We start from the raw sequence: 144,179 nt of genomic DNA, 5'->3' as shown, positions 1-144,179 counted from the left end.
AGTAGTAGTAGGAACGGGTTAGAAGCCTCGCAGGGGTTGGATAGGTTCTGTTCTCGATATAAATAGTAGTAGTAGTAGTAGTAGTAGTTAGTAGCAATAGTAGTAGTAGTACTACTACTAGTAGTAAAAACGGGTTAGAAGCCCCGCAGGGGTTGGTTGGGTTCTGTTCTCGATATAAGTAGTAGTAGTAGTAGTTAGTAGCAATAGTAGTAGTAGTACTACTACTACTAGTAAAAACGGGTTAGAAGCCCCGCAGGGGTTGGTTGGGTTCTGTTCTCGATATAAGTAGTAGTAGTAGTAGTGACTTCCAGTTCCGGTGACAAAGAACTGGGGGGAGCGGGCTATACACAAGCCGTACTGTATCTGAAAGTAATGTAGCCCAAGCTTTCCTTTGGTAAAATGCCATTCTACCTCAATTATCTGAGTTTATGCATATTCCCAAAGTATCTATCACTGAGCCGTCACGGGCCGGGATACGCATAACATTGTGGAAGGAATGAGCGAGCTGTCTGCTATTTCCGAATATTATAACTGATTTAATGTTTGAATATGAGGATACATTTAACGAATAAAATCTAAGGGCATGTAGAGGATCCGCATAGTGTAGCTATCCCATTCTTCACTTGGCGGTGTTTGGTGTTGAACGGCTCGCAAAATCCTATCAATGTTTTTCCATTTGGGCCACGCACATTTATCATCTGTAATCCATATCGTGGGTACAACTTCCACTTCATTGCTTTCAATAAACAATACTACACTCAAGGCGGATGTCATTTTATAATTACAATTTTGTGCCACAATTTGTAATATGACACAAAGCTACACAGGGATATTAATGCACTACACTGAATGCTGCAGTCAGTTTATAATAAAAATTTTGTGCCACAATATTAACTATTTTAATATGGCACAAAACACAAAACTTCACAACGCACTTGCAGTTTAAGATGAAAAGTACAAAAAAATTCACAACGCACTGTAGAAGCACCATGCAATGAAACGTACAAAAAACTCGCATTAAATATCTACCACACTCTTATTCGGCATAAGTATTTCACCTAAATAGGTTATGTAATTTCTTCATTAAAACTTTCTACTTACATTTCATTAGAGTTGTTTCCTTATATATATATATATATATATATATATATATATATATATATATATATATATATATATATATATATATATATATATATATATATATATATATATATATATATATATATATATACTAAAATAGGAGATATCATCATAACACTTGCACAAACAAATTGCAATTGTTATCGCATCACTGCTGCCAGCTCAAAATCAACACTGTCAATACTCTAACGTAAATAAATTACTAAATGATTATTAAAATTAGTTCGAATATTAAACCAAAAAAAACGAAAAGATGAGGAAAAAGATACCGTCAAGATCAAGGATCTTATAAATAGAGAATCTCCCCTTACAATAAAATCTTGAAGCCATACGTCACCGTTTCGCCACCCCTACTCTGCCCATTCCGCCCAATAGGATCGCAATGTTTTGAGCCAACAAACATGGCGGAAACGAAAGTAGCCAATCAGACGATGTCGGAAACGAGAGCAGGTAATCAGACGTGCCGATGCTCGGTTGTTTTTTGGCTTCATTATTTAATAGGATGAAGATATATAGGGGGCAGATCCTCTATTTTACCTTGGTCAAGATATTCTAATTGACGTTCAGGTTTAAAATAGGTTATCAAATCTTTTGTTTCACTTCTCTTGATGTGACTCAGTGATAGCCATACAAATATCGGCTCGAGGATCAGATCCGGCCCCCAAACGTATATATTCCGCTGTTATGTCGGCAATGCCTGCAGCTAGAACGTGGCATCGTTTTTGAATATTTACACGGAAATTTTCAACTTTTAAAGATAATATAAAGCAAAAGTTTAAACTAGATGTGAATTTATAATATAAATGTAAAAAAAAAAAAAAAAAAGCCAAGTTTTCGTTATCACTTCTATCTTCAAGAAAAAGATTAGAAATCTAAAACGATGCTACACTGAAATCTGGAAATTAGAGAATGAAATTGGCAAATTTAATGCTATTGAAGGCAAGTTGTTAAAGATCCAAATTTAATATTTCGATTTTCGAATTTCAATAGAACTTCGCATCCTTTCAGATCTCTCTTTTTTGTTTCTTTTGCCCCTATGAATTTTAAATATACGAGAGCTTCATTTTTCACATTCGTATTTCGGTTGATCCATAAAAGTCCATATACGTCCATGGAAATCTGTGGACAATTTTTGGACGTCCATTGGACAACGTGAGCTGTGTGGGTTCATCTCTGATGTATCGGAAGATTTCGGTACGATTTGTGGAGGCGTCTTCCGAACAAACTCATTATTTATTTATTTATACAGTTTTATCGGCATTACCGGCATCTAAGGCCTTAAAGCCTTCACACGCTAAAGGAAGCAGCCTAGGACCTGTAACTTATATAGGTACCATCCCGGTATTTGCCTCATGTCAATGAGTAAAAGCCATGAAAAATCTCACTCATAATGGCTGGTCTGAGAAACATGTTACATTTTTCGACTGAGTGACACCCCACCGGACGAAGATACACTTGAGAAAACGCCAAACAACAGAAGTTCATCGACAATATTGCCAAACTTAAGTAGTGATGAATTCAAGCTAAGCCCACTGTTCCTAAATGGGGACAATTATTTGTTTTATCACTTTTTGTTAATGGATTATTTGTTATGGATTTATTTTGTCTTTTACTATAAGGATCTGGTCCATCTGCTACCACTAGAGTCCTCAAAAGATATTAAATGAGGTCAGAATCAATATGAAACAAAAAATAACTTGAGCTTAAATGGGTAGGCAAACCAAGAGGGGAGCTAAGGGTGGCGGAAAAGGCACTTCCCTTTCCTTTTCTCTCCCTTTTAGCATAAAACGCACCAATGCTGCAAAAGTCCAGGTCTCTTTACTAAAGTAACATCTCTAAATAGTAGTGTTACAACTCATTTACCAGAAAAGTAAAATTTTTGTCAAAGTCCTGACCAAAATTATTTTTCATGTATTTTAAAGTGGAAACAATTGCTGTTTACTTTTGACTTACTTCATATGCGTAAATACATTGAATAAAATTTATATACACAAATACATGTATTATTTACAAATAAGTATATAATACTTGTTTACTATAATAGGATGAACCAACCACTTGAAGTGGCTTCTCATTGTAACTTCTAAACTGATTGACAGAAAAAGCTGAAATTTTATAACAGGCAAATATCAAAAAGCAAAAGTAGTTTGACATACACCGCAATCCTACCAGACTAGCAGTGTTGTCACCCCAAGATAAAATCATCTTTTCAAATGGCACTATATTAGCTTATTATATATTTCAAATACACATGTCAAACGAAAGGTTAAAATATCACACTTATTATTCAGCGTTGCTATAGTACCATAAACATACACATTTTGGAGAACTCTGCAATAATAATTGCGCAACTGAGATGTACGGGGCAGTGCATATTTGAAATAACTTAGTTTTGGATACTATGACCATGATATCTCTTACTGATGTACAGTGTACGACGATTTGTGTAGGTCCAGTGGACGTTCAAATTGGTTCAATTATTGACGAATGCGTAAGTAGGTCCATGACGGACGTACTATTGATATCCTCTTATGGATGTCCAATGTACAACCATTTGTGTACGTCCTGTGGACGTTCGAATTGGTCCGTTTACTGGCAAATGTGTAAGTAGGTCCAAAGTGCATGTACTATGGACATGTCTTTATGGACATCCGTTCTACGTCCAAGAGTGGATGTTCAGGAAACGTCCAAACCAGTACCTTAACTTACTAACTCCAAAGGAGATCCATGAGGGACCTCCATTCTACGTCCACTCTTGGACGTACATTTGATGTCATAAAGACACGTCCATAGTACGTCCAATTTTGTACGTTAACAACCCATGTCCACATACGTTCAAAAGTGGACGTGTTATGGGCATACTAAAATAAAGGTGTTTATCCTAAAATGTCCAAAAATATCCACAGACGTCCATGGACTTATGTGGACTTCTATGGATCATCTATATTGCTTCCATTGTTGGGCCTATTTCGGCATTGGTATGTAAAGGGACCAATGCGGACAAACTATATACATCCTTTTCTGGACGTCCATTCTACGTCTAATGTAGACGTCCATTGCTCTTCCACATTTGTCCTATTACATAACAACGCCAACATAGGTCCATGATGACCCTAATATGGATGATCCATAAAAGTACACACACATCCATGGACGTCTGTGGACGTATGTGGATATAATATGGATGATCCATAAAGGTCCACATAAGTCCATGGACATCTATGGACAATGTTTGGACATGTATGGATATTTTTGGATGTCCGTTGGACGATGTGTGCTGTGTGGGTTCCTTCTTAGAAGTCTTATGATCATAGTACAGCCGAAAATTTCTCAATATCAAATATAAGAAATACAATTATATAGTTTTCATACATTTCAAACAAAATAATTTGAATACAATATGTTTTGTTAAATAAAATAATCAGCAGTCATTTATTAGGCCTAAGTCTCGTTGACTTTGTTTGAAGTATAGCAAATATAATTATAGTAATAATTATACAAATGCAAAATAGCTTGCAGCACACTTCCTAATGCAAATTTTTGTCATAGAAATAACAAACTTACAAAAAAAAAACTTATGAAACATTATTTAAAAAATACGTTATTTTTACGTAGCATAAATGTCAAGTATACTGCGTAAAGCTTTCGTTATATCTAAAGTGCAACCCATCCTAACTCTTAATAGAGCTAGTTACATCTTGTAGACGGTGCGTAGGCCAGTTAAAGGGTAAACTTTACCCAATGCTATCTTAAAACAAGCCATTTCTCATTTGCTTAAAATTAAGTCCACCTCTTCCTATTTCTGGAAACTTCCCAATGGACTACGTTCCTCGCTTACAAATCATAGAAATAGCTCAGATTCCACTTTAAACAACAGCACCCGTTTCATGTAGTCTTGATCTTAAATTTTAATCATTCAAAGATCCAATGAAACAGTAACTCAACAATTTCCTGAAAATAGTTAAGTTCAGTATTTCAATCCAATAGCATAGTAATGGGTGGGAATAATTTCTAGTTTATCTTACATATTCTATTCTTCTTAATTCAAGATCACGAAAAAAAAAGTTCAACACAATTAATACTCAAGCACACTTTTTAAGTAAAATCGTATCAGGCTGCCTCTAAATATTATATGCAACCGTCAAAACAGTTATGAAATGTTGATTGCATAATCATACTTATTAACCATACTTATTATTATTATTATTATTATTACATACTCAAGGCATCCCGGTCTCTCATTCACACTAAATCGTCTAATTTACAGTCAGGCTAATAGTTGTCGCCAATTGTGCTTCTGCTTGCCTTATACGTTTTACCTGACACTGTAAAACAATTTAACCAAACTATAGTGTTCCAAGTGGTATCCCTTATTATAAATTGAATGTTTCAATTTTTTATATGAAGCTAATCCTAATAAAAAGCAAACGCACTATTAATATCGCTACCTACAGTGTTTAGATGATGCCAAACTTGTACTAATGTGCATTCCTGTTATTACATATATCTCCTTTACTAATCTACTATTTTTATACACATAGTCGCTATTGAACTCTCAATTGGAAATAATTGTGGGTTTTCAGTGTTAAAAGAAATATCCTTCAGTCAAGGAATCAACTTCAATAATAAAACACAACTTATTATTTTCGATTAATTTCCTTCAACCTAATGTATTATGTATACAGAAAGATAAAAAATCTAATTCCATATTCAGGATTTTATCCGTTAACTGTGCCATGTTACGCTTGCAACATTATTTACCTACAACACGTTTCTTTTCTTATAAAATGTTTGGTACCAAAACTTCGTAAACAGTAAATAGTACTGTCAATAAACTAAGTCACTTCTGAAACGAAATGCTTCCGTTCATTCAGAGTGTATTTCTAGTACAAAATATTGTGTCCGTAGTTATCCCATTTCCTCCTACATTCTCTTTCCACCAAATTATGAATGCGTACTTTATTCATTCCTCTCCTTTATCCAAAAATATAATCGTGAGAAAGTAAACTCAAATACAAACAAGAGCTGCAGTACTCAGTGGTAGAGTTCATCTCTGATGCAGGGGTACTTGGTTCGATCCCAGCGCACCAAGTGAGCTTTATGTTAAACAAACACTGTGCATAGGGTTTCTCGCAGTTCTCCCGTTTCCTACTTCTTTCTTCATTTCAGCAATTTATAAATGCTTACCTTATTTAGTCATATCCTTTAGCTTAGCCGGTATATTCGTTGGACGTAAAACTTTAAATATTTCATTTCACTTTCAAAATACCAACACGTACGTATCTTTAAGTCAAACAATAATATATAGTGTTTACACAATCAGTAAGAAATAAGTGTGTTTTCATTCTTCATAATATGTCTTATTAACTATTTGTGCGTTTATGTACAGTTAAATAATGAAATATATTTTAATCATAGCATCCAAACTTCGTAGACTCATATATAACATATGTTTCCTAAAAGACAAAAGAAAATATTCAATTTAAAGATCCTTTGTGCGAGAGTTCTGAAGGTCAAGCACACACTCACACACACACACACACACACACACACACACACCTACACACACACACACACACACACACACACACACACACACATACTCAAATACACACAGACACACACACACACATACAGAAAGAAAGAGAAACAGAAATAAGACCCTTGCTACCTGTTACAGAAACTCAATCAGCTGTCCCTGCTATTATACCTGTATAATCGTTTTCTTAATGTATATAACTAAGCGACTATGGTGGTACAATGACATGAATTTATATAAATTACATTTTGCAGACATTTCAAAGATGTAACTTACCTCTCAGACAATACGAAACAAAAAATAAATTAACATAAAACCCTCAGCAACCTTATTCAGTTGCGCCAAAGAAAAAAGTGATTTTTCATCCTTTTTTATCCCGACTTTCCGCGTGCTGATTGATAAAGAATTCATTCACGTTTTTTCCCCACTCTTCCAACCAAGTAAAGAGAATTACTATGCTGTATCACGTCAAAGCAATACAATTAAATATTAAATTAATTTATTACTAATTCTTTATACACACCCTATGTACTTAAATGTTGTCATTACACGCAACAAAATTATTCTGAACTTATGTAAAAGTAGAAATATGATAATTCCTACCAAACAATTACAAAAGATAACTAATTAATATTACTTACATACAAATAAATTCCGTATATGGATATAAGAGAGTACGAAGCAGTTAAACCGATTCATAAACTCATTAGACTTCATCTACCAGCCGAATACATACGTCTCATCTTTAACTTTCTCTCTGGCCGCCTTACGTATGTTACCATTCGCAATAGTCTGTCTCATCCGATTTTTTTATTATCTGGAGTCCCGAAAGGTTCCGCCCTTTCACCTCTCCTATACATTCTATTTGTAGCTGACTTACCACTCCTCCCAGATCACATCCACGCCTTTCAGTACGCAGACGACACTGCTTTTCTTGCTCTTGGCACATCTATTCAACATATCAACCGTATCTTGCAACTCGCCATAGATGACTTCTGCCGCTGGTGTAGACACTGGAAACTTACAATTTATTCTACCAAGACACAGGCCATCATATTTCTCCCGAAGAGAAAAACATCTAAAGTACGCAGAAATAGACGTTGTCTCTCTCTCCATGTGGTTCAGGTTCCGTTGCAAGCTACCAGGACAGTAACTTACTTAGGCATCACTTTTGATACTCATCTTACATGGATGCAACATCTTAAAGCAATTACAACAAAGACTTATAATAGACTTATTTACTAAAGCGTCTCGTCGGTAAAACTTGGGGTCTCTCACCGCACACTATTCTAAACACTTACAAGGTCTTTCTTCGCCCTACTTTAACGTATGGTTTTACAGCTTGGATCGCCGCTTCCGACAAATTCTACCATAAGTAGAGGTCTGCATGGATGCGGATATATATCTCTTTTCTGTGCGGATAGCGGATAAAGTTGCGGATAATGTTTCCTACATTTTTTCTACCTAAAAAATGCTGTGAATTTTCTGATAATGGTGGAAAGAGCACTAGAACGTTCGTTTTGGATTAAAAGTTTTAAAACCAGTTGAAAAATACTAAAATCAAAATACAAGTGTGTTTGAAGCTTGTGACTCAGTGACAGCAAAAGGACAAAAAATGACACGAGAGAGTTATTCTTTTATTGCTGTTTTCAATATTTTTAGCAGCCGTTTTGTAGGTGAATGACATCTCTGACCTAAACAGAAAGAAACGATAGGCCCCATCGCTACTCCTCAAGTACCGCTATTTGCTGTAAAAAAGACAAATAATTGCCGCCAAAGCCCCTCTGATAAAGCTGAAAATTTTCAGACCATTCGCCTTGAAGAGGAAGAAATATCTTCAAATAGAGTTTTTCTAGCCTGAGAGGTCAGGAACCAAAACCCTAATTTAAGACACCACATCCCCTTCCATACACTGAAAACTGGTCAGCAGAATTATCTTTGCCTTTTGTGACAAACTGGAGAAGCGCGTAGGTAAACAAATCACATCATACGCTCATCTTTCTCTCTCCCTCTCTCTCTTAAAAAAAAATCTTCTTCACTGTTTCCTTTGAAGTACAGGAGATACTGAATGCACATTTGCAACCCCACAGATTTCTCTCTTTGGAGAGGTGCCACGGACCTCAATGAACATTCTGAGGGATTGGAGTTTTATAACAGCAATTGTTTCTCTCTCTCTTTCTTGTGTGTATGTGTATATGTAGTTATGTATGTTCTGAGCCTCTGCTAAAGAAAGAAAGAACAACCAATGCGTTGTTTCTCCTATCCTAAATGTGTCCAACAATGAGTGGGGGCTGCAAAGAAAAGCAGTAAATTCTAAACTTTCTCTATTGCCTCTTCCCGAAATTAACGGTATAGACTTCCTATTTGTATTCGAAGTTATTTTCACTTCTAGTTTCAGTAAAAGCGTGGTCGTGAAAGCTTGAGTTGATTTTGAGTTTAACGTCCCGTTCAGCAGCGAGGCTATATGAGACGTGGACCTACTGATTAACGTGGAATCCGAACCACATGGGCTCCCATCGAGAATTGAACCCGGGTCTCCCACGCCAAAGGCGCGTAGGCTAACCGCTTAGTCACGAAGGAGCTTGGTCGTGAAAGCATGCATTGTATTGCGTTGTTAGTTGAGTCACTTATTTTTTTAAATTTAGTGCAATTACTGGTGCTAGTGTCAGTTCGGGATATGTGGATGTGTTTGCGGTCCTGTGATTAATTTTTATTTCTTAATAACGATTATTTCTATTTCGCCTGTGTGTTTAGAACAAATGCCCCTTTTTTATGAGTATGATGAAGTTTAAAAACTTAGTGACGTACTCTAAAATTAGTTGATGGAGGGGATATTACCTACGTGGCATTATTTTGGTCCGATATCTGCATTTGAAGATCTTGGGTAAGTACATAAATCTTTCATTAATTTCTAATTTGTATCTGCTCGGTTTATATTGCATTTTATTTATCGTAGTTGGTATTTGATCACGAGGAAACTGATATAATATATTGTTTCGTTTAATTCAGAAAACTACGTGTATTATAGAATATGTAAGTTGCATATATTTGCTACCTCATTATCTGCGGATGCGGGTGCGGATAGAGATGTTGCGGATGCGGGTACGGATGCGGATAGAGATGCTGCGGATGCGGTACGGATGCGGATGCGATATTTTGTATCCGCGCAGACCTCTAACCATAAGCTACTTGTCCTTGAACGCCACGCTTTCCGCATAGCCTTTCGTATAAATTGCCTAGCCCAACACGTGACCTATATGCTGATTTCAATTGCAATTAACAATTACAAGTTTCAATTGTCAATTGCAATTAACAATTAAATGTTTCAACTGCACCCTTTGCGATTGACAATTAACAATTAAAAGTTTCAATTGCCTGGTGACTAATTAACAATTAACAATTGACGAAAATTTAATTGCAAATTTTATGATTGAATTCCATTGCAATTGAAATTAATTGTCAATTACAAATTGAAATCAATTGCAACTAATTTTAAGAGCAATTACTTTCAATTGATTGATCAATTGCAATTGATTTCAATTGATTTCAATTGATTTTGCCCAACACTGCTCTTGTCCAACGAAGTTACACACCTCACGTCGTCTCCTCGTATCTACCAGTGCTTGCTTCACTGGCCATGTACAGTGGCGCTCTCTGTAACATGCATCGAGAAACGGCGACTCACTACCGATGAATACTGTTTTCCGACAATTGACGTATAACGACACTTATTCAAAATGAAGTTATGCGATGAACCACCAATATATATATAGAACGTCTTTAATCAAAGGTCCTCAGTTCTTAGTTTCATACAAGCAAGGCTATGAAAACCAACATAAAACATTTTAAACATTGCATTTTAAATATTACCTTTTATTATGGCATATCACCAGTAAAATAACTTCACTCCTTAAATTGGGCATGTATTTTACATAAGATGGATCCGGAATTATATCTTATTTATTCTTCGTTGCTATGACAATGAATCTCTATTATATTTGGTCTAGGAATTAATTCGTGCGGTTTTACAAAAGATGGCGTAACTAGCTTATTGTCCCATAGTTTCGTTGATCCAAACATGCGTTGAAAACTACTGTCATTGAGCATCTTGTTTAGTATATGTCAGTTGCTTGAAGCGGAAACAACAACATTTTTTCTTCAACTGAAAATGGCGCATTTTGTGCCTGATAAAGTGTTTTTGCGGGGAGTTATTCTTCATTGCTTTAACATGAAGAAAAGTGCTACCGCAAGTCATCATATTTTAGTGGAAGTGTTTGGTGACCATGCTCTAGCTAAGCGAACGTGTCAGAAGTGGTTTGCACGGTTTAAAGGTGGTGATTTCAGCTTGGAAGACCAAAAGCAATTTGGACAGCCAAAAGAATTTGAAGATGAAGAATTGAGAGCATTGCTTGATCAGGATTCGTGTCAAACGCAGGACGAACTTGCAGAAGCATTTGGAGTTGAGCAAACAACAGTTTCCAAACGTCTCAAAGCCATAGGAATGATTCAAAAGATGTCTTATTGGGTTTCACATGAATTGAAAAGAAAGACGTTGAAAGAAGAAAAACCGTTTGCGAATTGCTGCTTCAAAGACAGAAAAGGAAGGGATTTTTGCATCGAATTGTAACTGGTGATGAGAAGTGGATTCATTACGAGAATCCTAAACGAAGAAAGGCCTGGGTGAAGCAAGGTGAACCAGGTCCTTCACAACCGAAACGAGATATTCATTGTGCAAAGGTTATGCTGTATATATGGTGGGATTTGAAACATTTTCAGATCCATTTTTACCCCTGACTACAATTATTAATGATGGAGGGGATATTACCTACGTGGCATTATTTTGGTCCGATATCTGCATTTGAAGATCTTGGGTAAGTACATAAATCTTTCATTAATTTCTAATTTGTATCTGCTCGGTTTATATTGCATTTTATTTATCGTAGTTGGTATTTGATCACGAGGAAACTGATATAATATATTGTTTCGTTTAATTCAGAAAACTACGTGTATTATAGAATATGTAAGTTGCATATATTTGCTACCTCATTATCTGCGGATGCGGGTACGGATGCGGATAGAGATGCTGCGGATGCGGTACGGATGCGGATGCGATATTTTGTATCCGCGCAGACCTCTAACCATAAGCTACTTGTCCTTGAACGCCACGCTTTCCGCATAGCCTTTCGTATAAATTGCCTAGCCCAACACGTGACCTATATGCTGATTTCAATTGCAATTAACAATTACAAGTTTCAATTGTCAATTGCAATTAACAATTAAATGTTTCAACTGCACCCTTTGCGATTGACAATTAACAATTAAAAGTTTCAATTGCCTGGTGACTAATTAACAATTAACAATTGACGAAAATTTAATTGCAAATTTTATGATTGAATTCCATTGCAATTGAAATTAATTGTCAATTACAAATTGAAATCAATTGCAACTAATTTTAAGAGCAATTACTTTCAATTGATTGATCAATTGCAATTGATTTCAATTGATTTCAATTGATTTTGCCCAACACTGCTCTTGTCCAACGAAGTTACACACCTCACGTCGTCTCCTCGTATCTACCAGTGCTTGCTTCACTGGCCATGTACAGTGGCGCTCTCTGTAACATGCATCGAGAAACGGCGACTCACTACCGATGAATACTGTTTTCCGACAATTGACGTATAACGACACTTATTCAAAATGAAGTTATGCGATGAACCACCAATATATATATAGAACGTCTTTAATCAAAGGTCCTCAGTTCTTAGTTTCATACAAGCAAGGCTATGAAAACCAACATAAAACATTTTAAACATTGCATTTTAAATATTACCTTTTATTATGGCATATCACCAGTAAAATAACTTCACTCCTTAAATTGGGCATGTATTTTACATAAGATGGATCCGGAATTATATCTTATTTATTCTTCGTTGCTATGACAATGAATCTCTATTATATTTTAACAAAACAGCAACGTATATCAACTGCAAAGAAATTACATCTACATATTCTTTTATATATATATATATATATATATATATATATATATATATATATATATATATATATATATATATATATATATATATATATATATACTTCTTCTTCCTTTTCTTGAATAGCTTGTGCATAATTTAAAAGTATATTCTGCCCACGAATACAAATTAAGGCTAAAACACAAGTATCGTTATATATGGCGCCTTGGACTATAGGACCTTTTTTCTTTAAAAAAAAAGTAAAAAGAGAATCCTGGGGCGCAATGGGCCTTAAGATGGATAGATTATGCAAATAAGTGAAAAGGGGCCAATTTTTTGAAAATCTAAATTCGAATTTGGATATGGGGTAAAAGTTGCATCACATCGTAATACTTTACCATGGAAAATTTTAATTCTCTAAAATATTCTTAGCCGGGGGTCAATGGGTCTTAAGTTTCGTAGATTTTGTAAACAAATACACGTTTGTTGTGTATTTGTGTAATTATTAGACAGCTCTTCGCTTGAAGTAGACTGTAATTTGAAGGTGTTAAGATTCGTTATCGTGACGAGTTGAATTTATAAAGCTACCGAAGTTCATATTCTATGTAGCAGGCTACATCAAGCCAGAATTCACCACTAAGAGGTGGCTGCCGTCGAGTTCAATCCCACCCATTCGCTAACATTACATTGAATGTTTCATAAGTTTCGTTCACGTCTTCCTGAAAAATACTGCGACTTTGTTTCAAAAGTATTTTCTCGAGTCAATTTTGGAATCGCTCTCTCGTGCCCCACATACTGAAAGAAGTTTCACTAATTATTTCCACTAATCTTTCCACTACTTACGTATGATATTTCAACTCTGGGATATCAATACATGTATTTTCTGAAGCGCAAATTTCTTGCAATTTTTCACCTGTCTCATGAGTCAGTATTAGCGTTCTGTTATATTACACTCATTCCAGTTTATCATTTCTGTGTAATTATTAGTCTCGAAGTTTAATACTGGCACTTCGAAGGAACGAATTTCAGAAGGTTTACACTGCTTTCTGGATTGGAATATTTTATCAGCAGCAAGGATCCGTGTAGTTGATCTGTCGATATCAATCATGGCAACGAGAATGTTTTGAGGATTCGCATAGAATGCATTTCTGGAAATTGCTTTATTGACTGGAGTCTTGTATAGTTCTTGCAAACATCGCGGAAGTTTTATGGTCAAGAACAAATGTTTAGCTCCGTATTTGACAAGAGATTTCAGTTTGATGTTGAACCACACTGGTGCATATACTTTTACCACAAACTTTGATAGAGTTTTGAGCTCCTCTGAAGGATTTGGCATTGATTTATAGACCTATAGACGCAAAAGTCTGTAAGCCACTGTTAACCAGCGAACATGCCCAAGTTTCCCAGGTTTCTTAATCTTCTAGGCTTTCATCAGTCTCATCTTATTACAGATTGGAGTATTTCACTCAAGTACTTCTGATCATAACTGAGATCAAACACATTTAGGAGTGTAGGAGATTCTGAAGAAATCTTTTCGAAGCCGTACATTGAATTTGTTTCACAATTCACAAATGATCTACCAATAGAGCCAAAGAAAGTGTAAGGACCAGTATTTACACCATCGATTTCTTTTAGTAAATGACGAAGTGGTAGTTCAATGAACTGCATTAAGCACATGCATAACTGCAAGGGCCTCCCTAAATGGTTTCCGAGCACTCTAATCACTCCTCCTTTTGACCCAACATTAATATTAGTGCCATCGCAGCCGATTGCTACCACATCTGATAGGTCCACATTATTTTCCTGTAATTCGCGGCAGATGAAACTAGCAATATTCCTTGCTGATGCTGATCCGGTCAAAGCATTTCCGGCACAACCGAGAAATTTGTTACCCGTTTCTACACGGATAGAATAATGTTCTTCTATCTTCATATCTCTGACTTCCGGACATCGTGAGCGTTTGGTGTTTCTTCCAATCAAAATAGATGGCACGAGGTTTCACTTTATTAACAGTCTATTTAGTTCTTACACTTATACCATTTGTCACATTGTCTCTTTGAACTTTACTTCTGTCAATTATGTTTTGCGACTGCTCTAGACTCACATATTAAAAATCTTCCAAAACTGCAGTAGCAATTGCTGCAATTTTTCTTCTGGTCATGCCGGTTTTCTCCTTCACTTTTGCTAATGTTGGGACGAATTTTCTCATTTGCATGCATCCAACTTGTGCTTGCTCTCTTGTCTTCTTCAAAGGATATTTCCAACTAAAATTGATCTTCAGCTTCAGTGTGTTCTTTATTGCCTTCCTATCTTGTTTCCGAAGATGACAAGTAGTCTGAAGATTCGATAATATAACTATAGTAGAGTATAATACTCTTTGATTGAAAGCTTCACCGTAAGATCGCTTTTTGGCTTTCCTTCCTTCTCTTTTCTTGAATTTCTTTATCCAGGTAATATAAGTAATACCGAATATAATTTTTTACTCACCACCCAGGAACACAACTAGGCTAGTTATCGCCCGGGGCAAGAACTCGCCTTGGCACCTCCAGACCAACCAAACCAAAAGGCTCCCAAATTATACCTGATATTGGCATCAGACAGTAGTTCTCCTATTCCATTCTTTCTTCAAGTGGTAAAGCTTGGTTTCCAAATTGTAGTACATATTTTAATTTTTAGTACAAGATAAAACACTAAACTAATTTGTAACTGATTGGCAAATAATCTGAGAGTAGCATGCTTGACACATTCTTGCAGTCTTAACGAAGTAACTGCAAATCACAATGTTTTTGGAATTATATCAGGATGTGAATGTGTGTAGAATGAATCAACAGTCTTTTGCTTTAAAATAGAATCTTTAATTATCAAAAACAATCAAGCTGTTTGTTTGAGTATACTCGAACATTTTTTTAAAAACTCCTAAATCGATATAAGTTAAATGAAAACACAAAAAGCTGGAACTAAAATTTAACCTTGCTGGCTTTTTTGGATGCAGAGGTTTTTATAATGTCCTCAAAACATAGCTTTGAAGCTAACTTATGATCTATGGATATGATCCTAACGTTGGAGAGTCGTTGTTGCCCTCTTAAGTTTCTGAGGTAATTTTTTTTACGATCTTTAATTTACTAAAACTCCTTTCCTTGCTTTATAGTGAAAATAATTATTTGCCCAGTTTTGCGCCCCCCAAATCGGCGCCCGGTCACCACCAACCAAAGTATTATACTATTAACAATACTGCCGAAAAATGTTCATTGTAGGATATCAGAAGACTTATTAAAAGCTTTTTTTATGACAAACTCGCAAAATGCTTATAGTTTATCCCTTTTCGTCTTATTATTCCCAAGTTTCAGGACCATTGCGCCCCAGCTAAAAATAATTTTAGAGAATTAAAAATTCATGTTATCTATTGAAAAAGGATATATCTTTTTCCCTTTATCCACAATACAAATTAAAATCTTCATTCAGCAAAGATTTGCTACGTAGTTACATAGTAAACGGATACTGATTTGCAAAATCTCAAACTTAAAGCCCCTTGCGCCCCGGCTAAAAATTATTTTAGAGAATTGAAATTTTCTATGGTAAAGTACTACGATATGATGCAACTTTTGCCCCCAATCCAAATTCGAATTTCGAAAAAAAATTTTCGCTCCACAGTAGGGGACATATGTATGTTTTGCCCCACTTTCCCCCCTTCTACCCCTTAACTACCAAAAAATTATGAACCCACCACTAATTATTACACTTTAACACAGAAGGATAGCGCAAAGTGAGATTGCATAGGCTTTTATGACATTTAAAATCATAAAAACTTACATCTAAAACTTACAATGGAATCCTACACAAAATATATTTATTGCATCTTAATCTCAGTTTATAAGCTTTTATTTGACACTTGAATCATGAAAATCCGTTAATAATTAGCTTTAAAAACTCAATGAGAAGGAATACATACAAATATTTCATCTACTCCGGAACAGATGATCTGTCACTGATTCATTTGAACGGACCGTCCAATTCGATTCTCTTTCCTTCTCCTCATGCCAACATACATATATACATACACATAGAGTCTTATAGCAGCTGCAACATGTTTTCTTTCTTTTTTAGCAGCCAAATATAACTCACACTTTCTTCCTGCTCACTTTGAGGAAGATTTAACTCAGACTTAACTCAGACTTAACCCCGACAGTTCTTGTGCCGGAGTGTCTGTCTTGTGAATCTTGATTCAAGGTTATTTCTTATGAAAATTTCTGATCGGACAACTTCAACTATGCAAATTAAAAATTTTCCGTGTTACTTAGCTAGCATGAACGAGAAACTGTTTAAATAAACCGCCAACAAAACTAATGATTTTACCATGTAGTGTCTCCAACTCAATATATTTTTTCGGAACGTTCCAGGATTTTAATTTTTCAAGATATCGCTTTAAAACATATCGGGATGAATTCACCCCAATACTAATAAATATGATAATTGTTAAAAATGAGATGGCAACACTGATAGTCACACCCCCAAATAACGTTATCATTTATTACCTCGGTCCCTAATTAACCGATTTCAAAAATTCAAGCGGTAAATGAATACTAATAACATAACCAATTTTATAAAGTGCATAAATGGTTGCATAATTTACAGGATGTTTTCCTTTTTCAATATCTCTACTAATTCTCATCAAATCAAAAAAATAAAAAATACTACCATAATCACAATAAAATTCTAAGTCTTTTTTAAAGAATAACATTTTCCCGAAAACTTAAAAATAAACCCGTAAAAAAAATTCCCGAAATTTTGAATTTGCTATAACTTCATCAAATATTAACCGATTTTCAAAATTCAAACGACAATCGATAGAGAAATAAATTGGCTATCATTTTAATGTCTTATAAATTGCATAACTCTAAGGATATAATTACAAAAAACTCAAATAAATCCCTTATTTATATATGTATCTTTAAAATTTAAATGACATTATGTTCTGTATATCCAAAGGTCTTAGTTTTTATAGTCTTGATACTATAAAAACACTTATACACTTAAAATTACAAGTTCGGATATTGATAATGAAACCATAAAAACACTTATACACTTAAAACATACTTAAAATTACAAGTTTTATTTTTGTTATTTTTTGGATTCATTTCTAAAGTAAAACTGATGTATTTTATAACCATTATCTAAATCTTTCAAACCCTCATACTTAACAAACAGCTTGTACTTTTTCAAATCTTTCAATACTTGCTCAGTTTCGTCATTATATCTTTGTGGTAATAACGTCTTATATTTTTCATCTAAATGTACTAAAACTCTTTGACCATAACGCTGTGTTTGAATCAATTTCCATAATGTTATCTCGTACGCTTTACCTTTTTCTAACTCATCTATGCGAAGGAATCTGAATGCTTTAACGTCATTTTTTTATTCAAATAAGTAGCCATAGTTTATTTATAATAAGGAAAATGTTTGTTTTATGAGAAATTCATAAAACCGATTCTCATTTACATACAGAAAATTTACATAAAATTTACATACAGAACTCAACAGTTGGATAATTATCTTTTAGACCAGTGTATTTGATTTTTATTCCATCTTTAACGATCTCATCAATCATTTTATCTGTTAAGTGTTTTGTAAATCTAGGTGGAAGAAAGATCTTAAACTCCTCACACTCAACTAAAATGCTCTTTCCAAACTTAGTTTTAATCTTTTCCATTTTCACAATCTTATATTCTGTATTTAATTCTAATTCTCTTAATCCAATAACCTGTTTTTGTTCAAGACTTCCAAGTTTATTTAAAAGTTCAATATGACTCGACATCGTATTTATTATATACAAAATCAATGAACACTCTTCAATTTTTATCTTCACAAAAAATATTTAATAATTTTTTATCAATTTCGTTTATGGAAAAACTTCCATAGAACAATACAAACATACATTTAATTATCTAAAACTCTTCTGCTACTTTCTCATTCTTGGGATCATATGTGAAATTCTTTTGTCCAATTAAAATCGCATAACATATAGTATTAGCAGCCACAGCTTCTGCAAAGTCTACTACAATATTTATGTTTGTTCTCTCATTTACCGATACATTCTTCCTCTTACTACAATTAATCACATACATTGGTCTATTATCTATAAACTCTTTAGGGTCATAGTACATTTCGGTATTACCACACGTTATTCTCTTAAATGCTGTATAATCTTCGTACATCTTAAAATAATCCCTGTTAGCAATATCTAAGTTTCTTGATTCTTTTGGAAGTACCTCATTCCTTCCATTCCTAAGATAGATATTCTTTACCTTACAATGATCAAACTTACTTGCATCTGCTGTTTGTTTGCCACTTCTATCAGTTTGGAACATTACAACTACGAAATCAGGCATATCAAATTGTCTAGAATTAAATTGAGTAGTAACATCAAACTCCAAGAAAGAACCTACAACAGTCTTTTGAACACATTGATAAGTATGGAATGAAAACATGACTTTAGGTTCTTTAAGAATATTCAACTTTAACTTGTTTTCATAATTAGATTCGTATTCAACAATAGGCATTCTTATCTCCATACTTTTTATTGTTATTTTTCCATCATGAGGAGCTGCTGCACCTGCTCCTGTTCCAACCCATTTGTACAAGACATCGTTATTGTTGTTAGCTTTTGTAAATGTTATTCTCAATCCACCTTTCCACATAACCTCTTTATAATCACTTAAAAAGCCTGGAATTAATCTTAATGGGTACAAAACACTAAAGTCCTTTCTTAGACCAAGTTTATCATCTGTTTCAAATCCTGCTTGTTTTAAATATTTAACTTCTGGTTTGGAAATCTTTAATGTTCCGATAGCTGTAGATGTTATTCCAGGTAGCTCAATCTTATGTATAACAACTCCATGCTTTCTAACCTCAATTTGAGAAAAGAAGAATGGTAAGAAGTTATCTACAAGTTTTATAGTATCATTTGCACCAAATGTTCCTCCAACTGATGCACCAACAACTTCAAAAGTCATATGACAATCTGCTTTGTGTGGATGTATGAAGCCATCCCCCACATCGAAATCAAACTCAATATCTTTGTTAGCTTCATTCAAATTGTTAAATGTTCTTGTGTTAGCTTTAAAACTCTGTAACTCGTAACTCTCAACACTATCCATTTATTATAAAGAAAATCTTGAAACAACGCTTTTATGGGATATACCCATAAAAGAATCATACATAATAACAATTAAAAACTTATAATCCCCATCCTAACTTAACCTTAGCATTCATAGCAGTACCAACTCCAAAAGCAGCTAATCGTTCACCAATTGACGCATCACTACTAAATGCTCTTTTCCACGCTTTAGTTTCTAGTTCCTTATCTGCAATATGTCTTGACTCTGTATCTTTATTGTCTCTGTAGTATATATCGTGTTCTTTACAAGACTCATCTAATGGGTTAATACCTTTATCACCTCTTTCTAATCTTTCTTGTAGCTTAGTTCCCGGACCACAATACGAAAATCCTGGAATATGTAATTCAAATGGGAGTTTATTAATCAAATCATTTACTAATCCTTTTCCAAGCTTCTCATCATTCCAGAATCGTGGTGGTAATGTATTTAAGATCTTAATCAAATAACCTATACCTTTTGGATCATTAGGAATAAATTGTGAAAGCTTATTATTAATCATACTCACTATACCTACTTTCTCATTATAAAAGTTATTATTACCAGCCTTTTCTTCTCCATCTATAACTATTAACCGATCAATTAACTTTCTCACATCATCCATCCATATATATTCTTTAGGTATCTCTGTATATTGTTTAATTCCTTCACCAGTCCTTTTAGGAGTTGGAGGTAAAGATGGTTTAATATAATTATCCCAAATAGGCTTGATAATATTAATGTACTTAGAACCTCTATTAGGTGCTACTTTTTTATCTCGATTATATTTTTGGAAGGCAGCATCTGATTCTATTATTATTTCCTTGTACTGTTCAAAATCATCATCATCATAATCTTCAATGTTTTCATTAGTATTCATCGTTAACAATTCCCATAGACCTTCTGTTCCCTTATAAGTTTTACCATTAATTATCAAATCATCACCATTCACTTTAACTTCAGAATGTCCTATCTTATTTATTATTTTTCCATCTTCTTCTACAGTTCTTATTCCAAACACACTATCATTTCTTTTACTATAATATTTCGTTGCAATCTTACCAAATGATTGTGCTGTTGTTAAAGGCTCTACTCCTTCAACTTTGTCTTTTGTTTGTTTTCTCATTTGTTTTATTTCTCCCGTTATAGGCGTATCACTACTACTTGGGGAACTATCATAAGTTATCTTTTTAGGTGTTTCTAGTAGACTAGGATCTATTGAAGCCGTCTTATGTACAACTGGAACAAATTCAGTTATTAGATTTTTATTTTGTTCTGCTACTTCTTTGATCTCACTTCCCAAATTTTGGATAGCATCAATTACAGGTTGTCCTTGTGTCTTAAATTTATCATATATACCTGCTCTTTATTCCAAGATTTGAAGCGCTTTATCAAGAAATCCTTTAACTTGATATTCTTATTAATATCTTTCTCATACATTTATTATATAGAAAACGAACAAACGTCAATAAACGTCAAAGAACATAAATAAACGTGAAAAAAGTCAAACGTTTAAGAAGTGTTTTATCTTGTTCCTATACTTGCCATTGTTTACCTTCCTTGTCATATCAATTACTATAAAACCATAATCTTCTTGCCAACATTTTGAACATATCTCTTTAAATTTATCATAAGACATATCTCCTCCAACAAACTCATTATACACATGTTTAAGATTAGTATCATCTTGTCTGAATATGCATAGGAAGTTAACGTTATCACTTATAAGCTGTTTAGGTACTTTTGAATATGTTTGTGCAAGATAGAAACAGTCTAAATGTCTATGCCTACCTCTTGTAAAGTAATTTCTAACAGTATCTTGATTTTCCAAAATGTAATCGTCAAACACTACTACAGAGTATTTTTCACGTTCATCAATAGGTACAATAGAATCATTACCGCTTAAGAACGTTGCTATTTGTTTCTTAAACTTTAGTTCTTCCTTTTCAAATCGATCTTTTAACTGCTCATACTTTGGCTGATTCATGCTTTTAGAATATATATAGAAGTAATTATTGTTTAACCAACCTGGCTGTAATAAAAAATTAAATAACAAAAACGTCTTACCACACCCAGATGGACCCACGATAAGGCATCGAATATCATCAGGTATAAGCTCTCCATTTCTTTTCTTAACTGTTGTTTCTTTTATCATCTCTTTTACATCCCAATTAATAGTTTTCTTACTCATTTATTATAGAGAAAATCGACTTTTTTATGATCTTATATCTTTAAGTTGTTCTCTGATCTTAAGCAACGTATCTTTTATATATTCGTTATCCATTTCACCATTTAATGTTATTATCATCTCTAACTGTTCTTTAAATGAGTTAATACAAGTGACAATGGTTTTATATTCGTCTTTTCTTTTGCTTATGTTTAACTTAGAAGACAAACCTGTTATTATAGCACTTCCAGTTGCAAGAGACGTTGTTAATATTGAGTAAATTGTTACAGGTATAAAAATATTAATAAATCCAGTTGTTGCAGAAAGTATGACTGATAACGTGATCAAAGTGTAGTATGCATATTTAATAATTCGTAGTTTTCTCTTTTTCTTCTTTAAACTGTATTCTAACTTTTGAATAACATCTTCTATTAACTTGATTACTTTCTCTCTTGGAATATCTCTAGGTAAATCAAACTCATTCATTTATTATATAATAAATGGCTAAGGTATTTAAGTTAACGAGTGATACTTCTGTTTTAAAGAAGAAACTCCATTACGAATTAGACAACAGTAGCAACTATTTAAGTATAGGACTAGTTGGGTTTTACAGTACATATCTAACTCCAAACATAACAACAGAAAAAAACAGTTTCTCATATGGTGATAGACAAGTTTTTATACCAGAAGGGCAATACAGCTTAAACAGTCTTAATGAATATTTAAAATCTCAATCCATCAACATAACATTATCAGAAGATCATTTAAGAAATAGAGTTAAAATTGAAACTGATAGTAATGATGTTACAATTGGGAGTATAGGTACTGTCCTCATGTTTAATGTTTTTGAAGTTTTAGAAAAGAACAAAACACATATTGGAAGTAAGTTGCCAAAGTTTCATCCGTTTGATACTATAAATGTTCACTGTAATATAGCAGATGGCATGTTTGTTAAAGATACAGAATATACACATAGGGAAACAGGAATTTTAGCATCATTCAAAACAGATGCTGAGTTCAAACATAGTATTATTTACGAGCCTACTTATCCATTATTTTTCCCTATATCCAAAGACAAGGTTGACAATTTTGAGATAAGGATAACAGATGAGAATGATTCCTTAATTGATTTTGGTGGAGCAACAACAACTGTATTTTTACAAACTAAGATTTTCTCTTAAATAAATAGGAAGATGTGTTCTATTAAAGGTTGTATGTTTAGTGTTCCTTATAACGAACTAAAGGATTAAAATATTGATCATATATTAACAAAGAAACAACTTAACGATAAAGCTAAGAAAATTAAAGAAGTTAGAGGAATGGATTTAACTTTAACTACTGCACAAATGAAAAAGATTAAGAAAGAGCATATGAGTGGTTTTATCTTTACAATTCCAGCCATTTTAGCAGCTTTAGGAGCAGTTGGCTCATTAGCAGGTGGTGCAGCAGCGATTACTAAAACTGTACTGGATGCTAAGAAGAATAAACAAGAACTTGCAGAACAAAAAAGACACAATATGGCTATGGAAGAAAAGCAGGGAGCAGGTAAACCAAAGAAGTCAAAAAACTAAAACCATTGACCAACTTCGATATAGAGAGGTTGGCTAAAGAATTAAAGATAAAACGATTTAGAGGTGTATTTATGAGTGATGAACTTCCACAAAAACCTTATGTACATGAGTGTGGTGTAGTTAATCTTGATAAATCAGAAAACATTGGTACTCATTGGATATGCTATTGAAAAGATAACAACATAAAGTACGTGTTCGATTCTTATGGTGGTGTTCCTCCTAAACAACTAGTACAATATCTTGGTACCGAAAACTTATTTTACAATGACGAACGAATACAAGACTTTAGTTCAGTTATATGTGGTCATCTTTGTGTTAAGGTTTTAAATCAAGGGTATTAACATCTTATAGACTAAATCAAGGGTATTCTTTTAGTGATGTTATGTATATGATTAAAAATGATTAAATATTATTAAGTTTAAGTACTTTTATGGTTTATATTCATAAAAGTTTTGTTTTAAGATAAATATGGAAGCTATACACAATAGATTTTTAGATTATTTTGAGAAAAATTAGGATGAACTAGATGCACTAGTTAGATTTAATTTTAATTGGTATTTTCGGGATGTTAGTAAGATAGACTTAAAAGATAAAAACAACGCATATACAGTTGTTCAGTTATGGAAAATGTTAATACCTAAATTTTTGTATACGGAAGAAGAGTTGGTAAAGTTATATCCAATAATTACCTTAAAGGATATGTTATCAAATTATAGCACCGCACCATTAAAATGCAGTAATTGTGGTAGTAAGTCATTAACAAAAGGCAGGAGTACATATATTTGTCATAATTGTTCTGTAGCGAATGGTTTTGTTTACAGTACTTGTGAAGGAATGAGAGCTGCTTGCGTAAGAAAACCATGGTATGATACTATAAAAAGATTTAAGTTACAGTTATCTCGTTTACAAGCTTTACAGCATAGAATTATTCCTGAAGAATTTAAATGGTGAATTTAGAGATATATCAAAACATTTAATATCAACAAAAGATGTTCTAGAAGTATTAAAGAAAAACAAATACACAAAATATTATGATGATGTTTATTTAATACACTATCACCTTACCGATCAAAAACCATTAAACTTACGACATATTGAAGAAACACTTATAAACGACTTCAAAAACTTATACGAAACCTTTAAAGAACTGTATCCGAAAAGAGTATTGTTTATTAACTTAAAATGTGTATTGTACCATCTGTTGAAAAAGCACGATGTTCATGTTGATATTGATTTTAAACACTCATCTAAACAAATAGAGATGTTAAAGAAATGTTTTGAAAAATTAGGATGGACATTTTCTTTATAATAAATGAGTATGGATATATTTGGTAATGTTAAAGATAGAAAAGATAATGTTGATATTAGTGAAGAAAAATTAAAATTGTTGGAAAATTTAAATGATGTTGTTAGCGTAAGTCAACTTAGGTCAATAGAAACCCAATTAGAGAACGATAGAAAACGATTTGAAGATGCATTAGAAACGTTACAAGACATATACATCAAGAAAGAAGATTTTCAAAAGGTTAGGATGGATACTACTAAATAGATTATGCAAAAAGAAACTATACCTCTATTATATCGATTAAGAGCTAAAAACGTTAAAGACCCAATCTTTAGAATATTTAATCCCTCTAATGGTTACAAATTTCTCTATAATGGGAAAATAATGCACATGGAATTAAGTTTGGATAAATACTTTTTAGACATATATTTGGATGATACTTTGATCGAAAATGTACCTTTTAATTTTAACAAGAACGATATAATTCCAATTAAACCGACTAAAAATTCGGCTATGGAAGAAGGTCAATTATTGTTTGTTGTGATGTACATAGAAAGAGAGCTTTCCTAAAGAGGTTTGCTATATAACAAATATGGATATTTTTGGTAATGTATCTAATGCTATTGATAAACAAGATGTTGTAACATTAGAACAGCTTGAATCAATGAAAAAAGAGTTTAATTTACTTACAAGAAAAGAAATTGTTGAAGTTCCATGTCGATTGGCAGAAGATGATCTTGGGAAACCAGCCTTTTTTGTATATAATTTAGCTGCTGCCTACAAATTTCTTTATAGAGGTAGGTTAATAGATATAGAATCGAGTTTTAATAAACATCTTATAGACTTATTTTTAAATGACGTTTTAGTTGAAAGTTTTCCATTACACTTTAATATAAATGAGCAGTTAACAATTAGACCATCTAAAGATTCTGAATTGAAAGAAGGTAAGTTATTATTGATTATTATGTATGTAGAAATAGAAGATGAAAACGAATCAAGTGATGATGATGATAATGTTAAAAGTATAGTATTAGGTAATGATAAATTTTAATTTTTTGTTGATTTTCTATACAATAAATAATGATGTATTGTGTTAAGTGTAAGAAGTTAACAGATACGGAGAAAGATACCATTAGAATTGAACAAACAAAGAATGGAAGATATCTAAAGAAAGGTATTTGTTCTGTATGTGGTGTTACTAAAACTCAATTCGTTAAAAAGCTCGATTGGCTATATGAAGGTGAAGGTATTAGAGAAGATATTATAGAAGAAATTCATAAACCATCTAGAAAAAACTTTGACAGATTAAGTGTAGTTATAAAAGGTATCGATGATCTTTGGCAAGCTGATCTTGTTGAAATGGATAGTGGAGTATTAAAAAAGGTGTTTCTAAATTAAATAAAGGTTATAAGTATCTGCTAACGATTATAGATGCGTTCTCTAAATATGCGTTTGCTGTTCCTGTTAAAGATAAAAGTGGTAAGAATGTTACAGAAGCATTCGAATCCATATTAAAAACGAGAAAACCTAGTAACTTACAAACTGATCAAGGTAAAGAGTTTTATAATAAAGAATTTAAGAAGTTAATGGAGGAAAATAAGATTAATCATTACTCAACCTATAGTGGTAAGAAAGCTTCTGTTGTTGAGAGATTTAATAGAACACTTAAACTAAACATGTGGAAAAGGTTCACAACACAAGGAAATTATAAATGGATAGAGATATTACCAACACTGGTTAGTGAGTATAATAATAGAGTACATAGAACAATTGGTTTAAAGCCTATAGAAGTTAATAAGAAGAATGAGCGAACAATATTGGAAAAAGTGTATAAAAAAGAATATAGACGTGTTAAACCCAAATACAAATTAGGTGATCATGTTCGTATAAGTAAATCGAAAGGGTTATTTGAGAAAGGATATACACCTAATTGGTCAACAGAAGTATTTGTTGTTAGTGAAGTTATTCCATCTAATCCACCTACATATAGAATTAAAGATTTAGAAGAAGAGGATGTACAAGGTAGATTTTACGAACCAGAACTATTACAGACGAAACATAAAGATGAATACTTGGTGGAAAAGGTGTTAAGAAGGAAAGGTGATAAAGTATATATTAAATGGCTAGGTTTTGATGATTCACATAATAGTTGGGTAGATAAGAGTAATGTTGTAGTGTAAATATAAATGTTTGTCTTTTATGGAATAATAAACCATAAAAGATAATTAAGTTAAAACTTTATCGATAGCTAAAATCATGGTGATAAGAATCTATTTGTATGGGTAAAAACTCTGAAAATGATTAAATTAACATTTTCTATATAATAAATATAAGTACTATGGATAACTCGTATAGTTTAAATGATATTTGCTATGAACAGATTAAAGATGATTACTGGTACGGCCTGTTTGGTGATTTTAAGTTGATTATAGATAAAAAAACTGGTTACTTCAATGCTACTAAACTATGTACTATTGGTGGAAAAAGGTTTGATAACTGGTTGAGAAATAAAGAATCAAAAGAACTAATAGAATATTATGATAGAAAAAGCACTTCCTCTAAACATTCGAGGTGCTCTACGTATTTAATAACTGGAGGAGACAAAGAAGCAGTCTCAGTTATATCTGGAACGTATGTGTAAAGAAAAATATTTCTTGCTATTTCTTTTTGGATTTCACAAGACTTTTATGATAAGTGTTATGATATTATTGAAGACTATTTCTCTAAAGACTTTAAACAATATAAGGATAACAACGATCAACTTCAAACAAGACTACAAGAAATAGAACAACAAATGAATGAATTACGTATAAACAATGAGAAACAAGAAAAGGAAATAAATCATCTTAAAACAATCGCAGCACCATATACAGATGATATTTCAAAAGATAATTGTCTAATCATATAGAAGAAGAACAAACCTAATGATTCTTTCCCTTATTATGCTATTAGATGTCAAAAGAGAAGTCTATATAAGCCTCTTAATGAAGCAGAAGAAAAATATCCAAATCATGTAATAATATATGAAAAGTTTAGAGATCCTAACAGTATTAAGCTATTCAACCTAATGCAGCAAGAACTAGATATTCGTAAAGGTAAGGGTAATGAGTTTTGGACGCCACTATCAGAAGAAGAATTGATTAAAGAAATTGATTGTTTATATGATAGGTTATTATCTGATAATTAAGGTTAATATTAAATAATTAAAGTTAAAACTTTTATGATATAATAATCATAAAAGATAATTAAGGTTAATATCTAATAATTAAGGTTACGACTTTTATGATATAATAGTCATAAAAGGTAATTAGTTAAACATTAAACAAACCATCTGCTGTAACATCGAATGCTAAATTCAATATACCACCTAAATCAGGATTATTACGGTATTTTCTTATTATAACTCTCCAATCTACATAATGTCTAAATAAATATATAAACTCTACAGAGAGGTGTTGATAAATTGAAATGTTATGCCAATGAACTTTGTCTTTGAACTCTGCAATAAATCCTTCTGTTAAATTTTGAAATATTGAAATTATTTCCCAATCTACTTTGTCAGCGTAATCTCTTATAAGGTTTTCTGATAATTGTTGAGTTCCAGATAAGCGTCCCCAAGAAACTTTATCTGCATGTTCTCGTATAAAGGCTTCAGAGAGTTTGTTTCCATAAGATATAGCATCAAAATCAACTTTATCTATAAACTCATTAATAAATTCTTCAGATAGGTTTTGATTATACGATACTTCTTTCCAATCAACTCTATCTGCAAATTCTCTTATAAAGTCTTCTGATAAGTCTTGGCTTCCTGAAATAATCTCCCAATCAACTTTATCAGCTAATTCTCTTATAAACTCTTCCGATAACTTTTTCCATAAACATATTTCGCTCAAATTAACTTTCTGCAGATATTTGCGTATGAAATCTTTTGTAATGTGATCATAGTTATATTCCTCCTATAATCATCATAACCTATAGATAACCATTGTTCATTAGTCAGTGAATCTAATATCTCATTTGACAAATTCATAACATTTGCATAGAGAATGTTTTGTAAAAGAAATGAGTTGTTTTCTTTAGTGGTTTTCTTGAACAAATGATCTAACATACCTATGGACACGCTAAAATTTATTTTGTCTTCATCATTATAACCACCAATATCTAAATGTTTACATACACAATCAAATATAGGTTTGTAAGATAATATTTCCTTAGCACTAGTCATGTTCGTTTTTATTCTTAGATTTTTTAAATTTATATCATTTTTGTTGGTTTTCTATATAACAAATATGGAGAAAGAATTTGATTTATTACATGATAGACTTAAACTAATTCATCATGATCTTAAACTCTTAGCAGCACTAGTATAGAAGCAAATACTGTTGAAGGAAAAAGAATTATTAATAATGCAACAAAAAACATCTGATTTGGATAGTGATGATGAATATAAATATGGTAGTGATGATTATGATGATGATGATGATGATGAGTAAGTTTACAAAAATGATTTAATTTTAATATGTGTATATGTGACTTTGATGGGTTATTCTCATCAAAGTCGTGTTCTAATACAACGCGCAATATGTAGACAATGGCAGGAGTGTACAATGTTAAGCGTTGTATTAGGATATATGGAACTAAAAATAGTACAAAAATGAACAGAAATAATCCGGCGAAGATAAGAATTGAGTTATAGTAAGATTTTCTATATAGTAAATCAGATGAGTAATTATAGTAAATTTACTGTAGTAGAGTTAAGGCAACAATGTAAAGAAAAGGGAATCAAAAGATATTCCCGATTAAGAAAAGCAGAACTAATAAACCTTCTTAAACAATATGATGATGAACAAAGCAGAAGACAGATTAGAAATATATACCCATTTCAACAAGAAGTATTTGAAGAAGTGAAACCAGCACGTATACCCATCAAAGTAGAATTAGAAGAAACAGCATTAAAGAAGCGTTTACAAACTATTAAAGTTGAAAACATAGGTGGATATAAAGACCCAATAAAATTTTTAGATACAAGTGGAAGAGTTGCTATTAACAAAATCAAAGAAGAATTAAAATTCAACCCTGTTAAAGTAAATCTCGTTTTCATTTGTGACTATATTAAAGATAAAGAAATACAAGAGCGCAATTTCAAAACATCAAACGAGAGAATATTAGAATCAACTGACTTAAATGAATATATACATCATGCAAAACAAAAACTTCGTAGAGAAATGGAAGAATTTGAAGGTAGAGGATCAGGATGGACATTACACCAAATTAAATACTTACAAATCAGATTAAACAAGTATGTACCATTAAGAGCTTCTTCCTATATTGAACTTCCAAAGCAGATTAAAGATAAGAAAGCGGTAATGAATATTCAAAATAAAGATAAAAAATGTTTCTTATATTCTATTGCAAATTATTTAAAACCTATTGATAGAACCGTTTCAAAAAATCCTCAAAGACCGTTTCAAAAATCTCATTATAAACAACTTGTTAATGAATTACAAAAGAAATATTGTGATGGTATTGAGTTTCCTGTACAGTTAAAAGATATAGTTAAATTTGAAAAAAGAAGTAATATCTCCATCAATGTTTACAGCTATGACAAGAACTATAATGTATATCCACTTCAAATCACAAAAAATAAGCAGGAAACTCATATCAATTTATTATATGTAAAAGATAAAAAGAACTGTCATTTTTGTTGGATAAAAGACTTATCACGATTAATAAGAAGTCAATTGACAAAACATACTGAGAAGTTATACTTTTGTGATAGATGTTTAACAAGACACTTTCGAAATGAGAAGCAGTTGCAAAAACATGAATTAGATTCTAAAGAGCATGAAGCTGTCAGAATAGAACTTCCAAAACCATACGATAATCAAATAGAGTTTCAAAACTATAATCGTTCATTAAGAGTTCCATTTGTCATATTTGCCGACTTTGAATGTATTTTATGTAAGTTAAAAATAGAGCATAATTGTAGTAAAACAGTAAAATATCAAAAGCATGAACCAATGAGTTTTTGTTACTATGTCAAATATTCAAATGGGAACTATAAAGCCCCTGTTAGTTATATAGGTCCAGATGCTGCGAAAGTATTTATTGAAATGTTACAAAAGGAAGCAATAGAAATTAAGAAAATATATAACAGGGTAGTTGATATGACCCCGCTTAGTGAGGAGGAAATAGAAGCTTATAACAGTTCAGATACTTGTCATATATGTGAGAAAAACTTGAATGACTTACCACCAGCTGTTGAGAAAAAATAAATATATTAAAGAAGAAAATACAGTTCTACAAGGATAAAGATGATATGAGTGAAAAAATAAAAGAATGGAAGCATGACTTAAAAAACTGTTTGTATAAGATAAATAAAAATAAAGCTGAAGTAAGAGATCATGATCATTTAACTGGAAAGTTTAGAGGTGCAGCTCACAGTTATTGCAATTTAAACTATAAAAATCCTAACTTTGTTCCTGTATTTCTTCACAATTTAACTGGTTATGATACGCATTTGTTCATTAAGGAGTTAGCTTATGATACACAGAAAATTAAACTGATTGCAAACAATGAAGAAAGGTACATAACATATGAAAAATATGTAAAAGCAGGACCAAAAAAAGATGGAATAAATTTAAGATTTGTTGATTCATTTAGATTTATGCCAAAGAGTTTAGCAGAGTTAACAAAGAATTTAAAGCCAGAACAATTTCGAGAAACATTAAAGTTTTTCCCTATTGATAAACTTGATCTAGTTACTACAAAAGGTGATTATCCATATGACTTTTATGATTCATTTGAAAAATTGAAAGAACCTGTTCCATTATCTCCAGAAAAATTTACAAACAGATTAACAGGAGAAAAAATTAGTCCTGAACGTCATAAGCTTCATGTATGAGTTTGTAAAGAATTCGATCTGAAAATAGGGGAAGATTTAACTGAACATTATAACAAAACAGATGTCCTTCAATTAACAGATATATTTGAAAACTTTAGAGATGTGTGTTTAAAGGCATATGGATTAGATCCTGCTTGGTATTATACAGCACCAGGTCTATCATGGGATGCAATGTTAAAGATGACTAAAATTAACTTAGAAATGTTAACTGATTATGATAAAATACTAATGTTAGAAAAGGGTATACGAGGAGGAATCTCGCAATGTAGTAAAAGATATGTAAAAGCTAACAACAAATATATGCAAGATTATAATAAAGATGAGTGTTCAACATACCTAGCATATCTAGACGCAAACAATTTATATGGATGGGCAATGAGTCAATACATGCCCTATAAAGGCTTTAAGTGGGTTAAACCTTGCATAGATATAATGAACATTCCAGATGATTCAGAAACTGGCTACATATTAGAAGTAGATTTAGAATATCCAAAGCATTTACATAACAAGCATTCTGATTTACCATTAGCTCCAGAGAACATGTGTCCACCCGGCTCAAAACAATCGAAATTATTAACAACACTTTACAATAAGGAAAGATATGTAATTCACTATAGAAACTTAAAACTATATATGTCACTTGGAATGAGATTAAAAAAAGTGCATAGAATATTAGAATTCAAACAATCAGACTGGTTAAAGAAATACATTGATTTAAATACAAATATGAGAACGCAAGCTAAAAACAAGTTTGAAGAAGATTTTTATAAGCTCATGAATAACTCGGTATTTGGAAAAACAATGGAAAATATTAGAAAGAGGCAGCCCATACAATTAGAATGTGATCCTGAAAGAGTAGAAAAATTAATTGCAAAACCTAATTTTGATTACAGAACAATATTTACAGAGAATTTATGTGCTATACATATGAAAAAAGAGCGATTGACATTTAATAAACCAATATATGTTGGTATGAGTGTATTAGAACTATCAAAACTATTAATGTATGATTTTCATTATAACACTATGAAGCCAAAATATGGAAGCAATATAAATTTATGTTATATGGATACTGATAGCTTTATATATGAGATTGAAACTGATGACTTTTATAAAGATATAGCAGATATAATTGATCAATTTGACACGAGTGAATACAAGGAAAATAATATATATGGACTACCACTAATAAACAAAAAAGTAATAGGTAAGATGAAAGATGAGAATAAAGGTAAGATAATGACAGAGTTTATTGGATTGAGATCAAAGATGTATGCTTATAGAGTAGAAAATAAAGAAGAGAAAAAAGCTAAAGGAGTAACTAAAGCTGTAATATCAAAGGAGTTGCAGTTTGATGATTATAAAGAAAGTTTATTTAAAAATGTTAAAACGTATAAAGACATAAACCTCATTAGAAGTTATAGGCACGATATATATAGTATAACCGTTCATAAGCTAGCATTAGATTCATCAGATGATAAAAGATATATATTAAAAGATGGTGTAAATACATTAGCTTGGGGTCATTATGGGATAGAGTAAAAGTGTAATTATAAGTAGTGTAGTGTAGTGTAATTTTAGATGTAAGTTTTTAGATGTAAGTTTTTATGATTTTAAATGTCATAAAAGCATATTCAATCTCACTTTGGGGTATCCTTCTGTGTTAAAGTACTATAGTCAGGGGTGGGTTCATAATTTTTTTTATAGTTAGGGGGTGGAAGGGGGGGAAAGTGGGGCAAAACATACATATGTCCCCTACTCTCCACCCTATTAAGCATGCCGAATTTCAAGATTTTATTCCAATTCCAAGTACCTAAAACATGAGATTTTCGGTCCAGAAATAGGTCCATTTAAATAACATGGCAAATTTCTTCATGCCTCCTTTAGATTCCCTAAAAATTGAAATTAGTCACTTTTGGCAATTTTCCTGTGGATTAGTCACAGATTACTACAATCATGCCCAATTTCAACTTTCCACGTCAACCGGAAGTATCCCTTTAATTTATGTCAGTTCATGTAGCTTTATATATAGTTAGGAGTTTTCCAATAGCATTAAATTTTTATAATATTATCATATTTTGTTCGCAAATTTTGTATATTATTAATAATTATTTAATTGTTTCAAGTCCTTTTTTATGTCATTTAGTTAGTCATGTCATTATTAACCTAGCTTATATGTGGACATTGCGATACTAATGATCAAGACTGTAAGCCATCGAAATGTCTATCTTTAGGGAAATTATTAAAAAAAACGAACTAAAATTGTGGAAGAAATTCTACTAAATAAAACAATTAAAAACAATCTCAATTGAAAAAGGACAATTAAATTCCTTTGAGCAGATAGGCTATTATTTCATCAGTGACTTAAATTGTTACATACAGCATGCTTCCTGATTAGTAAATGTTGAACAGTACCGTAAGTTCAAACATTATTTTGATTGAAAGATTTTTCAATATTAAGGTAAAACCATGGAAGTTTTCATAGTGCAACTCAAATTACTTTTACTATGCAGAAGTTGAATTTTGAGAGCATGAAAACGGCAATGAACATGATTCTTGACTAGTTTTATTTTAGTCCCTCCTTCCGCAGAATAAAATGACTATTTCAGAGCATTGCACAATATTTTATTACAATCAGGGGTAAAAGTGAGGGGAATGTGGGGTGACGCCATCTCCCACCTTCAAAAAATATATACAACGTCCCCCCAGTTCTTGAAGAAATAAATTGGGCAAAGATAGTATGGGAGACGGCGTGACGTTATACAGCTACCTACGGACCTCCTACATTTTCAGATCCATTTTTACCCCTGACTACAATTATTAATTCTTAATATTTTTTAACTAATGATAAATAAAGTGTCTTTTTGAATAAAAGTGTAAATTTGTTTCCTTTTCAATTCAATGATTTCAGATTTATAGTATTGAAAAAACCTCTTCAAACCAGTATTGATTCGTAAAATAATACTTACCATTGCATATAGAAAGGAAATATCAATGAAAGAAATACAACATAACAGATACTATTATTTTATTTAGAACTAGCATCAATTATCCGCTTCGCTGGGTTAAATTAAGAAAAAATAGTAACATGTTCTATGTTCTGTTAGTCAGTCACATTTTACTATCACTAATGCGCTCTCTGATATCGGCCATTTATTTCTCCCCTTTTCCTCTCATGTTGCATGGCTTAATTTTGATTTAAACGGGATCGGAAGTGTCACTGTTCGACGCAGCGACCCCGAAAATTATAGATTCGATACTAATATTAGTCATTTTCGATCACACACACACACACACACATATATATATATATATATATATATATATATATATATATATATATATATATATATATATATATATATATATATATATATATATATATATATATATATATATATATCCCATCGGTTTTCTACTTTCTAGCGCTTTTGTTGAAGTTGGTTAATATTTAGAAAATCTTTTATGTAATTCTTTAAATTTATCAAGATATGCAGGAATCTTAGATTCCGGGATACTTTAACGTAAAATATGCTTAACAAACATATTACCTCCATAACTAGTACTTTAATTCGGCACCTTCACATGAAGCACTTGTAGCGTATTGGTATGATACGAAACTACTCAACAGCAGACCCATATTTGCATCCTGTCATTCAATTCAGTTTTTTCAAATATGTTATTGTAATTGATATTGTAATTCTTTTATTATTTCATTATCATTTTTATTATTATTAACCATGATTGCAAGCCCCCATCAGTTTACAGATTCTGTTTTACATTTAAGTTATTGTGACCTGTGCAAATACTACGTTCTTTAGTCCTGGACCCATAGTATACCCCCGTAAAAAAATCGAGGTCCAGAGAATTTGATTTTTGATTTGTGTTCTCGGATCATTGTTGAATTAATTTAGCTTGGGTAGACATTTCTAATCCGGGCCGATTAGGTTCTGGAGTCATTTTAACCCTTTCGATACGGTGCGCTTTTTGATGTTTTCGTCGACGAAGTTATGCAAGTGCTGCAGCTTCCCTAATTATCCTATTGAAACTTTCTATGGTGCGTTGTATCGGCCAAATACAAGGTTTTCAGATGCTGGTATATTTGTTTCAAATTACCTAATAAGAGGGAAATTATAGAGGGAAAAATGGGATTTTTTCAAAATTTTCACCTAAATTCGGGAATTAAAATTTCTCATGGCTGGAAACACTGCCACTAGTTAGATGCAACTCATCTTAAAATAAACATTGGTACACCACTAATATATCCTAGAAATATCATGTCGATATCTAACAACTAAGCATGTAATTTAAAAAAAACATATTCTATCTTTTAAAAAATCGCCATTTTCTGGACGTCATTTTTAAGAATGGCGAATATATTTTAATGATGACTTAATATTTCGTAAATCATGAGATCTACATTCAACATTCTTGTGTCAAAACTTAGATTATGAAGGTCAAATATCCTTATAAACATAGAAAATAATCTATCAGAGCAACCTTTTAGTCATTTTACAAAATAGCGAATATTATATAGGAAATTATAATAAAGAATGTTATTTTTTGGTTTGTTTGAGTTGTGCCAATCTGGTTAAAGGAGACGTGGACCTATTGATTATAGAGGAATCCAAACCACTTTTTAGTTCAACTGTACCCCCACCGGGAATCGAACCCGGGACTATACACTCAAAGCATGCGTGCTAGCAACTAAATTAACTGTAGGTCTAACGGAAAGTTATGATGGAGGCTATAATAAATAACGATTAGACATGTATTGAAATAAACTAAATATAAATAGGTTTCAATCCTTTTATTGTGATCAGCAAAGAATGTCTAAGATCATGAATAGAAGTAATTAACACAAGTAGATAAAATACATAAGTTTGCCTATGGGTACACAAGTATACAAATTATAAAGAATACTCATTATAAGTAATGAATACATGTATATACATTTGTTTGATTTACATTTGTATGAAATACGTGACAATTTTCTTAAGCTATATTAATTCAATAATGATGCAAAATTGCAAATCAAAACTGAAATTTTGTGAAACACGATTTCTTTTTACAGGCGTATATCGTGAAGCTGGATTTAATTATGTCCATTTGCAATTACGCGTTTTTACAGTCACTTGCATTACATTTCCAGCATTTCAGAAGAGCGTATCGGCAGGAGCATCTTTTCGTAGCGCAGGTTTTGCAGTTACATGTTCAATGAGTAGAGGCTTTAAAAATTTAATAGGTTTAAGAACACCATCAACGTTTTCCCATCGAAACTCACAGAGGTCTTTTGGAACATACGAACGATTCAAAACATTTACACATCTTCTGAGTAAATAAAATGATCTTTTAATGTGTCCATGCACGGACGATGACGTTGGCGGAAGGTCACTTAGTGGGACTGATCTCTTGAACTCATTGTAGGAAAATTCATCAAAAGTGCCAACATCACACTTTGTTTTCCACACTCGCACAAGATACTTATCGACGTCTTTGAATCGCACAAGATACTTATCGGCACAGTCGTCGTCAATCTCAGCAAATTCTTTTAGAAACTTCACTGGTTCAGCGGCTAAAGCTCCGCGCTTAGTTCCTATTTTGCTCATGTCATCACCTGTAAGAATATGGGCCTTGATGAGAACATTGTAAATCTCTGAGTTGAATCTATGGTACAAAATATGAAGAGGGATGAAGCGTCTTTTTACACCTGTTCCATAACATATCCATAATTCTTCCAATCCTTGACTTATAAGAAGTGCAACAAAATCAAGTAACAGAATAATTACATCTGTGTTATTCGATAGAACAATTATTCACTTCAAACCTTTTCGAACTGCCCACTCTACATGTGGAATGAACGAAGGTCAGCTTCCTCCAATTTGTATTTCAGTTCTTCCACAATATGGCCTGCACCGTTTGAATATATTTGTGCCGGCATCAATTCCTCATTAACAATCATTCCACTAGCAATAATTGGAAATTCTGAGTTTGCTGAAACATCAGTAATATTTCGCCGCATTAGCATCTCCAGATTAAGCTTGTTTGATGTAGATGACCATAATTTATCATGTTGCAAAGGCAGATGTGTAGAATTTGTTATACATGCAAGTTCGATTCATTCAGTTGTAGACATTTGCCTGATTTTCTCACACTCTTTGAGCGAAAGTTCAAGACAACTTTCAAATATGATATGCAGTTCTTGCAGAGTACATACTGATTTTGATATTTGTAGAACTCTCTGAATAACCTCTCCAAAATTTTTCATGGATGACAGCTTGACCGTTCGCAATTGGGACATATAATCCACAATAACAGCAGTGTTTAGTGCAGGGACCTTTTCGAAATAAAAATCGCCAGATGAAAAATATTTTTCTAATTCTTTAAAGAGTGTGTGTTTTACTGGTTTTGTCGCAGCATCTCCATCAAATAACGCATTTGTTGGAAGAAGGTCGTGAGACAATGTTCTTGATAGATTCCCCACTTTCTTTTGCCAGATCTATCTCTATGTTGACTTAAGAAAGAATTTTATTAGAGATCACCAGTGGAGCTTTTCTGGTTGCTGGTTCTGTTACACTGTTCCGATTAAAGCGTTGAAGGTTAGCTTTATTGATTACGTCAAAAAACTATTTTATTTTCAATACAAACTTCTTCTGCTTCAGCTGTGTATATAATTCTGACCCATATGAAAAGATATCTAATAGACGTGCCTTTACATCATTATTCACATGTTGTTTTGTGACAAACTTATGCAGCCTCTCAGGCTCAATCATTTCAAACGGATTTCCTCATCGCTGCATAAAGTGAACAAGGCTCTCAACATTTCTATTGAAACGTTCTCCTCTCTTTCCCATTAGGTCATGGTGAGGAACAGTTTCACGGTGGTCTATTAATTCAGAATTAGTCACCTCTCTAAAAACGTTACAAATAGAAAGGACTTCGTGGTAAACTAGCTGCCATTGAGCAACATAGTCACTTTTACGTGTTTGACCGACAGTTCCCTTGAAACTTTTCTGATCTCTGAATGGTTTGTTCTAATTTCATGTCAGGAGCTACAGCATTGAATCGTCCTTCTTTGCCTTTGATCACGAAGTGTCCTTGAACAAATTTGTTGTGAAGGTACTTGTTTTCTACTTCTAGTTTTTTTATTCTTTCCAAATATCAGGAGCCATATATCACATAGTTTATACAATCGAATTCACGAAACACAGGAATGAGTGACTCCACAGTTTTTTCTGCAGCTCCCAGTCACCTTTTCTATCAGCATGTACTAGGTCCTTCACTAGACCGATTAAAATTACATTTCCCCAGTACTTCCAAAGCTCTGACTTATCCTCGCACTGTTTGATAAACTCTTCAAACTTGGCTCTTAAGGTTTGTGATATTGAACGAAGTGTAGTAAATGTTGCCTGGCTTTGCATTGTGTACCTTGCACAGTTCTTCCATAACATCTGCGAAATCTAATTTGTTATTCTTCTTCCAGGAGGCCATCCAACGCAATGTTTCTATAGCCTCAGAGATGGTGAGCATACCCTGTAACGATCGAACATAATGAGTTCCGCTCAATACAGATTGCACAGTTTTTGCTCCAAAGATTTCAGTCTCAATGAGTGCATCTTCTATGCCACATCCTGTTAGATAACTTCCTACACACCGCAGTGCAGTCATGTGAAAAATGCCCATCATTGGATAAAGTTCACTAAATTCTTCTGGATTGCTCATACAGATCTCAGCGACAATACGGAAGACACCTTCGTCACAGAATATTGGGAGGATTGGTTGATCTTCAAGCTGAGGACCCACATATTGGAATTTTTTTTTTATAGCCGTATATACTGTTGCGTAGTTTGTGACAGGAGATGGTATTACTGGTAAAAAGCCAATCGTTTTCAATAAGACGGTACTCTGGGAGATTAGAGCATGAATTCCAGCCTATGGAGGAACTGGCTTGTGCTGATCTTTCCGTCCACACTGAATAAGAGTAATAACAAATTCAGTTTCCTTGGTTTTACAGATTGCAGTATCGGGCACTACATGATGCATATCCTCAGCCACTTGGAAACTTTCTGGTAAATCGGGACATGTTTTTGGCTTGTAGTAGTTTTGCACACACTGACAAGGCAGTTGTGTTATAAGTTTACAACTTCGTTTCTGTATATTTAATGCTGACACTGATTGTTTCCCTGCATCTAACTCATTGGCACGGTCTTGAAAAAGCACCATTGCCGTATTATGTGTGCCATATGTACCGGACAAAGAAGAGCTGTCTGTAAAGTCAACATTATCAAAGGCTGCAATTGTAAATGCTTTGTTAGTAAAGTGACTGGGTAGTGGTCTTGACCAGAGATATGAAAGACATTCATAACCTACGTCTGACACAGAATGTTGAATGTAGGTCTCATGATTCACAAAATATTAAGTCATCATTAAAATATATTCGCCAATCTTAAAAATGATATCCAGAAAATGGCGATTTTTTAAAAGATAGAATGATATGTTTTTTTTTTAAATTACATGCTTAGTTTGTTAGATATCGACATATTTCTAGGATATATTAGTGGTGTACCAATGTTTATTTTAAGATGAGTTGCATCTAACTAGTGGCAGTGTTTCCAGCCATGAGAAATTTTAATTCCCGAATTTAGGTGAAAATTTTGAAAAAATCCCATTTTTCCCTCTATAACTTCCCTCTTATTAGGTAATTTGAAACAAATATACCAGCATCTGAAAACCTTGTGTTTGGCCGACACAACGCACCATAGAAAGTTTCAATAGGATAATTAGGGAAGCTGCAGCACCTGCATAACTTCGTCGACGAAAACATCAAAAAGCACACCGTATCGAAAGGGTTAAAATGACGTTCAGAACATAATCGGCCCGAATTAGAAATGTCTACCCAAGCTAAATTAATTCAATAATGATCCGAGAATACAAATCAAAAATCAAATTCTCTGGACCTCGATTTTTTTACGGGGGTATACTATGGGTCCTGGACTACTTATATTGCAAGAGCTGCAACCCCCAATTATTTTCGGCTAAATTAGTCATGTCTTACTGTAGTGTAAAGCCTGTGAGAAGAAAGTATGATGATCGTAAAAAATCGAATTCGAGATCTACGGATTTACAACTTTCATGTCCTATTGAATATCCATTTGTTCGTCCCATTTTAACATGTTCAGTTGCCTAGAAATGATCGTTTTACAAAATCCACACCAAATTTTAACTTAAGATTCTCGAAGACATTTTTCGAATTTTCTTCCTACCTCAAAAATAAATGTAGTTTACTAAAGGATGAAAATAAAACAGGCAATTTTCTTGAAAACGCTTATAAACATTTTCTTTATATTTCATATACCAACATTACATTATATTAACAATTCTATATCGTACTGTAGTATAAGTTATTTTCCTGGGAGGAATCTTGGAATGGTAGTTCATCCATGGCGGAGAATATTTTTCGGAAGATTTTCTCAAAAGTGACTCGGATATTTAAAAAAAAAAAAAATCTTTTATAAATATAAAACTCTGTAATAAGCTGGAAATCTGGGAGGGGTAGTGCTTTTTCTCCGAAGGTTTTTTTAAAAAGTTACTCACAATTAGATAATTTTGATAACATTTCATAAATAAACCTTTGATAACACTCTGACAATACGACATGTCTTTTGCCCAAGAAAAGAATCCTTCACAAGCAATCCTCACTCTTAGTTTATTTCCGACGATTTCAGCAAAAACAACTCAGGCGATTTTGTTTCATATTTTATAAGAGAATTAAGACAAGAACTGAAACAAGAACTAAATATATATTTTATTAATAAATCCATAACGCTGAACAAATTACTTACTACAAAAATATCCCCAATGAGTATTTTATTATTCGGGATTAATTTTTTCCTAACAGTTTTCTTAAATACGATTCATGCGATTTGGTTGGCATTTGATTAAACACATATTTCCTTAATCATCATCACCATAGGTGTTCTAGACTTACTGGAAGGTCAATTGCAGCAGCCGAGAAGCTTCCATGCTCCACGGTCCCTCGCTAACCTTTTCGTCTTTACGTATAATCTATCTGTTTTTATATCATCCATTAATTGTAGTCTCCTTCGGCCCATCCCTCTTTTTCCCGCCACCATATCCTCTAGGACGTCCCTCATGATACAGTTTCTTCTTAGACAATGTCCCAACCAGTTTTTCTTCCTCTTCTTAAAAATATCTAAAAGTGTTATTTTCTCTCCCACAATTTCTAACACCCTCTCATCCAATTTCCGCTCGACCCAAGCAATTCTTTCCATTCTCCTCCACACCCACATTTCGAAGGCTTCCAGTTGTTTTTCTTCACTTTTACGAAATGTCCACGTTTCCGCCCGATACAGTACAACACTCCACACGAAGCATTTCATGAGTCTTTTTCTCAAGTCTTTATTCAAGAAGGTCCTACCCACAAAACAGACTTTTCTTCCTCCTAAAGGCTTCTTTCGTCATTCCTATCCTTGCTTTTATTTCATGTTCGCACATCATGTCGTTACTAAGAATACTACCCAGATATCGAAAACTATTCACTTGTTCTATTTGCTCCTCTCCCACTTTATATTTGACACAGACCTCTTCGTTCCAATCACCATGGCTTTTGTGTTTCTAACATTTATTTTTATCCCATATTCTTCAAAGCCCATCCTCAGATTTTCTAATATTTTATTGATTTCTTTTCAGATTCTGCAAGAAGAGCCATATCGTCTACAAATCTTATGCATCTAACCATTCTAATTCTTACCTCCTACTGGAATGCCGTCTTGATTTTGAAGGCTACTTTTCCCTATCTCTTCTAGATAGACATTAAATAATGTTGGCGAGAGATATCATCCCTGTTGTACTCCCCTCTATCATTTTCTGTCCTATCCTAACACTTTCTTATTGGTTCACATATAAGTTTCTTATGAGTCTTCGATCTTTCCATTCCAACTCAACCATCCTTAGAACTTATAATGAATACAGAATAGAATAGAGTAGCAGAATAGAGTAGTAACTTGTTATTCTGTCTATGGGAGAAGTTATGAATTGTTTAAGGCTGTAATATGTCTAAATCCATAATGGATTATGATAAGTTGGTTTCCAACTACCCCTGATCTAATTATTTCCTTATTTTCATTTACAGTAAAGAGTCACATATTGTTGTCTACAGACAAGAATTAAGACTGCTTTGTCTCGCAAAGATATCGTAAAAATGGTATTGTCTCGGAAAGGGTATATGTAATAATCCAGTTTCGTCTCGTATTTCATCATGAACATTCTGTCTATTGGGCACTTATAGAGCTCCCACCCGCAGTGTTTTCTTAGTGTGGACACTTAAGCTAAGGCCTGTATGAAGAGACGATTATTAGTTGAGTTACTCATCATTATTTTTCAACGCAGAAACAGGTCAAAGAGACCTTCCTCAATGAAGAAAACGTTAAACGTTCCTCAGAGTGAGGCTGATAGTCAGGTTTTAATGTTGGTTGTGCAGCATAGGAAAAAGAAGATATGACAGACATTGTAATTATTTAAATTTGATGAAGATGCACAAGAATAGTAGATGGGTTTCGAGATATTTTAAAGTATACTTAGCAAGTGTATTATTTCCATGTGTAGGCCTGTAACCTTTGGCTTCATTTAAAGGACTTGTAGGCAGGGATGGAAAATGAACCGGTTCTTGTAAAAACACTCCGGAAAGGTTTCTATCTTTGGCATGGGTTCTTGGTGCATGAACCGGTTCAAAAGCGGTTCAGAACGGTCCTTTATCCATCCCTGCATGTACTGTAGTGGTGTCGTTCAAAACTACCAAGCGGCAGACTGGGATCCGAATTCCGTCATGTCAATTGATTTTCATCAAGTTTTATTTTTTATACTGTCTAATTGTTATTATATTGCTTTTATTGATTTATTATTATTATCGATCCTTGCAAATCCCATCAGTTTACGGATTCTGTTTTATGTAAGTTATTGTAAAGCAATAATAAAATATATCTTACGTTGCAAGATCTGTAACCCTCAATTATTCATTGCAAAATCAGTCCCGTCTGATTGGTAACACGATGTAGTGTGAAGCAGGAGAAAGGGAAGTATGATGATTCCTTTATTTTGTGTCACCTGCAATTCGCCTTACCTCTGTGCACTGAAATAAAATGGTGAACTTTATGTTGCTACAGCCAACCATTACGTACCCGACACGATAAGCCCATATTTCAGCTGGGGACACAGTTAGTGCATAGGTTTCCAATTCCAAAATTTTGATTATATACGAGGGTCATTACGAAAGTTTTGAGATGTGAAATAACTTACATACTTAAAATCAATTTAACACTTACATTTTCTCAAAGTATTCACCATTACACTCTACACACTTTTGCATCCTCGAAAACCACTTTTGGAAGCAGTGTTGCCAGTCTTTTTCTTCAAGTGTTGAAAGTTCATTCTCGTAAGCCACTGCAGTTCTTCAGGGCTGCAAAATCTCTTCCCACGCATGCGATCTTTGATCCTGGGGAACAGAAAAAATCACACGGGGCCAGGTCAGGGCTATACGGCGGATGAGTCATAAGTTTGACCTCCGTAGATTCTAAAAACAATTGTGATGTTGGCCGTGTGCGCGGACGCGTTGTCATGATGAAGCAGGATCCCACGCAATCCAGTTCTTGGACGCCGTTCCCGAAGCTTCTGGAACACTTTTGTTAGGTAAACAGTGGTCTACCACTGAGAAGTAACAGTCCTTTGTTCTTCAAGTGGAACAGTTGCAACATGGCCAGATTTGGAGAAGAAAGTTGCGACCATCTTCTTCCCCACACTTCGCAGTCACTTCACTTTCGTGGGAGGATTTTCGTCTGGAAAGATCCAAAAATGTAGACTGGCGTTTATTTTCAGAGTCAAATTGATAGATCCAAGTTTCATCACCTCCAACAATGTCAGAGACGCGTCGAGAATTGCTTCCATAAGATCTTGCAAGCATTTCTTCACATCATTCCACACGCATGCGCTTCTGCTGTTCAGTCAAAGTGTGAGGCACCCAACGAGATGAAACCTTCCTGAGCCGAAGATGATCATGAAGAATTTTTGTTACTGCTGGCGATTCAATGTTCACTATAAATTCATTGTCCTTGAAAGTTGTTCGAGGATTTTCTCGAATCATTTGTTCCACAGCTGCAATGTTTTCATCTGACGCAGCTGTTGCCGGACGTCCAGCTCTCTCTTCATCTTTAAGCGATGTCCGGCCTCTTCTGAATTCACCAAACCACCGAGAAATTGTAGCACGGGAAGGAGCAAGGTACCCAAATACCCCTAAAAACGGTCAAGGCTTTGTGTCTCGTTCAAACCACTTTTGAAATCGTAAAGGATCATTGCCCGAAAATGTTCCCTTTCGAGCTCCATTCTAGAGAGCCGAATACTGCTCACATCAACAAACAAATGAAGGCGATCCGGCTAAGCCGATAAGCGAGGCGAGTTGAGACTTGCTTCGCTTCTTCGATCTTTATACCACTACCGAACGCAGTTGTTGGAATTTAAATACTGTGCCACAACAATGCGTATCTCAAAACTTTCGTGACCCTCGTATATCGCCTTACAAGATATATAAGGCCCCCATGATTCTATATACGGCAATCGCTTGCCTCTATAACGATTTTGTGGTGACGGTGCTGCTCTATATATAGAACATATGATATAAACAAGAAGTTTAACCAACATAAACCGACGAAATGACAACCATCCGTATATAATGATGTTAGTATTGTTATTACAAAATACATATTTTTAAATATAAATGTTTGAGATCATTGCGTTTAGCTTTAACTGAGTGATTTGGTAGTGGAAGCGCGACTAAACTGAAAAATTTGTGTATAAACTGAAACTACAATATATAAGAAAATTATTATTTCCACTTACTAACTTCGTTTCTTTAAGTAAATTTTAGAGTGGAAAGATTGATGGTTTATCTTTTAATTTTAAATAATTAGAATATTTATATTTTTTTAATTTCATACCCAGATCATCCTGGCAAATGCTATTGGAATCAAACAGGTAAGGCTTACGATGTGGGAGAAACTTGGCCACTTCCCGACTGTGGAGCAGTTACATGTGAAGAGGCAGGTGATGAGCTTGTGGTGATGCGTCATATGTAAGTTTATACTGTAATTCCTTATTTCGAAAGCTTAATTATACGTATTATTGTTTAATTTGAATTTTGTTGTTTTTATCAAAGTTTATGCTCTGCCGTGCTCAGACAGAATGAGGGAAAGAGAAAGGTTGGACATAATGACTCATGTTAAGTCAGAGCAATGTGTGTTACATTTTATAATCATCGTTCTGTCAGAAGTCATTAATTAATTCCTAATCTGAGTTTCGTAAGTTAATATAGAAAACTGAAGAAGCAAGAATAGCAAAATCGTTTCCTTATAGCAAGAATAGCAAAATTATGCGTATGAGTAGGAGCATAAAATAATACTAGAAAGAACATAAAGCGTATATCAGTATTAACAAATATTGCCAATTAATTTTACTGGCGGTTTCAAACTTTAAAACAGTTGCAGAATATCTGAACTCTACTATTTTGGACTTTGTCACTTCTGTTATAATGACGACAATACATAATGTCCTTCTTCCAAATAAACTACACACAATGTAAGGAATCCACCTATATTAATTAGAACCAAAAAAAAAAAATACTTTGGATGAACTCTACTTAATCACTTTTTATCAGGGTGGAAAAAAATCATGATTTTTTTTCAAAAAAATCATTTTTGTTGATTTTTTGATTTAAATCGATTTTTTTGATTTAAATCAAATCTTTTTCTTCGTATAATACAAGTCGCGAACTGAAGAAAAACATTAGGAATTAGTATTAAATGTTAATTATGTCATTTAAGTGAAAGTATTGGGTTTTAATTTTGAATTAATTCCCAATCGTTAACCTATTTTAATCCCAAACAATGTTTCTTAAGCATTAAGGAAAAAGTACAGCAATGTATATCAACATGACACTTTTCTTTTCACGAAAGTTACTGATATTTGGCAGGGGCATATTTTTAAACAATTGGAACTAGATAGCGCTACGAAATACATATAAAGTACGTAAATTTCGCCTAAAATTAACTAACTCACTCTATGATCTATGGAACCCGGAGGTTCAATGCCATGTTCACAAAAGCTCTCCACTAACTTCTATGCTTAGTCAACTGGATCCAGTTTTTACTTTGTATTCCTATTTCAGCGAGACGCAACTTAATATTGTCCTCACATCTGCGCCTAGGCCTTCCTAACGATCTTTTTCCGATTGGACTTCCAGTTAAAACTTTGAAAGCGTTCCTACTTTCTTCCATTCTCGCTACATGTCCTGCCCACCTGAGCCTCCAAGATTTGATGACCCTAACAATATTTGGTGAATGGATAAAATTATGCAGTTCCTCATCATGAAGTTTTCGCCATTCCTCATTTCCGTTCCTTTTGGTTCCGAATATTCGTTTCAGGATTTTATTCTCAAATACTTTCAGTCTGCGTTCTTCCCTCAGCGTAAGCGACCATGTTTCACCACCATACAGCCCAACAGGCATAATTATCGTTTTATATATTTTAAAGCTTCAAATTCCTCGACACAATTCGTGACGATAAGAGATTTTGAACTGAATAATAACACGAATCCCTGCACGCATTCCAAAATAAAAAAAATCAAGATGATCAGTTCGAGAAGAAGAAACACTTGTGATTGTTAAAAATATGCTTTATGTGACGTGAAAAACAGTTCAAATGCGAGTTGTTCGTGCATTTAAGACATCTATACATAGCAGGCACATTTTTATACTTTTCTGTTGGCCATTTTATTTCCTCTGACAATTTTTATTGCACAGGCGCGGCAAATTTTCTGCGATCACATCGCAGATCGCGGCATGTTCTTAAATGGGGTCAAGTATCCACTTTATCAAAAGTATTATTCGATATTTTAACGCATCCAAAATTTGTCGTATTACGATCCCGAGGAACTTCTATGTATTTAGTACATAAATTTCGCCCAAAATTTTATTTTTTTATTTATTTTTTTTTTGTTTCGGAGAGGGGATCAGACCCCTTTAAATACGCCCCTATTATCTGGAAACAAACAAATAGACGTGGACACAAAAGAGTTTTCATCCTAAATGTCCATGGTGATTTCCCCGTTGGAATAGAAATTTTAAAACCCTGTTACAAAGAGAAGAAAGCAGGGTTCACCCGTAACCCGTTCAAAGGGGATTTTCCCTGATCGTTCCCTACATGATACTCGTTTTCATACTGTGCTTACATACATTTGAGTCTCATTGTATTATGATTATTATCTTCCATAATCGAAGTAACAGACGAGAAACGGGATTTTACTTACTTTCACTTTAAATTAATTCATTTCGGAATTTGATTTAAATGAACGATTTTTATTAAAAAATCAAGTGATTTAAATCTTGATTGAAATCGTGATTTAAATCAGACTGATTTAAACCAATCCACCCTGCTTTTTATTATACCACTTGTTTATACATCTATAATTAATGTTCCCTAATATTCTCATTAAGATTTTAACTCTTGTCAGAGAGATGAAAAAAAGACAGCACAGAAAATTCTTACCCTCCAAACACACGTACCACAAATGTAAAAATTTTCACAATGATAGGGTGGCATCTCACTTTATGTGTGCTAATTGGCGTCTTTATAGATCTGTTGAGTTGATGTTATAATCAGAAAACTAGACGACAGCAGCATGTTGGATAAATATCAAATATCGAGATTAGATTATTTCATATTAAAGGCAATTTGACACAAACGAGACACGAAGAGATTGCTGATGTGTAGAGTGAGAAATGCCCTTATATGACAGTAAAACGACGAAGCAGAGAATTCAATTATGATCCCACAAGGCTGTTGGATGAGACCCAATAGCGATGGCAAAAGTTGAGCAGCTAGTGCTTGAGATAAACTGTGACTATTATTTAGCTTGGAAGATGAACGTTTCTAAGGAAGTAGGGAGCGTTCACGACATATTACATGACATTCTGGTCATGAGCAAAGTGGCCGCATTGTGGATGCCCCGTGCAATGTGCACAAGAAATTTTGAACTTGAAGAATTTTGATCAGCACAAAGCAAGAAGAGTTTTGGAAAGAGATTGATGGCTATGGGTGAATGCTGGGCGTATCTATTCAACCGTGAAATTAAAGGAATTTATAAAACATGTTAATATACCTCATCCCCCACCTGCAACAAGAACGAAGTGTCACATTCATCTATCAAGGTTAACTTGATCGTTTCTTCGGACCATAAACGTGTAATCTTAATTGATTATCTAGAAAAAGCGGCTAACATCACAAGGAAAAGCTGCAAAATTTACGGGATGCTATCAGAGAAAATAGGTAGGGTTTAGTCTCGAAAGGTATATTGCATTTAGAAGATAATGCACCAACACTACTGACCAGTATAAAAACTAAATTTTTTGTAAAAATGCGTCTACGAACCTTTGTTTCGCCCACCATATTCACCCATACGAATTCGATCTATTTCTTCCTCTTTCCAAATATGATGAAGCGCTTGTAGAGTAGATGTTTTATGGATTATGAGGACGTCATTAATGCGGTGGAAAAAATGTATACCAGCCAGCTTCATAAACTTTTAGGTAGATGGTATTAAAGAACTAATATATATGTGTGAGAAATGAAATGAAATCTTCAAGTTTTACGTCCCACAGTTATGCCGGTTAGGCTAAAGGAGACGGTAATGGTGAGAAATGAATGAAATTGGGAAATGAAGAAAGTGGGAGGAAACGGGAGAGCTCCGAGAAAACCCACGAGCACGGTGTTTGTCCACCACAAAGTCCACATAACGCGAGCTGGGATTGAACCAGGGGCCTCAAGCACCGGAAGTGAACGCTCTACCACTTTTTTTTTTTAACAAAAAGACCAACCGATTATACCTCAGTTTCCTGAGCAACCCGAGTTTCCTCGTATATGAGGCGTCTTTGACCTTTACTAAATTCGACAGGGACACGAATACATACATACACGAATAATTAGGACAGTTAAAATTTCGAAGACTCTTCCACCGGAAATCGAACCCGGGACCCCGTACACCAAAGGCGCTCGTGCTAGACTCTAGGCAAGCAGGGAGAGCTACTGAGCTACCGCGCCCCCATATATGTGTGTGAAATATTAGGCAATAGGAGATGAATATATAGAGAAGGACGCGTCCGTAGAGCAAATTGTGATACGTAACTCATCTCTACTATGGCGAGGGTAAGAACTTTCCGGCTTCCCCTCATGCTTATCGACAATTTCTAACTTCCCAGCACGAAAAAGACTACTCATACGGCCATTTGATAAAGCTGAAATAACACCTAATTGTATAACTAAACCAACGTTTTACTCGCTTACAACTAATAACATCTTTGCTCCATTATTGCCATTGAATCTCTTGTTTATATCGCAATATTACAGCAATCTTTACTCCCTATATTATCTCAGAATCAACCAGGTATCCAAAAACGTTAGTGCCGCTGGGAGCAAAAGTGAAATACAAACGGCAGATTCGGCAATTCTGTCTGGATGACGTCAGATGTCATTCCCGTCAATCATCAGTCAGTACAGAGTTGTGAGACGTGTCGGTCGTGTCGAAAGCAGTCCTGTAAGAACTACAATCCTGAAGTGAACACGTCGGTGTTACGATCGTGTTTACTTTATGAGTTCAAATTGGGCAGCAAAGCTACAGAAGTTGCTCGAAAGATATGCTCTAAGTTTGGAGATAAAGAGCATTTTTTGAGAGCAACTTTCCAAGGAGGACACATGTGAGGACAAGCTATGAACTGTAATCCTGGAATACCTTCTTCTATTGAATAGGGAAGGTAATTCAATGACCATTCGTGGACACTAGTGTGGTCTCATTTATCGAATATATGGAGTGCCTGCAATCAATTCGTGAAGTGTAGCTGTAAATATGAATGCATTTTCGGGAATCTGAATGCGTGAGATCAAGACAACATTGCACAGGTATCTGTAAGAACTACCAAGACAACTGTGAAAACAACTAAGGAGCTGTCAGCTTGTTAAAATCGTTTCAAGCTTTTATTTCATAATTTTAAAAATAATTTTGTAACTTTTTTCAAAATTTTATTTTCTCTTGTGACTGATGAATATCATGGATAAGCTGTTATAAATGGAAATAGATATTATGAGACAACGGCCAAGTATTTGCTGTTATTTTCAAACTATAATCAATTACACTGATTTTTGTAGTAGGAACAATATATTAACTAGAGTACATTTTCTATTATATGAGCTTGATTTCTTTCGCAGGTATTCCAGACATTCAATTCGCTTCAGAAGGTCACTGCGGTCCCAATTCAAATGGCTCCACTTATTTTAAATAGTATACAGACATAGAGGAACTGTGCAAAAGGAATTATTCTTATCCCAAAGTGAAGTTTTTGAGCCATTATTGACAGATAGCACTCCAACAGGCACGTAGCCAAGGGGGGTCCGTACCCCCCCCCCCCCTTCGAGACCAGAGATGAAAAAAATTAAAGAAGGATGAAACAAAATGAAATGAGTAAAAGAAGGATCAGCATTAAAAATAAACTACAGGAAGCTTTTGGTGAACTCTTTCTTATGAGGAGATTTGTATTACTTGCAATACATAGTGGCGTGCTGAGCGAGATATCCTGGAAGAGTCAGGGAATTTGAAATTTCTAGAAAGGTTACGGAATTCTCAGAATTTCTGCTACTAGTCACGGAGATTTCAAGCTTCCGAAAGCATAGTGCCGTTGAGTAAGTGCGTGGATATTTTTTATCATAATTTCTCGTCGTCGCATCCTTGCAGTATTAAACATGTTATTTAAAAAATAATTTTTACTGCTCCTTTAACCTGTCATTTAGAACAGACAGTAGTTGACGGAATAATAAAAACAAAAGTTTATGTGGAAAGAGTTCTGTTAACATTTGATTCAACAGAGACAAAAACGCAGATATTGTAAAATATTTTACAGGGCACTGTTGAGTATGTACTTTTTATAATAGTGGATATGTACTTTTTTTAATAATTGAGGTCATAATGAAAGGAAAATTGTTATATTTGAATAAACAGAGGAAGGACGTAAATATTGTATGATCTTTTTCAATCGTTTTTTATTATTTTACTCGAGATTTCTTCGTAGTTTGTTATTAAAATTGTTATCAACATATCCTCATTTTATTGTCCTAACAAACCAATATATGTTGATTGTAAAGTAGTTCAGATTGATCGAACTCCTGGGCCTTCAGAATTTCATGCCCCCCCCCCCTTCCCATTGCGAAATCCTGGTTAAACGTACCAATATATGTTCCAGTAAAATAGTTTAGAATGATCGAGCCCCTGGTGCGATGACCACAGTATTTCATGTCACGGACCCCCCCTTCACGAAATCCTGGCTACGTGCCTGACTCCAACTATACGTTTTATAGGGTAATTCGGTTCCTTGTTCGTTTGACATTAAATATCGCTTTCAGCACCAAGGCATTCTGAGACTGAGACCCAAAGCTTAAGGTAGAATTCAAACCACACACACAGTTTCCATTGAGCCAGAAGGTGAACCCGAGTCTTCCATGCCAAATACATATACATTAACCATATAACCGTAAGAGAGCTCTGTAGAGATATAGGCTATGTGAAAATCAGAAATAATTACAACGATAGTAGTTTATATGATATCTTGTTATACAAATATAACATGTTATATGATACAATGTTATAGTCCTGTAACTGAGAGCATACACTGGGGGACAAGAATTAATGTTTGTCCCCCAGAAAAATATGACATTTGAAATTTACCCCTCCCTGGATTTTCAAAAATTAATAAACTTTTGTGTTACTTCTAGGAGTCCTCACGGCGTTTCACTGAAGTAGGGCTCAGATTACATTTATACTTCATCTGAGAAAAGTTTTTTTTTTTTTTTTTTTTGTTTTGATGATGAGTAGCAGCAGCATTTAAGTTATTTTGAGTTATTTTCGAAACGGTATGTTTAGTGGTGGGCCCATTCGATACAAGTATCAAAATTGAGGAGATAATACTTTGACAGAACTAAAAACCTTAAGAAATATATATTATTTTAGGGGGCTCTAATCGTTTAAGATATTTTATTTTTGATTTGTTTTGTTCTAGCGATGTGGTAAACTTATTCCATGCTTCACTCATACATTCGTGATCGTATCGTACCATGTGTGGTAAGAAAGTTTTATCCTAAAGTGGATCAGTTCAAATAATGGGGAGCTTGAATGGAGCTGTAGTTGCCCTCCACAAGTTACAATCCTATATAAAAACATCACTTTCCCAGCAAATGGAACTAAAGCCCAAGATTTAGTCTTGCACTCGCCAGCCAACACCTCAGATAATTTGACTAGGCACCTTGCATTTTTTGAGAATTTAGAAAGTGCTTCACAATTTTATTATCTATAAAACTACCCTTGCAAACATATGAAGACGTACGAAACATTTCTCTCATGAATGGTTTGAACTGCAGGTTTACGTATCATGTAGTATCGCTGCTGAAAAGACCGCTAAATTTAAATTTAATCAAAATATTTGTTACAATCTTCTTAGCATATTATTCCATATTAATTTACAACGAATGCATTTTTTATAATTGTCAGCAAATTCTCCTGGTCTGGCCTAATTGTTCGCAGCTAGGAGAAAGCGCTTATGAAACGCAAAGTACTTTTTATCGAACAGTAGACTAAACTCAGTGGTGTTATTTCAGATTTTGCTTCTGTGGGATGGGAGCAAGATCTTCGAATATAAATACATTCACGTTTCTCATTGGTATAATTTTATATTATTAATTAAAATGTATACAATTCTAAAACTCATGGGGAAGCTGTTGTCCTTCAGGATCCCCGAATTTCATCTAGTAAAATAATTCAGAACGACAACGTTATTCTAGAGGACCTGAACCTATACCTAAGATATTCTTCCATTAACTTCCTACTCTCTGAATCTCTACTCTTTTGCTTCCTTCGATACTTCTTAGTTTATCTACAGTTATGTTGTTTATAATATAGATATATGTAAATAGTTGCCGCTCATTATTATTATTTTTTCGCCTATGATTGTATATTCGTATTATTTCTCACTGAATGTCTGTTTCATAAATTAAAGATCGTTTATGTAAAATTTATTTTCTTTCTTTTTTCTACAGATGCGGTACTCCAATTGCACATCCACCGTGCTACCTGGAGAGAAATCCTAAAGCGCCGTTTCCTGATTGCTGCGACGAAGTTGTTTGTCCTGATACACCCTGATCGTTAGCAATTTATAGAATCAGAATACTAGCAACCAGCTACAGCTATGTATTGAAATTGTTTTGTATTTGTTTTGTTTTTTTAAAAAAATAACAATTTATGTAGCACGTTGATAGACACAATAAAGAGTAACTACACGTGTGAAAGAAAGAAATGTTTCGTATGGTGAGATTTCTGTGCTTATGAGCAAAATATACTACATTTTCTGCTGTTCTGATAACAGAGATATACCGTTCTAAACAGTAATGTGTATATCAGATACTAGAATGCGCACAACCTTAAAGATCTACCGACAACTAATTATTTTCATAACTTTCTTGATGATTCTATACAGTGCTGCTCGTTTCGAACAATAAATATGTCCAGAAGGTTTTACAGATTCATGTTAGATATTTTATTTTCACACTATCTCACTCCCCATGTCAGTGAGGGCTCAACTTGGACTCCAACAGCATTGTGAGTGCCACTATTCATCTCGAGAACGTGGATACTATGAATTCGTTACCAATACCTGTAGTTTTCAATTCTTTTTACATGTTACTCTGTTAGCACCGCCATACCTAGGGGTGATATGAATGTCTTTCCCAACAGCACTTTTTTCAAGATTGTAAGTCATATGTATTACAAATGTTGAAATAGCTCCAGACACTCTTATATCTCCAGAAACTTTATTATATTAGTTTCTTTTTCTAGAAGGAATAGAGAAATAGAGAGGGATAGATATCAATATCGAATCAACAGTTTTCTAGGTCGGTGAGATGAATAGTGACACTTTAGATAACATTTAAGTTTAAATTCATTCCACATCAATATGAGTGATATGTAAAAGAGTGTGATGTGTAAAAATAGTCAAAAGTAACCGGTATTAGTATCCAAATTCATAGGAGTTGAAAGTTGTGGTAATAAGGGGGATCATATAAAAATAATAAAAAGAGAGAGATATTAGTCTGCAATCCACAGTTTCCGGAGCTGTTGAGATGAACTGTGATGCTCAGAATACTCTTTAAGTTCAAATTCATCCTCCATCGGCATGGAGAGTTAGGAAGGTTGAAGATGGATGGAAAGAGGCGACATTTGGAATTTGTATTAATAAAGTTTTATTTAAATGAGTGTCTAAGGAGGGAACGGGTTCAAACATGTTCCATAAACACATTCTGCCCGTTCAGAGAATGGACATTACCCGCATAGTAGTTAATAAATCAGTGCAGAAGAATAACTGTAAGAATAATGATAATGCGTTATTTAAATCTTTATTGTTTAAAGATTTTACTTCATTCAAAAATAAAGTTAGCAACCACTTGTATAGTTTAATGTTTGTCCCAATGTTAAATAATATCACAATTATGTGCGCGACTCCTTTCACATAAATTTGATTAGATTCAACTTATTGCTTCTATTTTCATTAGAAACTTATTGAAATTTTACCTAAAAGCAGCATTCCTGACACTTTTGACATACATTTCACGTCACTTGTAAACAACGAAATTAGTCAATCTTCCTGTATGTAGCAGGGGCGGATCCAGGACGGACTTCTCGGGGCGATAGGTTGTAATACTGCCACTTAGAGCTACTTTTAAGAGCTCAAACTCTAGGTGTGGTTTTATTTATAAAGAAAATTTCTTCTTCAAGGGAGGCAATCGCCCCGATTCCCCCCTGGATCCGCCCCTGGTGTGCAGAAATATATCACACACGTAATATGTCAGAACGTGATTATTACAAACATTGATTTATATTGACAATGATCAATAACAACAACTCATTGTTTTTCACTTCAACATTAGAAACGGTTCACCAAATTACGTTTCCTTATGATCTCATGACTTTAAAGCATCTTCTTTTTAATTAAGCTGAAAATCTCTTCTTCATTTACGATGGTTTATGAAGTTGAATTGTTGCATCATTCATGTCATTTAGCACAAAATGAATACCAATACGCCTGCTTTATACAAAACGTGAATAAACATTTAAAATGAAAACTTTGTTTGTGAACTTTAAGTGAGGTTAAATAAACAGATACATATCACTCTTTGATTGATTCTTTGCAATCACAATACAGAACCTGGAGACACATAAAATATGACTGTTTATTTTTTACTGAATATTTGTTTCCTTACCATTAGATGTGAAGCATTTCCTGATCGTAACATTAATTTACATTGTATTCTTTCACTAAAGTAATTTCCCATTCAGAATTGAATGTTGTTCTCTCATAAATTTGTAGGTTATAAAGTTGTATAATTCCTCAATATTAGCAATGTTTATGCCTCAAGGAGTGTTTGGAGGTAGTAATTACTTAACAACGTCTCAGAATAGTTTCATTAATGGCAATGATTCCACGGATCATTTATACACAACTGACTTCGACAGTGCGACGCACATAAATAGTTTCGCCAATTGTTACTTTTCCTAGTATTAATTTCAACACCTTTTGAGGAATCAATTCTCACTACTTGTTTGTTTCGAGTGGCTTCTGAATACTAGGTAAAGATTTACTCTTTAAGTTGATTATTGAAGTTAAGTTTTTACATTTACTTATAGTACAGTAAATTAGGTGTATGCAAGGGTCAATCTAAGGAACAAAGCAAAACTCGCTAGAATATGCAGGACTACTTGCGAGATATTTCTCACAAAAAAACTTAAAGAACTCCGTTGGAGATACGAGTCATCAATACAACCGCTGTCAGAATTAGTAGGCAATCTTTAAACTATCTTAAATCTATAAGCTCACAGAGTAGAAGTAGAAAACGTCATACTTGTATCAACTTCAAGGAAATTAATTGCGTAACGTAGAATATTGAGTATTTTATTCATACCGGCCTTATATAACATATATATTTGCACAAAATGATTTTTTTATTATTTACTTAAATTTTAGGTATTAGTAATTACTAACTACTATTAAGTTTGCATCATTAGCGGAAATCTTTTCAACTACCATGCGTTCTTGGATTCATTTCTCTTTCTAAAAAGCTGGACAGTCCCTATATCACCCTTATAACGCAATTCGCCTTGATCGCCACGTCATGATTTTGGACTAATAGCAATCGCATTAAGAGATGTGTTAATGGACCCAAAATATTGACATCTAAGGTAGTAAAGAAGAGTACGAGTATTGGGACATACGTTTAAGCAATAATATCCAGCTGCCACGAATTCAGAAAGAGAAGGCAAACTGAAAGTAAGAATAACTGAGTAAGAATCAATTCACCTTACTTCTTACTTTTAATGCCAGCTACGTCTGGTTGGTTAGCTAACACGAATTTTATTTCCTCTTTAGTATAGTTCAAGAGATCTCAGGATGACATCGCTCCCCGATTGATATTCAGCGTCGGTAATGTTCTATTAATATGTGAACAGGTCCAATGCTATCAAATTTAAGCGGCTTCGCAGTTTGCTTCTTATTTACTGTTTCCACTATCAAAATGTCATTTCGTAGTTTTCGAATGTCTGTAATTGGTCCAGTTGTACAGGTGATTACTTTCTTTAAAAGAAAAAAAACTTAAAATATTACTCGGAAGGTTCGATTCAGTACTCGCCTAATCAACATTCTTTTCTTTAATTATTTATAAGACATCAAACTACAAGATTCGTGATACTTGTCTTTTCCACGTTCTTTACACTGGGTTGAACCTCGATCTCGCTCGCATCAAATTTTGGCTTCCAGTAAACGGAATTAATTGTTTTTTTACCCATAACAGCGTTTTATTTTCGAATTTATAAATGAAAACGGCATGTGGTCGCCGCAACACCAAATATTGTTGTTTGTGAGAAGAATTAACACTATTCTTCTAACAAAACCTGTATGCATGCTCTCACCGAAGGATTAACGTGGAGCTAATGTGGTGAAGGAGAATGAAAGGTGTACTAAATTACTATTCCAGTTGACAATAACACATGGACCCGGAATAAAATGTAGCGTAAAAAATAATAAAAAAACAAAACTAAATATTTAACTAAAATACAAACCCAAAATATATACCTAATAAAATGATTTTGATTTTTTAAATATTATATATTTTCTTGGTTTTAAGTATGTTTATATACAAACAATAAATAAACAAAATATTGGACTCATACACAAGCTAGGACGATACAGTGCACATCAACTTCTATTTGAGCAAGATATCCACTATTCATATTCACCAGGACTTTCACGAAACCGCAAGTCAGTTCGGAAGCGGTATTCACAACAAAAGCTGCAGACAAAATTAATATTGAATGAAGCTATCTCTCAGCGCCATTTCTCATTCTCTACGATAAATAGTTCACAGCATGAAGAGGATATATTTACATCAATAGAAATCAAAGTGTTAAAGTGGTATAAAAAACTAAAAATAACAGCAATAAGTGTCGATTTGCTGACCACATAACCTTCAACAAAAAGTTGTCTCACCAGGCTACTCTTGCATGAGGCTACAACACCATGAAATATGTACATTTAAATAATAAACAGATAGGTAGTGATGTGAGGTGGAAAATTTTCCGCTATATTTTTCCGGAAAATTTTCCGTTCTAAAAAAATATCAGTAATCAAGTAACAATTCCTCAGCAATCATGAAATTGATTGAATTCATGTTAAAAAGTGAAAGATCGTTTAAAGAATCTGAAAATTTTCATGGCTCAATTTTCAGTACTATGTAGGAACAAGTTAAACAATTTTTCGTGAATCGAAATATTTTCTGCCTTATATGGAAAAATTAAAGAACTTTTTATGAGTTGGAAAGTTTTCATCATTTTGAAGCAAGAAGTAAAACCACTTTTTTGTGAATCGGAAAGTTTTATTGCTCTGTAGAAACAAGTGAGAGGAATTTTCATAGATCGGAAAATTTTCATCGCGATGTAGAAACAAGTGGAAAACACTTTACATAGGCCTGACAATTTTGGATATTATGTATAGTGATGTTAGGTGGAAAATTTTCCACTATATTTAACTGCACATAGAGCTACAAAATTGAATTTCAGCAGAAGAAAGTTAGTCGGCAACAAATTATAATTTTCCAATTAGCTTTCGGGAACCGGAAAATTTTCTATTTCAAATTGGGAAATAAAATTTTACAGTGTTTCTCTCTCTCTCTCTCTTGCTCCGCGAGCTCCTTCGTTGCTAAGCGGTTAGCGTACGCGCCTTTGGCATGGAAAACCTGGCTTCGATTCCCAGCGGCAGCTCATGTAGTTCGGATTTCACGTTAATCAGTTGTTACCGTTTTATATAGTCTCGCTGTTGAAAGGGACGCTCAAAATCAACTCAATTCAACTCACACAATTTCTCTATGTGTGTGTGTGTATGTGTGTGTGTATGCAAAGTGCAGAAAACATACCTCGAGTTCATAGAGTACAAATATCCCATTCTATTATTTAAAATTTCAATTTATTAAAAGTCATGAATATTTTCCGATTCATAAAAACACACTCCACTTATTCATTCGATTCATGAAAAATTGTTTCACTTGTTCCTACATAGTACTGAAAATTGTCTAAGCCATGAAAATTTTCAGATTCTTTAAACAATCTTTCACTTTCTAACATTTCTATATATGAATTCAATCAATTTTATGAAAACTGACGAATTGTTACTTAATCACTGATATTTGTTAAGAACGGAAAATTTTCCGGAAAAATATAGAAGAAAATTTTCCACCTCACATCTCAACTAATCAACGATGTAGGAATAAGTGAAGTATATTTTTATGAATCGGAAAATTTTCCGTAAAATTTTCATCACTGTACAGGACAGACAATTTTTCGATTCATGAAAAATGGTTATATTAGTTCCTACATCGTACTGAAAATTGTCTGAGCCATGAAAATTTTCAGATTCTTTAAACGATCTTTCACTTTTTAACTTTCCTATACATGAACTCAATCAATTTTATGAAATTGACGAATTGTTACTTAATCACTGATATTTGTTAAGAACGGAAAATTTTCCGGAAAAATATAGAAGAAAATTTTCCACCTCACATCTCAACTAAACAACGATGTAGGAATAAGTGGAGTATGTTTTTATGAATCGGAAAATTTTCCGCAAAATTTTCATCACTACGATAAATACAAGTTCGTTCAATTACAAAAAAATTATAAACGCATTGGCTTACAGAGCTCAAAGGCTCATCGTAGCAGAAACAAATATTTCCATTAGATTTTAACCTACAAAAAGGCCATGTATCATGTTTCTTATCAACCATCCTTTAAAGATCCTGCTTTACATTGCCCGGAAGCCTACTCTTTCGCCCAGCTAATAATCTCCTTCTTCTAGGCTTTTTGAATAGAACTTGGTGAGTATTTTCTATACACACAATGTGTCATGTTTATCTTATAAGTATTAACTTTACTATTTCTATAATACTCGGACACCTGTAGTTGTGAAATAAAAGCTTGTATAGCGTCTAAATTCACCTGAATGTATGCCTCTTTTGCTCCAAATACTTTTACCAACATTTTATTTTCAAAACCCCGTAGTTCCCGTTCTTGAATTCGTGTTAGGGATCAACTTCCACATTCATGCAAAATTGGGCAGATTAAACTCTTATTGATTTTAATGTTTTCGAAATTTATTAAGGCAATAAAATGTTTCACAGAAGGGTAAATTTTAGTACATAAATAATATGCAATACGTTTCTACAAGACAAAAATTAAAATCAGTAATTGTTTGTTACTAGGGGTTGATACCTAAAAGGAACAGCAGTGCTTTCTCAATATCAGGCGCGACAGAATTGATATACGAATTTAGAGTTTACGCGATTGTGTTAACTAGAAAAGCTTCCCTTCCAGTGAAATCAACGACTTGCTTTCCCCTTTTGCAGTGGTAAATGGTGGGAGGTAGGGGAGTTTCCTATCAGGTTGCTTTGAACACTTTAGTATTTCCTCTGTAAAGAAGGTTGTTCCACCTCGAAGACCGAGGGAAATGGAATATTTTTCAAGTTATTATACATCAGAAGTATCAATATTGTAAATAATAAAAAAATTCCCTCCTAATGGCCTATGCGGAATCGAACCAGGATCCTTTCAAAATGGTTTTGAGAGTCATTCGTAACCTTAACTAGAAGTTTGGGGGTGAACTTTTGGGGGGAGTTGATTCACTGAAAATATATCCATAATTTGTCTCTATTTTGTACTAGGTTAGATTCGTTTTACACTTCCATTTACCTTGAACGACAGGGACACGAGCACAGACATCGAGAACATTTAAAATTTCAAAGGCTCTCCCACCGGAAATCGAACTCCCCGAGTAGTGAACTATCTAATGGGTGGGGTACCTGGTTCGTTCCCTGGACAATATGATGCAAGTGGGTTATCTCGGGACACTCCCGTACTCCCGTTTCCTGCCACTTTCTCATTCCACCAATTCGTCCTTCATAATTCACTTGTTTTAATAATGGTCTCGCTTAACTAAACAGGCATAACTGTGGGACATTAAAGGCAAAAGATATTTTAATTCATTTTCAAACGGTTAACCGAAACCAAACGGAACCAAAGAAAACAGTTGTATTTTCCATTGTTCATTAATGTATCTTCTCTAGAAATATATAGAGGAAAAAACATGTGAAACCGTAATTCCATTCAAAAGTAAAACAGTAGATTCATAATACCTTAAATTATTACATATCATATTAATAAAGCATTACATATCTTTTGGATTTTTTTCAAAATATGTTTGGATATTCTAAAAGCATTAGAAAAAATCATAAAGTAGGTGTGGCGGAAATTCGAACCCAAGACACCAAATGAGTATTTCAATTAGTGTTGTAAATAGAAAAAAAACGGTTCGCATTTTTTCAGAAATGTACGTTTTTTAAGAAAAAAAACATTGCCTCTCGTTTTTTTCTAAATTTCGTTTTTTTTAAAATAGTCATTTGTAATGCATCTTACGTCTATTTAAGTATGAAATATTTTTATGTAGGTGTAATCACCGTAAAATGCAACATAAATTAAACGCTAGATACTGATACGCTACAAATATTTTACAATTTACATGAATACCATACCTATTAACAATTCAGGTTTCAGCAGTTTTCATCAATATCAACTAAGAAATAAAAGTAGAAATGAAATTTTTTTTTTTCGTGAAAGCAGGCCTTTAATAAATACGAAAATAATGTCACGAAAAGTATAAAATTCCAATAACTTGTCTAAAGATAAAAACTAATACTAATTTGCCTAATAGTATTTTTCTAAATGTCATATATAAATAATTTGTCGACTAGATATATATGATATGCAGAGCCGGCTCTACCATATATGCAACACGTGCGCTTGCGTGGAGCGGCAAGCTTGGATGGTCCGGCAAAATCTGTCATAAGTATATTATTTAAATTAAATATTTCTTGTTGGAAACAGACTTCATGATGATGGTAGTTACATTTACTAAGCTGACCATCTATTTGAATACTACATTCATAAATTATGTTTAGGTTGTATTAGTTTAAGGCCACATGGATAATGCTAAAACAAATGGTGGAATAAATCCGAGCACAAAGTGCTTGATTGTTGTCAAATGCAAGAATTCAATTCTCGAATAGTAGTGAATATCTGTTCCATTTAGTAAGTTATAACAGTTTTGATATGAAACTAGTCTTGTTTTTGTCAGAAACAAATTCCTTATCATTAGAGATAGAAACAAGTTTTTTTTTTTTTTAAAAAAAAAAAAAGTTAGATGTAGAAAAATCAAGAAATAAAGGTAAAGGAGCTAGTTGCACTGGAATTGCAAACTGATACATTGAGATTGAAGCTCGATAGTGAATTCTATAAAAAGGATTACCGTCTTTCCTCTGCAGGTGTGTTTGCTTTATCTTTCACTAACATAATATATTATTATTTAAAGAAAAAAAACAGACACAACGGAATTGCATTTTTAGTAAGTATTTAAGCCTTTCTGAGTGCGACTGCACTTACCCTCACCTTTGTTGTTCATGCTGGAGTAGCATACTTAAAATTATGACTTTTAAGATTTGTTCTTTCTGGAGAAAGGGGGAGGCGGCAAATTATGCCATTCCACGAGGCGACAAATTGACTAGGACCGGCCCTGATGATATGTATATAAAAGACATGAATATAGGATGAGACAATTTGAAGTAATGCAGGATGTTTCAAAATGAATATTAGGGTTTTGAAATGTTGTAGTATCTATTACAATTAACTTACAATTATAAATATTATATCAAATGAAAGAGCAACTCAAACAGTTTTGTACGCACGTATGTACAAGCATTGTTTCTTCTGTCTGCCGTTAGAAAGAGCAAGTAGCAAAGATGGAGACTAGAGAGCAGAAAGCTTTTTGTGTTTTAATAAAGACAATCTGTACAGTGCAACCGTCTGTGGGAAGAATATTAAAGAGACGCTTGCAACTATGTCTTTATCGTTTGCAATTTCTACAAGTCTAATGCCTACAGACTACGGTTTACGTGACAATTTCGCAAGTGAAATATTCCTGCATAACAATGAAGATTTTTTGGATCGTGTCGTCTTCAGTGATAAATCGACCTTTCACCTAAGAGCTAATGTGAATACTCATAATGTTTGCATCTGGCCGTCAGCAAATCCTCAGGAGATGGTACAGTTGAAACGAGACTCCCCTAAATTGAATGTGTTTTGTGCCACATGGCGGAAAGTTTATGGGCTTTTCTCGCCTATCGACTAGATGTGTGCCGTGTGACGAATGAATCTCACATTGAACACTTGTAGCAAAGACTGTTTGAGGTGCTCTTTTAGTTGATGCATTGCTTATACTTGTACGTAAAATGTAATAAGTACTACGAAGACTTAAAACCCCAAAATTTATTTTGAAACACTCTGCATTTCTCACCAACAGTGTTGGAACTAAGATGTAAAAAGGAGAGAAAATTTTCCTTATAAAGTTATTGTTTACAACGATATTATTATTAGTCGAGACTATAACTACAACAATAACACGAGTTATTAGTAAAAAAAAAATGTAATCAAATGTATACTCGGTGGCCCAGGTGGCCAAAGTGGCACACACGGGTGTGTCACTTGTTTAATCCGCTCCTGTGTGGACACTAATTAAGATATGGAAATATTATTCTTGCAAAATATGGTTGGACTATAGTTTATCATATTAATTTCTTTTTCTTCTGGTGTCGAATTTCCTTCTCAAATTTCACCCCGGTCAAAAATTCGAGAATTTTCTAAGTTCAAATTTCCTTTACTTCTTTTTCCCCTGTAGCTTCCTTCGTTGTAGAAAGACATCCTTAAGACTTGCCAGGTAGATACCTCGGATGGATACCTAACTGTTAACATCAATTGGACGGGCCTGAGCGCAGTGTTGCCAATTAGGGAAATTAAAATTCTCCTATATTTGGGCAAAAAAATTAGCAATTTTTGTTTATAAATCCGTACCTATACGCCGAGTGCAAGTCAATTCACGCCAGGCCCGTAGCCAGGGAGGGGCTAGAGCGGGCAATGCCCGCTCTAAAATATTTTTTGCCCGCTCTAAAATGTTTTTTCCGCTCTAGAAAGGGCGTTGTCCAGAAGTTTCAAATTGTTTCAGCAAATCCCAAATAGGAAAATCTTGTGATTTTATTTACTAAATAAAATTGAGCTTAGCGCGCATTTAGTACTACTAACAAATGAAATTGAACGTGGCGTATATTTCTACGAAAAAACCGCAGTTATTCTTATTGCTAGGTATACTCAATAATCTCCCATGTATTACTTTTCCTCATTCCAAGAGTTTGAAGAATCACAACCACGACAAGCATTCAAGGCGTTGGACAAGATGCCCTTCCAATGAATACCCATATGAAAATTGACCCGAAGACAGGCTATGTTACATGAATGTGAGTGCCTGGCTTGTGCATGTGTAACATTGCAGGTAAAAAACATTTGTTTTGCAGACTTGACAGTACATGTCCCACGTGTCCCTGTAATTAACGTGTAAAACATGCAACATGTCCATGTTCCTTACAGTGCAAGGAAAACGCATGTCTCATATATGAAACCGGTACCGAAACTGTGATGTCTGGAGAAGACGTACATGCGCCTCTAGAATAGTCAGATACAAAAAAATCAGTGGGGAATTCGGAAGTTTTGTTTATTGTAAAAGCGGCAACAATGCTGTTTTTCACGTGATTTGAGTCTTTGCGGGGAACACCCACGAAAATAAATCAATGATTGTAAAATGTTTCTAAATAGCAGTTTGCATCGGCTCACTTTGTGTTTTCTGAGTGGCCCTAAACCATTTGTTTCACGATTTGTTTACAAATATACGGAATGAAGAGAACGTTAATTCCTTATATGCACTCAGAGAAAAAAATCAAGACTGCAGCAGAACACCGAATCTATTATTTTAAAAAGATTTTGTCATACACCATTATAATTGCGCCCAATAATAAGTAGCAGAGTGCTTAACTAATTTCCAGAAGGAAACAGTAGAAAATGAACTACAGGCAAATGTACCTCGTCAGACGTTTCCAATTACTCTACTGACTATTATAACGCAATAAATATGAAGCAGGCATACATCAAGTAACTTTTTGATGCAAAAGTTATCGAAAATGAAACTAATTCAGAAGCAGGGTCATCTGTATCAACATGTGTAGAAGATCAAGAAGAAACTAAACGTCAAACATCTGATTTCCACCATGTTGGTGTTAATTTCCACCATGTATCAGACCTTGCCCCTCAGCCGCATCTTGCAAATTTTCCAGGTTCCAGCATTTCTGGTTCAATAAGACGATTTCGTTCAATATGGTACAAAACGTGGGATTGGCTCGAGTATTCTGTTATGTTAAATGCTGCCTTTTGCTTCCCATGCCGGAAATATCCGTCAAGAAACAGTGATTCCTCATTTGTGCAGAATGGTTTCAGAGTCTGGAAGCATGCAACCGAGAAAAATAAGGGATTTTCTTGTCACGCCGATTCTGAAACTCATAGGCACGCTGTGGCTTGCTACTTGGAGCAACGGAAACGTGAGGATTCGGGCGAAACGGTCGTGAAGAAGGTGTGTAGTGATGTAACTATGAATAATAGGTACTTTGTGAACAGTGTAATGGAAGTTATTCAATTCTTGGCTGTGAATCAGTTGTCCTTTAGGGGAGATTCTGGATGTGAGCAACTCGGAAAACAATCAAGTGGTTTGTTCTTAAATTTGTTTGAATTTAGTATTCGTAAAGATCCGAAATTAGCAGAAATTGTCAAAACTATCCCTGCCAATGCAACATACAATAGTCCGGATATTCAGAATGAGATAATTCATTTCATAGCAGAATCTGTTAAGAGGAAAATAGTAAATGAAGCAAACGAAAGTAAATTTTGTTCATTACTTGCAGATGAAACCAGAGACAAGCAATGAATCGAAGATTTGTCTGTCGCAATTAGGTACCTTGTGAATTTTAAAGTGCAAGAAAGATGCGTAGCTATACTGAAGTTGTACAAACAAGACGCTGCCAGCATTAAGAACGCCATTTTAGATTGTTTAAGAAAAGTAGAATTCAAAACCGACACGATAATAGCATAGTGCTACGATGGAGCACCTGTCATGAGTGGACAGAAAAATGGAGTGCAAGCTCTTTTGCCTGAGGATTTGAAGAGGAACATTTTGTTTGTTCACTGTTTCAATCACCAATTACATTTAGTTATTTGTAGGGCCATTGACACAATTCCTGAACTGAAAGAGTTCTGTGATATTTGTCAACAACTATATTACTTTTTCAGAAAAGGACGCGTTGCAGCAGATTACGCAGGAAGGATTTTAAAGCGATTGTTGGAACAACGTTGGACTTGACATCTTGACACAGTGACTGTAATTCATGACGACAGGTTTCACATATTAAGTGCACTGATGGCAATTCAAACTTCCCGTGAAAAACATGCCTCAATGAAAGTTGAAGCTACCGGTTTACTACATCCGATCTCCACTAAGACTTTCTGTTTCCTTACTGAGCTCATGTTCAGGGTTCTAAGATATCTAAAACCGACAAACGCACTGCTACAAAGAAGAAATTTCGACATTGATGCCGCTGTGAAGTTAATAGGATCGGTAACGGAACAGCTCAGGTCTTGCTGTCAAGACGAAGGAATATTTGAAAATATCCTTCAGGATGCAATGAGGGCATATGCCTTAAACACTTCGATTTAGCAACCTTTGAAACGCAAATGCACGCTCCCCAGTCGCTTAGCTGATTCGGTTGTTGATTTGGAAGGCATAAATTTGGAGAAGGGAAAGGAAGACGAGAAGGAGCTGAAAAGATTATTCTGCGAAGTTCTCGATATCTCCGTCGAAGAAATCCAGGGCAGATTCAGTGAGACAGGGACAGCTGTGATTGGTGCCATTCACCACTTACTGAGGGAGAAAAGAAGTGAAGAAAATTTGAGACCTCTGTGTGATGTTGTAAAGTACAAAGACTTGCATTGCAAAGTGCTTCAGAATTTGAAGCAAGAAATACATCTAGCAAATCGACTGATCAACAAGACCTCAGCTCTGGAAGAGCTCACAAAACAAATTGGAAAATATGGCGAGGCTTTCCCGGGCCTAAAGATGCTTACAGAAGCTGCTCTAATTATTCCGTCTTCTACGTCCAAGGTCGAAAACTGCTTCTCACATCTGACATCTTTCCTTCGATCTCAACGTCTGTCTATGGGACATAGAAGAAAATCGGACCTCGTTCTCCTAGCTTACAACAAAGATATTCTGCGTGCACTAGATCTAGACCAGGTTGTAATTGAATTTGCGAAGTGCTCACGTAAACTCCTTTTGATGTAATTACTTACATAAGGACTGTAAAAAATATTTATTTTACTTATGTCAGGGTTGTTTCTTAATTTTTATACATAAAAAATATTCCATAATCTACTTGTAATAAAAGTATTGTAGTTCCAATATACTATAATTTAGATAACAGTTAATAAATGTTCCTAAAATAAATTATTATTTTTTACTTTTAGTACTACTTAGTGATTAAAATATATATTGAATTATATACCATCATTTTAACAAAAAAATGTTAATGATGATATTTGATAGTCGTGGATTTGGTACTGTAATATTTATCAGCATAATAAAGTGTTTCAACTTTCTTATAGATTCCATAAATAATAAATAAATATATAAATGAACATAGACATTGACAACGACAAGCGCCTCAAGAAACAAAAACTATATATATATATATATATATATATATATATATATATATATATATATATATATATGCCCCCTCAATATTCGTCATTGCCCGCCCTAAGCAATCAGGCCTGATTCACGCCAATCGAACATTTGTCCTTACTTAACAAACGCAAGTACAGATCGTTACAATGGGGTAATTAGGGGGCGCACGTAAAATTCGTATTTAGGTTCTAACCCTTGATTTTTCTAGTTTTTCCTTACTTTTCTGTTTACCGTAATATATTTTTGGTAATTAGAAGCTTTGTTCCTTAAATATCGCCATAATACTTAAATATCGCTATATTAGTGGTGTAGCAATGATTAATTTGAGATAGTTTGCGTCTGTCTGGTAGCAGTGTTGCCAGCTACAGAAAATTTTAATTCCAGATTTTAGGGGGAAATTTTGGAAAAATTATATGTTTTGTCTCTATTATTTCCCTCTTGTTGGCTATATCGGAACAAACGTACCAGTATCTGGAAGTCTCGTCTTTGCTCTACACAACGCACTATAGAAAGTTTCAATAGGATAATTAGGGGAAGTACAGTTGAGGTTTATAGTAGACCTTGTTCTCTAATTGGAAAGATAACTGTGATTTTATAAAGGTAGAATGAGATATTTTTTATTGACATGCTTACTTTATTAGATATCGTCACAATACTTGTGGGATATATTAGAGGGATACCAAAGCTTATTTTAAGATAATTTGTGTATGTCTGATAGTAGTGTTGTCAGCTACAGAAAATTTTAATTCCAGATTTTAGGGGCAAATTTTGGAAAAAACATCCCTTTTTTATTTCTATTATTTCTTTCTTGTTGGCTCATTCGAACAAAGTACAGTGTCTAACAGCCTCATCCTTAGCCTACACAGCGCATCATAAAAAGTTTCACTAGAATAATTAGGGGAAGTATAGTTGAGGTTTATAATACTATGTTCTGGAAATTGTAAGAAAATGGTGAATTTTTGAGGTAGAATGATATATATATATTTTTTAATTTCATGCTTACTTCGTTATATATCGCCATGATACTTGTAGGATTTATTCTTAGAGTACTACGGTTTATTTCCAGGTAGTTTTCGTCTCTCTGATGGCAGCGTTTCCAGCCAAAACAATTAATTCTCGCTATTAGGTGAAAAATTCGAAAATTTTCCTTTTCCCCTCTATTTTTACCCTCTTACTGCCTACATTGAAACAAACGTACCTCTACCTGAAAGCTTCCTCTTTGTCCTACAGAATGCACCATAAAAAGTTTCAATAGGATAATTAGAAAAGCTGTAGCCCCGGCATATTTGATTTTTGCTTCTGAGGCGTAAAAAGTGTCAAAATTTCTTCTGTATGACAAAATTTTTTCTTTCCATTTTTGAATGGAAGCCAGCGACTTCAGGATTTCACTGTACCTTGTCAACACACCAAAGATTTGTTTAGGTGACTTGAACCCATATAGCAGCAGTGGTGCTACATACAAAAAATTTTGAAATGCGGTTAGGGAATTTTTTGTAAATTTTTACCCCTACATTTCCCTCAATAATTTCCCACCCGTTGGCAACACTGCAATGCAACTTACACCAAAAAATAGCCACATCCAGTTTCTAAAAAGCAAGACCTTAACCATATCAATCGAATGAATAGTTTTTGGGCAATAAGTCACTAACTGGAAATGTAGGAAACGCCAAAAATGACCTGGGGCCGAAAGCAATAATCACACAATTTTGCTTTTATAGGTACAAAGAGACAAACGATTTGTAAGTTACGAGGGCTTCGACTCAAGTTCTGTTGATTATTTCAATAATCTGCAACATAAACCAATAAATAATAGTTGGCAGAAAAAACAGACATTTGAAAAAAACATGAAAAAGAACGATGTTTTTTATTGAAAAAAAAACTTTACAGAAAAAAAAAGTTTTTTTACAACACTAATTTCAATAGTCAAGTATGATATCTACTCACCCAACAATACACAACAGAAGTTTGTGTAACAAACGTAATATCTGAGATAGTTCTAATACTTTTGTTGTATTAACGTTAAGTGCTAAGCTATGAAGATTTGTTCTGATTTTTTTAAATCTTTTTGCATCTTGTTGGGTAAACTGCAATAGTAAAATAAATGTATATATTTATTTTATTCATATTTGTTACTTGAAAAGCATTGTTAAACGTAATTAAATTACGAAGTGGATACGCAATGTATGAACTGATTGTTCGTAATATACATTCCAAGAAAAATTAAACAATGTAGTCCCGCCACAAATATCTTTTTGACAGATAATAATGTATTATTTTACCACTCAAGACACTCCTCTTAGATTTTAGCGTAATTAATTTAATACCTACCAAGACACACAGGATTCTATGGTAGGAAAGAAATATTGTGTCACACTCAAGATTTCCTCAAAAGGGTTGTCCTAACCGAGACATGCCTACTTAAGCCTTCATTCCTCAAACAGAAGGTTTCTGTGATTATTTCTATTTTTTTAATCAAACTTTTGTTTCCATTTTTTTCTCCCTCCGACCATCATTTCATGACACTACTGTCAAGTTAGGACACTACGGCAGTAGTGAAAGAATAGCCGAGGTGTTATAGCAATAGGATAGAAATCGTTGGGTCGTGGGTTCAAATCCACAGTAAATAAGTTTCTTTTAAATTTAATTTGTTCTTGCAAGGTATATGATGACTTATCTTTACTCAAAGTTCTCCAACTAGAGGTGAGATGCAAGAATCATGCACATATTAACCGAGAGAAAGAGAGAGTGCAGATATCTCCAATTGATATATTATCCGAAACACTCATAAATATTCATATTTGATTATGTTTTAGTTCATTTTTGTTTATTCTTCTTTACGAAATTACAGTTCCCGATTACTTAGAATATGACAAGAGATGAGAGTGATTTATTACGGCTTATTATAAGAGAGAACTCGTATTCTTTAGATATCCTATATGCTTCGAATAAAAACATGCTTGTATAATTAATTGGGGATTAAATTACACAAACTCATGTTATTTGGACACAAAATATGACAATTTGTCATAATTGAAACATGTGACATGTTTTCTACTTATGAAATGGTTTTCGGAAATTGAACTGACACACACTGCATATTTTGTTTTTACTTTCTTAGATTGTCTTTCTTTTTCTTTTTCTTTTCTTCTTTTTTTGTTTGATTTTCCGAACACACTCGAAACTAGTAATATATCTTCAAGAAAATATTCTTGTTAGCTTTAATGTGTAAATGAATAATAATAATAATAATAATAGAAGTACATTTTAAAAATGAAACTACGATGGTTCTGCTGATAAAAATAATCTCGCAAAACAAAATGCAAGTCAAAACGCCTCTACCTGATTTTTTGCATAAAGTTTTACAAGAGATACTAAAACTGATAAGTAACAAAAGTGAAGGTAACACTGAAAAAAGTAATGAAAAGATTAAGAGATTTTACAAAACACTGTAACCTGTAAAATAAAATGAATGTTTGACCAACATTGATTTTTCCTTGGTATGTCTAAGGTTAAATACGATCTTTTTGTGACTTTCTCATGATATCAGTCGCTCTGTAGATCCTAAGAAGCGTATTCTACCTGATTTTTTTATTCGTCGCAGAGGCATGGATATTTTCTTTTTTTCTCTCTCTTTGCTACACTGATATGTTTCGAACAAACTATTGCACCGGTAGAACGCCTTGTGTTGTTCTCAACCAGTCGACCTTAACAGTATTGTTGGTTGTCCTACGTTGCAGGATATGAAAAATTGAAGTGTGAATGCACTTTTGATCGCGTGTATACATTTTCAGCATACGTATTTCCAATATTGTGCAACACTATACCACAACACTTCACTGTTATGTTTATTGATAACAGTGCACTTTAAATCTGAGCACATTTGTATATGGTGCTATTTCAAACAAAATACTTTTATGCTCAGTTGGTAACACTGCTTCATCTATAGGAACACTGTTTTTGGTTTTCGATACGGAATTTTATTCTCATTATACTGCGCAACTTTTGGTATGATTGGTTTAGCGGTTTTCAAGATATTTACTTTAAATGTGCATAATCTATCTATTAAAATGCTACAGTACCAATTAAGAGCGACCGAGCTCTAACCTATAACCTTAGCTTTCAAACATTTGATTTACGGTTATTTGTGATTTCACGTTTATAACAAAGACAAATATTTTTAAAAGAGGCTATTTTAAATAAATTACTTAAAGAACATTTTTCACAAAGTTTATCCTTTTAAATTATTGTTCAAAGGCCTTTGCCTTTAATAAGCCATCTTCGAAATAAATGCAAATGAATTCTGCTGCCATCTTTGGAGCTCTTTTAAACTACATTTATATGTTTGTGTCCAATCCTTTCAACAATGACATCTCGGAAACTACAGGCTGTAGAAAGATGACGTTTTCACTGATCGATTGAAAATTTGATGTAGATTGTCCAGTTCTAATTGAATATTTAAAAAACATGGGCACTTTTTCTTTATTACATTTTTACGGGTACATTGGAAGTGTTGAAATTTAAAAAAGAAAAACTAAAGCGTCACATCTTAAGCATTATACATTCCAACATCACACTGTTGTATACAGGGGTTGTATATGTCTCAGGCGTTTGTTTCATGGCCAAATAATAAGGGAAAAGGAAGGATAACCATTTCTCCAGCCTAAGATGAACCTTATTATTATATTTTTTTTGGAAGTGTTTTGCCCAATGAACACCATACTATATAACTGACATTATAATTAATTTTGTATGTAATGTATTTGCTTATTACATACTGCATGCAAGAAGAAAGAAACCACTGGTCATACATGAATTAGAAACTCCAACCGGAAGCAGGCTCAAATCTTGCAAACGGTGCGAGATATTGAGAAAAATTAATCGAAAAAATACCTCTTTATAATACTCCTTGGCTTTTTTTAATCAATGCGTCTTTCACTTGTGTCTGTAAAGGGACAGGTACAGATGTTGTAAGGAATGAGAAGGAGATTTATGCTCATATGCGAATGATGGTGTGTAGAGAGCGCAGGTTCAGCTAGTTCCATTATATATATTTTTAGGATATTCAAATGTTAAAGTTCCGTAGGTCCTACCCTTCTAGTCCATATCACCTTAAATTTTGCTCATTTTCATTTCCCATTATGCTCTATCAGATGTGCTATGTAGCAATGAGATTTGAGCGACATCTTTTGCTATGTGGCGCCGGATTGGGAGGGCACAAAATTGTGCAAATGTTTGGGGAAGCGTTTTGGTTTGGTTGGTCCGGAGGCGCTAAGGCGAGTTCTTGTCCCGGGCGATAACTAGCGTAGTTGCATCGCTGTACTCATACATTTATTTTCTAAAACTATACAGATCTACAACGCATTAAAGATATCTTTCTGCACTGTTATGAGTTTAGCTGATTTTATATATTCAGTTAAATCACATTCATATATTTTTTTAAAAAATAATTAATCATGACTCTAAACAAAACAACTTAATCAAAGCTCACTTCCACAAAACTAGTTGTGAAGTTCACAATTAGAAACGGTAAAAAATGTCTGGTATAGGATATAGTTCTTTCAGCAACTTTAGCTATAATATTTGATGGCGACGGGCCTAATTAAATAACAAGTTACACAAATCAGAGATCACAATGCGACGCATGGAAAATCCAACAAGCAATTATAATTATTAATTGCGATGCAAAAAATATCGAAATATCGAAAACGGTATCGATATTTCTGAACATTGAAACTTCTGTCTTACTCATACCAAAATATTGATATATCGAAATACGGGAAAACCAAAATATCGATATACCAAAAACCAAAATATCAATATATCGAAATACGGAAAAACCAAAATATCGATATACCGAAAGTACCGAACGTTTCAGAAAATATATATTTACGGAAATGTAGAAATACAGATCGATTTCTGAATGATATTTTTCATATTTTTACTTCTATTGTTAAACCTGAATTTTATAATCTACCCTTCTCTACTTTACGAACAAGAAAAAACATATTAGAAAATATCTTCCTTGCATGCATAAATACCTTTTATCATAATACGACTTGCGGTCCTTTTGCACTTCCTCTTGGAATAACGTTATATATTCTCAACGTATGTTCTGTGTAGTGCAAGGACGCAAAATACCAAAACTCAAAAGTCGAAACTAGAATTTGCTCTGCTGCGTTACCAGTTTATATAGCTGTATTGTGAAAACCGATTTCATAGGGTTTTTTTCACATGAAATGCATACGAATTCTCAAGACATACAGTAATATTTTAGACTGATTTATTTGTTATTTTCAAACTTTTTTTTATCTTCACTTAAACATACGTAACACTGAGAATGTCTAGTTATGGTTATTTTGTCATCATTGTTGCCTACTTTAATTTTCTGGTGTATTCTTCCGCATTTACTGTTTTCGGATCAAAAGATCCAATATATTTCAATCAGAAATTTTCTTGTAGGCCTTATATCTGAAGAACTACATATAGTGTAACCACGCCCAAATTATCACTTAACTCAGTATGATGATCCTTACTCTGTAGAACACACGAAAACTCGATTTAGTGGCAGTTCAAAAATTTTGTAGCCCCTGATCCAGAAACTAATTATTGACCTACAAAAATATTGTTGTAGGTTTTATATCTGGAGAACTACATTGTGTAGCCAAATTATAACAAAATACTTTGGATAGTGTAATAATTACCTGTACCTTGGGCAGAAAGTGCTCATACATATGCACTATACTTCATAGAATGTTAATTTAATAATAACAGAAGAAGAATGTTTTTAAGATATGTAAATTATTTATTATGGGATAGTTGTTGCTATATACATGTTTATGGATACCTAGTCAGCAAGTTTGTGTGCTTGACAGTTTGAAGGAAAATATATTATAAAGTATATCAGCTAATAAACCATTTTAGCAACGTTCATCGACGTTATCATTCTAATGGAAAAGGTGAGAATAATGCTATATAATTATTAAAGATAATTTTTACATGCAAACAAATACTACCACTCAATATTTGTATATCTTACTTAGACGAACCAGGTTGACGACTACCCTTGGTGAGTCGTTATAAAAATTTTGGTGCCTTCACACCGGGATTAGTTAAAAATTTTGGTTTACCTCACCCGGGATTTTTCATAAATTCTTACCCCGAAGTAAAGTAAGGGTGAATTTACTTTTACAATTAAGTTAATGAATACAAATTTGACCATACTGAGAAGTGGTAGAATAATTGTAAGGAAAATGGACACTGAAATAATGGAGAATGAATCCATTAATAGTGACAACGGTGAACCTAGTGTAACATCAGGATTGACATCGGAAGACCGAATCTTGCTAGTCTTACAGCGGCAATTGATGCAGATGTCTACCGAGTTAAAGCAGACGATGAAGCATCACTCTGAAGAATCCAACAAGCAATATGAAGAATTGAAGCAGACGTCTACCGAGTTAAAGCAGACGATAGAACAGAACTCCGAAAAATCCAACAAGCAATACGAAGAATTAAGTAGACGAATAGAACAGAAGTCTGATGAATCTAACAAGCAATACGAAGAATTGAAGCAGACGATAGAACAGAAGATGGAACAGAAGTCGGATGAAACGAAACAATTAATTATCCAGACGATGAGCGATATCACCTCGCAGTTCGAGGAAAAGTTAAAAGGAATATCGGAGGGATGCCAGGGTAATCACAATCACCTGAGACAAGAAATCAGCGATATAAAAAAGGATTTAGAAGTAACCGAATCTTCTGTTCAACAACAAAAGATCCAGGTCATCAATAATTCTAACAATATACGTGCAAATACGCAATTGATAGCTACGTTACAGGAAGAAATTAGAATGCTACAGGTTAAGGACAACACATACCGTAATAACATGTGTAGTGATCGCATGGAGTTTCCCCACTCACCAGAGATGAACTCGCCTTCGCCGGTGTCTGATGAAGATATTATACTGGAAGAAATACATCCGAAGAGTACAGATGGGCGAAACATAGATGGTGTAACGACACATCACGTCATGAATAGGAACTGTCACCCAATGGGTACATGGAATGATAAAAGGAAGGTAAAATTAAGTGTTAAGATGAGTGAAATACGAGCCATGAGTAAATTCAGTGGTAAGTGTAACGAGAATGCTACTTCTTTCTTAGAAAAATTCCAGGACGAGTGCAATATTATGTGTATAGATAGATCACAATATATGAAATTAATCCCTCATGTACTACTCCCACCTTGTTCATTATGGTTTAAAGCAGTACGTGATCACATCAGTACATATGAGGAATTCAAAGCGGCACTAATCGCCAATTATGAAAATGACTTTTTGCTTGCGAATAGAGATGCCACCATTAGAAATCAACACTTCAATCCTCGATTGCATAAATCTGTTGTAGAGTTTGTTGTAAATACATACAACGAATTAAAGGTCGTTAATCCATTGCAATCGGAATCGAGAATAATAGCATCAATTCGAAATCTGCTTCCATTTAAATTACAACAGATCTTATTTTCCACACAGTGTATGAGTTTCAACCATTTATTAATGCTTGTCCAATGCTATGAAACTCAATACCATGCTATGAATCAACAAGCAGGAATGGGTAAAAATAAGAATAATTCAGATCATTTTGTGCCTGTTCGGAATTTGAATATCCGAAGTGTGAACAATACGGAACATAACCTAAGCCGAGTAAATTCTAGCAGTCAAAACGAGCAAAATAGACAAAGTTATGTAGGGAATCCGCCTAACCTAATTAATCGTAGCAATCCATATGTTAGACCATATAATCAAAATAGGTTTAAAAATAGACGGAATGTATGGCGAAATTCCAGCAATACAGCGAACTACGTGGATAGACATAATTGGAGATCAAGAGATGGCACTTCACATCCGGATCCAGGTATTGAAGTAATTCCTGTACAGAACAGTAATAGGGGACATAATAATGATTGTGCAGTACAATGTACTTTATTAGATTCATATGCAAGTATGAATGTAACCTGATTACCGTTAATGAAATTAAGTTAAATTCATATCAGTTATAGATTTTCATGAACATTTATTTTATTTTTATTCAATTTAATTCTCTTTAATTCTCATTAATCAATGATAATTCTCAAATGTTTTTAATATATGTAAGAATTATAATTCGATTCATAAATGATTAAAAGCAAAGGTTATTTATATTAGATTGATTTGTGTAAAAAAAACTTAACTGTCAAAGATTATGTTAAGAAGAAGATCTATTCTATAAAACTAAATATTCGACAACTATCTTGAATGAGATTCTTCTATGTTGTGATGCTTTATTAATCTAATGTCTATTTTAAAATATCACCTAAAATGATTATCATATAATGCGCCCTGACTATTTGTAACTCATGTTTGTCCCTTACGATTTTTGAATTCGCACCCTTCAACGATTAAATAAATGAGCGACGATATTTTTAATAAGAAAATATAATAATAATATAATGAATGTAATTAAAAATAAGTATTGATGAAGTGTAATATTTGTTATAAATATATATATATATATATATATATGAAATGTAATGAAGATATATATGAGGTGCGATCAAAATGTGATGGACATATGCAATGTAAGAACAGTATTGTAAACGGACCAGTGGTTCTTGAACATAAAAGCCAAACTCGCTTATGACTTTTATATTCAGTCCATTTGTCGGGCGACATTTTTATATAACAAAATACTTTGGATAGTGTAATAATTACCTGTACCTTGGGCAGAAAGTGCTCATACATATGCACTATACTTCATAGAATGTTAATTTAATAATAACAGAAGAAGAATGTTTTTAAGATATGTAAATTATTTATTATGGGATAGTTGTTGCTATATACATGTTTATGGATACCTAGTCAGCAAGTTTGTGTGCTTGACAGTTTGAAGGAAAATATATTATAAAGTATATCAGCTAATAAACCATTTTAGCAACGTTCATCGACGTTATCATTCTAATGGAAAAGGTGAGAATAATGCTATATAATTATTAAAGATAATTTTTACATGCAAACAAATACTACCACTCAATATTTGTATATCTTACTTAGACGAACCAGGTTGACGACTACCCTTGGTGAGTCGTTATAAAATCCAAACTATAAGCTAATTCAGCATGATGTACTTATTTCGTAAAAAAAAAAAAAAAAAAAACTCGATTTAGGAGCCGTACAAAAATTTTGTGGCCCCTGATCCAGAAACTAATTATTAGTCAAGAACGCAATCTTTTGATTCATTTTTTGGTTTCCTAAAATTTTTGTTCAGTATTGTATGATATTCTTCTATTTCTCGATTTTCTGGTAATTTATGATATTTCTTGATTGTTTATTTGTACTGGTGTTTAGCATCCCTTTTAGCATCAAGGTCATATGAAACGTGGACATACACTTTAGCATGGGATCCAACCCACATGAGCTTCTACCAGGAAATAACCTGTGCCCTTCTCGCCATAGGCGCATAGGTTAACTATACAGTGACGAGGGAGCTCTTAGATATTTCTCTTCTGTTATGTATTGACAGTCATCGGTACCTAAAACCTGTCGAAAATCGATGTGTAAATGCTAGTATCGAGCAGCCATATTGATAAATACGACAATAAAAGGATGAGAAAACTGTAGTTGTTAATCAAAATTAGAAAATAAGTTCATTTTACAAAGATATATGACTGCTTACTTTTGTGTTCTTTGGATGAATCTGCTGAAAATAGATCGCATTTTCCGATCATAAATCGTTATCCGATATCGAAAATATACATCTTCCCTTTGAAGGAAGGAAAAGAGGAGGAGTGTTCTATTACAACCAATTAAAGGGCTTTTACTTTTCATCCACATTATTTCTAAAAGTGGTTCTAAACCTTGCGCAAACGACTGTCGCGCAGATAAATTGAGGTCCTTTATGAAGGCTGTCGAGCAACTCACTTTTTCATGTCAACTACTCTGTGGATTCAACTTGTTCTCCGGAGACGGCGAAGTAAACCTTCTTTTCTATTGAAAAGTATATGAAATGTCTTACTGTCTAAACCCCGATGTAAGCCTTATTCAATCTGCGAATTTATTACATATTCTGTGCGACTGATCCGTTCTAAGTAGTCAGGAGGCACGGTGACTCAGTGGTAGAGCACTTACTTCTGGTGCATGGGGCTATTGGTTGGATTCCTGGCCAACGTAGTTTGTGGTAAACATAATCATATCAGTCGATTTTTTCAGGATACCTCTGTTTCCTCCGACGCACTCATTCAATTACTTCTTCTATCATCATTAATTTCCTTAAAAATTCGCCTCCCTTAGCCTAAAGGGCATAATGGAGGGACGTTAAACCGAACTATTTTATTTTATTGTTAATTTCAATTCTAACAAGGCTATAATATTTTTTTTTCTTTCAAGAGTCTATTATCTTAGAAAAAACTTGAATCAGCGATGACCAGGCACGTTGAACCAGCGATACAGATTACTGTCATATGATATACTTTTTCCAGAGAACACGATGAAGTTACTTTGGAAAAATTGATCTGCAAAATATAAGCAAAACCATTAAGGCCGCTCTTTAGAAAATTACTTTCTATTTTTACCCTTAAGTAAACCAGGCCTACCCTTATTTTTATGAATAGGACGAGAACTGGAGAATCGCATAAAAATCTTAAGTTTAAATTTTTGTTTAGATACGTTGAACGGTATAGCGTCTAGGCGACTGTACGTCAGGACGAATGGATGAACAAACGAACAGGTGTCGAAAAATGACTTTCTTGTTATCTATGGGCCATGTAATTCCTTTGAAACTTCAAATTATGATTTTTTTTCACGATCACAATACTATATATTCTCCTTTTATAGTTCAAAAGTAAAAAAAATGAGAAAGAGAACCTCTGTCACAATATTCATATCATAGTTTTTAATGTCTAAAAACAAGTGAACTTACATTAATGCATACAGACTTTTATGATTCCGCGTCTTACTTTATTTTTAACGGATTCAGTACTGTTCGCAGCATATAGGAAAGAGAAAGAGATGTTACAATGTGCAACAACTACAAAATGCAATTAGGATGGTGTTGATGTTACAATGTACAACAACTACAAAATGCAATTAGGATGGTGTTGCAGAACTCTATACGAAATTGCAAAGTCATATAATGTACCGAGGAACACCTTAAAGGATACTTTTAGTTGACTACTTAATAGCAAAGGCGTAGTGGACAACAAAATCATAGCAGTAGACATTGCTAAATTCAGTTAGTCTTTTGTTGTTACCAAGGAAGTAGAGACTAAGCTTAAGCTACTGGCTTTCATGATTCAGATACAAGAACTGAGTAGTTTACTAACCGTCTGACAAGTGAAAGAAACATCGTTAGTTGTGTAAGGTAAAATCTAAAACAAAGAAAGGAATGGTAGTGACTGGATTGAATGTTTACTCTGTTGGCAGCCAGATTAGTGAGGTCCGTAAGTGCAATAATTTGTATGGATCGTGCATTTCCGGTTACCAGCACGAAATTTGGTCAGAGCGTTTAACGCGACATGTAAATGAGAAAAAAGCCTGGAGACAGCTTCTCAATATGTTTCATGTGACTCTGGGCGCCATCTTGAAAATTGGCCTACTTTTCACAAGTTCCCCAAATTTTGTCCGGTTTACACCATCTTTGTGCTCAAATTCACAGGCAAAACGACTATAGAAGAATGTCAACTGCTAGACAATAACGGCAATAGCTTTAATTTCTTGAGGGGGCTAGTGAAAGGGCACAGGTATTCTGGGGGGGCAGTTATTTTGTGTACACCAAAAATAAGAGTATTGTGTTACTTGACCTATATATCAAATCAACATCTCTGGGAAGGGGACTCACGACAGGCCCGTACCCACGGGGATCATGGGGGACCACCCTCTAAATTTCTACTGCCCCCCTAAAGTTTTCACGGTAGGCTTGCAAGAGCAGATATTACAGTTAATATATGTTGTTACTGCACTTGGTACTGTTTGTGAAAAGTGTGCGTGATGGTAATTTCATGCTTTATGTAGAAGTACTCCAGTCCATGTGTCCTTGATACTTAGCTTTGGATCACGTACACTACGGGTGATGCTTACCAGTCTTTCTTCATACTCTGAAGCAACTTCCAGTTCGTCATCCTGATGTATTTAAGGAATCCTCTAAGGGACATTTCACCAGTAGGAAATCTTACAGGCACTTTTCATGTATGTCAGACGACCAGCTTCACGAACAGAACAACGAACTGATAAAAGAAAGTGGTTCTCTATAGGGAGCTTCCGATAACCCATTTACTCTTTTGAAGAAAATAGTCAGTTGTTCCGAAGTCGCTCGTTTACTGGCTGAGTATGAAGACAGCTACTCTGCTGAGTTGCACGTATCGAGATCACACCACGAGGACACGGATGCATTCCAAAGCAAGTACAGACACATGTGAAGAACCTAATTGATGTATTTCGTGATACTGGTAATCCTTTTGAAGAAGAGCATCTGTCTACAGTTGGGTTCACCAGACGTATAGCGCCAGAAAATAAGTGTCAGTCTGTCCGCATCGCAGCTACCACAGGAGCCAAAATGTATGAGGACTTCGTTTATAACCGTCTAATGACATGCAAACAGTCCATACACGATGCTATAAAGAAAGTTAACATGCAGATTTTCCACTGTAGCCTGTTGAAAGTTCGTTGCAAAGATAAGATGAAACTTGCTGGTGCACACAAAGATTCTAAACTGTTCTGCAAGATGTTTATAGCATGCCAGGAAAGGGAGAGCGATATCAGAGAATTTTGTCTCATGAGAACACAACTTACCCTCCATCAATATCTGAATTTGGAGATCTCACACTTCCTACCTCTAAATCAGATATTTTGAAATGTTTTGAAAAATTTGATTGGTGTACAAGTACTATCATCCCCCATTCCTCTTGTCTTGTCGTCTGTAGAGCGATGCTGGTGTACTGCAACCAGGAGCAGCGAAAACATTTGCAGAATAAGCCGCAGTTGCTAATAACTGCGTTTCTTTCACACTTCGAGACACTAAACGCTTAGACGTGGTCTTTGACCGCTACATTGAAAAGAGCTTGAAAACACAGACGCGTCAGAAGCGTGGGCAGGGCAACCGCTTTGTTGTCAAGTGAATGGGACCGCTTCCAAACCATTTCCAGAAGTTCCTTGCAAACGATGACAACAAGGAAAGGCTATTTCATTACCTCACCGAAATAATAACTGCAGCTGATATTTCAGAAAGAGAAATATTCTGCACAAGAGGAAATCAAGTCTTATCCTCTTCCTCAGACTTAGATATTACTGGTATTTCTCCTCATCCCACATAGAAGTTGATGGAAGAATCCTTCTGCACGTCCGTCATGCCACAGAGAAGGGACACAAAAGCACAGTTGACTGTGATGTTGTTATCGCTCTCTTTGCGTTTCTGCATCTGTCACCCACTCTGGAGAAACTATGGATTGATTTTGGTTTTGCAAAAATGCGACGTTTCATTCCTATGCACACCATGTGCAGGAACTCACCTTCTGGAACGATAGATTTGATGTCGTTTTTTCACAGCTTTACGGGCTGTGACACAGTCAGCCTTCCTTGTCGTTGGCAAAACAAGTGCATGGAATACGTGGATGGCGTTTAGAGAAGTGGATACAGATTTCCGGGAACTGTCAGTCGTTCATTCTCACGATGTTGTAAGCTACCAATCTCGCATGCTAATCCAGCGATTTGTGACGCTCATGTACGACATATCAAGTAATTACTTGCGAGGAAGTCAACGAAACCAGACGTATTCTATTCAGCAAGAAAAATCGCACAATAGACAGAATACATCCAACCGAAGACGCATTGAATCTCCATACAAGAAGAGCAACTCTGCAATGCAAGATCTGGCGACAGTGCCTCGAAAAAGATGTGCATGATGTTGAACCCCTGAACTCGGGTTGGAAGAAAACAGATGACGGACTCGGTTACCAACCTGTGTGGACTACGTTGAGGAGTATGTCTGATAACAGTCGACAACTAGTGATATGCCATTGCAAACTGCGCTGTACTGGGAAATGTACTTGTATTAAGAACGGCCTCGTCTGTACGTTGGTTTGCGAATGTGAAGGACAATGCTCACAGTGATATCACTATGAACACAGCAGCTGAACTTTTTTTAAAATGTGAAAGTGTATATGAGTTATGTAGATATGTAACATTGTAGCAAACGTATTAAAGTTGTAGAATTATAAATGGTATTAGTTGTAGTTGATATACAACACCTCTACAATAAAAACTCAATGAGGTCGGGTGACCGGGGAGGCCATTTATGCAGTTAACCCTTATGGGACCTTGCCTTTTAGGTAAATTTTAGAGTTTCAGTCAAGCAGCTATTGCAACGAGACTATTTATCGTAGGATCATGGTTCATACCTCGTTTTTTGTAATGAAGCTACGTTTCCAACTCTACTAGTCAAATTTCCTTATTTTGCAACTAAGGCGTAAAATTCCCGCCCAGAGTGGGAAAAACGAAAATTACAGAAAAAATTGTACCAATATCTCCCCTCGAACATGAAAGTGGTACATGACACCAACATGCAAGTGGTATCAAAAAGACTTTGCTTTATAGTGAATGGAATGAGATATGAAGAATTGTGCCCTCAAAATTAGTGTAGATGCTTTAGCCGATTTACCAATTTCCCCCAAGAACACATTGTCAGTCAATTGTTTTTCAATGAGCTTCAGCATAAAGACTATTCTTTGTAGGAACATGAACCATACCTTTTTGTCTTTGGAGTGAATCAACCTTTCGAGTGGTACAACTCTCATGTGGATACCATGTGCCCATGCACGGAAAATGACCTCCAAAGGGAAATTTTGTCAGAAAAAGTCACTCTTTTTGAAGTGTGGGTCTCTCTTCGCCCTGTGTTAACTCTTGGATCTCAAAATCGCCTAAAACATACTACATGGTGTATGTAATATTTGTGGAAAATATCAATCTCATATCTTGAAAACTAAGGGCGGTAAAGAAAATTCCCTCACATGGAAAGCATAACTCGTACTACTTTAAGGGAAAAACAAAAAACCTGACACGTCCCTATCTATCCGAGGATCATAATTCGCAAACGATTTCGTGTCAAATTAGGGTAGCTTTCAAATGATACCACTCACATGTCCCTATCGTGTACCTGACGGGGGAAACCCCGAAAAAGGGAATCATTTCCTGAAAAAATCTCACTTTTTCAATTTGCACGCGATTTTCTCGCTTCTGATACACAATAGGGAAAGTGTAATAGTACAGTTGGAAACAGTGATTCATTACAAACACAACGAGGTACGAACCATGATCCTAGAATAAATAGGAACGTGTCAAAAAAATTCCCAAAAAAGCTCTAAAATTTACCATTTCTTCTTCTTCAATGTTCGTGACGTCACCCCCCGTAGGCATCGCACGCGTGACTGAAAAATGTCCACGAAACACGTTCTTTGATGCTTCCACGCTTGAATAAACGCAAAACGCTAGGTGTGAAAAAGCTTAACTAGAGATTTATAAGGCAAATTCAAAAGGTCGACGCTATGGTACAGATCTGTACCATCGGTCCCCAAAGGGTTAAATGACTAAAATAATAAAAGTTTTGCTATTGACTGTTTCTTATTCTGTTTGGCAGCAGACTGGAGAAGAAGAAAAGTGTTTTCTAAAGCTTTCATATAAATATTTAGATAAGTTGCAAGAAGTTAGCAATTTTCCAATATGGCGTCCAGTGCCGACCATAATGATCCTACGAACTGTCTCCCGGTAATTTTCCAACCTTGATTGGACATGTAATAAAATGGCGAACTTTCATGCTGGTAACCGGAAATGCAGGATACTTACGCTAACACACCACACTAGATCCAACTGATATGTGCTGGAACAGATTGTCTACATTTTGTTTCTGAAGAATGTGAGAAAACCGTTTATAGTTTAGTTTTGGTGTTTATGGTTTAGTTTTCTTTGAATATGAAATATATACGATACTTTAATGTAGGTTTGTGTATTTACGAACGTAGTAGTGCTTTCTGCACCTTTTGTATAATCAAGTAATAAATTAATAAATTAATTACTACAATATTACCATATATATCATGGTATTAGCACGTGACAATGAATAATGCCCTTAAATTTCTCAACGTTTAATGATATTAAAGTATCCTTACTAGTATAAGTAGTAATCTCACTCATATATTATTTTCACTTCGTAATACTTATTCTTTTTGGCTGAATTATGTATTTTGGTCAAAATTATCACTATTACCAACCTTTTCCCTATATAACTGCAGCTCAAAAGTCTCTGGATGTTCATATTTGCTTTATAAAAATAGGAGATAGAATGTTTGACATAGCTTCTATATGTTCAGGAATGCACCTTGATCATATACTGAACACAATTTATCAAATCCAAAATTTGATTAAGGGGGTGTTCAGACATATTGAATTATGTGTCAAGTGCATTTAAGCTTGTACTCGAACAATTTATCAGTCTTTAACGATTGAGAGTGGTACGAATGCACAAAGTCCATCCAAAAGTATTCGTATATGATTGTTTGCTTCTTACCTATTATTCCAAGTTATATAAAATATATTTATTATTTCAGGACCATGCTTAAGGCACTGCTTATTATATCTTTTGCTTCTACAGCATTAGGCGCTGTTGGTTCTGGTAAAGCCTTTGTTCATCCAGGTAAGATGTAGTACTAAGATAAATAATTTGTCAAAGATAAATAATTTTTTGTTTGTCTGTTACTCCTAATTTCCTTTCACACATAATGTAAATGTTAGTCTTTTCAGAATTGCTGCTTTGCATGTGACAATTGAAATCGTTATTATATAAAAAATACTGCAAATAAAGTCATACCTACTAAAGTGCCTCGAGTAACTTTGTTATTTTCTCATGTACTGTATTTGAACATTTTTTTTAACGTAGTATAGATAATATCAAGATTAATCTAAGTGAAAAGAACTAAGCAAGTACTTTCCACTGTTCAACATTTCTTTGTGAATCCAATAATTACTTTCCACTGAATCCAGTAATTACATCTGCAAAAAGTATGTGAGATACCTATCTCCGCTCTCCTAGATCCGAGTATCTCAGAGAGCAATGTCAGGGTAATATTGATTGATTTATTTAGTAGATACTATAGTTAAATCCTATGAGTTATGTATCTAATAGCTCTGCATGTGCTTCATCTGTGCCTCTGTATGTGCTGTATACACAGATGTATGCATCGTCATGTCCTTCTTGACATGTTGCGCGGCATCTGAGAAGTTATCGTTCGAAACGCTTCCACCACTCTTTTGCGCGATCCTTCATCGGCCTTGTACTAACTATGAGAGACATGTAACAGTTCTTCCCCACAATGAGTCTGTCAGGGTTTCGTGGGAGCAATTTTGAGAAGAACAGATATGTTGGAAAACAGCTTCAATATTGTATATTAAAGAAATTGTAAGCAAATTGGGTTGCAGTCATGTCTTATTGTTCTTGCCAAAGCAAGTTCTAAATGCAGTAATTACCTGTGTCATTGTTAATCCTTTATATGGTCATTCTTGTACCCACACATGTGACATTAACCGTTCTTTAACTATGTAACTACAACGATTTACATCAGCCATCATTCGCAGTTAAAATAATCAATTTGATCTTAAACGCAGGGATACCAGATGTACAATGATAATTAAAATTATATTGACATTGTTCTCGGCGATAGGCAAATCAAGGCGTACGTAGACTTCTATAGTACGGGCACCCTATATAGTGCCTAAATAATGTATTTCTCTTCAATATTAAAGTTTGTTGCGAATTAACATCCTTAGCCCCTGGTATAGTGGCTATTGAATATAATTAAACTTACTGTTCTGTGTGAGTTACAACATCGTGAAAATAGTAGAGCAGAATTCGTGACGGATAATATAGCCTGTGGGCCCACCATTACAAGTCAGGACGGTTGAAACACAGCGAGACATCATGAGAATATGCCCTTGGATATCATTTGAGGTATTGCAAGCCATACGTCTTCGAAACGATGCGGCAAGTCATCAACTGTAGCTAACAGCGTTCCCATTTGTAAAAAGAGCGTGCAACTATCGATAAAACGCGTTCAACCTACGAGAGATCGGGAAACACGCTGATTAAGGAAGCAGTGAAACATTGCGTTCAGCTGGGAAGTGTAGGACCGTACGTGCAGCAAGAGAGGGTGCTTCGTTTGCCGGAGTGTAGCTACTGGCAGGAAATAATCTGACGGAACTACAATCGTGCCCGTCTCCGCTTCAATGTGCCGTTGGCTGATTAAATGTCCGACAATGCATAGATGGCACGAACAGACACTGAATCCAATGACAACCTCTCTTGACATTCAGTGATGGGCAGACGTTGCGATGCAACACGCAGCCGTCCCCACCTATAGCTACAGTAACGCCAGATACAGATGCAACCATCATGATACTGCAGACAGAAGGGCATTCGTTTGAAAAGAGGATACTCTTCTATCCATCTCTCCATCCTACTTTCTGGACACCATTGTAGTCAGTGTGGTAATTAAAAACGGGAAGAAAGGAGGGAAATTCCAAGGCAGCTCTGAACATTTCCCCGGAATCTCGTTCCCTTTGTGCTTTCTAAGGGGAACTTGGTAATGGCATCAAACCTTCATACTTTATGGAGACGCTCTCACAGAGGGTACCCAAGCACCTTTATAAACTATGTACATTAGAAAAACTGATTTTTCAAATCTTTTGTGAGAAAAATACTTGTAAACTGAGAAACCATAACCTTTCCCATATTGTACATTGTTTTTTTCCTGCGAGTAAACGTTTCTTTGTAAATACGTTGAGAAATTAACACTTAGTCTGCAAGAGTACTCTTGTAGTGTATTTTAGGCACACACTAACTCCCCCACCGAAGTGTTTCAATTTCCATACTGATTGTAGTCTCCCACCAAAGTTCTGCCAGACAACGTAGATGTATTCGTGGGGACACTTGGCACTACAGGACACTTGTGTAGGAACATCCATTGCTTGGACCAGTGTGAACTATACCCATCTAGAAAGACCACACACACAAACCATCTGTCCTCGCCGCCCGTGGTATAGCGTGGTCGTTGGGATTTTTTAGAAACACACTGGAAGTGTAGAAATTTAAAAATGTAAAGCGTCATATCCTACGAGTTATGCATTCCAACACAACATAGTTGTGTACAGGGATTGTATATCTCAGACGTTTGTTTCGGGCCAAATGATAATGAAAAACGAAGGATAACAATTTCTCCAGTCTAAGATGAATCTTTAGTGTTTGGAGTGTTTTGCCCAATGAACAAAATATATCACTCACCTTTAATTGTGTGTGTAATGTATTGTTTATTACATACTGCATTCAAGAAGAAAGAAAACACTGGTTATACATGAATTAGAAACTCCAACCGGAAGTAGGCTCAAATCTTGCAAACGGTGCAAAATATTGCAAAAATACTCGAAAAATCTCCTGTTTATGGTACCGCTTAACGATTTTTATCAAGATGTATTTCACTCGTGTCTGTAAAGGGACATGTACAAACGTTATGAGGAATGACAAGGAGATTCATACTCATATGTGAATGATACGCTGTGTAGAGAGTGCAGGTTCAGCTAGTCTCGTTTAAAATAACTGCACACGTGTTTCATCGTTTTCTAAATTCCTCTCCTAAAAGACATAAGGGAACAGTTCATATTAAAATTTTCCATTCTCTATTCATAAAATGCCTAATTTGAGAATTAACATTTGTGGTACATAGTTGCAAATATCAATTAGGTGTAACAAGTACCTAAAAGTGTAGGTAGCTGAAGTACATACTTAGCACATGAATATCATATTCGCCAAGTGTCGGGTACCTTAAAAGTAGCTGGGACACCTAAATGGCAAATCCCTAGCACATCTTGTGCTGTTAGGGTTGTTGTGAATTACTAATCATTGTGGTGACAGTCTCTCGGTGCGGAAATGTTTTAAAGCCATAAAACGGTATATGTTCAATTTTAAAACCTATAAGTTTGTATTGGAATGGCAACACTGCTTGTGTGATACTACTCCCGTGTTCTTGGTCACGTGTCCCTCTCCTGTAGTTATCAGGTTACCTGCACACATTTTTTTCATTTTCTGCCTTTCTCCGGCGTTTTAGGAGTATAACTGGGCACAGGCTCACCCGGTTACTGCCTGGTATATGTAATATACATAGGAGGTAAACAAGGCATTTCTGCACCGAGTGATTAACATCACGATGATTAGCAATCTACAATTAGTCAGGCAATTTTCATAAATGTCTAGCTGTGACAGTTCACATACATAACCTTGTGAGTCTAACGGTAGAAGTTTGATTACGCTTGCTTTGGTAAGTAAAATTATTTACTAATAATCTACCTATTAACAAGAGAAATGTACATACTAAAAAGGGTAGAGATATTTTTTTTCACAATTTACAGCAAAGAAGGACTTCAGAAAATTATATTTTTTTTTCTTAAATTTTAAACAATACATACAGAATGTTGATATTCTATTTCTAATTTAGATTATCCTGGAAAATGTTACTCGAATGTGACAAATCAAGCTTACGACGCAGGACAGCATTGGAAAGAAGGTTGCAGCGATTTTGTCTGTCTCAGTGACGACAATGGTGAACTTGCGTTCTCGTTTCGAACGTAAGTTAACAATTGTAATAGTGTAATTACGTATATACTCACTCAAGTTTAAAATTGATCTGCTTCTGTTAGAACTCTTTCCGAATTAAGCATAGAGAGTGAAATGGTTTTTAAAAAGCGTTTAAGGTGCTTGGTAGGTGATTATACTCAGAGGAACAATGAAAAATTTCCAGTAAACATGCCATCAGAATCACTTCGTTTCGGAGATACACGCTGTTAGAAGCGTGCTAAAATAAATTTACAACTGAACATTTCGAAATGTAGGAGTAATAAAACTTAAACAACAGTATGTCTTCAAAAACTCGAAATCTATGTCCAAGTATAATTATACAAGAATGTGAAATGAATATGTATGTGATTGTTTAAAGGAAGTGAGATATTTCGGGTGAGACTGAATGGTGTGAGCCTGATTCCTTTAGCTCACAGGGCATGATTGTGGGACATGAAACCAAAGGTATAATTTAATTTTTACTGTAGCTATGCAACCAGGCACAATACGTTAAATATCCTTCACCACCCTGAATTTGTTCGAGATATCGAATTCCTACAAACAAGCATTAGTTACTTGCTCGAGCGTCGTTCCATACGCCATAAATTAGACCCACACTTCCAAATAGAATATGCATAGATCCTTCACATCCTTTGGGAAATTCCTCGCGCCTTTATTTCAAATTCCTGGAAAGAGAAAGTATCAAATCTGAGACGACATACTTCCACATCACTTCCACTACACTCACTTAAAAAAACAGGAAAGGAAAAAAAGAGAGCTGTAAAGTTCACTTTATCACATTTTTAACAGCGTTTAGCTCCTAAACTATTCTGAAATTTTCGGAGCTCGTTTAACATGGTGCGCATAAGGAGTGTACAGCCCAAACGGCTTGTCCGATTAAAAAAATCCTTCACTTTAGATTGAAAACATCATATTTAGAAGTGGTTTCAACTCTTCCATTTTGTTGTAACTCTTATAATAACAGAGTTACCCTACGTCAGGGGACTTTTGAGACACCCTGTATATTAAAAGATGCTGTTTGATGCAAAGTTTAGTGCGTATTATTTTATGCAGCAGCAATTATTTATTTGATTAATGGATGAATATTTTTTAACTTATATATTACATTTTACTTTGTGCTACTTCTCGGTTTTTATCTAGATCAATTGTATTACTGGAGTGAAATTGAAAATGGCAGACTAGGCTTGAACTTTTGCAGATCGAAAGCTTCCTATGATAGCTTTTTCCACTTTGTGATACCGTGCGAATATGAAAATTATATAGTAAATGCTCTAATTAATAATAAACAATGATTGCTGCATTAAAAATGATTTACTCCTCTCTGCAGCCATAGATTTAACTTACAACCTTTACTATGTTTGGTGAAATGTGTCAGCTTTATCTGGTTACATGTTACTTCTGCAGATATGGTACCAATTGATTTTAAGTTTTCTAGAGAATTATAAACACCATCATGTATGATGAAAGTAATACGAACTTTAGCTTTTGAGTCAATTGTGCAAGATCATTGACCAGTAAGTGACACACGACAGTTTGCAGATAAATATTTTTTCTATATCCAAATATGTGTGTAATCAGGGTGCGAATTACGGCCAGGGACGGAGGGAAAAGTCCTCCTCTGGAAAGCTTTTATTTCTGGCGGCAAGGCAGAAAAAATTCCCAGGGCGAAATGCTATTTTCCCCTCCTACCCTCATTTATATTTCTTATATCATTCAAATTCTTCAATTCAATGAGCTGAACGTAAATCCAGGAAATATGCTGAACTGTAGTTAAAAGAAGGACGTCATAGTGCTCTTGATAATCCGAGAGGGCGTAAAAGGAGTACTCCGAATGAAGGAGAGAGAAAAAAAATGCTTTTACTGACTAACTGTCTCATTTTCATTGACGTGTGTGTTGTGTTACATTGGATTGTGTTTCATTATGCTTCATTGACAACATTTTATACAAATACTTGTACGTATTGTAAGTGCTGTAGGAAAAGAGGAGGAAAGATTGTTTCACCAGGAAACTGTTCATCTTAATAGGACGTGAACCTGTATTGAGGATTGTCGAATTATTTATTTTCAGTACGGTAATATGTATAAGGCATATAGTAGTTTGAATATATATATATACACTTTGTACAGGACTTTTCTTTTTATTTTACCTGCCATATTGTGTACATAATAACAGCAGAAGGAGATAGGTTCAGTAGGTTAATCACGTACTCGCGTACAGATTAGCAGAAGAGAAAGTGAGGTTAGGTGTGTGTGTTTTCTGAAAAAGAATGTTAGTGAGATCTGTTGCTGCTGTAGGTTAGGATAAAAATGATATAATACTGGTGTACTTTTCCCCCCAAACCTAAGCCATGCGTGTTAAGTTTAATCGTTGTTATCAGTAGGATTGACACGCTTATGTCAAGTTGGTTTAAACGGGTTTTTTTTATCCTTCTGTGAAAAACCCGCCTAATTCGCACTGTGTGTGTAATTAGCGAGAAACAGTGTACCATTTTTCCCTTTTAAATCTCTCTGTACAACCATAAGCTGCAGAAGAAATTTGGGTTTTCTTCCTACAAAGAAACGTCATTTATAGCACACAGTGTCATATAAGCGTGCTTTTACTATACAGAAGTGTAGTTGAACCGATTTTGGCTTTAATGGTAGTTTAGCAGCTCTATGGTTCTAACGATATACTTACTAAAAACTTGATTACATTTTTAAGAACAATATGAAGTCAAGGAAGAGGTTTGAACTTTGATGTTTTAAATTCACTTTTATTGTTACCTCTATTCAATTCTTTTTATTAAACTTTAAAGAAATTATTGACAATTTTATCATTATTATCTGACATATGAAATTACCGTGCCTTTTTTAATGCAAATCATTCTGTGATTTCTTTTCTTCGTGTCGTAAAAAGTACATAGTTTAGTTTTGAATTGTATTTAACAAGGAATACAGAGTTATAGCTGGAGACAAACTTCTTACATTAATGAGAAGTAAGTTATATGAGTACATTTCAAACTAGAGAAATAACTAAGGTATTTTAGTAGATTCGTATAGAGATTTAGCATATTACACAAAAGTGATAAAATATTACAAGAGACAAAAAAATTTCAACAAACTGTTGAAGTTTATATCGCAATGATAAGGAATGTATTTTTCAAGTAAGAATTGTCTGTAGGAAATTTCAGCACAAACACTGTAGTTTTAGGATCAGTAATAAAACGTAATGAAGTTGTTTAACTATTCAATTTTTTGGTATAGCAGTGTAATGAAGAGAAAGTACATGTTAAAATAGATAGTAGATATGTGAAACCAAAGTCGTGAACTTAAGAGGGACCAAGAGTACATACAGCTAGGCTGGATTAATAGTTCGGATATTATGGGCTAGAAACACTTTTTATTATGAATATTGGATCTGTAAAGGTCTTTGGAAGAAATGCCACAACAGTTACGTGTAGACGACAGACACATTAATGCAGCTGTGCAAAGGAAGCTACACAAACATGTTGAAGCTGTAATTTATTATACGATATTAATAATCGATTTTCTTATGAAATTTTCGAGGGAAGCTATACTTCCAGGCCCGTATCGACGGGGGCAAGGGGGCCGGGCCCCCTAAATTTTTACTGTCCTCCTAAAATTTTCACGGAAGCCTTGCAAAAAATTTTCATTAATTCTATGTGTAAACACTAAGAATGAAATGCAATATAAAAGAGATTATTCCAAGAATTTTTCCATTTTAACTATTTGACGAACACTTCTAAACATATTTTAAAGGAGTTAAAGTAAAGTTTATCAGTCTTCTCGAATCTCCATATGAAATGACACGATACACATTGAAGCAAGTTTTCCGAAAAAAAGGAATGTGTTCATAATACTTCCCGCCACAGTTGCAATAGCCTCTGGGAGGTAAGAGACGAAGTGTGAAGTGCTTACTGCAAGCCAAGTCATAAAACAGGAACAGAAGCAAAGCGTTTATTTTTTGTCGATTGCAGTAACGGCGGTAGGTTATTGTTATTCTATTGTGTAGTTGTAGTACATACATGCATTGCAAAATCCTCGTTAACAGCAAACCTTAGGTTAATTGTGGAACAATTAGTTGTGAAGTGAATTAAGAGCTCCGAGTTCCGTTAAAGGCGACTGATTCTAGTAAATTATTGTGGTGTGATATGTAAAACAAGAACTGTAATGAAACATTCACAGAAAAAGTAATGTGTGCAAAAACTTTCATATGTTTGTTCTAGTAGAAGAATAAAGTTAAGCTAAATTACCTTTATTAGATGAGTAACTGAGCAAGTGAACATATTTAACGTTTAAGGATTAAATTCCGGGTTTTAGAGCCAGGACTAGTAATTTGCAAGATTTAGAGGAGAAATTAAGTAGCAGAATGTTTTGTATTGTACTTGGGGTGGGGGATCCCGTGGAAGTAGCTAGTTTTCATATAAAAACGTTGTAAATTGGAACTATTTCTTAGTCGCGTACGCGTAATAATGTTGTAATTCAACATGAAAGAAGCAGTGATGCTTTTACTCGATACTACATGGATGTAGCGTTTTACTTACACTAAGAAAATCCGTTCTCCGGACAGTCGTATATTGTACAAATATACGGAATCCTCTTGCTTACTAGGAGCTCCTCCGTGGCTAAGCGGTTAGCGTACGCGCCTTTGGCGTGGGAGACCCGGGTTCGATTCCCGGCGGGAGCTTGTGTGGTTCGGATTCCACGTTAATCAGTAGGTCCACGTCTCATATAGTCTCGCTGCTGAACGGGACGTTAAACTCAACTTAGAAACATTTCCTCTTGCTTACTACAAAAATCAGAACGGAGCATACGTTATCCGTATGCTACATAGGCACTGATCTTAGATGTTATATCATACCGTTGCAGCATGTCTGACATCTAACAGTTTTCCGTATATCACATGCATATACTTACGTTACCTTCGTCAGCTATATGTTATATACGTCCATTTGTATGTGAGATTCTGACTGCCTACATTGTTTCATACGGAAAGTACGTATAGATAGAACACTTAAACAGAAAGTATTATAAAACATGCGTTTTCAGTTATACGTCTGCTGTGCGTTAAGTCCAAAAACTACAGGAATTACACGTGTAACCTATCTTTCTAAGTACGCCACCTACATTTTTTTCTCAGTGTGGATCGAACCAGAGACCCTTTGCTCCAGTGGTAAGAATCCTATCACTGAGCCTCATTCACCCTTTCCATTTGCTTTGATTAGGTGGGCATGGAAAGAAAGATATTTTCTAGATTTATTTTAAGCATTTATTTTGTTGAAATGGATAGTTCCAGCCTAGATAGTTAATTTTCTATAAATACGTATTATAGTTTGCCTAGCAGACAGTTCTACCAAACAGAAAATTTATAGGTAAAGTACGATGCGAAACATATCTTTGTTATAAGAATGAGAGTGTGAATGTAAGTAATTACTGTCAGTGCACAGCAAATTGAAATGAATTTTGAATTATAGTGAAAGTATTATCTGTGTAAGCGTGCTCTTCCACTATCATTTATGAGTATATCCCTCGTCGGTACGCACCTACTCCTTACGGACACACCCTCTCACTGCCGCACATGGCCCCCTGCTGCGCTGTTATCCTGATTCGGTTAGATAGCATTCGAGCTTTTCAGTGGCCACCTAGCACAAGTTGGTTCTTCTTTATGCACTGTAGTTTTTTATGCCATACATCCACACTGTACATATACTGAGAACTCCTGAAATCAATCTGCAAATAGTAATGGAGCCCCTCATTTAATGCATGCTCTGCTAAAACCATACAAAGCTCTAACCTAACCTGTAAATGTAAGAATCGCGTCCATCCGTGTTGGTAGAACCGTCTGCTCGAATATTGCCTTTGCAAAGGACTATAAATGTTTTCTACCGAGCAGCTACTACCCTCCCAAAGCTAAAGAACACTAAGATAGGTTAAAGTAACCCTTTTATATATCATAGAATTTAATTAAATTGGGACAGAGTATTCTACACTTCCCAAATCATATCAGTGTTTTCCGGAAAAACAAGCTTTTTTTATTTGGGGAGAATTCAGACAGATCTCTTCTTAGCTGGTTCTTACCAATCTAATTCTACACAAGTGTTTTCTTTATTATTATTATTCTCTCATAAAGTATCGTTATGTCGTTTCATACAACCAATTCTTAAAATCTTTTTTTTTATTATTATTTCTTACAATTTCGGAATTTACTACATGGAAATTTATGAAAACTGTTAACTGTGGTTATATTACTCCCAAATAAAATTTTAATGGATATGTTTTAATTTAAAGTGCTGCAAATTATGAAAATATTTTATCAATAATCTGTTAAAATAACTACTTATCACAATTTTAAGTAGCTTTTCGCTGCCTGTCTTGACAGTTCACTTTGTAACTCCAAATGACATGAAAATGCTACTTTTTAGTTGAAATAAAATTTATAAATTACAAGTAGAGATTTACCATATTATCTGTATTATTCATCTTCATTAACAATTCAATATTTAAAACAAAAACAATATAATTACTTAAGAATTACACTATACGCGTTCACAATGTAATCGCCATATTGGCACTAAGTTGATCACATGACTTTCCAGCTCGTGGGCCTGTATTTTTCGAAGGCCTTGGCCATCCTAGTGTGACGTAATGTCACGTGGTATTATCATGAGGGTAAAGCTGAAACAAAACCAGCCCTGTGGGGCTTCTAACTCCCTGCGCTCGCTCAGCTATGTTTCTTAACGTAAATAAATACTTTTTATGCATTATTACGTACAAGGACAAACGAGTACTATTTTTATCTTATTTTAATAATAAAAGTGTTATGCAAATAAAAAATTAAAAAAACTTTCCTTGGGCTGTGTTTGAACCCACGCCAAAAGCGATTTTCATTACTTGCCCGTTCGCTAGTACTCTTGGCTACGAGGACTGACAGATACTATATGTATGCTACGTGGCGAGTAACTAATAACTTCAGCCAAACACAACCGTGTATTTAGTTCCTATGGCTAGGTTCGAGCATAATTAAAACACATGCCTGCTAGAAGGCATTAGCTGTTGCAAAGGTGTAATGAAGTCGCTTCAGTAAAGTTTTATCATCGTATGTGATTGGTTTATCTTGACAGAGGTTGAATATTGCCATTATGTTTTCACTTGCTTCATTTAATCCATCTTTACAATGTTTCTCTCAAGAAAATGCTTTCACAAAGTACTTGCGTACAGTTTCTGCTTAAATGTGCCTTACTGCTAATCCAATCGAGTTAATGACTTTTAGTACGGACACAGATCTGACCAAAGTGTATGAATATGAATTGTTAACTTCTTCGAGTTCACGATCAACAGAGATTGCTCCGGATATCGCCTGCAGTGGGACTTGATATTGTGAATAACATACATGTACATGACCTGCTATACATGGGAACCGGTCAAAACCCCCACAGCCAAAACCCCCACACTCAAGAAATGTCAAAACGCCCACACAAACGGTCATAACCCCCACACAAATGGACAAATCTCCCAAACGCACGAACGGTCAAAACCCCCACAGCCAAAACCCCCACACTCAAGAAATGTCAAAACGCCCACACGATCGGTCATAACCCCCACACAAATGGACAAATCTCCCAAATACACGAACGGTCATAACCCCCACAGCCAAAACCCCCACACTCAAGAAATGTCAAAACGCCCACACGATCGGTCATAACCCCCACACAAATGGACAAATCTCCCACATGCAGAAATAGTCAAAACTGCCACACAAATTGACAAAACCCCCATACTCATGTATTGCCCTTGTACTTTTTAATAACATTTTTTATAAAGAGCCGCAACAAAGACGTGAAATGAGGATCATTTCAGAGTGTGGGGGATTTGTCCGATTTTGTGGGAGTTTTGTCCATTTATGTGGGGATTATGACCGTTGCTATGTGTGGCTGTTTTGTCCATTTGTGTAGGGGTTTTGACCGATTGTGTGGGCGTTTTGACATTTCTTGAGTGTGGGGGTTTTGGCTGTGGGGGTTTTGACCGTTTGTGCGTTTGGGAGATTTGTCCATTTGTGTGGGGGTTATGACCGATCGTGTGGGCGTTTTGACATTTCTTGAGTGTGGGGGTTTTGGCTGTGGGGGTTTTGACCGTTCGTGCGTTTGGGAGATTTGTCCATTTGTGTGGGGGTTATGACCGTTTGTGTGGGTGTTTTGACATTTCTTGAGTGTGGGGGTTTTGGCTGTGGGGGTTTTGACCTAGACCCCTATACATTTGAAGCGTTTGTAGAGAATCAAACCAATTTCACATTGGACAGAAATTATCTTTGGACAACATGTGTCGTTGCCAAGGCAGATAATCACTTTCCGATATTTCTTCTTTTTTTGGCAATAAAAGCACTTAACTACTCTTCTCATTAATGCAACAATTATCGAACTTTCTTGTTGTGCCACACTAAAGCCAGTTCATCAATATTTAAGTTCCCGGAGTAGCTAGGTTCCGCAGCTTTTCCAATTACAAAAGACTTTTAAACTTCATCTAATTTACTCTAATTTACTCTTACCTTGTAAGCCTTACTTTGGACCTTTTATCCCTTAACTACCTGAGATTTTATTTGCATCTCATATTCTTGTACACTTATAAAGTTAATTGGAAAAGCTGCAGAACCAGCTGCCTCAGGAACTTAAAGTGATGAAAGCCGCAACAAGAAGGAGGCTTCGATTGTTGCATTAATAAAAAGAATAGTTAAGAGGTTTTATTGTCAAAATGAAGAGAAAACATCGGAAAATGGTTATCTGCCTTGGCAACGACACGTGTTATCCGAAGATAATTCCTGTCAAATGTTAAATTGGCTTGGTTCCCTCAAATGCTACAAATGTATTGCAGTCATGGGCATGTAGGTTATTCACATTTTCAATTCATATTCATGTACTTTGGTCAGATCTGTGTCCGTATAAAAGCCAATAACTCGATTAGCTTAGCAGTAAGGCACATTCAAGCAGAAAACGTTTTGCAAGTCCTTAGTTGAAAGCACGTTTTTGAGAGAAAGATTGTAAAGATGGTTTAAATGAAGCAAGTGGAAATCTGGTACCAATATTCAACCTCTGTCAAGGTAAACCAATCACATGCGACGTAAGTATAGGGTTCGCTTCTCTTGATTGTTATTGACTGTCAATTCCGTGAATCTGTACTGTTATCATTATAAGGTACAAAAGTATGGACAAAAAAAGATAAAAATACTACTGCAAAGGTATTCGAAAAGTTACCAGAAATGGTGCTGATAAATTACAGTTATTTAGATGCAAAACAGTGGCTTGAACATTGTTTATTCAACAGAAGCAAAAGATAATCTTACAGTTAGACACAGAGGTAGATTGTCATGTGCCGAGAAACTTGTTATACTCGATTACGCACAACATTTTTATGTTTTAGAATGTAAGATTCTGTTGTTTGGAGTTCAGAAGAATCCTTGTATGTGGAGAAACTTCTGTCGACACAACGGAAACAGATAAAGCTTATTTTGTAAGCATAGGGAAAAAGAGTTCGTCGAAATTGTGAAGATATCTACATCCGGAATGTTTCTCAAATTAAATTCAATTTTGACTTTGGCAAATACGTCAAGGTTCTCCTCACACTTGTCAGCTTGTTCCATTGTTCCCCCTTCACCGTACCGTCTTTTTCCGAACTCTGAATCACATATGTAGCTATACACTGTGAAACCTTCAAACTTTAAGCCTTCGTCGCAGAGCAATTATATGGCATGTTTGATGTCTGCTGCATCTGCTGAATCTAGGGCACGTATGAATCCTTTGATTTTGTCGAACATTTTGCACAAGAAAACTGTGCATTTTATCAAGGTATCCTTTCTTGTTATGACAGGGAATTATAGAAAGTAGATTACAGTGACTTCTCTACACAAAACTTGACTGCTGGGGATCTTTACAAGAATCTTTTTCAAAGCAGTAATGATGAAGTCATTTACTTACTATATTTCTCCCTTATATGATCACAAACTTCGTATAGTCAATATGTAATGAGTGCCACATGATTGAGGTTGAGGTACATGCCATTCAGTTGCTGGAAAGCCGAAAGGATGTGGTGTGCATGCGTAGTGTGACCACTCACCATCAGCATGACGTTATAGTATTGTATGGCTTCCGTCTACAGCTTGATGTATGAATGAGTGAATGATTATATTACTGTGTAGTCATTGTCTTTTCGAGTTGGTACATCTTTAACAGTATTGGTTTCACTCATTCACCAGATAATGGAAGTAACAGCACATTTAATACATATCTTTGCAGCTCATCCGTTGTTTTATCTAACATTTATCACACTTCATGCTTGCTGACTACCTCTTCCATTTTCACGAAATTATTATCATAAATTGGTTTAACGTAATTTTTTGTAAGGGTGCTTTCTTTAAGTACTAGTTCTTGAGAAAAGGTCTCCGTGTAGACTGGTATTTCTGACAGAATTAACGACGTTATAGAACTAACTCAACGATCACAACTTTTCAGATTCTGAACTGAAGGGATATATATCAAAACGGTTTGCTTGCGTTGCAACCTACGAAGTTCCATGTTCTTCACATGTTTATTGCACTGGATATGCTAGTTTATTCTGTCTTTCTGATACTTCTCATCGATCGCAAAATTTACATCGCAGACTGCATATGGAAGTAATAGCAGAACACACATCGAATAATTAGATGATCACTTTAAATGCATTTGTTCTTAAATTCTGCTGTAAGGGCATTCAATTTTGCCTTCTTGACCATGGCGTGTTACTACTATTGCAAACAATTAGTCCTGGTTCAGATTTTTACAACACTAACAGAGCAACTACAGCGTCTAAACTCCCAAGTGAGAATGAAATACTCTATTTTCTCCTGAGGTTTCTCTGTACATTAAGCCACAACTGCTTAGGCTACAATGGTTCTGGCTAAGAGATATTCGGTTTCGTTGAAGTTTGTGTTTTCTGTCACATAGCTTTACGACATGAAAGGAAATTGCCGCTCTTTGTTCTTGTACAGAATAATATTGTTATTGGCACGGAGAAAACAAAAGTAAAATTTTGTAATACTGAAGTTAGCCACCTAATTTTTCTGCCTTTTTATTTCTGTAATTTCAAACTTCACTCTCGACTGTATCTACAGGGTGTTTCAAAACAACATCGACAATGTTTGGCAGGTGATTCCTGACACCAAGATAAGTCAAAAAGTATAGACCAGCTTGAGTGCACAAATGCTTTCTTTCAGAGTTATAGGCTGCCGAAAACATAAAAAAAAATAACTTTAAAGGTCCATAGATCCAATACTATAGTTTCTACCGTAGTTGGGTCAAGACTTTACTTAAGAACTAGTATGTGCCCTATCCAAATATCAAATTTTCAGAATCCTGCGGTAGGGGACTCTGCAAGATTTTCTATAGAGGTAGTTGGTGAATACTTCAAATTGTATCTCCGTAGCCAAATTCACTCGATTAAAATTAATGCATGAGTACCTTACGGTTCTGAACATGGATTGTTGTTTAGGGCACATACTACTTCCTAAGTGATGTCTTGATCCGACTATGATAGGTCCCACAGTTTTGGAGCTGTGGACCTTTAAAGTTCATTTTTTCAATCGGTGTTGTTTTGAAACACCCTATATATATATATATATATATATATATATATATATATATATATATATATATATATATATATATATATATATATATATAATTTTATAGCTCTTATTACAAAATGATGCTTAAAATTTAACGTCATTCTGGAAAATAGAGTAAAAAAATTATTTTATTGTTCGCTGAAAAAACAATAGGAAAGAAAAGAGAGTTAAAAATGCTAAGAATCATAGAGATTAGAATGGGGAAAATGTGTTACTCTTACGAAGAAAGATACAAGATATTGGGTCAATTTCGTTTTATTTCATGCTCTGAAACACGCACTTTGAAATTTAGGTATGAAAACAATTATATTTTGCTATATCTTAAAATTTGCTTTCTAGTTGTCATTATCTTACAGTTAATTTTTATTTCTTTTTAGCTGTGGTTCCATGAGTGCAGATCCACCATGCTCCCTAATTTCCAAACCTGAACTACCCTACCCTGATTGTTGCCCCAAGCCTGTTTGTCCAGGTGCTCTATAAGTGAATGAAGAGAAGTTGCCTAGCTTTTGGTATTAGGCAGTTACTTTATAATGCAATTAATGATATCAAGTGAATTCATGTAATACTTAGTTAATTATCAACAATAAAGAGCAAGTGAAACAAAAATAAGTGTTTTTGTAGCCAAATGGTTAAATTTTAAGTGCCTTTGGTGTCCAGGATTTGCATCTATTAGTATCGTGAGACAACTGAGGGATCTAGTTGAATAAAATGTACACGTAGTATCAACATCGAAGTAAAAAGTCAGAAGTAATGGCGATACAAGTTGATGTACTGAATACATGTCATATGATTTGCCTTACCTCTTCGTTTTATTTTCTGTGATACAGTTAGAAATAATTCAGTGGCTCCAGGGAAGATAATGCTAAGTATCACTTCCGGTAAACTTGAGTTATTAGGTGAAATTGATTGGGTTCGGGTCACACAATAGTATGCAGGTGTAAGTTCGAAAATGTACCTGTAGATGACAGGAGAAGCTTGTTTAGTATATGTCATTGTATTCATTCCATGGGAACATAGAACTTTCTTTTCCAGTTACTCGAAAGTTAAAAATGTTACTTATCATTATCTTCCCCCGACCTACTCAACTATTAGAACTTAGTAACGTTAGGACCACCAACTTTTCCAAAAACCAAGTGGACTGTAAACTTCACAAAATAGAGCCTTTCGTAAGCGGAAGTCAATGCTTAATTGAAATATTTTACGCATCGTTGCATTTTCATGTTGAAAGTGGGAAGATAGTAGATAAGACTAAGAGAATTGCATACATTAGAGTATTGATCAAAATTTTAATTAAGCGTTTGACACGGCAAACGTAAATACTGATATATACGATATTGAAAAGGGAAACACCGAGGAATGGGAAATTATTTTCCAAAATAAAGACCGGAAACCAGTTTGCAGAAAAACAGAAAACCGAACCCGTCATTTCAATTTTCACTAAAACTGGTTAGGGTGTTCTTTAATAAATAGATTAATTCTTACTGAAATCGGTTTCCGCTTTTCTTTTGAAAAATGTTCGGTTTTTCACCAATATTATCTTTCGTTTCCTCCAACAAAAGAGTGTTAAGGTTTAACTTAATTCAACGTGATTTTTGCCAAAGACAGTTTCTATTCTATTTCTGTAGTACTCATATCAAAACAAGTTAACGGAAAAGAATAAATAGAGTTTGAAAGTAAACCAAACCAGTTTGATAAGAAGTCGAAACTTTTTAATATGGAACATTCAACCGTTTTTGAATAAAAAGAAAGATGTATTTTCTTTTTATTTTAACGTGCAAACTTTATGACTTTCCGGCTAAAGAAGTCGTATGGTTAATGAAAGTGAAGGATTATTAAATTCATTTTTTCTGTTCTTTCACCTGCGAGGGAATCCAGAACTATGTGCACCTCGAATTAGTTTTAAAACCAAAACTTGTTTTCATAGAAAGCCCAACTCTTCTTTGACAGAAAACTGAACACGGTTTTAGATAAAACAATAAACTGGTTTCCTGAAACTATCTGTGCTCACCACTAGAATCATCACAACAAGATGAACTACAATGTACCTAATAAATGACCTGCAGCTCTAGTATATGTTTGTGAATGAAGTGACAAAGTGAATTTTTTAACTTTTATGTCTGAACATTATGTTCTTCAGGCCAAACAAGACAACTAGAAATGAGTAGCGAAACGATAATACACAGTACTGTGTAGCATTCGAACCCACAGGTTTTCCAATAACCAGCCAAATGCATCCTAGTCTCTCCCATTTGGTGGTCTGCTAATATTTGGGAAGATTGTGGCATTATTTATATTTTATAATTTATACCACATTAGATTTACAAAAAAAAAATAATATCTTAAGCTCTTCAATAGTAAGGTAAAAGAATGAAGTGACGCTAAAGTCCGGCTTGAATCTCTTGACGTCTGTCAAAAGCCAATGGTGCGCAGGTGCATCCTTTCGTGTACAGGCATAAGGTGTAACATTAACGTTGCTACAAATTAATTAACGCTACAGTAACATATATCATAAGGATGTATCTTTGAAATTTCTTTATCCTAATCCAGGTACAAAGCTATTTGACAACGTCGTCCAACTTGTATTGGATATTGTGAAAAGAAGGACATTCCTTTAACGTCAAGAAGTTTGAGCCAGACTATAGTCATCTATACGCAAAAAAAAAAAAAAAAAAAAGTTAAGTTAAGAAACCCAGAAAATGGATGCCAGTTACAATACTGCATGGTTAAAAAAGTGACGACCTTGCTTCTAGGCTACTCATACCATAAAATATTGAAATGATATAGTTCGATATACAATAAAGTTGGGGTAAAGGAACTATATTATTGTTCAATGAACAACGGTTTTATGTGGTATTTCCAACTACATAGACAGGATGTAGCTGGAAGTACAATACAGTATAGTTGCTAAAACCACATCTCAAAACTCGACGATATGCGTAACAATACAATATAGTTGAAAATGCAATGCTGTATTGCTGTGAGGACGATAAAATATTGTAAGACGTTCAGTACTGCATTACTAGAAGTACGATATCATTGAAGCGATGATTGCAGCTTCTACCACACTGTATTGGTGCTGCTACAATATATTGTTGTTGTCTTGACCATAGAGTGTGGTACACCTGACAATATCTTTGCTGTTTAAATCGTGCCTGCAACCATACACCATAGCAACTGTAACAATACTACATTGTTGGCAATACAATATCCTTAGTGTCCATATCGTACCGTGCACTATACTATATTGCTGTTGGAACGATGTTGGATTGTACTCCAACTATGTTTTATGGTTGTTCCTACGATCTGTTGAGAGTCCATATTGTACCATTTACTATAATATATGATACTAGCAGCGTTCACCCCGCTTCGCTGGGGTCACCCCGGAACGCAATAAACTTTGTTACTTAGATAATTTTTACTTTTTCGCTTTCAAGTGATATGATAAAAACCATAGAAGAATGGAGTAAATGTTAACATTATATCGCCTGTCATTTATGTTAACCCGCCGAGTGACACGGTCATGTGGGTTGCATATAAATACGGTTAGATTTAGCTATGATGAGCTAACAAAGGATTTGTACGTTATGGACACTTGAATGGTCAATTATCTCAAGACACTGGTAATTGAAAATTAAAGTGATATGATAAAAAACATCTAGGGTCCAAATATTAATAACCCCCCAAAAATGAAAGAAATTGGTTCAGCCGTATTAGCGTGATGAGCTAACAAAGGATTTGTACGTTCTCTTTTATATATATAGATATCGGTAAATGTAAATTATTATCTCCTAATAAGTCACCTATATATCTAACATATAAGTAATTCTAGAAATTATTTTTTATCAGTTTTGAAATCTTCCGAATTTCTTTGATGAATATTTAAGATACAGATAAAATATATCAAAAGGACAATAAAGTGGAATCTCTGCGTATTTGGCTGTAAAATATCCCTTTACACTTGAAATGGACTTAATTGGTGCCAATGCCACGCTCAGAAATGATGCTAGTTTGAGGAATATTTCCCGCGGGCCATGGAGATTTAAGAAAGATATTTTACAGAGGGAAGAGGGACATTTTACGAATATGAGATAAAATGTAGGAAAATTTAGATTTTTAATAGGCGTTATATTACGCACTACGGCAGTACGACTAAAGACAATGGAATTCTTTCCACAATCCGACCATATACACAAAATACAAATATAACACACGCTACATTCCTCTCCGAAGAACCCTTCCGCTTGAAAGGGAATGGATCAACAAACAATAGGAAGTCAACTGCGCTTGTTGCTTACGGATCGGATGGCATTATCACAGTAGAAACAAATGTCTTCTAGAGTGTTCCGCCTTGTCATAAACAGTGTTCCCGCATAGTGATTGGGTTCAATGACCACAGTTAAGGGTTTGGGAAAGGTCAGGGTAAATAAAATGCACATTATTGAAGTTCAAATGACTAGGCTTTTGTTGTCCATTGGACGAGGGAGGGGTCGAATACTAAGAAAAGATGGGAGGTAGAAATGAAATTTTTGATCATTTCTGATGGAAATTTTATCTTAAGTTCCTACTCACAGTCGCTGCCCACTGCTTAATGCTCACTTTGTTAATATCTAAGAATCCATTTGTCATTCGTCAGCATTTTCGTTTCTATCCTGGGGGGTTTCGTTTTCTAAAGACTTTTTATTTGTAATGATGTGTCTTCACTTTTCAATAGTACTTCGTTTTTCATGTTATAATAATGGCCAACGGTAATAACCAGGTTTATCGGAAAAGAAACCTACGAAAATTGAAAGACGAGAGGCAGGCGAAGGCTCTAAAACAGTTTCTTTCGAATTCTGGACAAAATTTCAAAAGTGATAATGATACAAATGTTGAGGTGGGGAGTTTTCAATACCAGTTATCAACATTCGCAATTCGACCAAGAAACTGTAAGTTTATTTTACTTGATTGCACTAATTTAATTGTTAAATTAAAATGGAATTGATAAGATCTCTTGATTTACGGGTCTGAGTTAAAAATTTGTTTGAATACAATTATTTTTCACACAATATATGTGTATATAGCTCGAAAGGGTAAACGTAATCGAAATCGAAACTGTAATCGAAAGGTCATTAGGATTATAAGTAACGTATTTTTTTTAGAACTCTCACTGTTAATCACTGCAGCGTATACATATCCTCGTTGTATTATAACAGTTTAAAAAAAATGAAATCTTAGAGTTTTACGTCCCACGTTTATGCCGGCTAAGTGATAATGAAAAATGAATGAAATTGTGGAACGAAAAAAGTGGGAAGAAACGGGAGAACCCCGAGGAAACCCACGCACACAGTGTTTGCCCACCACAAAGTTCACTTGGTGGCCGCAGAGTTTGAATCCGGGACCCTATACACCAGAGGTGAACGCTCTACCACTCAATCCATTCTCCTGTGTTAAATTTAGATATAGTGATATTTTAAAACATTTGGTAACAGTCCTAATGCAAAGTAGAATTTTGATTATTAGTTACTTATGTTCAGGGATGCACCGACGGAGGTGGTCCTAGAGTCTGGATACCCCTGAACTTTTAATTTTTTAAGAAAATAGCACAATTTCAGGGGGCAAATACATAAAATTACTTGTATTTTGTAGATTAATCCTAAAAGTCTGCGGTCCCAAAAGAGAAGTCTTGAGTGCACCACTGCTTGTGTTTACATTGTGTTACTCATTGTCTGATTTTGAACATCTATGTTGGAAAGACATGAAAGGACTGAATTGTTTTATACACCTATGGGGCGCTGAAAAGAACTTTTACGGGGGATCTAATCTTGAAGTTTCCCACTGGAAAGAAGACAAATAAAATTTCGATTAAGGTACACACTTTTTTCATTTGTTGTGTATTAAACAACTTCAGCTAAAATTAATAAAGAATTATTTGAGATCAATTGTATCTCAAGAACAATTAAATAAGATTAGCTTTGAATGTCATAGAAAATGGCATAATCAATGAATGCAATAATAAGACATTTTGCCAAATTGAAAGCCAGAAAAGTGTCTTTATAAGATGAATTTTTTTTAGTAACAAAGAAAATTACAAATTAAGCTAATTATCATAATTGTATAGTAGTAACAGACAAACATTTCTCCAGGTACCGTTATGTTCCAAAATTAATAGTGAAACTCCGTGTCCTCCTTTAATGGCTGTGTTCGGTTAGGTCATTAGTGGTTGATGACATGTCGTGTCCTCTTTTTCGAGACTGGATACTTTTTTTAGCTGTGATTACATGTGTGTATCGTTGGAAGGGTCGTGTCCTCTTTTTCGAGTCTGTATTCGTGTCTGTACAGACTGTATACTGGATATTTTTAAAAATAATAATGGAAATTTTAATTTGAATTTTAATTGGTTCGATTTGAATTAAATCTGTTGATATGATGAAACGTTATTCTGTATCACTTACTTCCGTATCAGTGATTAAATTAATAATAATAGTGAATAATAGATAAAGACCTGTGTTCGAATCTCGTATTATACAGATGGTTTTTGAGTAATAGAAAGTTACATTGAGATGAAGACCCGTGTTGAATCTTGTATTATACAGATGGTTTTTTGACTAATAGAAACTCACAATGAGATGAAAACCCAGTTCGAATCTCGTATTATACAGATGGTTTTTTGACTAATAGATACTCACAATGAGTTGAAGATTCCGGTTTGAATTACGTATTATACAGAAAAATGGATAATTATTTAAATTTTCCTAATAAATTAGTCGGAGCAACTTGTTTGATCACTTTATTAGAATCTCAGCTATCTTTTATTCTTGCACATGTATACTAAAATAAGATCTTGAAAAAAGTATATAGAAAGTGGGAGGAAACCATTTTATAAAAGGTATTGAAATATATATATATATATATATATATATATATATATATATAATAAAAGTTTATGTGGTGGGTACTGAGAATGAACCCAGGACCCCAAGCACCGGAGGTGAACGCTGCATGATGGGAGGGAAATATTTATTCATGCGGGACTTTTTAATACGACGGATCGTATGCATAGCATACTCGGTGAGCGTGGTAAAAGCTTGTGTACGGAATACGTATACTATGGTACGATACACTATGCTGGTACATATACAGACCGTGGTTTCCGTACGTCTTTTGCTGGTGAACTTAAGACATGAACTGAACTTTTCGCGCGCTTTTGGAAAACCGGTTGGGTAGGAGTGATGATGTGTGCTTGCAGGGCGTTGCTAAAACTTGAATTCAAATACAAAGGAAGGCCGTTGACACGTTTGGTAAACATTACAGAATACCGCCAGACTAACAGAAAAAACTTTGGTGCTGCGGTAGGTGAACAAAAGAAATATTGCGGACGTGAAAGATAAACATTACAAATTGGGACAGACTAATAAAAATAACTTTGGTGCCGCGGTAGGTGAACAAAAGAAAGATTGCGGACGTGTAAGATAAACATCACAGGTTGGAGACAAACTAATAGAAATAACTTTGGTGCCGCGGTAGGTGAACAAAAGAAAGATTGCGGACGTGGAAGATAAGCATCACAAATTGGAGCCAAACTAATAGAAATAACTTTGGCGAGGTGAACAAAAGACATTGTCGGTGAAAAACACAAAAGAAAGAAAGATTGCGGACGTGGAAGATAAGCATTACAAATTGGGGACAGACTAATAGAAATAACTTTGGCGAGGTGAACAAAAGACATTGTCGGCGAAAACATAAAAGAAAGATTGGGGACGTGGAAGATAAACATTAGAGAATATGAATTTATAATAATAAAAACAAGTTTTATGATAGTTTGTTAACAATGAATTCAAAGAAAGTTTTACATTACGAATGGTAGAACATATGAGGTCATTGAACGCGAATGCAAAAGAACATTCACCTATTGAATGATGATCGTGTTGAAACATGAAGGGATGTTAAATACGATTGCAATAAAAGATTGTTATATTAATGTAATAATGATTGAATGAATGCAAATACAACGATAGTTTGTGGCATGATTAATTCCGTTATTTTACATGGATGATATGTTGGTGTATGTATGGTAGATGTCTTGTTTACATGAATAATAATAGAAGTTGTAAATAACAGATTTTATTTTAAAAGCATGTAAACTATTTATTTACACGTGATTTATCTAGATCTATTCTTTGCACATAGATGACAGATGATTAAATAGTACGCCTTATGAACAACGTTAATGAGGGAATACCGTTGTAAAATGGGGAATGATTTTACCAAAGTGAAAATACCAAATATTGATATTTTAAAAGATTATATGAGATCATGTTTTGCTATTTCTATATTTATAAAAATTCTATAGAGAATTGGAAAAGTAAATCTGAAAATATTTTAATTGACGTGGTAGGACTGTTTGAAAAATGTTTAAAGTATCACGTGATATGATGTTACCGGTAAAGTTTTCCTTATATATTGGGTATGAAGAGAAGACTGGTATAGTATCATCATGGAGTCGATTCACAGTCAAGTACGGCGAGAAATTGACTTGTGCGAAGAGTTAGATTGGGATTCTTCGTTTGAGTTTGTTGAATCTCCCAACAAAAAGTTCAAATCCAATAGAGAATCTCCGGACTTGTTTATTGATGAAGAAACTTGCAATTTTTCTGCGGCATCTCCACATGTTATTATAGAGGAAGAAACGTGCTATTTCTCTCCGGCTTCCCCAGATGTTATTATAGAGGAAGAACAGAGCAGAAGTTTCAAGTTCCATCGATAAAGTGGACACTTGCTGAAGAAGAAGAAGAAGAAAGACCAACATCTCCCGATTTATTTAATGAGGAAGAGGAGGAAGAAATTTGTAAGTTATTGATTGAGATAGAAGAGTGCAAACCCAGCACACCATCACCAAGTGTTTTACCGTTGGACTTTCCATCTTCACCCCAAAAGGCCCCACTGGATTTGCGTGTGCAAACGAAACAGTGCCAGTGCAAGTGTAGTAGTGACTTTGTAAGTGAAACATGTGTTAAAGATAGTATTTTAAAGTGGGAACCGAATACAGTTTTACTTTGCCTGGGTTGCACCCTAAATTATTTCAATCAGTTTGGGCACAGGTGCCTTCTTGCGAATATATTAACTCTTGAAGCAGAAGCATGGAAAATTATGACCAACAAAAATGTGCGAGACAAAGTGTATAAAAATTATGTGAAATCACATCCTGTTAACAAAACAAATGAACATTTATTTAATGAAAACTATGACAACTTATTAAAGAACCCAAATTATATTGAAGGACTAGTGAACATCTTATTAGAAAAATATAGAAACGCTGCAAAGTGATTTCTTTTTGTATATAATATAATCTGTATATGTTATTTCCATAGTTGTCTGTGTGTGTGTGTGTGTTATTGTGTTTGTACATATATATATATGTGTGTTATTTTCTATGCTTGTTTGCTTCTATATATCTTTATATCCAAATAAATATATACGAATTTTATTTCTTGATTTTTCTTTAATAAAAAAACTTTCCTAAATAAAAGGTATCATTGACATTTTTACAAGGTGAAACTCATTTATGCTTTCTATCGTTTACTTTTGGAAACTCGTTTAAAATTGGTATTTGATTATTGTATTATATTTTTCTTGATTTTTACTAATACATTGAAGTATTTAAGAGTTTGATGAGTATTTTACATTGAATTATTTACAAGTTTGCGATTTTTGAAAACAGTTCCTCAAAGTTTGTGTAACAAACATACCTTGAATAAGAAGAGTTTATGTAACGAAAGATCAACATAAATAAATAAAAACGAATTTTTGCAACAATTATTTGATGGATTACACTCTATTTTTAACATCGAGTTTGCATAGCCAACGATCCAATACATAAGCAGAGTTTCTGCAAGAATTTTTATTATTATATTCACAATCATAGATTGTTCAGAGTTTCACAGAAACTTTTTAATATATTCACAACAAAAAATTAACACCGACTTTGCAATGGCAAAGGAGAATATATATATATATATAAAACAGAAACTGATCTAATAATGAATTTAAAAACTCACTAATATTATAGTATGATTTATATACTTAGAAAATGCAAAAAGTTTTCACATACATGCAATATAAAATGCAGAAACTAATTTTACAAACGCGAATCATAAGATACAGAAAGTTTTCACAGGCATGCAATATAACATGAAGAAAGTGTTTTACATACAAGCATCATAACATGCAGAAACTGTTTTTACAAACGTGAATCAGAACACGCAGAAACTGATTTTACAAACGCGAACCATAACATGCAGAAAGTGTTTTTACAAACGCGAATCAGAACATGCAGAAAGTGTTTTACATACATGTAATATAACATGCAGAAGCTTTTACAAACGCGAATCATAACATGCAGAAAATGTTTTACATACAAGCATCATAACATGCAGAAAGTTTTTCACATACATGTGATATAAATGTCGAAAAGTGTTTTCAAAAACAAATAATTAACACGGAACTTCTATTGAAGTGATTGAACAAAAAAAAACGAAAATGAAAATGTAACTTTCAAAATTAAAAATGAAACTTTTCAAACGAAAAAATGCAACTTTCAAAATTAAAATGCAACTTGTCAAACGAAAAAATGCAAGTTACGAAAATGAAAATGTAATTTTCAAAATAAAAAAATGCAGAACGTAAACTAAAAAAATGTGAAAAGTTTTTCACATGCATGCAATATAAAACGTACAAACAAATTTTATGCAGGCGAATCATAACATACGGATTTTTTTGTTATATGCACATGTTAAAGTTTCATATGCACATGTTAGTTTTTTTAGTTGCATGAAAAAAAATTTTAAAGAATCCTTTTTCAATACGTATAAATTGTAAATCATATTTGAAACATAGTTTACCTTTACACTGTAAGTGTTTTGAAATTTTTCGCGGTGAAGTAAAATATATAAGATGTGGAAGGAAATAAATAAAACATGTAATATAAAATGAGAAAAAAATTTATTTACAAATTTCAATAGGATATAAAAATTTACATACAAATACATTTGTGATTTTAACATTCCTTGATATATTGTTTAATACAATCTGTATTTATAGTATTATTATTATTATATGTACAATTACATATTGGCCAGTTTATTTCTGAAAGTCTTTTATCAAATCATTTAATTAATTTATACATATTGTTTTTATTATTTTGTAATTGATTAACAGAAGAGTTTTTATTTTTCATTATTACTATTTTTATGCATATTATAATGTAAATCTTTTTGTAAGAATAACTTTCTAATTAACTGAATGTTATCTTTGTTTAATAAAATGTTATATAATGTCCATGTAAATTCCCAATCATCAATTTCAGTATCACAATGCACTGTTGCAAATTCTTCATATGTCATCAAAAGTTTGTACGCCATGCATTATAGCATAACATATTATAGTCCGAAGTAATACAATCGTGTTCTTCTATTTTGCTCCTGTTTTGAAAACACCCCTAACACAAAAGTTCTCGCGGTGGTTTCCAACGGTCAATAAACATTAATACACATTGTTCTTTTATAGAAAAAGAAGAACACCGATATTCGCAATTGTCGTATGTATTTAGGAAACGACATTGGTACTCACAGTATGGATTGTTGATACACATTTTATCGTGTTCAAGATATGCTTCTCTTAAGTCAGAAATATGATAATCATTAAACGTGATTTCTTGATATGAATAGTTAAATTTGTTTATAAGATGCGGAATAATGTTTACGTCTATATATTTCACATGAATCTTTAGATATTGTTTTAATAATTCTTCACGTGTTGATTTCTTAATTAGGGAATTCCACACAATAGTATTTAATTCTTCATCACTTTCACTTACACATTTATGCTCAGTTTCTTTCTCACTACGATTCGCACAGCCTTCACAAAGTAGTGGTTCAGAAAGTTTATATTTTTCTAGTAACTGTTTTACACAAACTTCATTAGGAGTACAACCACACTTTAGTTCATTGAATATCAGAATGTCGTTAGAAATTGTATTTTGATCTACCACTACTACTTCCTCTTCAAATGGTATTTCATTTGGGTATCTGAAATTTCGTCTATACACAGCATCGTCTATGGTAATTTCTTGTGTTGGATAAATAATCTTATATCTTTCAGCGTCTTCTTCAGGAATGTCAGGATCATTTGGATATACAAGAATAATTTTCTTTTGTTTTTCAAGTTCAAATCGTTTTTCACTTGGTGAAATGTACTTAGATTTTATACATTCACTTTGTAATAAAGAAAGATTGGTCTCAATTTCACCTTTTCGTTTCTTATTATGAGATGAAGAACCAGAATTTGTTTTTTGCTTTTTACCTGCGGAAACAGATTGCTTTTGACTGTACATTGTAACAGCGTATCAATCCCTTTATCTGATTTACTACAGCTATACGCATGCGTGCTTTTATATTATATTGTGACATGCGCGAAAACCAAGTACAAGTATACACACGCATCTAACAAGTAAACACACGAATTTGAAATAGTAAGAAGTACATCCCGAACATATGCTTACTTTGGTTTAAAGGGAACAAGACTACCCATTAAGTGTATGGGCTCAAATGGAATCGAAGACCTGGAAAAATATATTCATTCATTCATTGTTTCAATTTGTAATGGACAACGCAATCAAAGTCAATAACAAGAACGCGTATGTTGGAATAACTTTCGAGAGCACTATCTCAAAGTTAAAACGATGTACATAACATAACGTAGAAAATCAGAATTGAGCCCTGAGGCTGTCTTTTCCATAGTGGAAAATACCCTCAATAGTAATGAGAAAATTCTAATTGGAGGTGACGTTACGTTTAAGGTACATACTGTACATCTTCAAAAGGGACGAGGTAACTCTTAAAGATTGGATAACTTCTTAAAAAATAAATTACTTCCTATGGAGAAGAACATGTACTGCCTCCCAAAGAGTGTAATTCTGGGGATGGTAAGGAATGATAAAAAGTACGAGGGCAAGTCAAGAAAGACTTGGACTGATTTTTTTCCCGGCAGTTCTTTTAACGCTGGAGCTTCATAGTTTGGCATACAAGTAGGGTGGGTCTTGCTGTGCATATATATAAAATGTTGTTAAGGAATCATTGCATGTTTGGTAACCACGACTTTTTATTGCAGGTGATGTTCTGCGCCGCCTGTAGAAGTCGCCTGTAGAAGAAATGGAGTCATTACGAGATGAACAATTTGCAGCTATACGGTTCTGCTATCGCCTGGGGAAAAAGTGCAACAGAAACTCTAGGAATGTTGAGAGCAGCCTACAAAGATGACGCTCTGCCACGAAGTACCGTGTTCTGGTGGTTCAAAGAGTTTAAACAGGGCCTAATGACAATCACGAAAGCTGGTGGACCAGGTGTATCAGCGTCAGCTGTTACTGAGGTGAACATTAACACGGCAGCAGTCATTGTTAGAGAAGATCGCCGCATCAGTATCGACGATCTGGCAGCCGCACTACGCATATCTCATGGCAGTGCCTTCAAAATTTTGCATGACCACCTCCACATGAGCCGAGTGTGTGCGCGATGGATTCTGCGACTCCTGACACCAGAGCAGAAGGCCGTTCGAGTGGAGACTTGCAGGGAGCTGTTGCAAAGGTTTGAGGATGGTGGAGACGCCTACCGCACCATGCGACTTTTTCTTTTCCCTGCCCTAAAATCCAGGCTGCGTGTACGCCGCTTCTCCGATAATTCCGAGGTTCTGAAGCATCGGAGGCGGTTTTGAAGGACCTCTCAAAGAATGGCCTGCGACACGTGTTTGAGGACTGGAAGACTCGAATGAAAAAGTGCATTCAAATGGGCGGGGACTACTTTGCAAAGGATCATGTGCCTGTTGCTGAGTAATAATAAATTGCCTAGAAAAAAAATCAGTCCAAGTCTTTCTTGACTAGCCCTCGTATAATCAAGTGTATAAATTGAAAAACAATCCTGAGCGATTATTGAAGCAAGCGAAAGATTTGTGTGATGATGGTGATGTTACCATTGAGCATCAAAATGGTTGTACTATTGATGATGTGAAAAAATTTCAACAATACCTGGCACCCAACTACCAAATCGTAGTATGTGAAAGGAACTCCATGAACCGGGAGCACAATGTAATGTATCCGGGAATAAAGGGTGGTAAGCAAATTTACATTTTATATGAAAATGTACATTATCAGTTAATAACTAATGTCCGTAAACTTTTGGGAGCCGAGGGCTTTTGCGATTATTGTTTGCAAAAGTACAAAAAAATCTCCGATTTATTATTATTATTATTATTAGTATAAAGTCTTCATTTATTCAGCAATATGAAGCTTGTAAAAAAAGTCTTCATTTATTCAGCAATATGAAGCTTGTAAGAAAGTCTTAATTTATTTAGCAATATGAAACATCTTTCATTAGTTTATATTGGTTTCTACACGGTTTTAATCTGTATTGTGTTAATTAGTTTTTAGTTTTGCTACATTTTCAACTCATTCAAATAAATATCTGAAGAAGTGTTTAGTATGATAGCACTGCACTGCACTGCACTACACAGTAACTTTTTTTTCTTAGATATTTACTTGAGTAAGATTTAGTTATAACGTTCACAGAAACAAAATCATGGCAAAGCGTACCTTTTCACAGTTTGTACATGTAATATAGCTACAAAAGAGTAACATTTTCATCCATACGTCTATTATTTCTTCATATTTTCAATCACAAACACTATCACTATCACCATGGTATTTATTCCAAATTAAGAATTTCTTAAAATCTTTCTGCAAGAATATTTCTATCAGTTGATTAACAAATGTATCATTATGAATGGCATCATCATATATATATGAAAAAACTGTTCTAATTTATTAAAAGTATTGTCGTGCATTTTTTGAAACGTATACCAGATTACATCCTGTATATCAATGTCCGTAATAACACTTAGTACTTTTGTTTTCAATATATTTTTATGTAACAGAATACAGTCATGGTTTATTGCGTCTTTTAATCCACGTGCACATCCACTGGAAAGAAGCATACTTCTTCTTTTAGATTCTCACATTTGAAACGCATTTAGTAAGCACTGAATGGTTATGTGAATATTATCGCAGAAACAGACCCATACGTTTTCAGCATTAGACATTTTTCAGTTCGACAATGTAAACGAATTATTTAATAGTTCACAAATAAATTTGTTCATTTGAAAATATTGTTTTTTATGTATTTTTTTAAAAAAACACTAGGCACAAATATCTTCATTGACTACCATACGAAGAAGAAGAAATCTTTTCATCGACTACAACCAGCACAAGATTATTCTTATGTACCTTTCTTAACCGTGGTATTTATACTTTTCACCGTGGGATGTATTGTCATGTTTGAATTAACCAATGAAAACAGGTTTGAACAAGTTTAAGGTAGACCTGAAACTCATAGTTTCCACCCCCTATTAGTTTTAGATGCTATTCTTTTATGGTTATGAAGTGATTCTTATATTCAAATTAACTTGAATATTTCATCTTTGCAACAGTTTTTACAACCGACAAAGTCACCCATGCCGTTTACTGCGCTTGATTGAATTTCTATATACTGACATTGAAAGCAATAATTAGAAATCACGATACCTTAACCCCAATAGATCCTTTGCATTTGCTTGTTTTTTAATTAGACTGTTGGATTCCAACGCCTCGTGGCAATTTGACTTGATCGATAAATAATGCTTTAAATCCTTTTAAATATACTTTTGGTTATTTTACATTTAAGACATGGTGGATTACTTCCTTTTCTGACAACTTTTAGCAACGAGTGGAACTATCCTATCTACAGAATACTCCACACTTGAAAAATTTATTACAGTTGTTATCATGACACAGTAGTTATTGAACTTTCGCTAAATTATGTTTACAGATAAAGTATCGCGTACAATAGGGAGGAACAAATGCTATCGAAAACTCGCTAAATGTTAAGGATCATATTATTTTTTTGTAGACAATCCATGTAGTAAGTTGCGAATATATGTTAGAACTGAAGCCTACATCATGTATTTGATAAATGCTAGGAATTCCTGTAAATTTTCATTAGGTAGGGTATATGCTAAAAGCTTAGAAAAGAAAAAAATTAACACCAACTTTGCAATGGCAAAGGAAAATATATATAAATAAACTGTTTCACAAACTTCTTCTTATGTCTGAAGTTTCATGAAACTAAAATTTATTTGTACAAGTAATCCCTGATTTATTTCCTATTTATCTGTATTCTTTTTTCATGTCTATATGACATATATTCAAAGATCATTTACTTATTCAAACAGGTTTTTATGTCAATGCATTAGGTTATACATCTCTATTGTATTGAATTAGATTCAATCTCCCACATGACCCTCCTCCTCCTCCTCCTCTTTGCTAAGCGGATAGCGTACATGCTATCGGGCTGGCAGACCCTGGTCCTGTAGATCATCATCTTATTTACACTTTTCTTCACGAACAATAACTTTGTGAGATTATATATAAAATATCCCATCGCTGTTCAAAGGGGAGGTCAACTTAACTTAATCTACCACCTTTCCTATCATTTCATTTATTCATTTAACCACTTCTTTAAAAAAGAAGGTCACTAGAAACAATTTTCAGTTCAAGTTCTTGAAAACAACCATCTTTTAGTATGTATTAATCCTATACACACAGTTGTTTGTTAATTTTACTTATGTACTGTTCAAAACAGAAAAGATTTGTCCAAAGTTTTTCAAAGACTTGATTATAAATATATAAGAACGTTAGCCATAGTTCACTATTATTTTTTTATCGATTCTCAAGACCAAACTTTTATTTTTTTCATAACAAATCAGTCCCATGATTCACATGCAATTTTAACACTTTTGAAATACAATTTTCTCTGAGCATCCAATAAAATAAAATTATAAGAATTACTATGATGACAAAGTTTCAATGTTAGTTTTTTCGGTGCTAGTTGGTTCCTACTGTTAGGCTGCTTCCTACAGTTAGACTTTTTCATTAGGTATTCATTTGTCATTGTAGGATCATAATGGCTCAATGGTAAAGCGTTCATTTTCACTGCTTGGAATCCCGGGGTCAATCACCGCTTGCATCAATTATTTCATTCGTCATAGCGGGGTCATAAGGGTTCAGTGGTAAAGCGTTCACCTCCGGTGCTTAGGGTCCGTGGTTCGATTACCGCTTGCATCAATTATTTCAACATTTTTTATGACAAACATTAAGTTTGAATTTATTTTTTTTATAAATTGTGGTGGACAAACACCGTGCTCGTGAGTTTCCTCCTACTTCTTCATTTCACCATTTCATTCATGATTACCGTCTCTTTACCACAACCGACATAATCGTGGAACTCATTTCATTAATTATTCAAGATAATTTCATAGTTAAGCGTACACAGATATCAAAGCAAGTAAGTAAGTAAGTAAGTAATTTTTATTTCTGAGACAATTTGCTATTTAATCTTCACAATTATTCAGAGTTTGATTTCTTGCTACACAAAGTAAATATTCTGATGGCATCATTAAGTATCTAAACTGAACTTAACTGAACTGAAGTTCTTCTTCTTTGGGGATTGCTGTGGCTTAGTGGTAAAGCGCTTACCTTTGGTGCTTGGGGTTACTGATTCGATCCTAGGATACTCCAATTATTTGAACATTTTCATGACAAGTATCAAGTTTTGAATTATGTAATGGGTAAACACTGTGTATCTGTGTTTCTCAGGGTCGCTTTTTATAAAGTTTCTAAGAGCTTTTATACAACAAATCACCGTAGCCTAAGTGTAGTGGACTCCATTTCATTTTTCTTTAATCCAAGTGGATAATGGTATGCCAATTAACATACATGTTATACTTTGTCATTCTACACTGAATCCCTTTATCCATATTTACCTTAGATAGCTGGACATTATCGTGTTTTTGCACAAAATTTCATATAAAATGCCGTGGCTCGCAAATCCACGGCTTCAAACCCAAAAGAAATACCTAGTTAATAGTTAATTATTCAATGTATGTTCCGTGTTACCAAGTACATTTTAGTGTTCACAGAAGAAAAAAAGTATTCAAATTCTCTAACTTGCCTGCATAAAATTTCTCAAAATTCGCCCGTTTCCTCCCAGTTTTCACTACCTGTATTTTATTCATTCAGTCATCTTAAACGGATTAATCAAAAAGAAACATTCAGACTTTTCTTTAAGTATACTATCATTTAATAGCAACAACTAATTAGTAAACGAAAATGTTGTTTTAATTCTTATTTATCAAATATGGACACCAGCAAATATCTCATTAAGTTTGTTTCAACCTATAACTATGTATATTAGTTAAAAAATAAAAGAAAAACAAACTAATTATCCTGAAAACTCAAGTGCAATTTGATACTAGAGGGAAATCAAATTAGTTATGATAGACACGACAACATAATTAAAATCTTTTCAATTGAAACTGTTAACTAAATAGTGCAGCGTACTGAAAAGCATAAAGATTTTTTTCCTGCTTTTTTAAAAAAAACTATTCAAGGGTAACTGTTAACTGAATACTGCAGCGTACTGAAAAGCATAAAGATTTTTTTTCATGCCTTTTTAAAAAATTCTAACAACAATTCTTATTCTGAAAATATCCTTTTCATACTTCAAACGTTACTGTTAATAAAAGGTATCTATACGTTTCATTATACAATATTCAGCAATATAAGTTCAATATGACCCGGAAAAAAGTTAGACATTTTATGACCTTTGTTAGGCAGGTTTAAAATTCAAAGGAAAAGAAACTCAAAATTTACCCTTCACCCTGAAAACATAATTTATTTACATTTTTTTCTTTTTACAAATAATTTTTCAATTTTTTTTGCAGTTTTTCTCGTAGCTTTTTTTACTTTTTCGAGTCTCTCCCATTTATTATAGGCCTGCACCAATACATCGTCCTCCCTATCTTCTAATATTAATAAATCCAGATCATAATTTCCCCCTCCCCCACTGGTGCTGCTATTGGTCCCACTGGCAGTAGTTCTTCTACCACTGGTAGCGGCATCACTTCTTCTTCTACCGCTGGTTCCATTGGCGGTGCTGCTATCTGTTCCACTTCTTCCACCACTATTATTTCTTTCGACACGTCTTCCACCACTGGAAAATACCTTTTTTGCTTGTTTTTACTTAATTTGTTTCTCCCCTCTTCCTCTCTTCTTTTCTTCCTTCGGCCACATCCAATAATTCTTCCATCTTATTAAACCACTGGATGTGGCGGTACGAAGAGGAGGAGGGGGAGGTGCCGGAAGTACTTGGTTTTGATTCCATTTTCTTCTGGAAAATAAAGAAAAGTATTAGTAGTACAAATTATATTTGTTTTTAATATACAGAATATATTCCTAGCTTGTACTATCAAATCTAAGGGGGTGCTACTTTTATTCTATCTGAATTGTTTGTACTTGTATCAAATGAGAAAAAATTTTCTTCTTCATATGTCTAAGTTAAAATTTATGTAAGTCCACGTCTCATATACCCATACTACTGAACGGAACAACAAACTTAAAATCAATTCAATTTAAGCGATAGCCTACGTCCCAAAGTTTTCGAGTTTATTTTCCAATGATCGTTAGTTAATAGGTTCATGTCTCATATAGCAATGCTGCTGAACGTTTTGGTTAACTGAAATTAAGCTACTATTAATAAATCTTACAGTATGTTCGTATATTTTAATAATCGGTGCTAACGAACCCGAATTCAATTTCCGGTTGTATCCTAAAAGTTCCACGTTAAGGCTGGCGCATTTCGTTAAAGAGAATCACAATTTAATTTCCAATGGTTCGACATGTTCTAAGCGCTATTGCTTTGCCTTTGTTGCAAACAAAACCATGGTACCACGTAACGTATTCACTAAAACTATCATCTTTACTGCAAACATATTTGCCATCTCAAGTACAAATGTCGCATGTCATAATTTTTTAATGTTATTGCCTTTCGTGCTAACGCGCACAATTTTAATTCCCGGGCGGGTCTACCCGCATAAACAAAGTCACCTTAACACCGGGGTGCGGATTTAATTCCCGCGTGAACCTAACACTGGCGTGCAGGTTCAAATTCCGGGTGCGCTTACGCGTATAAACAAAGTCACCTTAACAGCGGCGTGCGGATTTAATTTCCGCGTGAACCTAACACTGGTGTGTGGGTTCAAATCCCGGGAGCGCTTACGCGTATAAACAAACTCACCTTAACAGCGGCGTGCGGGTTCAAATCCCGGGTGCGCTTACGCGTATAAACAAACCAACCTTAAATGCTCTACACCAACAACGCTGCAAAGGCTCGGAAATTAATTTTCAATGATAAGCATTATATTTAATCTCGGGTTTTATTCAATGTCAGTCCAGTCCACATTAGCTGTAGGATATTCCCCACATTCAAATATATTCTGTAATATTTGAATATATCTTTCACGCCATTCCCCAAAAAGTATACTCAACCCTCAAAATCTGACGGACTAAACAAATTAAGTTATTTTTTCGCTGTATATAAATCAAATTTCCACCCGGACAAACTCAAACAAAGTGATTTATTAAAAGTAAAATGCGTTCGCTTCATATGAGTAGTGTCTTTAGTTCAAACCTTGAATCGGTCATAAATGAACAAACGAAATGTATATCGGTTTTCTTATGCATCTCTATATCAATTTTAAACTTATAAATATTCTTTCAACAATAAACAAAAATAAGATTGTGTATGTGTTTTCAATAACCATATTAAAACAGTAAAATTACATTTCTTCTATACTTATTTTTTTCTTTCTTTCTTTCTTTCATCGAGTAACCCCGTACCAATCCTTATATAATTCTCTTCAATCATTTGTTTTCATTACTTTAATACAAAATCAACTATAATAGTAATTGTGTTTGTATGACATCTGTCGGAAGAATTTTAAATTAAACCTTAGTTTAGTTTACTTTAGCCCGTGTGTCGTATTGACGTATTTTGTCGATGGTCCCGAATATATTTCTATATTTTGAAGGTAAAGTATGATGTATATTTCTTTTTTATCCTTAAAAATACTACTGATAGCATTATTACAATAAATAAAAGGCATAAACCCTTCTCGTAATTGTGTTCTGTTAATAAACATACTTTATGAGGCATAGCTTCTTCTTCTATCAGTAAACCATCAAACGTTCAATGTCTTACAAATCCCTAAGGGGGACCCACCAACACATAGGCCTCTTCAGTTGAACATAATTACCTATTCAGAAAAAACCCGCAATTGTAGGGACTCTAATGGAAAACACGCCATCAGTTGGAAACATTAACGCACACCGACGTATATGGTAGAAATAGCCGTACATAATTTCCTTTTGCTATAATAATGTTAAAATCTATGGGGGTCTATCTGACAGGCAAAAGCCCCCGTCAGTTATAGGAGCATGCTACGGATAGCCATACATAATTTCATTTGATATAATATGTGTTCAATCTATTTTAAATACTGTTAAAATCTAGGGGAAACCCTAACTAGGGGGGAAAGGCCCCCGTCAGTTGTAGAAGCATGCTACGGATAGCCGTACATAATTTCAATTCGCTCTAATATAATATGTGTTCAATCTATTTTAAATACTGCTAAAATCTACGGGGTCTATCTAGTGGGCAAAAGCCCCGTCAGTTGTAGGGATATGCTGCGGATAGGAATACATAATTTCATTTTGCAATAATATAATATGTGTTCAATATATTTTAATACTGCTAAAATCTAGTTGGTCTATCTAGTGGACAAGAGACGCACAATTGTAGGGACATGCTACGGATAGGAATACATAATTTCATTTTGCAATAATATAATATGTGTTCAATATATTTTAATACTGCTAAAATCTAGTTGGTCTATCTAGTGGACAAGAGACGCACAATTGTAGGGACATGCTACGGATAGGAATACATAATTTCATTTTGCAATAATATAATATGTGTTCAATATATTTTAAATACTGTTTAAATCTAGGGAATCTATCTAGTGGGCAAAAGCCACTTAGTTGGAGGGACATGGTACAAATAGGAGTACATAATTTTATTTTGCTGTAATATAATACATATTCAATCTATTTTAATACTGCTAAAATCTAGGTAATCTATCTGGCCGGCAAGAGCCCCTTAGTTGAGGAACATGGTACAAATAGGAGTACATAATTCTTTTTTCACTTCGAAAATACACAACAAGTTTTCAAAATCAAAAGACAGTGTTCAATAACCAATGTATTTAGGGGAAGGCACCACCCGTAAAATTTTCATCCTTTCTTTCTTAACATTAAAGCTAATGTTTGCGTTATGTGGCTACCACCCCCGCAAATAACTAACATTCAGTAATATTTACTATTAAAACACGAAAATTTAAAAAAAGTACTAGGCATCCACATATAAGCTACAAAAAAACTCTCGGACAAAGCGCTACCTCCCCAAACTGAAACTTTTTTTTTCTTTCTACAAATACTAGTCCTAGTTCATATATAAATGTGTTCAAACATTTGCTTTCCTAAAAGATTATCCGCTATGGTACCAAGCGTACTTGTATGACATCAAAAGTTACAAAATGAGCTTACTTAAGCAGTTCAACCCCCATCTGTACGGTGTACATATATATCAGGTATAAGTGATTTTAAAGTGATAATGTTTCAGTACACAATCGGTGTAACAGTTAAAATTCGTAAGAAATCAATCAACATATTGTAATTAAGCACACTATAATTAAGCAAATAAAACTCTACAAGTAAATGGTTCGTCTTTAGCCCTTGGTAAATCATAGTGGCGGTTCTTAAGGGGAAAAAATGCCCGTATATTCATTTTTACGAGTATGCTCTCCCTCCCCTAAATATGTACTCCTACAATAATAATAATAATAATAATAATAATAATAATAATAATAACTTTAGTAATAAAAATCGCAATTACATTTCAACTGTTCGCAGTCTGTCACAAATCCTATCCCTCTTGCCCTGATTACAAAATGGTCGTAGGTTTATTTTCCCAACAACACAAATAGTCCCGAGTTCAATTTCTCAAAAGCAACTCGTGTAGTTTGCCAATAATTATCCAGAAAACGTCCATTATAATTAAGTGAATAATACAAGCAAGTTTGGCATTAAAAAAATTCTCACCTTAAAAATCAAACTTCCTTCTGTTAAAATCAAAGACCGAAAACTTCAATAGAAACACAAGAACAAATAAACTCGTGTCGTACGTATATATTAATAATAATAATAAACTTTATTTCGCTAGTATTTATAAGGGATTTCAATGTGTTCCTCTCCCTCCATCATCTTTTCATCAGGTTTTCAAAAACCGTTTTTTTCATTAATTATAAAATAAAGTCATCATGTTCGCTAACATCGTTTATCATGTTTAAAAATCGATAGCGTCAAATTATTCAGTGCTCCACCAGGAAATCTAAAAATTTCTTATTTACAACTTCATCAACCGATGTAGGCTTCTTAACAGTAAATGACCTTTCAAGGGAAATCTACCATTTTTTCCTCATTCACGACAGGGTGTCGCCATTCGGTCATGTACAACTACAAGATACCATACGGTTTTGAAATATACACACTTTCTCAACTAATTAAGGAAATGGTTACAAGTAAAACTTTCACATTGCCAAAATCAGATATTTCCACAAAACACATTTATGTGTTTGTCAATAACATCTTGTAAAAGGGAAGAAACATTAAATTGTTATCTGTCTTCATCACTGCCGATAACTATCGCAGTGACAATCATAGTTAATGGAGGATATTTCAGTACATATTGGTAAGCGGAAAGTACATTGATACTCTATAATTATCTGTGTCGCCACTCAGACTTCTAACGGGGAAGGGGAAACCGTCTAAGGATATTTCAGTACGTATTGCAAAGCGGAAATAAAATTAACTCTATGTGTGTCACCACTCAAAGTTCTAACGGAAGCAAAGGAAACCCTCTATAGGTCACTTACCCGAAAGTCAATCCATTTGGAAAAATAAAACTAAGTGTTCATTCTAAGATAGCCTTCTGTGAGAGACGGAAGAACAATTCAGTCTCTGTGTATTTCAAACTTAGAAACATGGGTGTAAACACGGAGTTAACTATAAGCCATGAACAAATCAATAAAAATGAATATTAACAAAATAAATAAATAAACTATTCAAATCACACACACTTCCTATCTCCCAAATGTTTTTTTCTCTCTCCAAGTTACATGTGAGGATTGTAATAATTCTCTCATACAGCGTTCACCTCCGGAGCTGGGGGGTCCTGGGTTCATTCTCAGTACGTACCACATAAACTTTTATAATATATATATATATTTTTGTAAGTTTACACTGTAAGTGTTCTGAGCTTCTAATAAAGTGATCAAATAAGTTGCTCCGACTAATTTATTATTAGGAGAGTATAAATAATTATCCATTTTTCTGTATAATACATAATTCAACACGTGTCTTCATCTCATTGTAAGTATCTATTAGTCAAAAAACCATCTGTATAATATGATATTCGAACACCGATATTCATCTCATTCTGAGTTTCTTTTAGTCAAAAAAACCATCTGTATAATATGAGATTCGAACTGGGTCTTCATCTCATTCTGAGTTTCTATTAGTCAAAAAAAAAACCATCTGTATAATATGAGATTCGAACTGGGTCTTCATCTCATTCTGAGTTTCTATTAGTCAAAATCATCTGTATAATACGAGATTCGAACACGGGTCTTGATCTCAATGTCAATAATGTAAATCTATTCAATATTATTATTAATTTAATCCCTACTACGGAAGTAAGTGATACAGAATAACGTTTCATCTTATCAACATATTTAATTCAAATTCAAATTTAAATTTCCATTATTATTTTTAAAAATATCCACTATACAGTCTGTACAGACACGTATACAGCCTCAAAAAAGAGGACACGACCTTTCCAACAATACACACATGTAATCACAGCTAAAAAAAAAAGTATACAGCCTCGAAAAAGAGGACACGACATGTCATCAACCACTAATGACCTAACCGAACACAGCCATTAAAGGAGGACACGGAGTTTCACTATTAATTTTGGAACATAACGGTACCTGGAGAAAAGTAGCGGCGGTCCTACTTTGTATCACTAGAAAATAATATGCAAATGTGCTTTAATGAAGAATATGAGCATACATCTAAGTCAAAAACAAACCTGTGTTAATGTTAGACTTGAAGCTCATGAGTTTTATTCTGTTTCGACTTTTATGTTTCATATTATACTTGTCAAAATGCATCTTACGCAAGCCCTAAATATCTTAGTTGTGTCTTCTGCTTATTTAATAAAAAAAATGATATTATTATTAAAACTGGAACTTTGTTCAACATTCATTGACAGTCAAGTTGTTATAATTTCTCCATTTTTCTATAATATTCACAGGGAGACTACAGATATTGAAGAAACTTCAATTATAACAATTATTTGAAGAATTTGCGTCCATTACTTTTTTGCACTCGTTTATTATCATTTAGGTGGAGGCGCCTAAATATTGTTTGTTACACTTAAGAAAAGTCTAGAACCAGCAATGTTCGTAGTGCAGTGCTTGTACTAGCGGCTGTAGAACCTCTATTATATTATAAAGTAAAGAAAAATTCTAAAATACAGTAGAGCGTCGATTAACCGAACGTCGGTCAACCGAACGACCGCTTAACCGAACTGTGTACTCGCTCGCACCTGTTACTCTCCCACCCTACCGTCCATCATCCCCCTCACTCCCAAACCAAGTTTCCCACAGTAGTCGCCGCACTAAGCCACCGCTGGCGGAACATTGCCTCTAATGGGACCTTCATAAGGCGCTGCTGACCGGCCAAGCCGCCAGTCGCTGTGTTTCAACAATCAGCACACTTCTGTCGGTCTGTCAACAATCAGCCTACTAAAGTTGCCTTTGTACGTTACTTTGTAATACGTACTTAAAGAGATGCCTGTTTTTATGAATAAATTTACTGTACAGTACTTCTTTTTGGCAAATAAACATGTACAGTTCGATTATCCGAACAAACCAGTTTTTCGAACACCCATGTCCCCCAATTACTTCGGATAATCGACGCTCTACTGTACGTAAATATAGCAATGATTATGTTAATAACGAATTCATTGATGCTAAACGAAGATAACTTTTGAACCAAAGCCAATGAACTTGTCATGATATGATACTAGTGTTAATGGATCTATGAAGCCAGCTAACCTGCGTCGTTATTTCGAAACTAAACATTCAAAACAATAATAATAATAATAATAATAAATTCCTATATTTTTCAAAATAAAAGAAGCATACTTTAAAAAGGATAGAAAAGTAGTTTTGGTGTTAAGTGCTCAAACGAGTGGAATTTTGCTTCTTATGACATTATAAAAATTATTTCCAAAAGAGGAATGGTTCATCCTATAGATGAGGTTGTGATTCTCTGTACCTGTCTGGAAATCATCAGACTTACTTGGTGAGTCAGCGGTGGGCGAAATTAACTGCATATATATATATAGGGCGTCTATAACGTTTGACCCTGGGTCATTTGTTCGGGAACGGTTGGGTAGATGGAAAAATCAGTGAACACGTATCCCATTATTTTTAGGGAGACACGATTGGGATCCAATTCAAAATTTTCAAATGCAAGAGGTTCAAGTAGTATATTGTTGGAAAGGTATTGTTACAAGGAAGAAGATGGTACCAGTCCTGAGCACCTACACGAACCATGTGCAAAATGGCGGTCGGTCAAAATGTCAACACAGTGTGCATTGAAGATTCTGTGGCCATCCCTAGCATCTGAAACAGTGAAACAGATGTTAAAAGCGAATAACACGTTTCGCATCATTTCAAAATTACAATGTATGGAGGTAAAAAGTTTTGCTACAGGGTTCCCTGGGGGTCCCAGATGGGGTCCAATTTAAAATTTTCAAGTGGCAAGGGGGGTAAATTAATATATCGCTGGAAATGTATTGTTCAAAAAAAGAAGATAGTACCAGTCCCGAGTCCCTACACGAACCCTGTGCAAAATAGTGGTCGGTCAAAATGTCAACACATTTTGTACTGCAATGTCTGTAGCCATCCATAGAAATCTACAAGAGGATAATCAGATGTGAAACGAGATAAATACATTTCTCGTCGTTTCAAAAGGACAATACTTCCCGTGGTTAGAAAAAAAACGCCCCAGGGCGTACCTTAGAGTCCCAAATTGTGTTCAAATCAATTTATTTTCAAATAGAAAGGTATGTGAAGTGGTGTGTCGTTCGAAATATCTTAATCGAGTACGTAAAATCCTTCTGTGTTTTTGTGTCGTTTGAGCATGTGTAGATCGAGAGGCCATTCTACACATCTTCCTAGCCCCACTATGATCGAATTCCGAGTACAATTACACAGTGTAATACTGAATTGAATTTTAGCTTAATAAATGGTGATATTGAGCATTATTCACCTCCTGACAATAATATAAACGATCTTCAAATTTCTGACGTGCGTGCTTAAAAGCAAGTGGTGGTATCTGCCGACAAGCTGTAGTAATTCGGGTCCTTAATTTCAGTAATGAATTTGGTTGCGTTCTCAGGTGTCCCCATAAGAAAAAGTCATTTCGAGAAAAATCTGGGGATCGAGCCGGCAGCTCAATTGCTCCTCGTCTACCAATTCATGTGTTTGGGAATCTATGATCCAGATGCTGACGCTCATAATGTTCAGGACAAGCATTCAGTTGAAATATAATACCTTCTGCTTCACATTCTAGCTCGCCTTCTTCAGTGGTTTCAATAACCTACTAGAATTACAAGCAGATCTAAACGTCTGTCCCCGGTTAAATTGCCATCAATGAACAGAGAGGCCCTATAATAAGGTTTCCTAAAATTCCCACTCAAACATTTACTTTTGTGGTTCTTGAGTATGTCCTTCCCTTAAAACATGGGGATTTTCATCGCTACAGTACCGCACATATTGGGTGTTAACACGTCCATTAAGAAAGAATGTGCTTTTGTCGCTGAAACAAATGTGTACAAACTGATTATTTGCAGCGATTCGTGCAGTCATTACTTCACAAAACTTAAGAAGACGATCAGAGTCATCCTCACTGAGCTCGTGACTAACGTGCATTTTATATGGATGAAACGAATGTTTTTTCAGGATTTTGCCGAGTGTGGGTTTGGGAATGCCCAAGGAGGCACCCCCGATACGCCGGTTAGCAATAGGGCGACGCGGCCCGCTGATCGCGCGTTCGTCTCTAGCTGGACGTAGTTCCACCAATCGCTAACAGATGGCGTGGAGCGGCTCAGGCCCAGAAATTTGGGCTGTTACATATGCTTTTTTCACATTGAGGCGGCGATTTGCCGTCGCCGCTCGCGGCAGTTTGCCGCGTGCGAAGTGTACCCTTTCATATTACGCAGCGTTTTGCCGCTGAAATGAAAAATATGCGAGCAGGGTTGCTGTGCAACTGAAGAAACAAAACCTTGTGACTCTTATCGTGTTGTGGTGGTTGCAATGGACAGACGAAAAAAGTGTATTCTACTCGCCTTGTTAAGACAGAGATAAGTAAATAAAATTAAAATAAAAAAAAACAGTAAGAGACACATATGGGTTAACTTTTTTTTTAAAAAAAGGGAAGTACCTTGAAAGAGATTTTTCTATACTGTTTCTACAATTGATAGGCTTAAGCAAAATAGCGGCAAGGTTCTGGATATTTAAAATACCATCTCGATATTCACCTGTTGTGACTGGGAAAACCAGGATAAAGTCCTTTCGGGATAGTCGGTGATTGAGATCTATCCCAGAATAAAATCAACACTCAACCACTGAACCCAAGGCTGGTATGTTGGTATTATTATTATTATTATTATTATTATTATTATTATTATTATTATTATTATTATTATTATTATTATTATTATCATTATTATTATTATTATAGTATTTCGGGTTTATTCGTTTGTTTTAAGCGTTCCAACTATTGACTCAAGTCTCTTTAAAGCACTGGTCTAGTCCCTAAATTCAAAGGACTATTCAAGAAATTACAACCATAGAAGTGTTAAGATAGATATAAAATATATAAAACACGGTATATTTATCAAATATCACGTAATGAATTCTCTCTTGCTTTGCTAAGGCACATTACAGTATTATTACTAAAATCCGGATTACGAATTTTTATGTAACAAAATATATATATATATATATATATATATATATATATATATATATATATATATATATATATATAGCAAAATAGTACCAAATTTCACAAAATTAAATCCCCACGTTAAGCGGGTTTGCATATCCAGGCTCCTAACTATGAAAACATTTACGCTCAGTCCAACCTCAATCATTTCACGAATTCAACCTGTTTTACGTATGTTATTAGGACATAATATCGATTGTGATTTATTCTTAAAACACTTTTATACATTGCAAGAGCTGTAACCTGCAAATATTTACTGAGAACTTATAGTCGTATCGGAATAAACAAAAGCGAGTATGGAACAGTAAACTGCTTTCACGAAAGGCAAAAGAAGGTATGCAAAGGCATACAAAACAGTCGAGTGGTTTGGGTCGATACACTATCAATCACATGTTTGCGTGTTCAAACCCGGTAGCAAGTTGTTTCTTTTTTTAAGTGTCTTCCTATTTTCATCCGGAGGCTGAAAATATTTCTTTGAGTAATTCATTGAAAACTTCTTTTGTTTCAAATTCGATTAGAATGGAACATTATATAAATTGCGAATCTTAAATCCATAGCTAAAAAAATGAAGTATACTCACTACTCTATTATCCTCTGATTTGTAACGAGAAACTATTTATAAACAGTGGTGACTTCAGAAAATTATCCTCGGGGGGAATTTCAATATGCGGGTGGAGGGCAAACATTGATAGTCCACATGGAGCACGATCGAATATAGGCCTGAAGGCGGAAATTTCTTAGCTCAAGAGGGGTCTCAAATTCTCCCTCAGATCACGTCCTGAAAGCATCATTCCTTAAAAGCTTTTCGTAACAAATATAATATTACACTTGTTTCTCGTTCTACATTTAGAATTGGTAAAATCATAACTTATAGAGGATTATAATAAAAGCATAAAAATTACAATACCAATCATGTATAAATTATCCTGTAAGTTACCAACTTTGGGTCAGATTAAAACTCAAATATTTGTTTTCGGATTGCACTTAGAAGTAAGTCCTCTCTATATAATCCTGATTGGAAAGCCATGTTTAAGACAAATTAATTAATCAATATTTATACGAATATTTTTTTTATTTTACTATTTTTACTATTCAATATTATATACACTTCATTTCCAAAATCAAAATCTCGAAAATGAATATTGTACGAGTGCAGACTCGCAAATAAATGATTATTTATCATATATATTGGTCTCTATTCGAAATTCTATTTAATCGAATCCGACAGGAACACAGACAGAAATATCGAGAGCAGGTGAAAAAAAAAAAGAGCGTTGTACCCGGCGGGGACTCGAAGTAAGTTCGAATGGTGCTTTATAATCCGAACGCCTTAGACCACTCGGCTATGATAATAACTAGCGATTGAAGCAAAGGCTTCGAGTAGTAGTTCTTATTACAGAATAACATTTTCTATTGCCTAAAATTTAAACCTAATTTACTTTGATATAATATATCTATTAATTTGTTACATGAACACGTTTTCGTTACTTTGGTGAATGATGTATGTTGTTGATGTAGATTCTATTACTCGTTCTTTCGTAAATATTATAGAAAGTATCAGGGTTATTTATGATCTTTCATGGAACTTGACTGGCGCATGCCCAGTACACAGACAGTTCAATTGGAAGCTGAGGAAGAAAACGCTAACACACTGTTAAAATGTTTCATCGCTGTGAAGTATAAAGAACAGCTAAAATGTATTTTACGCTTGTCATTGCGTAAAGAATCACCAGGTTAATGTTTGTCCAAGTTCTCACTAATCAACTGGACTCATGAAAAATAATTAATATTGTCATTACTGCACATTATGAAGAATAAAGAACATATATTACACCACATTGTTCTCGAATTCGAACTTAGCTAAGGAAGGGACAATAAACAAAATGTGATTTATTCATTCGAATTGAGATAATTCAATGAAACTAGAAATTACACAATCAAAAGGAAAAATATTGTTAAAAAGACAATAATACTTTTATCCGAGATATGAAATAAAGTTATTAATTAACTGAAATGAAAGTAATATTGGGCATGATATAGAGTAAGAAAAAAAGTCAATGTATTCTTAGAAACGTTCAAAGTAAATTCACAAATACTTTTCGAAGATATACTACTCTTCCTTTACGTTTTAATGAACTAATAAGTAAACAAGCAAAGGAAAAGAATGAAGAACGAAAGTATTGCTCTTGAAAAAATACAATAAATAAATGTTTACACAAAAAATAACACACTAGTACTTCGTGTAGTCACCTCCAGAGTCAGTAACTTCTTGAAGTCTGGAGGGGATACTAGACACAAGTCTCGAGCAATACGACGGTGTGTCACGAAAATGTTGCCACAGTCCCATAACATGATTTTGAAGAAACGTTTGGTCTCTGTCTTCACGTCTCTCTTCCCATTGTTGCACCATATAGGCCCACAGATGTTCAATTGGGTTCAAATATGGGGATAGAGGGGGCCACTCAATACAAATTAACTCTGGATATTCACTTAGTCACTTTCGTGTTTGCCGGGAAGTGTGAACAGCACTGTTCTCATGCATAAATATATATTCTTCCTGTTCGGGGAAGTTTCTTTCTAAGGACGGTAACAACGTGTTTTCGAGGATATTAATGTAAACACTGCTGTTCATTCTCTCAGGCACCGCAACCAAATCTCCAGGACCAGCAGCCGTCATGTATCCCCAAAAGTGTGCTGCTATTCGTCCTGAACAAGAATATAATATAATATTCTGATAATATTTTGTTCAGCATACCTGGTTCCGCGCGGCCTATACAATATAACTCTGCCTTGTTGGTTAGACTTGAAAACCTTCTTGTCGGTCCAGATGACTAAGTCCCAATATGACGGAGGTTGGGTTATGTTATTCTGTGCCCATTCCATTCGTCTGGCCTTGTGAGTTTCAGTCAGGAGAGTCTTCCTAGCGGGTTTTGAACAGTGTAGACCAGTCCCCAATAATCTTCTTCTTATTGTTTCGTGAGAACAATTACATTCTCTGGCTTTGTCCAAGAGGATTGACGTGTGGCGTAGAGGTCTGTTGATTACTTCTGTAACTAAAGCTTGATCTTGAGCTGCAGTTGTCACTTTTGGCCTTCCACTTCTTGACCAAGACCTGAACCATTCACCACCTTCTTCATGTCGCTGAACCCATTTCCTGACCGTTTTCTTGTCACATCCCAGATCTCTAGCAATCTGAGGCACAGTTTGTCCCATTTTTGCTCGGCCTATGATTTCTCCTCTCAGAGCAACAGACAGTTCTCCACAACTTTTAGAGCGAGGCATTTTGAGAACCTGTCGGAAATTTGCGCTCTGGCGTGTATGACAAATGTCGGTAAAGTGCATCTTTCTGTTTTTACTGCGCATGCACCAGTCAATTTTCATGAAAGATCATAAATAATCCTGACAATTGCTGTAATATTTATGAACGAATATGTAATAGAACTTATATTAACAACATCATTCGTCAAAGTAAAGAATACCGTAAACATAAAACAATTTCAACAGACTATTACATCAGGCCAAAATAGACTTAAACTTCAGAGAATACAAAATAAATTTCATGCTGTAACAAAAGCTTAAACATGACACACGCTTACTATATTTTCAACTTGACACATTAGCCGAGTGGACTAAGGCATGCGGCTAGAGATTCTGAGGCACCATTCAAAAGTAGTTCGAATCGCACCACAGTACAATTTGGTTTTACCTCTTCTTGACGTTTCTGTTTGTGATCCTGCCGGATTCTATTAAATATAATTTCGTAATACGCTAAAATATACGTAATATTTGAAGTTCTTAACCTCCCATTTTTACATTTTTCAAGCTCAGTTGAGAAGAAAGAGGGAAAATGAAAGTAAAAAGATTTACAATAATTACTTAGCATTTACTGTCATTGTAATTGTGGATATTTTATTTATGAAAATGTATAATGAACTAAAAATATATTTAGTAGGCCACATGTCTCCAATTTTCGATTCTAACTTGAAATTTATAGTTTAGGCGGTGACATATCGAAGACCCAGGGGGTTGAGGGGGTTGTAACCCCTCCCATTGAAAGTTTTATATTCTATTGAAATAAAAAGTGTTTCAGTTTATAATCTTGGAAAAGCAACAATCACTGTGTGTGGAGGACGGTTTATTTATACTACGATTTATCACTTCCAAATGTGTAGAAGATGTGACTGGATATTGTGTATAATCATTCAAGAAATATAAGACAACGAAGGGACTTCGTAAACACTTCACGCAACCCCAGGAAGAGGAAGTGCGTCCCGCCATCCCTCGGTCGGGAACTACTGCTTGCGAGGGAAACATCCTAACAGTGTGTTAGCGTTTCCTTCCTCGCCTTCCAATTGAACTGTCTGTGTACTGCGCATGCGCCAGTCAAGTTCCATAAAATATCATAAATAACCCTGATACTTTCTATAATATTTACGAAAGAACGAGTAATAAAATCTACATCAACAACATACATCATTCATCAAAGTAACGAAAACGTTCATGAAACAAATTAATAGATATATTATATCAAAGTAAATTAGATTTAAATTTTAGGCAATAGAAAATGTTATTCTGTAATAAGAACTACTACTCGAAGCCTTTGCTTCAACCGCTAGTTGTTATCATAGCCGAGTGGTGGGTCTCGTCAGTTCGCATCAAGCCGCCGTCGAGTCAACACGGGTGCTCTGGTGCTTCCACAGTGTACTATAGCCTATAGTATCGTAGACCATATATACGTTAAGTGTATTTCATAGCTCTGATTACTATATCAAAGCAAAACTACTGAAGTAGGAGTTATACTCCGTACTCTCAATTATTGCCGTTTCGGCGTAGTGTCGGTGTATCAGTGCAAACGTGAATATGGAATATAAAAAAGATCTTCAATTTAAACTAGAATTTGACAAGAAGTTCCGTGCAGTTCGACCAGTCCCCTTGGAAATCTACCATTGGATGAACTCCACTTTCCCAGGTATTTTTGATCACATCAGTGCCATGCAGTTAAATAGTGAAAATTTTTGTATTTTTCTAAAATTCAAAACGCAACAGGAATACGATGACTTTGCAGCTCATGCCCCTAGTGAGGTACCATTCACTCATTCAAATAAGGAAGTGAGTTTTGTTCGAATTATTTCCGCAGCAGATCCGACTACCCTCCTTCGTGTGTTTGAGTATCCTATCGAGGCACCGAACAACTTATTGAGTGAGGCTCTTAGTGCATATGGTTCAGTGATTAAAATAGAAGATCAGGAATGGGCCCCTCCTTATCCCCCTGGTATTAAAACTGGAACTCGCCATGTACATATTAAACTGACATCTCATGTGCCATCCCGACTTCTAGTCCATGGTTATAAAGTAGGAGTATCATACAGTGGACAACCGATTACATGTTTCCGATGCCAAAGCTCTATGCATACCGTAGCGAACTGTGTACTGAAACGGGGGGCTCAACCCCGAGGGGCAACGAGTGTAATCCCGACCACTTCTCCGTCAATTCCTCGCATGACAGAACTCGGAAAAGTGACTCCTAAGACATCCTACAAATTAGCCCCACCTGTCATTTCTACGAAATCTGGTAACCAAGAAGATGATCTTGAGCATCGACCCTCGGTTCCGGACCCAAAGGAGTTCCCTGCACTTTCAATAACGTCTCTTGAGAAAGCAAAGGACGATACTCAACTTCCCAGTAAACGAGTGCCTTTATCGCCTACATCGGAGGCCTCCGGCATACGAGTAGAGCAGCATATCACCTCACACAACATGGAGGTTGAACTACATCCCTCACCAGTTGAGGATAGCGAGATCCCGAAAGAGACACAGGAAGAGCATCTTGAACCCTTTGAAAGCGAGTTTCTCCAGCATGAGACACAAGGAATTAAATTTAGCGATGTTATCTCTAAACAAAAAAGACGCAAACTATCCCGGAAGGAAGAACTGAATTCTCACTTGGAAGGCAGCCAAGTCTCTCTGTCTTGCGATCGAGACCCACGGACTCGCCCACAGCAGGTGTTTGAAACAGATACATAAGGTATTGGTCTTCAAGGTCAATGGATACGAATTCACCCCAAGTAGTGTGGTGTGTGCCTCCGTTGGTTTGTTTTTTTTCTCTACGTCACGTGTGTACAACACAAGTGCCCTCCGATTCTAATAGTGCAAGAGTGCAGAGTGGAACAGCGGTATTTATCACGTATACAAACAGGAAATCCTTGAGTGTTAGTTGTGTTTAAATCTACCATAGCCGTATGGTTATAATTTCACCTGCAGCACTTATATTCATAAACATCTATCATGGATTTTGTAAGTTATTTTTTGCTTCACTTCTTAGTTTTAAGACTCATATTAACTTTGAGTAGCGTAAACTTACGTAGATATCGACATTGCACAGAAGTGTTATACTACGAAATTTTCCTCTATATGACTGTGATAAACTCTTTATCCTTTCTCACGATAAATTTAAATCGCGCAAGTAGTGACGATAAAAAAGCATATTTAAACCAATTTCTCGTATGTCATAAACCGGATGTAGTTTGTGTGCAAGAACTTATACATGATTCATTTCACAATATGATGGACTATGATGTGTTTGCTAATTTAGGACCCACCACTGGAGTAGGGATGTTTATCCGAAAAGGATTGGGGCATACCAATCTTACTCTCTCCCCTGACGGACGTATTATTCATTGTGTCATACAGGGGCACCTGGTCGTCGGACTATATGCTCCTTCTGGCTATACAGCTAAGAAGGAACGGGCTGAATTTTATGGCCAAAGTTTGCCACAATTCCTGCCTCCTAATATTTCTCGTATGGTAATCATGGCTGATTGGAATACCACTGAAACCAGTGCAGATTCAATTCCGCCCACCCCCCCTTGTCCCGCATTTTTGGAATTTTTGCGGGCTTATCACTTACGGGATGTAGTCATTGTTTCCAATTCACCGAGGACCTATACCCATTGTACTTCACATTCGAAAAGTAGGATTGACAAAATATACGTCACTCCTGACTTATTTCACACTATTATTGACGTACAGACTATTATACCATCTTTCAGCGATCATGCAGCGATCAAGCTCCACATAAAAACAGATCAACCCTTGCCAGCCCTTAGCAGGCGAGGATACTGGAAGTTAAATACATCCTTACTTCACCACGACGGTTATCGGGAGGAACTGAAACAACAATATTCATATTGGGAAAGGATGCAACAATATTTTCCAGATCTCGCCTCTTGGTGGACGACATTTCTTAAACCTAAGATCGCTCGGTTCTTCCAAGGTAAAGGACACGAAACACGACACGATCGGCAGTTGATGTTTGAATTCCTCTATGAAGCATTGCGTCAGGCATGGTGTGCGGCCCCCTCACTACAGAATAAACGCACAGTGCAACAGCTCAAACTACGACTCCAAAATCTCCAGGCTCCCACACTCATGCCTTCTTTTATTAATGAGACTACATATTATAGGCTTGCCCAGGAAACTGTCACTATTTACGACGTTGCACGTCTATTGCACCGGCGGAAACAGGCTACAATAGTAGCTTTCCGACTCCCGAATGGTGATATGACTAGTGATTCGATTCAGATCCTAAATGTTTTCCGTGAGCATTACCATAAATTAGTACAACCCCGACCTTCTGACACCAATGTTACAACTCAGTTTTTGTCGATTATTCCCAAACTGATTACGGAGGAAGAGGGTCGTGATCTCATGCGCCCCATAACTTCTCAGGAAATATGGATGGCCCTCCAGGCAACAAAAGGAAAGGGCGCGCCAGGATATGAAGGTCTGCCGTACGCGTTCTATAAACAATACTGGACTTTTCTTTCCGATACCCTAGTCAAGTTATTTAATACATATTTACAGGGAGGCCCCATCCGCGGTAACGTCGGAATCACAATCTTTATCCCGAAATCCGCCACTTCCCAGACTGTACAGGAGTACCGACCCATCACTTTACTGCCTACCGATTTGAAACTTTTTACCAAAATTCTGACGGCACGTTTAAAACCCATATTGCAAAAGTATATTAGTCCATATCAGGCAGCCACCCACCCCAAATATAACATCTATTATGTGTTACGTTCGTTACGGGATTTTATAGCGTACGTGCAAACTCGGCGCATTAAAGCGGGGGTCCTTGGCATAGATTTTTCTTCCGCATATGACTGCGTTGATCACGGGTTTCTTCTTCAAACTTTAGACGCTTGGGGATTTCCTCCTGAATTTCAACAAGTCATAAGACAACTATACCAATCGGCCCAATGTCGAGTACAGATCAACGGTCATCTTTCTGACATATTTGCTCTGCAACGCGGATTACGGCAAGGTGATAGCATCTCGACGAGCCTCTTTGTGATAGTTCTAGATACCTATCTCCGGGCTCTGGCTAACATTACCTCTCCCGGTATACCGGAATACCATCAATTACACGTCTTCGGATTTGCGGATGACGTAACCTTAATAGGAACTACGCCCAAAGATATGCTCACCGCCATCCGCATAACTGACGAGTTCACCCAGTGCTCCGGCTTGGCATACAATAAACACAAGACCAAACTCCTGTCATTTCACGGATTCTCCCTACCCTCTTTACCTGATTCACGCTCTCACATTCCCACGGTTGATGTTTTAACAGTACTCGGCATAACTTTTCATAGCGATGTACGCAAACAAATGGATGCTGTCTGGCGTCCTATAGTTCTTCAGATTAAGCAGCTGCTATACTTACAACGGTTCCGAGGTCTGCATATCATACATAAGGTCCAATATCTTAACCAGTATGTTGCTGCTAAACTTTGGTACTACGCGCGTATCTTTCCCCTCCCTTCTGTTTACGCTCGCCAAATTGAATCTGTATTTATGTGGTTTCTTTGGCGGGGCTACTACTTCCGCCTCCGCCACAACACTATTTATCTTCCTCGCAGCGAAGGGGGCCTTGGACTCGTAAATATTCGTCTTAAAATCAAGTTTTATACATGCTAGATGCGTATCAAGACGTTGAGCCCCACATGGACTATACACGGGTGTGGATCGAATGTTTCTGGCCCGAATACTCCCAACCAAGGAATCCACCTTTCTGCAGATTTGGCAAATTATGTCCTACCTATGTCACCAATCTTGTTCAAGGATGGACATATTCTGGTGCGCTTGCTTCCCCTACTACATATACTCACCAAACCTTATACCAGCAATTGTGGAGAGCGTCACTTGTAGATGTGAGAGTCCGGGTACAGGATATGTTCCCCAATAAACAATGGCGCCATATTTGGCAAAATCTAAGAACCAATGTCCTCCCTTTGCACACACAAGCGGTATGGACGACCATCGTTCATCAACTGCCTGCCACACAAGAACGACTTCTGCGCATTGGACGTACCACAACCCTCACCTGCAAATATTGTGGCCACTCCGACACACTATCTCATCGCTACATGTCATGTTCAGGTGCCGATATTATTTGGAACCTCCTCCTTCGTATGTTGAGCTTGATCTGCCGTACACCTGTTTCTTTATTTACAGTCGATCTCCTATTCTTTCCTGCATTTCAGTATTACCCAAAAACCAAACATAATACGGTCCTCTGGTTAGTTGGTACCACATTGTTATATGTTCATCATTCCATGCCGTGGAATGATGAATGCTTATATTTCGACTTTCTACAACGGGAACGCCGCAAATATTTTTCAGTCGATCTTGAAAGACAATCTTTCAGTGGTTTTTTGCAAGCAGCTCTGTCCCACCTGTCGGGAAAGACCCTGAGGACATGAATTGTGCTTGTGAACATTTTCCTTGTTATGCATAACCATTATCATCGTACAGCGGAGTAGGTTTGCTCAGAATCACATCTTGGACTCTCTTCCCAGTGGTCGGTCCTAGATTACGCCTATATTGTCTCCATGTAATTTTGCTATGTAATATTAGTGACAGAGTACAATAAATATTCAGTGGTCTAAGGCGTTCGGATTATAAAGCATCATTCGAACTTACTTCGAGTCCCCGCCGGGTACAACGCTCTTTTCTCTCTCTTTTTTTTTCACCTGCTCTCGATATTTCTGTCTGTGTTCCTGTCGGATTCGATTAAATAGAATTTCGAATAGAGACCAATATATATGATAAATAATCATTTATTTGCGAGTCTGCACTCGTACAATATTCATTTTCGAGATTTTGATTTTGGAAATGAAGTGTATATAATATTGAATAGTAAAAATAGTAAAATAAAAAAAAATATTCGTATAAATATTGATGAATTAATTTGTCTTAAACATGGCTTTCCAATCAGGACTATATAGGGAGGACTTACTTCTAAGTGCAATCCGAAAACAAATATTTGAGTTTTAATCTGACCCAAAGTTGGTAACTTACAGGATAATTTATACATGATTGGTATTGTAATTTTTATGCTTTTATTATAATCCTCTATAAGTTATGATTTTACCAATTCTAAATGTAGAACGAGAAACAAGTGTAATATTATATTTGTTACGAAAAGCTTTTAAGCAATGATGCTTTCAGGACGTGATCTGAGGGAGAATTTTGAGACCCCTCTTGAGCTAAGAAATTTCCGCCTTCAGGACCATATATTCGATCGTGCTCCATGTGGACTATCAATGTTTGCCCTCCACCCGCATATTGAAATTCCCCCCGAGGATAATTTTCTGAAGTCACCACTGTTTATAAATAGTTTCTCGTTACAAATCAGAGGATAATAGAGTAGTGAGTATACTTCATTTTTTTAGCTATGGATTTAAGATTCGCAATTCATATAATGTTCCATTCTAATCGAATTTGAAACAAAAGAAGTTTTCAATGAGTTACTCAAAGAAATATTTTCAGTCTCCGGATGAAAATAGGAAGACACTTAAAAAAGAAACAACTTGCTACCGGGTTTGAACACGCAAACATTTGATTGATAGTGTATCGACCCAAACCATCCAAACCATTCGACCGTTTTGTATGCCTTTGCACACCTTCTTTTGTCTTTCGTGAAAGCAGTTTACTGTTCCATACTCGCTTTTGTTTATTCCGATACGACTATAAGTTCTCAGTAAATATTTGCAGGTTACAGCTCTTGCAATGTATAAAAGTGTTTTTAGAATAAAACACAATCAATATTATGTCCTAATAACATACGTAAAACAGGTTGAATTCGTGAAATGATTGAGGTTGGACTGAGCGTAAATGTTTTCGTAGTTAGGAGCCTGGATATGCAAACCCGCTTAACGTGGGGATTTAATTTTGTGAAATTTGGTACATAAATATATAGCAAAATACACCTTTCCAACGATATACTATTTGAATTCCTTCCCATTTGAAAATTTTGAGTTGGACTCTATCTGGGACCCCCAGGGGACCCTGAGGCAACACTTTTTCACTCAAATCGTGTGCCAGTAAAAATAATGGGATATGTGTTCGCTGATTTTTTTATCTACTCAACCGTTTCCGAACAAATGACCCGGGGTCAGACTTTACAGACGCTCTGTATAAGGTTATATTCAAACATAATATTTAATTATTTAGTATGTGCTTTAATTATCATAACTATATGCACAATATATGACTAGAACCAGTATGACTTACTGCATATGCACTGATTTGAAAAAAGTGTTAGTTTATTTTGAACTCAAATTTTAAAATTTTGTATAGTCAGTCTCGAACTGTCGTTTATGAAAAGCTTTTAATTTTTCACACGGTATTAGATGTATAAAACACACAGAGCACGTAGCACAAAATTTAATTTTAAAAAATCTTTGCGTCTTTGATGATCCCATTTTTCAGTTTAGTGTCTGCATGTTCAAAGTTTTTCTATTCACTGTACACAGTATCTAAAATACGTTTACTTGAAAAAGTAACGTAATTTAAAAAACGTTTCACGGTTCTTTTTTTCACTAAAATGAAATGTGTTCCTTGTGCACTCTCACTCTTTCTACAGATCCTGAGGTGTGTTATTACTTATGCACACTGTTCTGAAAAGTCCAGTTTCATTAGTGCTATACTCTACTTACTGAAGAACTCCAGTGCTTCTGGATATTTCCTGGAGTTCTCCGTAAACAGTTGAGTTTAAAATTGTAAGTACATAAGTCGTATGTACGCGTCCTGGTCTAGTACTGCACCAACATTACTAGTGGAAGGTTCCTAAGAGTGAAACACTTTTTCCTGGAAGTTTTTTATTATTAGTAGTAGTAGAAGGCTTCTTCTGACTATGTTTGCTTCCTCCTGTACGTTGTTTGCAGAAGATACATTATAACAATGAACTTTTGATTCTGATTGTTTCTGTCGACGTTGTTGTAGGGTTAAGTCAGGAACTTCCAATCTTCCCTTCTTGTTAGAAAACCCTCCCTTTCGTTCTCTTCTATTGTTCCTATGAGTCAATATGACAAAGTAATTGAAGCTCTACAGGATTTATAGGGTCTGGTCTACGTCCAACAAACACAGATCTGTTACTTTTTAGTACTTGAAACTTTTCATCCATATCGACAAAGGAAAGATTACTCGAATTTTATGAAACTTAGCTAACAAGAACCTAACTCAATGAAAACTAAAGAAAGATTGAAAACTACAAGAAATCTCTGTTTGAAAAAAGACTATTCCATACTTACAAAACTGTGTCGGTGATTATTTTACTTTACTCTCCTTGTGATTTTGTCCTCCTTAGATGTGAGTTCGTGAATGAGAACAGAGTTTAATTCAGTGTCCGCAAAATTCAGGAGTCGCAACTAACCTTTTAAGCACTTCGGCATTCACCTACTCTATACGTTTATTAAAATATACATACTTGATGCGATTTGTTTTCCTGTTTTGCAAGGCCTTCCTCATATAGTTAGCTAGGAAGAATAAAGTTTTCTTGCAGGATCCGATATAAGAATAATTCGTAGCCAAAGTTGCTGACTACTCTAAATGGGTCTGCTCTTCCCTCCTTGTTATAGATTTTTCTTTAAGCATCCTGTCTTTTCTTAAATACTTTATTTGCCTTCTCCAACGCCCTTTCCACTTTATTCTTCAACTTCTCTACGTATCTTAGGTATTTGAGAGCCGCTAAACACCACCTTTAACTCTTTTTTTAGAAAGTTCGGCAACAAGGGGTGCTCTATTCCCTGGGTGAAAAGTATATTCTGTAGTTTAGAGTAACTTAAATAAGTCTAATATCTTAAAGCCCGTTCTCGTGATACCAAACAGTTTTAATATAATTTAATATATTTCCTAACTTGCCGGCGTTAGCCCTGTGCATGGAAATGTCTGAATATCTGGCAGCCATAAGTTTAAGAGTTTTATTTTAATGTTGACCACCGAAAACACTATGGTTGTATGTCACCATAGCCTCATATCTCTCGAACTCTGAGAAAAAATTAACCAAACAATTTATCACTGTTTGGGTTGTTAATTTTCTTACTGGATAGAGTTTTATAAAACCTGTGAACATATCGAACATTACTAAACAATATCTGTACCCTTCTATCTTACTAGACATGACAGAACCATAATTGATCAAATACAATTTAAATCATCTAACTAACT

The 144,179-nt window shown here is 34.7% G+C and overlaps 1 protein-coding gene across 1 annotated transcript; it reads left to right on the top strand.

Annotated features, from left to right (window-relative positions):
- Window positions 1-56,401: 56,401 nt before the first annotated feature.
- LOC145662069 (U-scoloptoxin(16)-Er13a-like) lies at window positions 56,402-102,104 on the top strand. Its single transcript, XM_081727406.1, has 4 exons — window positions 56,402-56,516; window positions 85,787-85,872; window positions 89,720-89,849; window positions 101,887-102,104. Exons 2-4 carry the CDS (start codon window positions 85,791-85,793, stop codon window positions 101,987-101,989), a joined length of 315 nt encoding a protein of 104 aa, XP_081583532.1. The 5' UTR covers window positions 56,402-56,516; window positions 85,787-85,790; the 3' UTR covers window positions 101,990-102,104.
- The last annotated feature ends 42,075 nt before the right edge of the window (window positions 102,105-144,179 follow it).

This window comes from Thermobia domestica, chromosome 10, assembly GCF_964235325.1.
Source record: "Thermobia domestica chromosome 10, izTheDome1.hap1.1, whole genome shotgun sequence".
Lineage (NCBI taxonomy): Eukaryota > Metazoa > Arthropoda > Insecta > Zygentoma > Lepismatidae > Thermobia > Thermobia domestica.
This window is presented reverse-complemented; position numbering and strand designations above follow the sequence as displayed.

Bases quoted from the DNA above. Each gene is read 5' to 3' on its own strand.
- LOC145662069 (XM_081727406.1), top strand. From the start codon at position 85,791: ATGCTTAAGGCACTGCTTATTATATCTTTTGCTTCTACAGCATTAGGC. The intron at 85,873-89,719 runs GTAAGATGTAGT...TTTCTAATTTAG, and splicing joins TAAAGCCTTTGTTCATCCAG to ATTATCCTGGAAAATGTTAC. The intron at 89,850-101,886 runs GTAAGTTAACAA...ATTTCTTTTTAG, and splicing joins CTTGCGTTCTCGTTTCGAAC to CTGTGGTTCCATGAGTGCAG.